The 144,179-nt window shown below is 39.3% G+C and overlaps 1 protein-coding gene and 2 long non-coding RNA genes across 4 annotated transcripts; 1 reads left to right on the forward strand and 2 right to left on the reverse strand.

The window, feature by feature from the left end:
* The first annotated feature begins 14,395 nt into the window (after positions 1-14,395).
* Positions 14,396-35,911, forward strand: LOC114143337 (uncharacterized). The gene is made up of 4 exons (XR_003595222.1): positions 14,396-14,690; positions 23,655-23,754; positions 23,836-24,008; positions 35,769-35,911. It is a non-coding gene; the product is annotated as an uncharacterized LOC114143337 (long non-coding RNA).
* Positions 25,802-47,354, reverse strand: LOC114143336 (uncharacterized). Its single transcript, XR_003595221.1, has 3 exons — positions 47,341-47,354; positions 44,554-44,565; positions 25,802-25,862 (listed from the first exon to the last, which is right to left on the reverse strand). It is a non-coding gene; the product is annotated as an uncharacterized LOC114143336 (long non-coding RNA).
* A 6,393-nt stretch (positions 47,355-53,747) lies between these two features.
* On the reverse strand, positions 53,748-115,686 carry insyn1 (inhibitory synaptic factor 1). Of its 2 annotated transcripts, none has more exons than XM_028015258.1 (3): positions 115,018-115,686; positions 112,863-114,499; positions 53,748-54,659 (listed from the first exon to the last, which is right to left on the reverse strand). In XM_028015258.1, the coding sequence occupies exons 2-3, from the start codon at positions 113,004-113,006 to the stop codon at positions 53,865-53,867; spliced, it is 939 nt and encodes a 312-aa protein (XP_027871059.1). In that variant the 5' UTR covers positions 113,007-114,499; positions 115,018-115,686; the 3' UTR covers positions 53,748-53,864. The 2 variants fall into 2 exon arrangements, with proteins under 2 accessions (XP_027871059.1, XP_027871060.1); XM_028015259.1 differs by lacking the exon at positions 115,018-115,686 and adding an exon at positions 114,700-114,892.
* Positions 115,687-144,179: the final 28,493 nt, after the last annotated feature.

The raw sequence follows: 144,179 nt of genomic DNA on the forward strand, positions 1-144,179 counted from the left end.
GATGAACTGAAACAGTCTGCAAGCACAAAGTGTGACCTGACAAATACGCTCCTTGAAATTGAACACCACAACTATGGGTAATTTGTTTAAACACTCATAGGTCTTGTGGAAAGCTTTTATAAAAAAGAGTTCAGGCTGTTAAAGTTGCAAAGGACATGCTAAGTCCAAATTAAAGGAATTTGATTTCAGTTCATGTATGTGTAAAGGCAAGCACTTTAATATTTTTTTTCTTCCTCACAATATGCATCCCTGGTGTGGTTACCTTGGAAAGTCAGCAGAGGAAAACTCAGATGCCCCTTTTGAAAGAAGACCTCTGGTTGACTTTGATGCACCTTTTGTGGAACATTATGCAAACTGGCAGCTTGAAAGTGGAGTTGTTGTTTTTTTTTGTCGTGCAAATTCGGATTTTTTGCACTCCAAATTGTGTGCACCACCACTTTCCAGTTAACTGCCTTCCCTGTGGAGTCACAAAACTTTATTAGGAGGAAGAATGAATGAAACTCGAAAGAGACTCGGCCTGAGCTTTAATGGTTTGAAGCTACGCAGTGTGCACACAACAGTGAGTAAAATTGGAGACCAAAAAGCGAGCAGAAACTTAACTCCTTCAATAAAAGAGGGCTTGGTTTTTAAAACAGTAATGGGACCTCAAACAGCAATAGAACTTTGAAGAACCAACAAATGTTGCAAAGGATTATAATGCATGCAGTTCATTGTGTTTCTTCAAGCTGTTGTTTGTGTGGCAGGATCAGTTATACTCTACCTCACCTTTATTGATTCCACTGGTACTTGACTTCAGCTGTAATAACTGAATGTTATTATACCCCGTGGCCTTATCAGGCAACACCGAAACCCACTGTTCGACACCATGATAAAGGCAGCTCAAGGCTAAAAAAAAAAAATGTATGATGTGAATCTTATCTGCCACATTCTCAACACAGAGTTGATCCGTTATAGATTGTGCCTAATAAAAAGACATAAAGTTTATATTGCTCATATTATGAATACCACCGGCACTTATGTTCAACGATATTTGCAAATGCATCTCAAAGAGAGCAGCACAGTATGCCTGTGGCTAGGGAGGTCATTTCTGATCCTCAGCCTGTGCATGTGTTGGTGTCCTTGGCTGAGACGCTGAACCCCACATTGGCCCCTATACGCTCATCAGAGAGGTAGTTGAGAAAATAGCCTTGCTTATACAGAAAGCAATATACTGTATATGAGAGCAGGGTGAGTGTTTTCGTGCGTGTGTGTGTGTGTGTGCGTGTGTGTGTGGACCTCAGAGGGAAGAATCAGAAACACAATGAAATTTCAAGTGCGTTGAGAGGCCCTAAAACGGCTTTAAAAGGTGCCATAAGCGCAGACTGTATGCCGTATACTGGAGAACGTGGCCTAAAGAGTTAAGAGCTGTGTGATCGGACAAATATGGAACCACCTTGTTACATGTCAAGAGGTATCTCTTAAACCGCTTTCTTTCTCTGTGTTATGTCCAAAATGTTCAGACTCACTGATGATGTTGGTCAGTACAACTTTGAATCGGAGTTTGATGTGGAACTTGGAGCTGAATTTATTTTGGTCATCTTTTCAACTTTTGCTAAAACTGATGCTTTAGATAAGCCAGTGTGCCTCTGTGTATGCAGAGCCCTTTGTAAGTCATATACAAGTATATTTAGCTATATTATAAATTGTTCTGTTTTGGTTTGATATTTCAGTTTCTGTTTTCTGCAAAATGGGATCTCTGGCTCTCGACACTTTTGCACGGTGCTGAGTGATTATTCATGTTATTAGTTACACTCTGCTCTGATTTATATTATGTTACAGCATTTTGTCTTTGCTGCAAAATTCACCAACTGCAGAATTCATAGATAGCATAAGATAAGTAGCATTTCAAAAGAGCAGAAGAAATCCTATGTTTTTTGAACAATAACAATATTTGTTTATCTGTTGCTAAGAGATGAGTGCTTTTTCTGGAAGTGCCACGAAGTAAACATCTGATTACTTCATAGGTATTTTCCTTACGTACGTGCCACGTGCCCCCTGACTGTCATAAACCTTATCACCATGGCGACCCAACATCTCCGGGCATCCTGTATAGGCTAGTGGCAAAATTTCCAACACCCCAAAATGACCAGTCACCACAGACTTGGCCTCGCTTCTGGATATTTTATTTCGCAACCAAGTGGACACATGGAGAAAGTAAATATGTTTAGTCTGGTACTCATTACTTCTGACTGCAGAAACAAGCTTGTTTTTTTTTTTGCTAACAACTCTCCAGTGAACATGCAAATCCTTTTTGCAATTTAATTTATTCAGAGAAATCGGATCTCCTTTCAGGATTGTGTGGGTGTGTACCAACTGAGCTCAACTGACATCCACTTGTCATGGTAGATTTTGTTGGTCACCTGCTGAGTTATTCATTTAGTTTGGTTAATCCATTTGTTCTTAATCCTCGATGGGGAGTTGAGACACGGGCAAAGGAATAAGCTGCTATATTTTATCTGGATGCTTTGGTTGAAGTTGTTTTTAGTGGAGGATGTGCTTACTGCACTCATATTTTAAAGTGTTATTTTCTTTGTGCATCTGTTTCCAAGCCGCATCTTCGCAGTTCATCTCTCTGTTGGCAGCTTCTGCACTCCCTGTTCTCCCTGGAAGTCCCTTTGTATTTAGCTTCTACATTTCTTCTGTATTTGTTATTTGTCTTCCACTTTCCATACTTCTTCCAACATATACTCAGCATTCTTGGTTTGTGCCTTGGAACATTTGTTACACGTTGTACACCGTTTGTTCTTTCTACCGTTTGAGAACCTCGCTGAAGGGTGTGTAAGCCTTTGCCTGCTTGCTGTATTTATGTTTGGCAACTAGGATTTTTTTTTTGTTCTCGTATCAACTTTCGCATTAGAATTTGCACCTTGTTTTCATCGCAGCCTGTCTCCTGTGGCCCCACGCTGAATCCTAACACTACTCGTGTAAAAGATTTCACCTGTGTAAGGTACAGTTTTGTTTTTTATTCTTCAGTTTTCCTGTCTTGAAGCGTTTGTGACTTTATCAAACCTCTATTTAACCCTAACCAAGGGATTGCTAAAAAAAACACAAAAGGATAAATGGACAATATTTTTGGAGTATTTTATTTTTTTTCAGAAGTAAATCAACCAATGGAGTCGCTGCAGCATGACATCAAGCACCTGCTCCTCTGTCAGTGTGCCTCTGATTGGCAGAAGAGCCCCATTGCTGTATTGAATTAGAGCGTGAAACTCATAGAAAGCCCGAGAAGAGAATGTTGACAATCGAAATGCTTGCAAGTTCTTATGCAAATGGAGAAATTTTTAATCAGACGTTAGTCACTAATTTTCTACACTTCTAAAGCAAAGCTGTAAAAACTAAGTTGGTAGAGAGTGTTTCAGTGTAGGTGCAACTGCGGGAGCTCTTAGATCTCAAGCGCTTTTGTCATTTGGGTCATTTTACCGTTAGCGAGTAAGTCGTGATGTGAAGAAGTATTTTCCCCTCACAGATTTGGTCTATCTTTTTTTTTTTTAATTAGTCATGGTATCTTTTGAAAGCTTGAGTAAATCAAAGTTTTCTAATGATTATTTTTTTTATTCAGGTAGAAAATCTTTTTAAACCAACCTGACCCTCTATAGAAAAAGTAACAATTTATTAAAACACAAAGAGTCTCTGCTTATACAATTTTAGGAAGTTCAATTTCACTACTTTGTGTTTTCTACCTACCAGGGCCGTGTGAATGCACATATATTTAGAAAATAAGCAAAGATGGTCCAATTCAATAAACTAGAGGATGTGTCCCAATGAGGCTGGTCAGTTAGATTAAAAGTACATTTTAATAGCAACCTTCAAAAGGTATTAAAAGGTTTGAACAACCTTTAATACCCTTAAGCGGGTATTAAATATACTTGTCATTAAGCCCACATAAATGGAAAGTCATCATAATTACCATAAACAAAGGTTAGAACACATCAGTCCGCGTATTTCATCTATGTAATGTGCTTCACTTGGTGAATTGAGTCTCTGAAATAAAGTAAAATATTCATATAATAATATCCAGTATACAATAATATGAAATCAGAATATTTTATTTAAAATCAAGTATCCAACATAGACATTAGTTGTTGAAATGAAACGTTTCTTTTATGATCACATTTGTGGTCCTTGGAATATTTTCTTTAACAAAAATACGTCTTAAAATCAGTCTTTGAAAATCATCAAAGCAGCACATCCTGTTTTGGTGGAAGATTTTTACTCAAATGTAAATAATAACATACGTGGATCTTTTACATACATGTCCTTCATGTTGTCTGTAAATCTGTTAAGTTATACTGTGTCTTGACTTAAGCTGCATCAGAAGACTATAAAAAGTTATGGAATGACATATTAACAGGATGTAACGTTAATCTTGGTAGGGAACATTTTTGTAATCAATCTGGTTGCTTGGTAGTCACATTTCTTGATTTAATAAGTAATTGTCTGAAAAACTCATTGTGAGAAAAAGAAAAATCCGACTTCTTAATATCAGATGTATTGAATTAGATTCTGTTTTTAGTGTTGGGCTTGTTAAAATTCCAGATATCAATCAATCAATCAAATTGTATTTGTATAGCACATTTCAGCAGCAAAGCATTTCAAAGTGCTTTACATCATATCAAACACAGAAACACAATGCAACATAGAATCAACAATCAAAACACGACATTAAGTCAAGTTCCATCAATAAATTTGTAATTGATTACGTTTCAAATACAATCCTAAACAGCTGGGTTTTTAGTCGAGTTTGCATCCATAGAAGGTTTTACCTGTTACACTCCTACTGTGTTATATGGAACAAAATACCTGCTGCTATTTTTATTCCCACTCACAATCACACAGTTTAAAACGATGCAGACAGCATTTTAATGGGCTTCTGGCACCAGGCTCCGTACACCTCTTTCACTGAATTTCGCTCTGGGACTCCGCCATCCCTCACGGATTTTTGTGCAATTCTATGGTACCTGTTAGTGTCTAGAATTTACAGGGTTTCCGTTACGCACAGTGACCCTCAGTCACTAGCAGTTATTCTTCCAGCACCAGATGTCCCGTTCACTATCAAGATATAATTTGAAAACATCAATTTACGACATGAGAGTCGAAAGGGACTGCTTCTTTAATTCTGAGGAGTTCTATGCATCAGAGGCTAAGTTGTCTTGCACTGAGGAACTGAATCATTTACTCTCCTAACACGCTCACAGCTGCCTGAAGATAAGGCTTTGTCTTGTGTCTTAAGTAGATATTTGACGCGAGGATAGGTGTTTTCTGCGCCTCAGAGGAGAGCGCAGTAAAACGAGTGCAGTAAAAATTGCCAAGGTTGACTAAGGACAGATAAGGACTCACAAATTTATTATAATTAAGCAAACTGCCCCAGCCTCTCAAGCTGTTTCTCTGTCTACTTCCATTTACTAACAAGAAGTCGCAGAGCATAAGAAAGCATGGAATAATAAATAAACACAGGTTAGTTACCTGTGCAGAAACATGAGAATTTAATACAAATACTTCCATCAATATATTTACAAATTCACCTTAAATGTTAAAGCAGCATTTTTCATAAATATCAGTTTTCGTCTTGTCCAGATGAGCGCTGCATAGATTACTGTATAGCAGCGTTATTTGCTGGAGAATTAAGCTTTTTCACACAATCTTCTGTTCTATATAAATTTGACAACATATGGTAAGGCAGCAGCACTTGTCACATCTCATGAGTGCGGCTCATTGAGCAGTGATGCTTTTACACCAGCCTGTATTCGTAGTTTTATGGCACTGCTGTACTGGCCCGTGGCTACGCTTCCATCCAAGCAGAGGTTCAGTGGGCTGAGTTTTAAAATTTGTTCGCCGCTTCCATCAACATATCGTTGTTGAGCTTTTAGGTTTGCCGCGTCTGCAGGAAAGTCAAGTTATTCAACAAATTACAAAATCACATCTAAGTACTAGATGAACAATTCTTTTGCTTTTAATGTTTGTAACATTTGACAATTAGGATCAGTACTTTGATGTAATGAAAGTGAGTACTTTGTCCACCACAAGCACAGAAAAGCAAAGGAATGTTGAAAACCAGAAAACCAATGCTCAGGGGCTAAGACAGCCAGAAAGGTTTAACATCCAACGGCGGTGATGGCTTTACATCTGACAGTGGCCATGGTGGTAGGAGTTCATCCCGTAAACCGTTGCCTTTTCAGGGCGGCTTTGTCTGTCTCTGTCAGTGTCCTTGGGCAAGACACGTCACTCGCCTTGCCTGCTAGTGGTGGTCACAGCCCGACTGACCACATTGAGATATTGCTAACAGAGACACTTCAGAGAGACCTGACAGACAGATTGGAACTCTGCCTTTTGATGCTGAGTTGCACAAAAGGCAATTTGTGTGATGGTATCATCCATTTCTTTGCTGCTTACATCAAATTTTACTGCATGATTTGCAGGAAGAACTTGCTTCCTTGATGGATGATTGTTCAACTCCAGTCCCCCAGGACTGTTGGCCTGAAGATTTGAGATAGCTGATTCTATTGGGTGTATTACCTCCTCAGCATGTCGCCTGGCTTTGCAGAGGCATGCGATTGATCCATTCAGTTGATCCAGGTGTGTTGGAACAAAAGGACGTCTACAACACGCAGGGCACCGGTCCTTGAACACTGACTTTGAACACCAGTGTTTCAGTGTAATTAAATCTATCGACTGCATGCACATTGCTGTACAAGCAGCACTGCACGGTGAAATAGCTTAACAGGAAGCATTAACATTTAGAATTTATGTGACTTGCAAATCCAACTAACCCACATTGTGGTCAAGTTTAATGCTTGTTTCATTCATTCTAATGAACTGTATCGTTGGGAATAGACTTTGATTGTTGACACTGCGCCAGGGATTGTTTCATTGTGAACATATTCCTTTTATCTTATCTTATCTTATCTTATCTTATCTTATCTTATCTTATCTTATCTTATCTTATCTTATCTTATCTTAATTGTACTAATATTAATCCCTCTAATAGGCATACTCACCCCCAGACATCATAGTGTCTTGACATCATTGGTACAGATTGGTAGTTCAGTGAGTGATTTATTATTTTGCTGGTTAAACAGCAGTTTCAGAACCATCTAAGTTCCTAAGAGCCTTTGTTTTTCTTTCTTTTTTTTTTTTTTTTACACAACGAAAACACTCAAAGTGTGAGATACCCCCTCCACACTCTTACTGGTGAGCTTTCGCATAGCATGTGGAATACATACAAGTATTGAAGAACGTTACTGGATGAGTTTATGATCTTCCCCATATAACACAACTTGTTCTTAAGCACCTAATTAAGGAACGTCCTCTACTCTCTGTCCATTGACTTCCTCTTCATCTAGTACTTAGACGTGATTTTGGAGTTTAGAGGGAGGAGAATCACACGTGTAGGGCATTTCTAAATCTACTTGAATATTTAAAAGGAGGGATTCAAGGGAAGTGTTCTGATATTCCCTCATGTGCGCTCAGTTTCACCTTGATCTGGATATAAAAGGACATGTGGCTGGATTCAGAAGAAAGTGCAGTTTCATACATCTGGAGTTCTTTGTGCAGAAGCCGATATCTAGGTTTAACTGTATGTCCCGTCTTTCAGAAGGAAATTCCCACTAAATGTACATGAGGCCACTGGTGAGTTGAATGGAAACATTCTAGCGCATGCAGAGCAAAAGACATAAAATATTTGCTCAGTCCTTAGAAAAATGTAGTCCAACACTGTAATTGTAGTGTGCATGCACCTCCAGGCTGTGTGGATACAGGTCTGTTTAAACTGTAAACCCATCTAGTGACAACACAACTGTTCTCTGAGAGGAGTGTGTCTGAAATCCAGCTCTCCAGTGTGGTGGGCTTGGTGATTATTACTGAGGTAGTGGAGGAGAGCTGTGAAATGAGTAATTGAGCTCAAGACCTCATCATCAATGTCGTGATGAAAACGAAGAAGGAGTTCCGGTGGAGTGATGATGCTGTGTATATCTGCGGCGCTCGAGAGAACTCAGCAACATGCAGCACTAACAAGAAACGGGGGGGACAAACCACTGTGCCATAGTAATTGCATGCCTTGGTTGGTCTGGCTGTGAGTGTGGTTTTTTTGTCTAGTTATGCGTTACATTTCTCTTTCTCTCTCCCTCTTCCTCTCTTCCTCTGATTTTGCAGGATTTAAACTGAACTCCGGGAGGCATCTAAACGTCTCCTCCTCATCAATGTGCAAATCACCTAACCTTGCCAGGCAAAAAGAACTGGTTTACAGTTTGGCTTTGATAAAGTTTAATTTACCCTTGCCTGAGGAGAATGACATTGTGCTTCATTTACTTTTATCTCGTTTTGTTCTACTGCTTCCTCAAGTCATACATAGTTAGGAAGACCAATCTGAAAGGCAGAGGTTGCAGTTTAAAGCTGGGGACACGCTACACAATATTTTGCCCAGTACTAGCCATGAATCCTACAAGGAAAAACGTCTGTATCATTCTGCACTAGTTGGGGACAGTTGGGGAAAATAAGTTGGCAGAACAACCCGTGACTGTCAGAGGGAGTAAAGACACACGTCTACAAGTATATGAGGGGGACAGACTTGGCCCAACCTCAGTCACACTCAGTTAAACATGATCTTTATTTTTTTGTCAAACTTGGACACATTCATACAGGTGGAAATGATAACCGACCCAACCATCATCATGTTACATGCAGCCAATGAAAAGGTGAGAGGACACTTCACCTGAAAATGGATAAAAAAAAATTTATTTCTACCTGAAAATACATGAATAAAAACGTAATCACAACTATTTAAGTACAACACAAGAACACACTGCTGCACAATCATCATATGGTAATTTTATATTGTCTATTTATTGACTCTCTGTCACTGACAAAATTGATTAAAATTGAAAAACTTTTCTTTAGTCAAATGTTGCTATTTGATTAAAATGTGATTAATCGCAATGAATTAATCACAAAGCCTCCAATAATTTGATTGTATCAAGCATATCTCACCAATAATTAAAACATTTCAACTTTGGAACATAGACTTAAAAATAGACTAAATTAAAATCTTTCAGTTATTTATAAAATATAAACAGGTCATTTTGTCTGTTGATTTGAAAGACTTACGTGTTTATGGACAGAATATTTAACACTTAGAAGAAATATGTAGGTTATCACAAATTCTAAATCCAGTCAATCAAGTCTAGTCATTAAATCATATCATTATATTATAATCAACATTTTGAACTAAACCTACTAACAACCGGAAAAATTAAATTTTATTTCTTTTATTTTGTCGGGAGAATTAAAAAAAAAAAACATAATCTGGTCAGAATTGATAGAATATCACCTATTAGTGCTGCCAACCGGTGGGTTTGTTTACTCTTTAAAGTGGAATCCCACAATGAGAGTCTCTTGCATTTAGCTGGTTTGACGAATCCTGTGTGAACCCTAGGCAGCTGGATATGTCAAGCATGTGATCTCTGGTCCTCCAGTCGTGAAACAAAAACTTGTTGAAACGTGTCTGCTTGTGTGAACTCTGAGTCCTTTTTTAAAAATCTGTGAAAGTCGGGCAGTATGTCTTCATCTCAAAAGGAAGCATGAAAACACACATTTCAGACGAAATGCAATGTGAGCTCAGCAGGTGAAGTGCTGAATCGTGCTCCAGGGGATAGTCCCTTCACTGCATCTGCCTGATTAAAAATAATTTTTCATAAGCTACAAGATCACCTTTGTACTCTGCCCCAGACATTGCTCATCAGTGGGTGTAATAAACACTCAGTGGAGTATAGGATGATACGTGGTTGGTGTTTGTGATGAAAGAGGCGATCCCCCTCATTGTCGTGAATGTGTTACTTTCAATTGCCATTACACATGAATGGCTATAATTACTACGTAAATTGCAAAGAGTAGATTTTCTATACATAAAAAAGAGGAGACTTTCCTTCAGTGAGCATAAATGTGCTCTCAATCAACTTCTTAACCTGGTTTCGGAATAATATGGCTTTATCAGACAGAAATGTGTCTTGAACACAATTTCTAAACTCTTAAGTTATTATATCCACCCACATTATTAAAAAAAGGTCACTTAGTAAATGAATGAATAAACAGGTAAATAGCATGGATAGTAATAGTGTAATTTTTACTTTAATTTTCAAATACATGAAATAAACTAAAAACAAAAAAATCCATAAAAAATACAAGTGTTTATGCTATCCTTTATTATTCAGCTTATTTTGTTAATTCATGAAGTTTAGTCATCTAAATATCGTCCGACTGATTTCAGTACAAACATATGTTTTAGTTTATATTTAATTACACTGGGAACAAAGGCGTTGAAATATTAAGAATGGACTTTTATGCATAGTACTATGGTTCGAGTTATTTAAAACAACCAGACAACTGCTTACTTCTATCGTGTGGTTATACCAACGATGACGCTTCCCTTTGTTTTGCTTTAAGTGTTGTATACCTAAGACCTACGAGACATAACACAGTACGTTAAAACAAAACATGGCCGAACAGCTGCAAAAAGCAGCGTATTTCTTAGAGATCAAATTCTAATCAGACTGTGCCCCCTTTTCTCTTTTACCAAAGCAAAAGGTAGCGTCACACTCACCCACCAAGCATCCGCATTTAAAACAGTAAGTCAATATAATATTTTGGCATGTGGAGCAAAAACAAGGGAATAAACTCACTTTCCATCTCTGATTCAGGTACAGAATTGACAAGGGCCCATGACAAGATGACCTAGATGAGTTTATCTATAATAATCAGACCCTACAAAGAAGCTGCAGAATGAAATGCGACTGAAACGAACACCTGCAAGGATGATGAAAGATGGGTAACAGGGCGTGCTCTCAGTGTCAAAGGAGAATTCAGCTTAGCATTAGGAGCACAGAATCTTGATTGGCAGGTTTCACAATCTACCAATATCAAATGAGAACGAGCCAGAGAGAAAAGCCTCTTCTGCCGCAAAAAAAAATATAAGAAAATCTTGTTTTAAATTAAACAGCAAGCTGAGCTAATAGAACGGCAATAATGAATAAGGCAACACATCTGTATGTCCTTAAACCAACATAGCCTGTGATGATTTGTAACAGAAAAAAAAAAAATCAAGAGACTAGCTGGGCCCTTACTAGAAAGCTTACCATCGATCATCTATGTCTGATTACTACACAAAGGTTGATCCATACAGTCACCTGTTTATAACGACGTTTGAAACAAGAGAAACGTTCATGCACGCCCCTCAGACCTAACAGTTGTGCAAAAAATCCTTCAGTTCAGCCAATCAGGCTTGTTTTTATTAACTGTGCAATGCAAAAATACAAAATCTTACAAAGTAATTTTGGTAAGATTTATAAATATAAATATCTTTGCACACCTGAAATAACACAAAGCTAACATACAAATAACTTTTTAAGATAAACAAGTGCTTGTTTATCTTGAGAAACAAGATAAACAAGCACTTGTTTATCATTTCATTAATAGTGATGAAAAAAATACCAGTTACATTGGCAGTTTGTTTTAGTTATAAGATGACATTTTTTCCCCATGTTAAAAGTGAAATAATCTGTCAATGTAACTAGTACTGTTTCATCAATAATAAGACCCACCGTCCTGTATCTTGCTGAATAATTACTTGCAAGTCAGTTTTGCAGCATCGGAACAAAACTGGAGCACCTGGACAAAACCTACTAAATCAAAGGGAGATCCTGCAAGCTAAGAAAAAACTCCCCCCACCCCCCCAAAAAAAACATTACCCAAGTGGCTATGTTTAAATCAACATCATAATTTTACATACGACATTTTTGGATATGAGTGTTCATTTTTACGATTTAGCCTAAACAAATATGTTTCTCTAACTCTAATTTGCTGGGTTTTGGGACGCACGTGTAACATGATAAATTGTGTCGGCACATTCCCAGACATTTCACTCTTTAGGGAAGGATAAAAAGCTCAAAATTTAAATTAAAACCGAATGCAATAGTTTGCTCATGTCTGTCAAGGTTTACCAGATGTGCTCATTGTCGCGTTTCTCCTTAGGCCAAAAAATAAAATAAAACCTGAATGAAAATTGAGGCTGATGGGATTATTCAGATTCAGAGTGACACGCTACATTTGCTCTGTGCCACTATGTGACAGGACTAACCTTATTCTGTGATTTTTCTCTCTCCTTTGGTCAGTCTTAATGAATCAGAGATGCAGACGTACAGAAGAGGATGAATTCTTCTGTCCAGATGCTATGTCTCAAATAGGATGGCTTCAAGCGCCTATAAGCGCCATTACTACGGGGTTCTTGTTGAAGCCTATGGAATTATGTGTAATTGTGTAACCCACATTTTCCTGGCATGGAGGCTCTGACAGAGGCGTGTCATCTGCTCTAAGCCGCTTTTTTTTCAGTCATGATGTTGAAATGAGATCTGGTTTTAGCTGACAAAATGCTGAAACTAATATAACAGAGAAGGGGAGGGAAAAAAAATCCTCCCTTAGAAAAATCTCATATCTCCTTTGGTGTTTCAGCTGACATTTTGCGTTAAAGAGTGCCTACATAAGCAGCCATTAAGATTTGGGAAACGGAAGTTACTCCCATCTCTCACAACACCGACTAATGTCAGAATATGTAGAGTGAAGTAACATGTAGGCTAATATGTGCGGAATAATTTCAAAGCGAAGGCCTTATCAGATAAAAAAAAAAAGCAGGCTCATTGTTGCAACTTTAGAAATTCCCCTGGCGTCCCCCTCCTCCTCTCCCTGGCCCTATAATCAGCAGCATCCTTGGCCATGAGGTCTAATGCCTCATAAAAGTTTTACAGCCAGATATGATTATGTTGCAACATCTGGCCATTCAATGTCAACCTTAACTCTGCCACTGAAAAAATCTGAGAAATATGGGCTGTCTCTCACTTAGAGTATGTCTCAAAGTAGAAATTGTGTATAAAAAACAAACAAACAAACAAACAATATACTGTATATACAGTATATATATCCATCCTTCCATTTTCTTACACCCTTGTCCCTAGTGCGTCTGGAGGTTCTGGTGTCTATCTCCAGCTAACGTTCCAGGCGAGAGGCGGGGGTCACCCTGGACAGGTCCCCAGTCTGTCGCAGGGCAACAGACAGACAGGATACACAACCATGCACACACACACACACTCACACCTAGGGAGAATTTAGAGACACCAATTAACCTGACAGTCATGTTTTTGGACTGTGGGAGGAAGCCGGAGAACCCGGAGAGAACCCATGCATGCACAGGGAGAACATGCAAACTCCGTGCAGAGAGACCCCGGGCCGGGAATCGAACCCAGGACCTTTATATATATATATATATATATATATATATATATATACATATATTGTGTAGAGGGGTGGAGAACAAGTTGTTAGTAAACAAAACCAAGAAGTAAGAAAATAGGCACCCCAACATAATTTTTCATTTGTATCTTTAATTTCTCATCGTAATAAGTTCTGTTGTGTTATTTCAGTTAGTCCGTGCAATGCTACACATGGCCGCTAGGGGCGCTGCCGCGTTAGTGACCAAGAAAAGATTGAGCACCAGAAGAATAAATCTTCCTGTTGAAGGTGAAAGGAGCTCAACGTGTGTGTCTCGTCTTTTCTATATCGCAGGTCAGTAAAAATGTATTTTGATGCATAAATGTTTTGTCCTTTAAGAGTTAAGAGGTTATAGACTCGAGAGTCAACTGGTGGGTCACTTTGTACAGCTTTGGAGTGACATTGTGTAGAAAACGGGACGTATTTCGGGAGGCTAACTAATGCTAATGCTAGCGAACATTGTACATGTGAAGAAACAGTTGAAGGACTAGAGATTGAATTCATTTTGAACTTACTGTATTTTTCACTTTTGAAATGGTAAAAGACATTTTTCTGGTGTCTTTTCTTTATGGGTTATTTCAATAACACAGAAACAATGTTGTCAAACTCAATGAGTAAATGGTTGCATGAAGAGACAGTATTAACGGAGCAGTTTGTAGTTTTCTTGTGTAAGAGATAAAATATTGTAATGTTAAAACAGTGGATACAGTTAAAAGCTACATTGCTTAAAAATTAAAGTATATTTTGTGCAGGATAAAAAATGTAAAAGCTATTAAAATAGTTAAAAGCAAATCCATATAATTTTATTTTGACAGTTAAAAATACAAAAGGTCTGAGGAAAAGGGACAAGATATTTGAGTTAAAACAAAACTAATTGGTTTTTATAATTAAAAACCAATTATCTAAAATATTTTGTCATTCAATAAAATTCATGATGGAGCATGTTAAAATAATTCTCGTTCGGTTTAAAAGGATATTGCAGTCATTTGTAATGTACTGAATCGAATGGGTTATTTGTTAAAGTTATACAGTCATACCAGAAGTATTTGATATGAAGTATTGCATATGTAGTGTTGTATATGGAGTACGGTCATCAAAAGAAGAATAAATCTTCCTGTTCAAGGTAAAAGGAGCTCAACGTGTGTGTCTCGTCTTTTCTATATTGCAGCATCACACGTTGAGGGAAGATCATCTGCTGCATTACCCTCAGCCATCCGAGGTTGCAGGGTAACAATTGCCCAGTGGAGCATGTTGGTGGCACTGTTGGCTTTCAATAGCTTGAATCCTGGTCCTTGTGCAAGGAGTCTCCATGTTCTTCTTGTGAATGCATAAGATCTGTCCAGGTACTCCCGCTTCCTCCCACTGTCTAAAATCATGACTGTTAGGTTAAACAAGCTGTCTAAATTGTCCTGTGGTGTTATCAGAAAGTGGCTAATTTAAACCTGTAAGTAGCCGATGCTACCCAGCATGTCTAGCCTATGTTTACTGCTTCAACTGGGGACATGTATGTAGTTTTGCTTTCTAGTTAGCTGTTTACACAATAAATGTATCTGTAATTGTGCCAACTTTGCATCAGTTTATTCCCACAACTGAAAAGAGCTATAAGGGGCGGCTAGCAAGTTGCTAACATTTAAACAACAATTAGCATATTATGGCTTTCTTAAAATAATGGAGGGAAGCTAGTTTCCTATGTGAATTTGACTTATTTTGCATACATTTTGATGCAAATTAGTATTTTTTTTAGAAGTTAATACTTCTTGTATGGACTTAATCTAAATTTTGATTAATTTGACAGCTCTACTGACCACACAGGCCATCTATCGCTCCCTATATGCATCACTGAATCTTGACTGCCCATGAGCAAACATTTTGTCCGTTTATCACGGCTTTTACCTTCGTCTGCTGCAGATTAGGAAAAGCTCACCTTAGCTGCAGTTTTCCAAATGCTCTGACTCAGCTGTTCGGCCATCACAATTTTGACTGTGGTCAAACTCACTCATCTCCTTCAGTTGCCCTTTTCTGTCGTTTCTGACACAACAGCTATGTTGACAAAATGATCACTTGCTGCCTTATGTGTCCCAACCACTAACGGATGCCATGAAGAAGAGATAAACAGTGTTATCTGTTGTAGGTGTTAATGTTATGCCTGACTGGCGTGCATGCAGCAGCATGAAAGCATCATTTTTCAACATGAAAGACAAAGAGGAGACATGGTAACTCTGCTGATAAACACAAAGTGTTTTGAGGTTTTTAAACTGCAAACAACAAATTAGGGAAGAATGAGCTCAAGAGTGTTGCGCATCTGTGTCTGACTGTGTATATGCGATGGTGGGGGTGGAGGGGCGTCTGAAATTACTGCAGATAGAAGCAAATCTCTCGGCTTTGATCTTTGCAACCATCAAAGCGATCCGTCCTCCAAAAGTCAGACGCCGGGCTGCATGCAGCGGCTCATTTCATAAGCCTTTAGAGAACGTTCGACAAGCCTCTCCACATCTCTCCATCGGTGCCTGTCCAGAAACACACTAATGCTGACCACTTTACAGATGGTCAACTGCTAGCATGTAGCTAGGACAAAGAAAGCATTGTGTTGCTTTATTAGGGATATTGTTTTTGTTTTCATACAGTACTTTAAATGTACCTACTTTATTGTTGGCCTCTTTCTTAATAATTCTAATCTAATTTGAAACGCACAGTGTGATCTTATTAGGAATTCAAGTAACCATAACTTAGTTGTGTTTTAAATTATTTAATATTCATATTGGAACAAAAACGACAAAGAACTTTGCAAAACAAAAAAGTAATTATAGAATAAATTGCATACTTATTTGTTTTTTTTATTTGACCATGCAAAAATCCTAATGTTTAATAACACCACCACCACAATAAAACAATGGATTCATTTGCTCAGTGCTCTTTTATTTATTTTTTATCTTGAATTGAATCTGTGTTTGTAGTGTTTCCATCTTATACAGGTTAAAAAATCTTTCTGTGTTGCATTTGTCTCCACTCCAATAGACAATGTATACAAATGTATTTCTCATTCATGTCAATATAACTGTAATATCTTGAGATGGACCAATGCAGGATTTTTTAAAACATTTGTTTTAAATGTTAGCTTTTAGTCGTATAGTTTGCATGTGTTTCTTCATTATTTATGAATAAATCTCTGAAGAGACAAGTCTGAATTTGTTCAAGCACTAAACTGACATAATAAATCAATGCATGGATGTACCATAACATTCTTCAGCTGAATAGAAACAAAACTGAAGTTATTATGTTTGGACAGAAACTAGTGATCAGTCCTGGAATCTGGGTGAAGTGATGGATTCAGACCTGAACCTTCAAAGACACATGAAGACAATTACAAAGCCGGCCTTCTATCATCTGAAGAACATTTGTAGCATGATAGGGCTAATGCCCCGACAAGATCTTGAGAAACTCATCCATGTGTTTATCTTTAGTCGAACTGATTACTGCAAAAGCCTCTTCAAAGGTCCCCGTAGAAAAAATCAGACGGCTGCAGTTGATCCAGAACCTTACTACTTGCGTTCTAACTAAACCTGGGAAGATAGAGCACATCACCCCAGTTCCACAGTTCTTATACTGGCTTCCTCTAGCTCATGGAATACACTTTTGTTAGTTTATAAATTACAGAAGGGCTCTGCACCAAAATATCTTAAAAACCTGTTGTCACTGTATCAACCTTCCAGGCCACTCAGGCCTTCTGGGTCTAGTCTGCTTTGAATCCCCAGAGTCAGAACAAAATATGGAGAAGCAGCATTCAGATTTAGTAGTCATTTAGAAGCTCCAGATTGGAATTTGTTCCTCCAATCTGGAACAAACTTCCAGAAAACTGCAAAAATGGTGAAACACTAAGGTCCTTTAAATCGAGGTTAAAACCTCCTTTGTTTAGAGCTGCCGTTTCTTAATAAGTTTGATTGTGGAACATTGATTACTTGTAGTCTGGATTGCAACTTTCCTTTATGTTTTCTTTATTTTGCCACTACAGTTTTTTTTTTTGGCTTATTGTTTTTATGTTTTATAATGTAAAGCACTTTGAATTTAGCCCCGGCAAGGCAGAAAAAATGAACTTTAACATTTCACCCCTCCAGAATCATATATTCTGAGTGAAAACCTCTCAGAGAAATGCATATATCGCTGGAAGACCTTTAAGTGAGGGTTTTGTTTCGATGTCTTTGTTTTGGGCTGAGTGCGATTGCTCTGTCACATGGAACCAGATAATCAATAGCATACTTTTAAGTGACTGAAGGTGATCAATTCTTACTGAGCCAATTGATTAGTTGGTGTAGCACTTCGACATATTCTTCTTCGAGACAACTTTTAGTTCAGTTATTTATTTATTTTTTTCTACAGATGAACCAATTAATTTCCCAGAGAACAGGATTCTCTATTTTTTTGGTCAGTAATTAACAGGCCAAATACTAAAAAAGTCCTAAAATACTAAAAAAAAAAAAAAAAAATTCTCTGTACTCATTAAATACATCAAAGCTAATATTTTCCTTTGTTTTTAAATTATCAACCTATGATATGTACTTAAAACGAAACTATTTTTTAGTTTAGTAGCATTTGCATAAAGGCTGGGGACATAAAACAGGAAAAAAAAGCTGATATCTGAATTTAGCATTTACAGATAATTAAAATGAACATTTCTGTTTTATTCTCTGAACTACTGACAACATTTATCAATTTTAAATCATTCTGAGTATTGACAAATGATTATAACAGAAATTCTATGTTCCCAGACATTTTGAAACAAGAAAATAAGCTATCATTAAAAATAAGACGTGCATACGGCTATTTGTAAAGAATAATTCATATATCCATATTTGATGGAGTGAACCTGATTTTGCAATTGCTCCATGATCTCAATGATCTCGTTTTTTCCCAGTAATTTTTATCATACAGACATTTTTTTCCCGTATCTGTATCCTTGACAAATTAACTCTGCTGTTAATTTGTATATTTTACATATATTTTACTAAAGGAAACTTTCATGCTAACCAGATTCCCTAATTGTTGCTGTTAACGCCAAACTTAACAGGCTTCCTAGCCACATTACACAGCAGCCTAGATGGTGTTTAGATGTTGTGACTAGGAACCGTGTGACCTTTAAACCTTATGCTCTTGAGGTTGTGTCTGGTGTTATACACCTAACTTTAAAGAGGCAACGGGAAATTGATATTTTTCTGCCATGTTTCAGCCTTTATGCACTTCTTGTTTAACTAAATTGCAGACATTTATGCCAGTTGCTGAAATGTTGACAGCAACAACGGCACCTTTTCAGCTCAATAGCAATTTGTCGTTTAACGACTTGAAGTTCAAAACTTCAGCTGCATAACCCATCTGCATTTACAGCCAGTGACTCAGCTTGTGTTTGTGAGACTTATTCAAATTTTGTTTTGCAACTTTCCCAAGGTATTGGCTGCAGCCTGCTGGCAATACTAACACAGTGTGAACTGTAGACAGTGATTGCTTTTTTTCTTCCACAACCGAGGAGACAACTAAGTGAAGAGACACTTAAAATTGATCTGCGTGCTAAGTAATGGAAATTAAATCTACTCCAGGATTCAGCTGGTTAATTGTTTACCTTACGTGCTCTCTAAAATGCACACAAATGTTATTACTTGGGACAGTTTTGATATTCATAGTCATTCCCTTTTTCCGTGACTCCATTCTGGGGTAGTTATTGTTTTGATCCTGAAGGTAAGACTTGATAGTTTCACACGGCGGTGGCTCAAACCCTTTCTGACATTTCAGCAGCCAAAATGTAACAGTTTTGCTCGGCGTCGCCGTTTTTGCGCCTAATAAAATTTAACACAGTGTTGCTTCTCGGGACATAGCCCATCTCACAGAGGTGTCGGTACATCAGATTTTCTCCCATTTCATAAACACAATATTTATTGTACCTTTTGTTGGGTGCTAAAGATGTCTACGGCTGAATGCTCTTTAGTCTACATGGATGCAGTGCCTGATCAACCTGCTGTAAGTGTGGCATAAGGATGCACCTAATGTGAAACAAAGAGCAGAAACGTCACCTTAATCTTGCAGTCTCTTCTGATGCCTCTTCCCACTCCGTCATTAAAAAATAATCAGCCTCAAGCAATGCTGATTACCGTCCCTGCACTCGAGTACAGTGCTGCCGAGGGCAAACTCAGTTCATGACCGTCTATTGCATCCATTTCCCAGTTAAAATACCTCGCAAGTATCTCTCAGTAACGACTAAATCATTTGTAAAGAAATATAAATAAATGTAAATTCAATTACCCCCCTCTATGTTTTTGAAGGCATTCATGCGACGTAGGGTGTGCGCACATGGGAATTTGCTGTTCAGGAGACATTGATTAATTATGCCACACACAATTAGCCCATCAAATCGAGTGTGTCCTCCTCTCCTGTGGAAAGGTGATGTCAGAACGCTATGGGGCATTAAGCAGTAATGCTCTTTGTTTCCCTCGTGGAGCACCAGAGAGGAAGAGGAGTGCAGAGGCTGGCTTTTTTTTCCTTCTTTTTTTATGAATAGGGAATTATGGAGCCGACAGGGCCAGGGGAAGGCCAGCGGATCCTTTTAGACCAATGTCAATACCGATAGCCATCACTGTTTGCACTCTGTCTGCCTAGATGTCTGCAGCTTCGTGATGATTGAGAGAAGATATGACAGTGAGGCAAATTAGAAGAATCGAAGCTCTCTAACAGGGAGCACGGCAAGTATTTTATACACTTCATCAAGCCGCTATCATCGTCTGCGTCTTACTTTTCTTATAGCTCATGTCAGCTCTAAATGCCAGTAATCTATTTCTCTATTTTTATGTTCCTCGTTGACACAAAGTAGTTCCACTATTGCCTTGCAAATGTACCATCATCATCCAGCAGCAATTTTAAAGATAACGTTTGATGTTCTGGAGGAGCTATCGACAAAGAATCATTGACTTTGTGCTGCTTTTGCTTCAAAAAGAGAGCAGAGCTGAACCTGAAGGTTAGCGGCAGTTTCTGATACTATTATGTTTGGCAGCAGTTATAGGTGTCTACACCAGTGAAGCTAGCGATTCTTCATTGATTTAAAAAAAAAGTTATATCCTCAAATAAAATTCAAAAGTCATTACTTCTCATCCACCAGAAGACCCACACTGTGTGTGTGCTGTGTAATTGTAAATCAGAAATTTGTAGGCAGTGATGTCGATGATCAGCTGAATATAGCGGCCGTATCTGTGTTATACTGTCATAGTGCTGCAGTCACTGCGGCAGATTGTTAAAAGTAAGTTTAGATCTAAAGTCACAGTGGCTCTTTTGCTTGTAAGTTCTTAACGAGTTCAGTAATGATTCATTAGATTTTAAACCTCCATTTTAAATTTTTTTTTTTTTTTTACTTCAAATGACCACTGTAAGCAACTTTGCCATATTTATGTGTTATGTACCAATGAGGAGACCATAAAAGAACATTATGCAAAAAAAGTAATAAACTTCTCAGGGAGCTCATAACAAAATGAATAAATAGCCGTAGAGTTTGTAGGGTTTTGCAACAGCAGATGTTTGGTTATTAATTTTAAAAAAATGCAGTAACATAACGGTTGCGTAAAAAAGGCAAGACCTTTTTTTTTTTTTTTTTTTTAAGAGTCTTTGTTTATTTGCTAACACGTTACGCCCCAGTCACTTTGAAAGTCATTGTTTAGTTCATCAGGCTGAATCTTGTAAAAGCTTTTCAAAGAGAAAGGCTTGCTTTGAGACAAAGTAACAAAATGCAAGACAAATCAGCAATCTGCACACATTGGTTCTCTAGGCGATCAAAGTACAGGAAACCGCAGAACCTACAGCGAGTTAAAAAAAAAAAAATTTAAGGGTGAGCTATTTTCCAACCTTCTTTCCATGGATCAATTTAAGGAAAAAATCCAAGTGAGTGATGTGTAAAACAACCGCCCCCCCATCTTTTTGATTGTGTACTTAAAACCTTGAAAGTGCACACACACTATGCGGTGGTAAAAATATATTTAGAAGGAACTTCAATCATTCAAATTGTTTTGCTAGAAAAAAATAAAAAATATGGCGCAGATGTAAGAAAGCCGAGATGTCGGCTGAACCTTTAGCCCCATTACTCCTCGCCGCTTTCTTGCGGGGAAACTATTGATTCACCCTCTAATGTGAAACACGGACCTACACCTTTCTGTGTGGTCAAAGATAATGGCTTGATGAAGTGTATATAATACTTGCCAGGCTCCCTGTTTTAAAGAGCTGTGATAAAAAGTTCATGTGCATGTGCAGAAGGATCCCGCGTGTGCGAGCTGGCCAACGCGGGTAATCTTTACAATGGTATTAAATTACATGCTCAGATGAACGCTGGATTTTATGGTCACTCTGTGCGTGGTGCTTTCTCTTGTGCAGATGGCTTGGAGGGATAAGGTCTGCTCTGGTGTCAGGGGGGAATAGTTACTTCATGTGATAAATGCTAGTCCCTTGCCATTATCATGCTAGCGCTTTTCAGGATAGAGCAATAAGTCCCCGGGGCTAATGCATGCACACACATGCCTCCTCAGATTTGCAACCCCTGTTTTATAGAACATGCTACCAAAACACTAATAGACCTTCCTGGATCATTTTAACTAACGGTGGTATTTGTTGCTGTAAAATATACTATAACACCACCATCTGATTCCTCCGGGGAGAGCTATTGATTCTAAAGGGGATATGTAGACCCGAAGCTGTCTTTATGCACACGACGTGTTGACAGGAGGAGATGTATGATCATATTTAATGAGATTTTAAAGCAAAAATAGTCGCTTTTTGTTTTATTAATGAGATTCTGCACATATCAGTAATAAAGCATAGGGTCTGAAATGGTTATTTACTTCTGCAGTCTACACGGTAAAGATGGTGAAAGATGCGCCAGTTAGTGGGGGTGTATGGTGGGGTAAAGTGGCGCCGTTTTAATCCTCAGCATGTGCCCACAGTCAAGTTCCTCTTCTCCTCCAATCACTGAGAACTCTGCTCCTTAGTATTAATGCCAGCATCTAGAATGCATCATTATTTAATACCAGCTGCATTGCACTTTGAGCTTCGCTTGATATGTGGGGATGTAAAACAGGCTGCCCTTAACCCTTCTAAACACGTGGAAGAAATTAAAAAGAAAAGTAGCTCAAGTATTTTCTTTTGTGTTTCAGTCATTAAATTTAGTAGTTGTTGAAAATGAAACAAACAAAAAACACAGCGGTTTGGAAAAGTGCGTGTACTTCTTTAACGTTTTTACATTTTGTCACGTCATAGCCACTAACTTCAGTGTATTTTATTAGGATTTTATGCGATACACCAACAAGTAGGAGTAAAAAGGGTAAGGTTCACAATTGCATTCAGCTCTGAACTTCGACTGGACTGTCCTAACGCATGAATATTCATGTATTAGAACATGGTGTTTTAACATGGTTAAGATGTACTGTGGTTAAAATACTGCATTTTCTGTTATCGATCTGATTCCAAATAAATACATGCAAGTATCGCCAGTATTGATACCAATACCCTTTGAGTTTGCTGTACCATCACACTTCTGTCTCTTCAGTGTTTTAGGTGAATTTGTATCTACAAAATACTTTAATAAACAGCATATATTTCAAGGTAGATTTGAGAAACTGCAATACAAAAATCAAATAAAATTTCAAAAAGGAATCTGAAATACTTTATGAAGTGTTGATCTCATCAATTCTGATACCAACTTGGAACAGTCCACCTACCTTTGCTCTACTCTACTGTGTGATTTGTTGTTGGTTTTCTACCCCAAATAGGGTTCCACCCTTTGTGTGTGCATGCCTGGTGGTAAACCTTTTGCAATTTTTTTTACAAATGCCTGATTTAGTTAAGACCACAACTGGTAGCTGTGCTATCAATAGATTTTCCCACCTGAGTTTTGGGCCTCTGCAGCGTCTCCAGTGTTATCCTGGGCGTCTTGGCTGCTGATGTTTTACAACCTAACCCTACAACCCTGTTTTAAGCTTCTCTCTGACTTACCTGCTGTATTCCTTTGTCTTTATGATATACAAATTTTTTTATAAAAAACAACAAAAAAACTCTGAGCACTTCACCAAACACCTGAACTCATACTTAGATAAAATCAATTAAGTATCTTCTAGTTGTACCAGATTCTACTTAGAAGTATCACAATAAATAGAACTTCACGCAGTGGAACTAAACGCTGAAAGACTGTAGTATTTGGAAGACATGGACATTTTTCTACATTAAACTGGCCTTTCTCTGTCTCTCTCTGTGTGACTGCACATACTTTCACTTACCCCGATCTTCTTCCGCAGATTGCAGGGAACAAGTGTGTCACTCTGAGACCAAGGCTTCGCTCTATGGGAGATCTCGGATCCCTCTCAAATCATCCGTTACAGAGACGGGGAGACAGAGGTCAGTAAATTCACAGTTGCTGTTTTTTAAAAAAAAAATCTGTCCTCCACTTACCTACAACCATCTGCCCCCAATGCCCAGCCCACTTAAACAAACTAAAAGCCTGGAGGAGAAGGAGAGGGCCAGCAGTTGTCTGGGTCAAACTATGGATTCTTGTTCTGGTTCATCAAGGGTCCTCAGCTCCCAATGCAACCCGTGATACCAACCTGAGGGACGGCCAGCCACTGATTTATACCGTAAAAAAGATTTACAGGGTAAGTTTGACTCCTTTGCATTATCTAAGACAAAACGGGTTTTGTGCAGTAATGCATAAAACACAGAAATCGAAATATCTTGGGTTGTTTCTGTGGTTCTGAAAGTACCACTTTCAGAATCTAATACATGATTATGTAACATGTATGCAGTTATCTGTCATGTAACTGCATACATGTGGATGAAGTATTCATCATGTGTCCTTAATGTGAATGATTGTTATCTCTACGTACGTCATTGACAATTTCCTAGCACACTCTCAAGGTGAGGCCAACGGGACAATGAATGTAGAAGCGTGTGTGTGCAACAGCCTTGAAATTGGTAGTGGGCTATGCTCGTTCAGTTCAACAAAGCATCAGAAGATTTTATTTAATTTTTTTCCATATGCAGCCTTTACACGTGGAACTCCACGAGGTTTACATATCCTGCTGCTCCTTTAGAAGTGAGAAAAGAAAAATCCTAAGCCTTTAAATATTATTTGAAGCTCTACAGTGTTTATTAAAGCCAGTCTGTCGCATTGTATTGCATTCACTACTATGTATGTCAACTGCGTCAGTGATTCAGGATTTTCAAGTGCTTGATAAGTCCGTGTTTTATTTCAGAAGACAACATGAGGACTCACTGTAATACTTTTGCCTGTAATACTTGCAGTCTGTTGGACTTCTTTTTTTTCGGTTTGGTAAGTAGGTCATTAGTCATGATGATACATGTAAAATAAAAATTTATTAAACTTCCTCTTTAGCCCCAAATCATCTCTGGATAAGGAATCCAGAGGGATTCTTACCAAGCTGTTCCGATGATGCAAGCTTGAAGGAAACATCTGGGTATATTCAATAATTGTCAACCTGTGGGACCGTCACGTTTTAATGGCCTTATTTCAAGGAACAGAAGGAGAACCGCAACAAGTCTAAAGGTACCAGTTAACACATATCATTAAAAAGCTGGGAGAGAAATATGTTCCTTTTTTTTTTTTTGCTTTAAAATATGAGAACTAGGATAAGTTGTAGGCACAAGAGGAAGGATTAAAAATGTCTTATTCTACAGAGTTGTCATAAAGGAAGCTAAGCTGAAAGTTGATTGCCTACATAGGAGTTTAAATCTTCTGGGTACAGTTGAAACCAGATATTTGCATAGACTATAAAAAGACACATACCCTTTTAGACTAAGTGACTGACAAAGTAATATTACATCTTGTTACTGGATTACCAAAATCATTTCTATTTGCAAAATATATTAGTAATGAGTCAGAAAATGTTAGAGATTTTCTTATCCAAGTGTTCTTCAGGATTTGTTAAGTTGGATCTAAAATGTTTCTTTCTTAAGCTTTTCACAATAGTTTGATGGAATTTTGTTCCATTCCTCCTTAACCCTTTCATGCATAGTGGTCACTACAGTGGACAGCTATCTAAAAGCCATTTTCTTGTGCTTCCTGTGGATTTTTATGTTATAAATGCACACAGACCACTGAAGTGGACACTAATGCATCATAAAATATACCATCAACTACTGGCCATCAGCTGCAAATGCAAGAAATTATTTTTGTTAAATACAATATGGCTGACAGACAAAAAAGCATGAGAACCAACCCGGTCCCTCCTTCTACTGTAGACGACTCTTGCAAGTAAAAAAAATATTGTGACATCAGATAACCCCTAAGGAACAATACTACTGATGTATTTTTCAAATAACAACTTTGTATTTGGACAAAATTACAATTGATCACATAAAAATAAATAAAATTATTTTTACAAAAAAATTTTCCTACCTTTTTTTATGCCTTAAGAAAAGAATTTTAAAAAATGGAAAATAAATTCTGACACAAAGGATCATAATTTATGCATGAGAGGGTTAAGGAACTGGTGCAACTGAGTCAAGTTTGTAAATCTCCTTGTTTTCAACTTTTCAAATCTTCCATGACAAATCACGTCAACGCGTTTTAATGGTCACTCCAACATACTGAGTTTGACCAGTTTGTCAATATCCTGATGGCATTGTTACGGTCATTCTCCAATTGGGAGATGAATTTGTGGCCAAGCTTTTTCCTCCCTTTCTGATATTTTCAGATTATGCTGCCACATCCATATTTGATAGCGAGAATGACGCCCTCAAAATCCTTTTTCTTCCATATTGGAATTTTGGCCAATATGACCAAACACTTCTACCATCAAAAATGTCTACAAAATAATTGTCCTTTTACTGGAGTTCAGTTATAAAATGTAATCTTGCCTTTCATTTTGCTTTTACATTATTGAGTTCTCCAATTGGCTCTTCAGACTCTCAGTAAAAGATTTGTTTCACTGTTGATAATCCTCACTTTCTGTTCACCTGATTTATTTAGATTTGTCACACAAGGAAGCAGTGATTTTAGGAGTGCCTTAAAACACACCCGTTATCTCCACATACATCAAATATTGTAAATTAATCCATCAGAACTTAACTTAGCCATATCACCGTCATGGTCTTTCCCTAATTGCATGTGTAGACATCAGATGTATAAATGTATATTTCTGAATTTTAAATCATTTTTAAAATGTGTAAAAAAAATTTATTATTCTGGCAAACAAATGTTTTGTTTATCCTTACAATATAATACAAATATCCTATATTATCCCTCAATGGCAATATTTCTTTGCAACAGCAGCAAATGGACAGGCAATCAATGCAGGTAGACTCATATAAAGATAGAATATAAAATACATAAAATCAGAGTAAAGGATGACTAAGGGCAAAATTTCAACTTCCTGACCTCATATGGAGGAAAAAAGTTTAGTTTCACTTATGGTCAGACAGTGACGGTGAAGAATTGTTGAACCTTTTCAAACACTGCATATAAATATCTGGCTTCAAAGGCTGGCACCACAGGAATATCTTGGTGGGCTACCCGACGCTATTCTGCACATTAGCTCTGCTGCAAAACAATACAACAAAATCAAAGTGGCGTCTTTACCATGAAGGCACGACTTGGGATCCCGTAATCAGTTTTGGTTTTTTTTCTCTTTCTTTATACCGCATCCAGGCTTCCACAAAATGTGTGCTGATAATCAGACGTGGGGCCACCACAGTGGGGCACTTGAGGAGCGTATGATGCATGATGGAGACGTTGAAGAGGAGAAAATAGCTACTGAAGTGTTGCCTCCTTGTGTGGTGGTGTAGCTCAGGTGCTGGCTGCAGTTAGCGATGCACTAAACAAAGGGTGAAGTGAGGGTGTGTGTGTGTGTGTGGCGGCGAGCTGCCATGAAAGGCAGATGGATTTATTTCTTTGTTTACCCTGGCTCTCTGCCAGAAATAGTCCTGTCTGTAATTTCATTACCAGTCCTTAGTACATCTGTTTATTTAGTGACATCGGGACTGGAGTTTACTCAGTGTGCAAGTGTTAGACGCTGGCTCTAACTGTGATTTTTAATAAGATGCACACTCAGTTACTGTTCTAATTAGCATCACGCAGAAGCCCAACCACTGCACATTTGAGCTGACACTTCCTGTATAATTTAAGATTACAGGTATTAATAAAACAGCCTCTTCATGCTTCGTTTAAACTGATCACCAGCTGCGGGGTCAATTGAATATTTGGGAATTTAATTAAGCTTCAGTTTGGATCACAATCTTTCTTCAAAGCCGGGCGCTTGTAGTTTAAGCATCAGTAGGAGATATCAAAAAAGGAAAGGGATGATGTTCCAAAGGATGAATTTTGAGATGTAAGCTCTACAATTCACTGGAAAGGAAAGGTCTGGAGTGGCTTATCTATTTGATCTCTGAATCCTTTTGTTCGACTCCACAGAGTTGGACTGCTATTATCCCGCTTGTCCGTATTATGCTGCAGATTCCAGCGCAACCCTCTAAGGTATGCAGCATTTCGGCATGTTTTTTTCCCTCTGGACTGCTCTCCTCATTATTGCCAGCATGTAATACAATAGTTGCTATTGACTACTTGGGATGCTGTCCTCATACTGAATTGACTGTGTTGCTTTGGTCTTAAAGTAGGTTCATTTCACTCAGTGGTACACAAGTAAATATTGTATGAAGCTCCTGAGCCGAGGGCAGAATATTGCTGCCCTCTGTATGTGTCTCCATATGTTAACTCATGTTTATTGCGTGTACAGAAGCGCCCGTCCGTCGGGATGCTTGACATTGTGTGATGGAAGAAAGTGCCGGATGTTCAACCAGTAAAGTTGTCCACACAATGTCAGATTATTGATGAATCGTTCTGTTTCCTGCTACATTGAAATCAAACCACAGTGGCATAAAAAATCCTACAGAAATGTTTCACTCCAGAAAACAAGCTTCTAAGGACTCATCCACACGTAGCTTGTTGTCTAGGAAACTCGAAAGAGATTTTTGCTATTTGGCCTTTCATCCACACGTAAACTCCATCTAATATCACTAAAAACGATTGTTTGACAAAAACTTCAAGCAAAGTGGAGATTTGAGAATTTTCGCTATTGGCGTTTGTACATAGGAAAGAGGTTCCTATGCACATTACAGTTTGCGACAAATAATGCAGCGCTGACGTCACATATGTGACCTTTGTGATTGTTTGGCCATCCAGCAAAGGAAAAATGACAGCTATTTGACAGATGCTGATTCTTACGTTGGTCCAGATGCTTTTTGCCTGTTTTTACAAGCCAGACTGTTCCAATACATTGGACTGCAAAGGAGAAAGAACGCTTGGAGGTCAGCTGTTTCACACCAACTACTCCTCCCTATATGGAGGCATGATGCCATTTCCACATCCACACACGGCACAATTCCCAATTGACATTCTCGTATTTTCTAACATGGCATTTAAAAGTAGTTTAACCTATTCGCCTGTCCGCACAAGTGAATCTCCTGGCACCAGATTCATAACAGGAAGTAGGGGTTATTTTTGATGGATTTTGATTGGCTGACATAGGGTTTAGCTTTGCCCTACACTGCCCTCTGCTCAGTAGTGAAAATCAGTGCGTTTGTGTGGATGAACCCTTTTCTTGAACCAATAATGTTATTTCAAACGATCTGGCGAAGAATTTAGTTTTCTTAAAGACCCGGCTATGTGTGTACTAGACCTAGAGGTGTAAGAATTAACATGGCCTTATTCATCTTATAGACATATGCAGCAGGAAGTGTGGGGTGATATTTAAAAGAGTCATTAACCCCAATCATCTAGTAATTGATCACGCTGCTACAATTGACACTAAAATATGCAATTTATTCCATCTGTTTATTGCAGATAAGATGTCTAGGACCGAAACTGAGTGTGTATGCTTTGAAACATTCTATGATAACTATGACTGCTAATTCAACAAGAATCCAAATTATAGCTGACAATGTGATTAAATGTTCTCCTGTAGGGACTTCGGGTGGCTTCACACTGCAGTGCATGATGTGGAAGTCATAAATCCTGACCAGACAGATGAATCAGTTATCTACTTTAAAAAACTTTTTAGGGTATTTTTTTTGGGTGTCTTTGCTTTTTAAATAGAAAAAGATACTTGTCTGTTCCGAGATACAGAATACAGACAGCATTCATGAAATCAACGGTTTTAAGAACTTCGACTTGGTGTTGGAAATCAATTAAACCTGGTGCCTTTAAAGCCATGTCTGTTTTTAAATATATGCTTAAAAAAATAATTTGATTTCTTAAACCAGCCTGCTGTCTTTAAAGTTTTGACTGGTTTGCCTTAACATCACAACTAAGTGCAAATCTCCTAGATTTTTAATGTGAAACTGAAAAAAATATATTATTTTGATTATTAATCTTAGTAATTTTTCCAGCAATATTTTAAAAGAGCAATTAACATCTTTTGTTAAGATGTTAGTTCTCCGATGCCCTAATCTTTGTGTGTGTAGGTGTTGCTATGGACTAAAATCAAGTAATAAGTGCTTCTGTTGTTTTGCCAAATGAGTTCCGGTAAAATTAATTGTAAAGGTGTTAAAATTGTAGTGAACTGATATTTTATTATTTGAGTCCTTATAGTTGATTTGGACCGTACGGTTAAGTAAATGACTTTGTCCTATCAGGCTCCTACTTATTTGTAATTTTATTGTCTGGTTCAACTTATTGTCAGAATTGGCTCCCGACAGTACAGGCGCTCCCTTCAGACACACAAATACACACACGGATGAAGATAAAGCCTCTCTGATTTACTGCTTTGTACACATTGTGCTGACACTGGAAATCGCACCATGCATCACAGCACCTGATGAATAGGCCCGGTGAGAAGTTATAGTTGGGTTGTAACCCCATGATATACGCAGGATACAAAGCTGCATGAAGGCTGCTTATGCATAAAGTGGTATAGCTGGAGCAGCGGCACAACTTTACTGTCTGGGGGGCTTGGCTAATAACAAACATGCAGTCGGCACCTCCAGGGCCTGGATGTCAGAAAAGGTGAGACCTACCTATGGAAATGTAACTTCCCTTCTTAAAATAGCTGAATTTTTACTCATGTTCATGTTCTTTATTGTGATGATTCATGTCTTTAGACTTGTTTAATGCAAAATAAGCAAAATAAAGTTGTTTTTTTTTCATCTGAGAAATCCTCAACTTCACAATCATTCTAGAAAACTTTACCTCAAGCTACGCCAGTATTATTTATTTATTTATTTATCTGTGGAGCTTTTATGTTTCTGAGCCATTTTCTGAAACTGGTGCCTGGTTATGGTAAGATTGGAAAACTGTCAAACCGTTTTGGTAATCTCGTTCCTACAGTGAAGGTATTTTGATGAGATGCCAGAAAAACGTGCAGAAGTTGCTCTGCACTTTTGTTTTCCGAAATGTTGCCTCTCCATCTGGCGTCGAGATTCACTTTTTCTTTGAGAACAAGGAAGATATTTGGAAATACTCTCCAGTCACGACAAACATGGACAGTTTTTTTTATTTTTTTATCACTGTCTTAAATCTAGAAGGAGCAAGCTGTGACCTGCATCTCTGTTAGTCAGCTGACCACAGTCTCAGGACAAAAGAAGTTAGCGACGCAGTTTAACCTGCTGTAAAATAAGCATTCACACCAGCCTTCTTTCATATACTTTAATCAAACTCTAGTTCATTTGGGCAACTGTGATGCAGACCAAGAAACAGAACTGTGGTCCACCTATAAATCTAATTCTGTTTGGTTAAGGTGAACTGGGGAGTATGCACATGGCATTCTGGGTAAATACAGCCAAAACAAACGTGCAAATCTGATGCTTTAAAGGAGAAATTCTACAACAGCTAAAATCTGACACCACTCCATTTGTTTCTTTTTACCTTTTATAAGAAGGAAGTTGCGGCCATGTCTACCTTTAAATTTAGCAGGTGCTTATTCCCTTTTTGTTGTTATTGTTTTGCTCTAATTTCTACATATAAAACTGTTTATTGTGTGAGTCAATATTGTGACTGTAACTACTGAGATTTTAGCATCACTGGGAATAATTGGTTTTCTCTTGTAGTCTCAATCAGTTAGGCCATTTAGTGTTTAATTTTTGTGATTGAATGCAATGTTACAATGAAGCTGTTATGTTAATCTCACTGTGGGGAATCTCACACGGGCCCATACGTAATTTTATTGTGGGTTCAATTTTGTCTTTTGATTTTGTTTGATTTTTAAAGCTGCATACACAATGGCAACAAAAAGAGAATGCCTGATTATCTATTTCCAAACAGCGTATACTCTTGACCTAAAAGATTTGAAAATAATAGTGCATTGCAGATTAGTAGAAATAAAGATTATCCTGGCAGCGGGAGATCATGCGGGGATCCTGCAGGCTCGTGCTTTTCCCTCTCTCCTTTTGTCTTACGTCAGTTGCAGGTGCACACAGACAACATTTCCAATGTTGTTGTTCTTCTGTCCAAAGTTTTCATTAAAGCCTATTCCAGTGAACATTTGAAAAGAAGTGGCCTGAGGTTGGAGTCAGGGCATCAAGGACCTCTACGCACAGACAAATCCTATGGGTTCCAAGTGTCACGTTCCACTTCTAAACCATGGACTACATCAGACGTGTCTCACCTGGGCTAAGGTGAAAAGCAACTGGACTGTTACTCAGTGGTGCAAAGTCCTATTTAAAGATGAAACTTTTCTTTGTCTTTGTAAAACGAGGTCCCAGAGTTTGGAGGAAGAGCGGAGAGAGACGGAATCTGTTTGGGATGAAGTCCAGTGTGAAGTTTCCAAACCCAGAGATGGTTTGGGGTGTCATGTCATCTGCTCGTGTTGCTCCACTAAGTTTGCAGTCAACGCAGCTGACTAAGCACATTTTAGAGAACTTCAACCTCATTTCTGCTGACAAGCTTAATGGAGAAGCTGATTTCATTTTGGCACCTGCCCACACTACCAAAAGTTACCAAAAGCAGGTTCAAAGACGTTGGTGTTATCGTATTTGATTGGCCAGCAAACTCCCCTGACCTGAACCCCCAAAGAGAGTCTGTTGAGTATTGTCAATGTGAAGATGAGAGACACCAGACCCAATAATTCAAATGACTTGAAGGACGCTATCAAAGCAACCAGGGATTGAATTACACTTCAGCAGAACTGCAGGCTGACAAGATCATACGTCAGAAGCCTGGCATTTCTGTTTCAAAACCCTACTGGTATTGATTTTATATGATATTCTAATTATCTGACACATTGAATTTTAGGTTTTCATTTCTGAATTGAGTGACAAAATGGTTGTACGTTGTTACAACATAAAAGTTTTGTAGTTGTACTTGCACTAGTAGACATAAGAAGTGCCTAAAATTTACTCTGTTTTTCCCATATGATGCAGTCTTCAATAACTTTAGGAGTACACTGTTTGAGTAGATATCTAAATACTGCACAGATAACAAAAAATATCTACTTCCATTTGTAACAGTGTTCTTATAGAACAGTGTCAGCATGACCTGGCACTGCTTTTGGATTTTGCATTCACTGTTCAGAACAACAACAATCTTTTTTTTTGCGCTTCCAATGGTGAGCTCTTCTGTCAACACTGATTGAGCTGAATAATGTCAGGTGTGGGTCATCTTCTGATTAATATGTTGCTTTTCCCCCCTAAAATGTTATGTATAGATTTAAAGCAGTGTTTGCATTGTAAGTCTTATGACATATAAATAAAAAAATATGGAAAGAGATTCACAGTTTAAATGAAAAAAAAGCAACCTAGACACCAAAAGGTGAAGTTAAAAAGTTCACTTTTTAGCTGAGAAAATAGAGAAAAGGATTTCTGTTTAATATTGGTGGTCCCTGGTGAAATAAATAACAAGAATAATCAGGTTCACTTATCGGATGCCCCCTATTTTCCTCCTGTTCCAGTTCACCATATTAGGCTTAAAATAAATACAAATGGACTGTATAAAATGTGAGGCTTCATTGTGTTTTTTTGGCTAGGAACGTTGTCTTGTGTGTTTTCTGTGCCTACACATCATTTAAATAACTATATAATGGTGCAGCTTTCTGTCTGAATTTCTGACTAAAACTGCATCAAAGGCTTGAGATGGGCAGCTGCCACATGGCTACCAATCCATTGTCGAGGTAGAATACAGACAAAAGAGAGAGAGGGGACAAATGTCAGAGAATAATAGGATTTTGTCCCTGAAAGTACAAAAGCATCATTGAGTCATCACACAGTAGGATGGAGAACCAGATTGTGTGTTTCATAAATGTTCAGAATTTTAGGAATATGATTTAAAATATATCTGAAAACAACTTTTGGACTTAAAGATAAGGTTAATGAGACGGTGCATTTGTGTTTTTGGGCGTTTCCAGCGTCGAACGAGCAGACGGTCTGATCTGGCACTGGTTATGTTTAGGGAAACTTGTATGACAACAAAACATATTCAGAATGTGGCCACATTTTCTGGTCACAGCCATCTAGAACTGTGGAAATTACATGACAGCTCCATAAAATCAGTGAAACTAGCATTTTTGTTTTTTAGCCATATGACAGGAGGTATGCACAAATGAGTCAGTAAAGAAAAAAGAAATAAAATCTTACTTGGTAATAATAATACATCAACTTGAAACAGCAGCTGAATATAAGCCCTATTTAAGTTTATTCAGCTGCTGCTGCAAGTCAGAAAACAAGCCGAATAAGACGCATCATAACCCATTTCTTCACGATTAGACATGCTTCGCAATCGCTAAAGGGATTTAAGTCACGATTATAAAGATTAAAAAAAGAGACATTAATGATTTTGTTATGTTAATTAAAGGCAAGAGGATTAACGGCAACATAGGAGCTCTGTAAAGCAATAAACGCACACGGGGCTACGAATTTTTTTGTTTTTTCCTTTTTTTTCCAAAATCATTAATAATAGATAAATTTGGTCCCTGCTGCGATCAAAGAAATTGTCTGAGACAAAGAAAGGAATAATAATAATAATAAAAACATTTACATTCTCAGTAGACTTAGGGAAGGAGGAGAGAGAATAAAATGATTATTCCTGACTATGAAAAGTCTGGTAGAATTGGTATTCAGCTTGCAGCGAGTCGTTGCTAAGTTCTGGAACATCTGAGTTTTTAACGGGTCTGACTCGTCAGCTTTGGTATTCAAGCACAAGGCACTGTACTTATCTGAGGATGCTGCACTTATTCCCATGAAAAGCCTGAGACAAACCAGGAATATATAAAAGCCTTAAACAAGTACCTTTGGCACTCAAACTTCTTTGAAGCACTGCCTACAGATAAAAGTAATATTCTCTGAACAACAAAACACTTTTTTTTTTGGTCTAGGAGAAGAAATTGGCAACAGTGGCACCGCTAGAACTTTGCTTTCTACGGAGATCAATTTGATCCAACTAAAAAAAAAAGAAAAGAAAAGATGTTTGCCAACTAACTTATAAAGAAAACGAGGCAGCAATTTGAGTAGGATGTGCTTTTTTTGTCCCCTACTTAACAGCAGGCATCAGTACCAACCACAAAATGGACATTTTGCTTCATTTTAATCAGCATTAATTTCCATTCAAGTGTGACAGATGCAGCTACAACCCTGATCATGTACAGTTGTGGACTTGGTTAAAAATAAATGATGTTCATTAAGTAAGAAAATGATTACATCCCATTAGTGAGGTTACTAATCAGGCCTTCAATCCAACCTGCAGCTGTGCCTCTGCTCCCCGCCTGCCTGGATGAGCTGCTTTCTGCCTCTCCAGCAACGACTTTTTCACATTTAATAAAGAAACGAAATGCTTAACCCTGTAACACGCTGTATAAATTACTGCTTTAAGGATTTTTCATATTGAAAAGCAACACTTTTTGTCTTGGTTTTACATTGATATCAGGATCCAAGACCAAAATAATCCAACTGATTTTCAGTTGCCATATTTCTCTTGTATTGCTGGCATATATTTGGCATTTGGGAAGAGTTTTCTCGTTTCACATTAATTCGAATGGCTTTCCTGGGCTTTAGATGTAATCAAAACAAATTTGCTATGTATGAAAGTTGTGTACCAAGGATCTATTGGACTGTATGACTTCATCAGTTGTCATGCTAAACAAAAATTGTCCGAGTGCCTGTCATTACATGGTAGAGGTTCTGTTATATCAACAATCTTGTTTTCTTAAAGCTTTAAAATGATCTTTAAATGACTGCAAATTTCAACGTGGATTGTCAAACTTTGATTGCGAACCTTTCTTTTGTTCACTGGGATTATTGCGTTTGAAATGGTAGAATATAAAAAAAAAGGTTTCAATTATGCTTAAAGTTATATCGGTGAAGTATGAGAAGTCTTTTGGACATGTAGAGAAGGTGTTTTGAAAAAAAAAGAAAAGAAATGGAATCCATTTACAATTGGCTGTCTAATATGATGCCACTTCCGTGTTTCCTGTAAGGCTACTTCTGATTGGTTGACCACCGTCTTGTGGCGAGCCCTTGCCAGGAAATGCATGCTTCTGGGAAGTTCAGGGAATCGGAAAGAACAATTCTACTCTGACTGGGTCAGCGAGCCCAAGACTGTACAACCTTGAAATTTAGTATTGTTAAGTATTTTTGAATATCTTCCACTATGTTTTTCTTGTCTTCTGTGTAAACCAATGTGCCAAAACAAAAGTGTGTTTGTTTTCTCTCATTCCACAGTGGAGAATTATTCATCTCAAACTTAGCGAGTTATGTAAAAGACCTTCTCACTGGCACATAGGCAATCCAGAACCTGCATGATCCAAACACACTCAGCCCTCCAGTGACCTGTGCCAGAGCTGCCTTTGCATGACCTCCAAATCAAACAATTTGCTCAGAGCGGAGATGAGTTCAGACCCACACACCTGTAGAGATCAAACTGGGTCAGGTACTGAAACACCAAGTTTCAGACAAGTAAGGTGCTCTACTGTGTTGTAGTGGTTCTGGTGTTGGTCAAGCTGATAGGTCCAGGAAATTTTAGGCCTGTCATTAATCTTCCTCCTTCTTTCAATTAATATTCATTTCTGTAGGCCTCTGAGATTAGCAAATGCGCAATAATTCTTAACAAGCTTAATAATATTATCTTGAAAGTTCATTTCCTCTATTTTTATGAGGTTCTGTAGCTTAATTAGTGTTCAGATTAATAGGTTGGGTGTGTTTGTTTTGGTAGTCATTATTATTGCATTTTCGTTTAAGCTAATTAGTGGAGAGTATCCATTAGATTGATTAAAAGTACATTTAATTCTTGACCCCTTTGATTTCTGCCTCTCATTAGGTCTTCATAAAAACTTTGGGTTAAAGCAGCGATTCTCGATAAATTCCAATCCAGATCCAGGGAGCCTGGGATTTTTCTTTATTACGTAAGAGAGATTACTCTTTGGAAACACAAGAAGATCATCCTTCAGATTGCTTTTGATAGATTATGGGGTTTTTAGATTTAGGAACGCTAAAATAATTTCATATAGATGAACACTGCTCCCATTTCATCATACTCGTTCTAGGAACAATCCTTTCTCCTGTTGGGTTGAGTGTCCTTTCCTTTCTTTCTACTTGCATATCATGTTTTAAATCCCCTTTATAGTCTATGGTTTTATGTGACCCACAATAATAATAAAAACAAATCACCTTTTTGTTCAGTGAATGTTACTTTGGCCTTGCCTTGTTGGACATTTCTTTTTTCTTTTTTTTTGAAGTTGCAGCTAATTTTGACTCTTGCGTTGCAAATTGAATCGCCAAGCTGCCGGCTTTCACACCTTTGGTAATCGCTGTGACATGGTTTCAGTGCAGTGACTTCTGTGTTGCTGACACACACGCTAATGTAACAGATCATTGATCTTATCGGTTACTCCTGTACTTTTCCCTCAACCCTTGCCTCTTCTTCATGATTATGTTGTATTTTGTGTTAATCGATGACTAAAGATCCAATAAAATACAGTTGACTGTGAGGCTGTGGCTTGGCAAAATGTTTAAATGTTCAACAGATATAAATACTTGCGCGAGACGTTCTATTTGCGTGATTTCACCCAAGCTTGAGTTGGCCCCCCTGTCATCGCCGAGCAGAAATCCAACACAAACTTGGATGTGCCGACAGCAGCTGCGCTTGCACTGTGGAACTCAGGTTTCCTGGATGCTGGAAAAGTAACATGTTAGAGAGAACAGAGAGCAACAGCAGATTATCAAAACAAAAATCAAATGCCTGCACAGTAGAAGGTGGACAGCCTTTCCCTCAAATGGGCTCATCATTCAATGTTTGGATTTCAAATTCGGGGGTAGTTACTTTGCCAAGAACACATCACACAAACACTGTCATAGATCTGAGTCGGTGCAGAGAAACACAACAGTTACTTTGCTAAGCTTTTGTGAAAGCACTCCACATACTCCAATATGTCAAAGAGAGGCAAAGCATCGGCGTATCAGTCTGTCTCGCAAAGAAGCTGCGAAGGCATTCTGCTTGCTGTTATAACTGTCTAACAAACATGGTGAATTCTAATGGTAGGCAAACTAGGCATAGTGCTTTCTAAGATTGGGTTTTATTTTAGAACTGAATCTAGCATGGATAACAGCAGGCTAGCTGGGAACAAAGGAAATTAAATGACTTAATCCTTTGTAGAAGTGGGAAGCTGTTAAAAAGGAGGTGTGGTAGTAAGATGGCTAGTGGGATGACCCTCCCGGGAGCACACACCACCCTAGGCATACACATAAAATGTATGAAAAATGATTAGGCTGTGACTAATTGCCCGTTTAGTGTCGCTGAAAGTTGTTAAACAGACCATTGCCTTTTAATACCTAAAGTAAGGAAAGGAATTAATTAAGCAGAAATGTATTCTTCTACTCTGCCAAGCCTCTTTCTCAAAGTCTCTAAAAACACTGTGTGATGGGGTTTGCACCTTTGGGAAATGGGTGGTAATGGTCTGAGAAAAGGATCTCCTTTTCTCAAGTCGCACTTTTTTTTTCATGGTGTGACTGAATGACTGAAGAACACGAGGAGCAGCTGCTGCCATAAAATGGAAGGCAAAAGCTAAATGAAAGTTTAGAAGGCGAGGGATTTATGGCTGCACAACTGTTCTTCCAAATGCATGAACAGCAAATTGGAAATCTATAGTAATTTTTTTTAGACTATTTGTATTTTTAAAAAGAAGTTGGACTGGGGTGAGTTGATTTTCTTCGTCAGCGTACACTTTTTTCCACTTGGCTATTCAAACTCTTATTGCTTTTGTAAGCAGTTATAGATCACTCAGTGACATGGCCATTGCGAGAAAAGTAAAACACGTTCACAATAATCGCTGTAAATGCGCCGTCATGCTCAGAGTAGGCACTTCTGCATCTGGTGCTTCTGCGTCTTTTGAAATGAATTTACGTTGGACGTTAGATTTTTTTTTAGGACATTGTTGCTGGAAAATGACACGTTTCTGATCATTACCATACAAAATGTCATAGATCAAGACTTCATTATCCAAAGTCAGTTCTGTTAATGGGAGATTTTGAAATGAAATGTACATATTAGTCAGTCCAGGGGATAGGAATCAGCAGTTGTTTTTTTTAAGTTTTTTTTTTGTGTGGATAAAATTTTACTGGTGACTGTACGATGAGATTCTGGCAGATCTGGGCCTCAATATAGGGACACTGTTGCACTGATTCTCAGTGTGTAAAGCATGATAGATCAAAATATGAATTTACTTGGCAATATAATAGGGAAGATAAAAAAAAAGAAATTCAATGAAATAGCAATAAATTAACAAAAACATTGTCATTTCTCCAAACTTCCAACAGTTTGTGTAAGGGCATTGACCCTAAACTTACACCCAATATACGACCAAAGTCGTATATAAGAACGGCACACAATGGTCCTGGAAAGGTCCAGATCTATGACCAATTGAGAATTTGTGTAAAGACTCAGAAATTGTAATTAACAGTCTCCTTTCAATCGGCCTGATCTTAAAGCTGCACTATGCAACTTCTGTAAATAAAATATACATATTTTTTACTTGTTTGTTAAAGCTGTCACTGTGTTGTGACACAGTGACAGTATGGTATGAGGGAGAGAATCTGTGATTTAAAAAAATTAGGTCCTCCACCTCCTCCAGGAGCTACTATACATAGCGATCTGAAGAAATGCACCACTCCTTGCCCAAAACAACCAGTCAGTCAGGAGGAGGGTCTTAGTGCTGTCAATCAACCTTGTGTATGTGCTACTCATCATGCTAATAGCAGTGAAACAGCTTACCATTACAAGAAAACTGTTAGTTGCTAACTGTGCATTCGTGCCAGGCCCTGCTGTTGTGAACGTGTATGTGGATGTGAACGGCATGTACACAAACCTGATAGACAGCGCTACGACCTGCCTCCTGGCTCTGATTGGTTGTTTCTGTCTGGGTTGTTTATGTCTGCCTTTAGCAGTGGGAGGAGGCAGAGGAGCTCAGTTTTCTTTTCTAGATTATGTGTCTTATACTGTGACGACAAAGTAACATTTTTAACAAGTGTGCAAGACAGATTTTCTTATAAAAGTTACATACTGCAACATTAAGGGGTTTTACAGAAATTTCAAATAGCTAGTAAAGACGAACTACATATATTAACAAGGCATGCATCAATTTCTGTCCTCTTTTGCTATTATTCATTACTCTTTATTAATCTTAAAATCTTTATTAATCTAAAAAGAACGTTAAGATTTATGGCGGTAGGGTGTGTGAATACTTTCGCAAGGCACTCAACCTTGTCTTATATCTGAACATCAGCTCTTGCCCACCTCTGAACTCAATCCAGTGCAACAAACCCTGACAACTTGTCTTTCTCTAGTCAGCAGCAGTGCGATCTGTTCTTCTCCTCTTTGCTGTTGACTAGGATGCGCTCGTTCTCCATATTTTGTCATAACTTTTCCTGCATAATTAAACACGCAGGGAACTATGTTACATATGGTGCTCTTTGTATTTTCAGCAGCACCTGTGAAATTAATTAATTACTGAACATCTTATTCAGTGTGTCAAGATTTGCAACAGAACAGCCATGGCAACGCTGAGGCACAGCAGTCCATGTGCGAACAGAGGATCAACATTAATGCATCTATCCCACCGAGTATGAGTTGTCTGCCCCTCATTAAAAGTTAGTGAAACCTAAGCAGCAGCCACACTCAAGTTTCTTCTTTTTTTTTTTCTTCTTTTTTGCCAGTTTCTTCAACAGCGCCTGGAGCATTGTATTTTAATTGCGGTACGAATAGACCAATAGCTGTGACAGACATGATGTGGTGTAACAATATCAGCAGAGTAAATTGAGTGTCATGAAAATGCAGTAATTATAAGTCTGCTTTAAAAAAAATAAAAATAAAAAAAGAAGCTTAAAACCATGTTCAGTCATCCATTTTCCAAAAATATCTACACTGCCCACATTGTAAGCTCACATTGTGGGATTCCTTTTTTTTCCTTTCTTTCTGAAGGCATAAATAATAACCTCTCCACTACATTGTCGGACTTGTAATGCTGACATTAAATTTATCTGTTACACACGGAGCATTTTGGTGCTCTGTGCCGAGGCTCTTTTTTTTTTTTTTTGGAGGAGGGGCAATTTCAGGTGCATGAAAAAAATATATAGTGGAGCAAATGTTTTTGGACTGTCGGTGCATTTGTAGATAAACTGCCTAAACTGGGTGAGCTCAGGCTAACCCTTGTCCTTGCAATTCAAATGCTTAGGAAGCAGTTTCACATTTGATGGATTTGGCTGTCGACGTGCAGGGGTAAAAATAGTCTGAACTGTGCTCTGCTGCTGTTGTTTTGTCAGTGCCTCCAGTCAATGGGGGAAGACAAAGTGATCCCATGTTTATCAGAATGCATCTGTACAAGAGCCTCATTTTCATCCTGTCTCTACCCATTTGTTATTATTGATAACAAGGAATTGATTAGAATGAAGAGCCATTGCTGCTACTGGGAATGTCTTTAATCAGTCATTTCCTAAGTTCTTTGTGCTGTCAGAAAACATAATTATGCAGATAACGCGCATCGAAGTCAAGAGTGACCTTCTCTCAGCCAGAGAGATACGGGACTTCCCATTTTGTGTCCATGTAGCTCTCGTTTTTATCTTCAAATGAAGCTACATCCCATTTTCTTTGTCAGCTTTTCTCTGTGTATGGCTCACAAAGTAAACATATTCAAAACACCCTCTTTGCTTGAAATTATGTTTAATGGGAATTTAAAGAAAGCTATATTTAAAAGAAAAATAAAGTTCTTTAGCCCTTTTTATTAACATGTCCTGTATGTCTAAAGTAAAGCATATATGAAACAGGAAGCATCAACAGCTCATACGGTCTATCTTTTTTTCTAAGAATTTTGGTGCAAACAGTAAAAACATGCAGATTTTTAGGGAAAATCCAGATGAGGAATACAGTAGATAATGTATAATATTCTACATTTAACAGTGAATACCATTTTGAGAATCGGATTTCATGCTTTTTTCATTGGTCTACACACAGATCATAGGGATGATCTCTGTATTCATAGCAATTAGCATCAGTTATGGTTTTTTTTGTTTTTAAAAATTTAAATATGGCTTCAAATCTGAAGCCATCTTCAGATTTGAAGAATAAACACATTTTTACCATGTTAGTACTCTACTGGTACATTGATAAGAGCAGACACTGTTTGTGTTTGTTGATGGAATAACTAAAAAATATCCAGTTCAGTTATTATTGAATGTATTTAGACATTTAGAGAGCAAGAAAGCTACATAAAGTTGTTTAGTCTTTTTTTTTATATATATATATATATATATATATTCTAATATGTGTCCTCGCAGGCAGTCTTTCATCGGTTACTACCAAAGCCATTGAAGGGGCAACAGTGCCACTTAAACATTTTTAAAAAAGAAAAATAACTGTTTGGGTTCCGCTGAAACCATAATCCATCGTGTTTACACGCAGAGTCACCTTTCTATCACAGCAGGCAAACACTTAACAATCACTCCTAAGGGAAATTTAGAGACCATTTAACCTGACATGCATGTTTTTGGAACATGGGAGAAAACCAAAGTCCTTTGTGAAAACTAATCAAAATAACTAAATAAATAAATAAAGAACATGTCTCGATGTTCTTTAAGTGGGGAATTGAACCTAAGGTTTTTTTTTTCCGGCAAAGAAACTGTGCTATTAACTGTTCAACCATACAACTGATTTCCAAAATGATGTTTAGCTACTTAATTTTCAGTGCTTAGTTTATAACTGCTAAACAGGAAAATAGTACTTGAAACTCTTATGCCCTCAGATCCTTTCGGGATCACTGAGCTACTATTTTGTAATGTTTCGGGTAGCTGAGTCCTTTTGGACCAAGTGTTGCTTTGAAAGGAAAACACGCTGCCTCCCACATCTCTGTCCATTTACTTTTGATTCCAGAACGTAAGCAGCAGTCCAGCAGCATGTGCATATAACTGAAGTTTTGACTTTGCATTAAATTTTAAAGTGTAAAACACTTTACGCAGCATGAATTTTCCCACCATAGAATTTCCATTAAAGTCAGGCTATATTTTTGTCTTTCATAGAACAATTCCATTTTCCAAATTACACAAAAGCTAGGACCGTGAATTGAAAGAATCACTATAAAATCTTGAGTTTTTTCCCTCCTGAGTAACAAAACATTTGGCTTCTTGCAGCTTGGTGGAAGATGGTAAATCTCTTTGTGGCGACAGCGGAGATCAGTCTGCCAGTTGCAGGATTTACACTTTACATGCTCATTAAGTTCAGTCCTGACACCAGGGGGGCCTGAAAGTCCTGCCAGATTACAAAACTACAGGCCAGCAAAACAACAAATAAAAACAGATTCCAGTTTTACTGCTTTCTAGGTTTACGGCGCATGTTCTGTACATTAGACCAAATATGAAGACATTTTTATAAGAACCAAGAACAGATTTGTTTTGACTATTTTCTAAATTGAAACTAGCCTTTGTTTAATACAAAGGAACAATGGCCCTTTCTAAGTTTTTCTTACAGAAAATTTGGGGAGAACCATTAAAATGTCACTCGAATTAAAATGTAGCATTTTTTTCTGTTGTCTTGTGAAGAACAAATCGACTTTGCCATATATTCTGCATTATAAATGGCTTCAGTGAACAGAGCAGACGGTGTGGTGGTCATACTAAAGAGCATTGAATCAGCAATACTGGCCACATTGTAAAGAGGTATGTTCTTAGTTCTCATTTTCTGTATTCATCACTTTTAATAAACTTTTATTACACAGGCCACCATGATCATTTGAATCGTGTAAATAGGACATGTAGTGTTTGGTTTCCACAATTTTATTCTCTCTTGTTAATCTCTCAGGTTTAAAAATCTACATTTTAGGATGAATTCACACCAGCCCTTTTTAGTCCGCTTTAGTCAAACTGTACTTTGTTTGCCTAGAAAGTCTGGTTCGTTTGGGGAGGTGTGAATATGTAATTGAACCTCAATGCGGACCAAAAAGACTAACGCTGACCTAAAACCTTATGTCTTGGTTTTGTTCAAGTGAACTCTATTGTGGCTTGAATGCATGTCTGGATGCCAAGCAGACCGGAGAGCGCTCCAAAAGCAAGAAGCGAACTATAGTGCAGGGCATTCTGGGTAAATAGAACCAAAACAAACGCACAAGTCTAATACTAGCGGGACAAAAGAGAAATCCTGCAACCACTGAAATGCTACTCCGTTTTTATTTACATTGCGACAATATCTTCTTTAGAGGATTTTGTGTTGTTTCCATAGGTGGTTCTTGGAGCAGTTTTTTGAAGTGTTTGGTTAGTGCGTTAAAGCGAACCGCCCCAGCTGAAAATATAACAAATATTATAATATTAGCCCCCAGTTCAACTGAGTCTACTACACCATTAGGTGTGAGAACATCCTCATAAAATAAGATTTGCTGATTTGCCTAATTCCCTGAGAAATTTATAACTCAACCATTTGGCATACAAAACTGGAATAACAATCAATGGTGATTCGTGGTTTGAAGGCTTTAAAATGAGTAAATGTCACCTGTAATCAAGAACTGACGTGGGATAAAATGTAGTTTAAAAATATATCCTCCATTTGTTTGTGAAATTGCTTATAGGAAATGAACAGAATCAAATCTGTAGCATTTCCTCTTCCTCTAACCCGCACTTTCAGGGCAATTCTATCCAGGCTGATTCAAACAAATTTGTCGACTCCATCTCCCCTTCCCTGGAGAGTATAAATGATGAGATTTGTTGTTTGTGTATAACACGTTGTTGGACAATCACAAATTGCTCGTACCACTTAAAACAAAGATTTTATACAATGCATTAAATCAACATGGACAAATTTTACTTGAATTTGACAGTTATTGGGTGATCACCTGTTGGCTTGGTAACATGAAGGTTAAAGCAAAGGTCCAGATCTCTTGAAGATAGTGAACAAGATAACAGATACTCCAATTCAAAAGACAAAGGTAATTAATGGTATTTTTACTGTCAACTTTTTCCTAGATATGTATTGTTGCAATGTTGCTTGTTTGGTTATATTTGTGTGCCGTCTTGCAGCAGTTTTGTTCAACCCATTCTTCCTTGGGTAACTGATAAGGAAACCTCAACCTTGACTCTCGAATACTTACCTGCTGTCATAAATTTAGCATCGGTTTCCTCCTCATTTGTTGCTGTAGGATTGCATAGTGGTTGAGTAGTGGTTGATTTTCGTATCTAATAGTACACAGTGAGCTGCATTTTTAAAGCAACTCATTAGCAGGTTTGCTTTAATGTGTTGTTTTGTCTGTTTCAATGGTCATATACCTACTTGGGAAGCTTGGGATTTACCGAACATGGGGACTGTTGTTCATGGCTGCAGCACAATCAGACAAAGCGATCACATTGTGGGAAGTGACTGCATGAGTGAGAGGGTTAAACTATTTTAAAACAAAATGACAACACAGCTGACATTTTAAATTGTCCATGTGAGACTTCTAAAAGACTTAAATAGAGCGTAACTGCTTCAGACTATTTAGCCTTCCTGTTATCTGCAAAGGTCTCACTCTCTTTTGCTTTCTTGCAACCTCAATGAACTGTAGACACAAAAAAGATATTGCTGTTCTTTATCAAGTTCCTTTGATTTCATAATAAACAACTTGCTCATACTGAACAAAACTACTCTTAGGCTAAGTTTTTAACACCACCTAGCCGCACTCATGTAGGACACATTGACTAAAAAATAATTCATTCGTATGACGATTACTCATATTCAGCTACCCCAAAAAGGAAACAAAGCAATGCATACAAATGACTTTTTAAAGTTTCATAGTATCCACTAGCTACATATCCCAGAATTAGTGTTCTAATGTACAATATGCCCCCATCACAGAAATCCCACTGCCATTAATCTTTTGACACACCTCTAAGGTACGCTGTCAGCAAGCCACCGTGAGTTCGCTAAGCTAAGCCTGACATTTGAATAATTGCAGTCATTTGAGACGGATCACTGCTATAATGTATTGGAAACGCGCAGCGGCTTAAGCACCACATTGAGGCCCCCCACTATATTGTACATCTGGTGACCCATTTTACAGCTGGAGCAAAGAGGTCCCTGTAAACACACTAGAGAAGCTCAAATAATTGGAGCAAGGTAAGTACAGCGAAAATGATTGTAATTAGAGCCTCAGTGAGACTTTTTTTTTTCCTTTTCCCTCTCGTTTTTGCAAACAGAAAACTGGAAACAATCACCGGCATAATCCGTCATTTACATTTTTTAGCATAGCTGAGCATCAAGTCATTTCTTTCTCTTCTGCTTCACAGAGTACTGACAGAGGAATGACTCTTACCTGTCCTTTCCACCTTCCAGCGGGGGCTATTTGCTATTTCCAGTCAGGAGCATGCATGGCCAGAAATGAATATAGGGGGGAAGGGAAGGTGTGGGAAAGTATAGGGTGTACACTGTGGTAAAAGCAGTAAATATGACTGATGGGGGAAACCCCTTTGTAGGGTAAAATAAGGGCCGCTTGGGGACTGAACGTATACACAGCACCTGTCTCGTCATCGTTTAACTCTTAGTTGTTGGACATACTAGATTGTCAGCAATTCCCTGCCTCCTTGGCCTTCACCTGTAAAGGAGCATGGAAACGCTGACAAGCTGCCAAACTGGAACGCACTGGAAATGACTGCTGATGCTTTTCTTTTGAGTTTTCTTCTTTATTTTCTCCTTTTTGTCAGAATTAGACACACTCGCGGAAAGGTGCACTTAGCAGCATTTGTATTCGACTGACCGCCTTTCATATGTAGTTCCACTTAACAGTAGCTTCCTTAAATTATCTTTTCTTCTCGACACATTAGGAACTTTGCGTCGTTGCAGTTGTCCTCTGATAATTCTGCCCTCCAGCTTCTTGAAGTGTCTTAGTGATGCTTCCTGTAATTTCTGTCTTTTCCCGAACCAATACAATTGTCTCTTGATATATTCTCCGCTCAGCCGAGCACGTCATGAAACACATTAGTTTTCTCTGCTGTAGTACAGTTTGAGGTCTTATAGCACTTCATCCACACTTGTTTTATTTGTTTACTTATTTTTTAACTAGCCATCAGAAATTGCTTCAACGACGACGGCAGACCTCTCTGCCACATCTTGACTTTTTTTTTTTTTAACAAAACAGATTGGAATTAATACTCATCTGTTTACTATGCTTTGGAACATGTTTCTTTTTTTTAATCAGACACAAGCTTTCTTGGTTGAGTTGTAGTAATTTTTTAAAAGTATGAATATGCTATGACTATAAATGTATATGGTATGAATATTTTAGGGCTTAACTATGTGAGCTTCTTAGAAGTTAAAAGCTGCCACAACACACATGGCTGAGAAAGCTTCTGTGTTGGAGCAAGAAATTTGCATCCAGCTTTAACTAGTTTAGCAACAGTGTTAAAGACATAAATGCTGATGTTCCCAACCCTGAGACAGTTGCTCAGTGGTTGTCAGGAAAGCGCTTCATATTGGTAGAAAATGTTCAAAAGGCTGTTGCAAACTTTTAATATATTCCTATTTTAATAACATTACAACCTAAGCGCAACCTGGAACTGTGAGCTTGTGGATTTCAAAGCATGCTGTATTTATGTTGTTGACAATTTCTGACGTTTAGTCAATAATAAATAGCCTGATGTGTCCATAGTTAGAGTCAAAATAAAGCTAGAATTGTATTAATTTATTTATTGTAGTAATTAAACAAAACCAAATATCTTATTTAGACTATTTTGACATTTTTTAGTAAAATTTGTAATTAAGCTAATTTGTAATTTAGATCTTTGTCTAATCAGAAACATTCCTTAAAATGCAAATTGTTGCACCAATTTTGCTGGTTGATTCTAGTAGTTTATTATATCAAAAACAGAGCTTTAATGGAACTGATTTCAGCTTTTCCAACGTCATCAATCACTCTTTGTCTTTGTACGCCTGGCTTTGATGGCTTTATGCTTTAAGACCTTGTAGGAACTTTTCATCTGTCACCAAACATTGTCTGTTTTGTGCCTCATGATGCTTGTTTCTCTTAGAATATCATACTTTATTGTAAAAGTTTTCTTTTACAGTGAAGCAGGTCATCTGATGGCATTGTTTTTTTTCTTTGTCCCAAGAGCCACCCCTTACCCCCCTCTCACACATATCCACAGTCCATGCCCTTCATCACCTGTGAAGGTCTAATCTTGTCTGCGGTGGTTGCATGGCTCATCATTAATCACTCCGCAGACCCAATCAGATGGTGACTGATGGTTGATCTGGCCTTGTCCGGCCATCCCACAGTTCTGAGGGTGGCTATTTGCTCTGCTGGACCACTATATTGTACTGCGCTTGTGGCTGATTGCAACTGCTGATTGTGTGTGCATAAAAGCAGGAGTGTTGTCTTTATCGGGCACAACATGTGCCGTGCAACCCTGTGTCAACTGTTTTGTAGACCTAAAGGTTCAGCACTTTGCTCACAGTTTGACTTTGCACGAGTTTGAACAGAAGCTGAGGCGGTGCATTATTTATCTGCCGGTTATAGGTATTGTGGGGTGTGGGCTGAACATAAAAGTGTGTGTGCACTCAAAGATAAGGAGGATATAAATGTCACATAGCTGCAACAAATCAAATTTGGCTACTCCAGCTGTTAGCCGATCTATAGTAATCAATGAGACGGTGTTGACCTCCTCACTCCTCACTTCATGAACCTTTCGCAGTCGGCACAGAATGTAAAGATGTGTCCATCCATTTCCCTCAACTCGCTTTCAAAAAGGCCAGAACGTCAAGGATGCATATGAGAGGCAGTAAAGAACACATCTAGGCGCATATTTGCATGACACCCGTCCGTATGCCCTAGACATTCAGCAATACATCCAATATATAAAAAAAGTCAGTGATTGAAGCCCCCCATACCCTGAGGCTGTGATTAGAGAATTGATCAGCGATGAGAACCAATACATGCCCAGTGCTGATGTCAAAACACAGATGGCATGACTCATTTCGCCACCTTCTGAAAGAGTTGTTTTGTGTAATCCCCTCCTATGGACTTGTGTAGCCAAACAATTTCCTGGGGGGGATGTGCTCCGTCTGGTTGTATTGATCTCCATTAATTGCCGTGACAGGAAAATATGGCATTAAATACGAGTCTGAAAAACGCCACTTTTCTCCATGCACAAGATGCAATGGCAGCAATGACATATTGGCACAACGCACATTCACAAAATACAAAACAACTGCTTGGTGCTCAGCGTTATTGGTGGTGGAGGGGCAGGATCTTTCCGCTTAACGGATCATTTTGGCATCGGCCCGCTCTGGTTTTCGTAACCTGTGGATGCCTCCTGTCCCTGTGCTACAGAGAACTGAGGATACATCTCTGCCCTATTAGGGATGAATAATGAGCTTGTTGGCAAAAGAGACATTGCTAATATTTTGTCCAAATATCTCAAATCTGCCCCCAATGATAATGTATTCCGTGTCGGTGCCAAACGGCTCTGTGTTTGAGGAGATGATTTCACTGCAGATACGACTAATAAATTCTCCGGGTGCACGAGAAGGAAATAACTACCTCCTATCGGGCAGGTGCATTGCCATCACAAGATGAGCTTTGTTTTACTGTAATTGATGCTCTGCTTTTGCAGAGGCATATTTTTGTTTGTTTATGCTAATGGCCATGATGGCCTGTTGGTCTATCCAGCAGGGAAATGGCAGCCTATGCTTCAGGGAGCGAGTCATTGATCTCTCCTCTGTGCTTTTCTTCACAGGCACCTGACGTTGTCGGAGTCGACTCTGTTTTGTAAGACTAAAGAAAACATGTGAAAAACCAGGGGAAGAAATCACTTCTGCCTTATTCATGTATACCACATCAACCTCGAGTTAATTATTGCTTGTGCGGTGTCTACCAAGCTGCCTGCCTCAAAAGTGCACTGTCCGCTCTCCTTGTATTGGGCTCTTGAGGCTTAATGCTGCCTAAACAGCAGAGCTGTAATTCCCTTAAGCTGTGCTCTATGCAATAACTGTTACGCGGGAGTACACAAACAAAAACAGAGGTGGTCTGTTTTGGATGGAAATCTCCGCAGCCCCTAATAATCTTCGGCGTTGCGGCGGTCATTTGTACTTATTGAACACCTTACACATCACAAAGTGAAGAACAAGAGCCGCTGGCCTCAGATAAAAATCAACCTGACTTGTTTCTTCAAGTTGTTGTTTTTTTTTCGCCGTTTGAGGAATTTCCTGTCAATTTCGGCGATTCAGAAAATGTATCTTGTGATTTACAACAAAAAAAAAAAAAGCATTCATACTTTTTCACTTTTTTCACAAACGTCAGTGTATTTAACTTTTTTTGCAACAGGTAAACAGGAATTAAAGCCTAATTGTGAATAGGAAGAAAAATGATCAGTTGTTTTAAAAATGCAAATAAAAGCGTCATGCTTCTGTGTTCAAGCCCTCTACATTCATTCAGTACTTTGTAGTACTTCCAATTAGTAGAGACACAGAGGCAAGTCTTTTATCTCAACCAGCTTTCTACATCCAGAAATTGACATTTACGACCCTTCTTTATGTCAAAATAGTGTTGGACTGGATGGATAGGATCTGTGAATATACAGTAAATTTGTATGCCTTGCTGCAGATACATGATTGAATTTAGGTCATGGCTTTGACTGGGCCATTCTAACTGGTCCACTGCAACTCTGGTACTATGTCATATTCTGGCTAAGCCATGGTTGTAACCTCTGTATACTGGACACCTGCCTTACATCTACACCTCTCAGCATTGCGCTTTGTCATCCCTTCTAAAGAAAAACATTGCAACAACATGACATTGCAACCAATCGTGAGCATTGTTTGTTCCAAAGGATGTGCAAAACGGTTCTTTTTCCATTAGTCCCAAACAGTCTCTTCCGACCAGAACTCGTCCTTCCACATGGCTCATGGCATAATTCATGCGGGACTTCTTAAGGCTTTCGTTTCACCATGGCGTTCATATTGTCTGAAAAATACTAGATTTAACGACTCTTTGGATGCTTTTGACATGAATTGCTCTTTTTGCCCAGCGTTGCCACATTAGGTGTACAGCCATGTCTTGGCAGTTTGCAGTTTTCTTTGTGACATATTGAACAGTGCTTTCTGAGATGTCCAATGGCGATATGTTTTTTAAAACTTGACAGCCTGTATATCTTGATCTCTCTGGTGTGTTTTTCTTCCCCTTAATGCTGTTTGTTTGTTAACGTTCTCTGACAAACCTCTGAGGTCTTTCTAGGACGTATACTTGAATGAGATTACATACAGCAAGGCAAGTGACTGGATTTTAAATGGAGCATCAGGGTAAAGTTGGCTGAATACAAACATGCACCAATCTTTTCAAATGTTAATGTGTAAAGAAATAATTCAAAACCATGGATGTTCTTCTTGCTGCCTAATTATAGCACTGCATTAGGTTGGCAGGTCAAATAGCACCCCAATAAAATGAACTGAACTTTGGTACTATGGTGAATAAAAGGTGAAAAGACTCAAGCGGTATAAATTCTTGCGCAAGGCACCGTATATAGCAGAAAAAGAAGGCTCCATAATCCCTGCCTCCTATGAAAGGCTAAGTACCCACTGGGTGACCAGAGGCAGAAAGGTCGGCCTCACCGGAGTCAGCAAGGATTTTCCCGTTAAAGATTTCAACATTTCACTTTTCTTTTCAATTCTGAAAACACAAGGGTATGAGGACCGCACTCACAAAGCTGTTTCCCAGGGTAGGACATTGGTGTGTGGGGAAAGCAAATAAAAAAAATAGAGGAAAAAAAGAAATAAAGTAAAGAGAAATCATTGAGCGAGTACACTCTTTTCTTCAGCCACCAGCTCCCACTCCTGGACCCACACTTTTTGAAATGTCAGTTCTTTAGGGCTACAATTCTAATTTTTGTCCTGCTCAGTGTAAGTAAATAGATCTGACTGTGAGTTTTTGTTCACAGATCCCAGGAGAGTGGCTTGCACGCTCAGCAAAGAGACCCCTCACTGCAACCTCCCTCTAACATATTGATCAGGAATGGCTATTGGCGCTGGCCCTGTGAATAAAATGCTGCTCTACCGAGTTCAATTCCCCGCTGGGCCACTGAATGAAGAGACAAAACCTTTAGCGCTTGTTCCCCCACGCCCCCCCGCACCAAAGCCCCTCATCCACCCAATTGCTATTTAGCTCCGCTTCTACATCGAGTGTCGCCGCTAGCAGGCACATCGAAGGACAAAAATTGAAATGTCACTTTTGTGGAGCTCTACTTCCGAAGTGCCTGTGTATCTGTTTTGCTGCCTGTCACTCATACGTTTCAGGCTCCGCGGCAGACCAAGGAGCGATCACAATGAGATGGTTTATGAGACCGAAGGTAAATGGTGTTGTTTTTCTGACTCTACGCTCAGAGTCGTTTGTTGACATCAAAGAGAGGAGGAAGCGCCTTGACACATGCATCTAGAGACATTTCCCTCCTGGAAGCAATAATCCTCCTGACATTTGAAATTACCAGAACATGAAAAAACGCCAATGTTTATACAGATTTAGGGTACAGAATGAGTGGCGTTTTGCTTACACATGATAGACAAACCTTTGCTTTTTTTCTCTCCTTGTGACTCCTTCAATTGTGTGACGAGGGGGAAAGATTTTTGAGATCTTTCTCTCTCTGTTTAAAATAATTCACTTAAATGCAGTGGGGTAAATAATTATTTGATCTTCTGCTGAATTTGTCAGTTTATCTCCTTACCAAGAAATTAATGGTTTGGACTCGTACTGTGTTAAAACTACATCAAATACTCCATACAATCCGCCACCTCCATTGAACCCTCTCCACCGTCATGGGCAAGACCAAAGAGCAGTCAAACGATGTCTTGTGGATTTCCCCCATTCATTAGCAAGAAGTTTGGTGAAAAAGAGGACGCTGCTGGTCCAACAACTTTAAAACAAAAGAGATGCAAAAATAAAAGTGAGTTTTATTTTGCAATAAAATAAAACTTTAGAGCTCCATGCAAGATCTCACACTATGAAGAAGATCAATTAGGGACATTTCTTACAGCATGAAAATGACCCAGACCATAAAGTGGAGGAAACATGGGAGGGGCTTAATGGTGCATTCCAGTTTTACTCGGAACGGGGAAAATCCAGGAAGATTAACAGAAATGCCCTCCGAAGTTGGATTTCCCACAGGGAAACATAGGAGCAATTTTGACTATCCTCAGTTATGACTTGAGGCGGACTTCGTGTTTCAATATGGCCGTTGCTCACATCAACTGGAGTTGGAAGTTGGAGTGAAAACATGTTTATTTTACAAGACACACATGCAAAAGTGTGTCTAAAACCAATGTTACATGTAACGCCTGTAACTCTAACCTGAAAAACTAAAAGTGATGTTTGCTTATGGAAATTAAAGCAAATAACATTTACAAGACCTATTGCAAGCAATGTTTGTGCCCATGTTGAAATTCCGACTTCTCAACCAGAGCGCTGCTACTTTGGGTCTGACTTCAAACCCAGCTCAGAGTTCCCACTTCCCAGGTAAATTGAATGCAGCACGAGAAGCAACACATTAAAGTTCTCCAGAGAACTAAACCAACCAGGGTTTAGATCATAATCCCTTTAGAAATGACAATGTGGACTTTTGAAGGAGCAGACACTTCGAGTTGTCAAAATAAAAGTCTCTGCACTTTTATTTTAAGTGGCGTAAACAAAATAAACCTCCTGAAATGTCTGTGAATCTAGTCACCAACTACGGAGTGCTACTTACGAATCACCACCAAGCATTAAGTCACGTTTTGCTTCAGGATCAAATTAGTATTTCACTAAATTAGAAACAAAATTCAGCAATAGATAAAATATAATAATTTCACCCACTGTAGGTCCCTTCATTGTAGTTTTAACCTGAGTATGGATAGACTTCTTTAGACTTTACGTTGTATTTTATATGATTTCCTTTTGTGTGTTCCCTGAGCCACAGAATGAGTTTGGGTAGTCAAGTGATTTCCCATATATCATTTATTTATTTAGTAATTTATTTATTTGTGTATTAATCTATGAGCTATGTATTTAATATTAAATAATGCACAGTTCTCTTCATGAGATTCGCCTGCTTCCTCAGTGGTCCTTTGCTTTCTGTTTGGTTGGAATATAGGGCAGTACAGTTTGAGTGCTCTTGTCAGAGACAGTTTGTGTGCTGCTATTTCTTAACAGTTTTTTGCGGCAGCCGGGATTTAAGAGACCTTTCCTGGGTAGCGTGTGGGCTCCCGTCATCGCCGTCACCGGCGAGGAGCCATAGGAAGGGTCCAGACAGTTATATAGGAGCGAGTGCTCAGAGGAAGAACGCTTGGGACCGACTGAGCTGCCCAGGAGACCCGGCTCTGTGTCGCTGTCTGGCGTGGCACAGCCGCTCTTGTCCTCCCGCAGCTCCTCCTGCTCCTCCTCTTCGTCGTCGTCGCAGCACAACGCATGGTAAAGAATCTTGTCGCTGAAGCGGACTCTCTCCCGCGTGCCAGAGGTGCGCGAGGTCTTTTGGCTGTGCGTGGAGCTGCTGGCCTCCTCGCTGGAGGAGTCCGGAGTAATGATGCGTGGCCCATTGGGGATCGGAAGCCCGCCATTCATCTGGGAGTAGACCGAGGCAGTGGTGGGGGGCGGGGTCTGGGTCGGGATAGTTCCTTGACCCAGGTCCTGTCGTAGGTCGCTGGATCTGCGGGCGGCTGCGCCGGCGGCCTCCAGGTAACTGCAGAACTCCCAGCTGTCGGAGAGCACATCTGCGTTGAGAAAGTCCAGCCTGAAGGCTTCTCCCAAACCCCGCTCACTGCTGGATGTGCTGCTGGCTGTGGCCACCGTCCAATCATCCGGCTCCTGGTCAAAGTCGAAGTCAGACGTTAATTTGTCGATTTGACCCACCACCTGGAGCAGGAAGGAGGACACAACAAAAGAACCATTGAGATGTTTCAGAGAAGCCAACGACGTGGAGAATAAGCTCTCTGACGTGTTTACTCTACGCAAATTTAATGCTGAAAGTAAATGTTGGGGAAAGGTAAAATCTTTAAGCACAGCTGTTCAGACTCTAATATCTAAACGTGCTCCAAGATCTGATTCAGAGATTAAAAGTCTGCTGTATTTCTCATCAAAGTGAGTCAAACTCTGTCTATCCAGTTGCTGTCAGCATGTGATTTTGTCTAATGTAGCTCATCATCAAAATCATCAAAAACAATCATCAAACACGCATCAAATATATCAAGCAATGTTCCAGCTGTTTTTAATCAAAGGTAACTCTAAGCAAATGGACTTTTAGGCTTGATTTCAAGGATTTAAAGTTTCAGCAGTTTCACAGTTTTCTGGAAGGTTGCTCCAGATTTGTTGAGCGTAAAAACTGAATGCTGCTTCTACGTGTTTGGTTCTGGTTCTTGGGACGCAGAGAAGACTAGAACCACTAGACCTGACTGGTCTGGAAGGTTGATACGACAACAGATCCTTAATGTTGTGCTAAGTCATTCAGTGATTTATAAGCTAACGACGGTGTATTAAAGTCAGAAAAATGAAAACAAAAAGGCTTTTCTGTTCTTCTGATGTGATGATGAAGATGGATTCATCTAATAAATATGTCTTAGAGCTAGCTGACACATAACTATTTAAAAAAAGCAACTCCTGCTGTTAAATTGGCTATGTAGCAACATTTAGGGCACTAGGTAGAAAAAAAAACAAACCAAAATGGAGGCACTGACAACATATGATTAATTTGTGAGCGCTGTGAGGGTCCTGTGTCTCGCTAACCATTAGCCGCTAACGATGTGTGTTTGTAAGTGTTTCAGGGCCACCCATGGCACAAAACTGAAGGGTTGTTTCATTTGATCATCTCTCCTTCTGAATCTAAAACAGCCAGATCCAAGGTGTCTTACCTAACCCAGTATCCAGCATGTTTGTTTCCCAAGCTAAACACGCATAAATTAAAAAATAAAAATAAAATGTCATTACACTCCGCATAAGCTTGATGACATGCTAAGGAAATTCCTCCATTATTACAGCTGTGTTGGAGTAGAGGCATGCCTAAGAGACGCAGGACACCAACTCTTGAGGACCGAGGTCGGGCATTCCTGACTTCCACTGATCAAAGTTGAACTGAATAATGTTGCACAAAACAAAGATTGCTTAATATGTGCAAAAAAACTCTTAACAAGAAAAAAGAACTCTATGCTTTTTGACACCACATTAGAATTTAGAAAAGACTAATCTAAACACCGACTAATCGGATCTGCACTGGAATGTTCTGCATCGATCTTCAACAGTTCGTTATACATCGAAGCAAACAAAAGAATGACTTCACCGGATGGAAAAATAAGAAAAAGATTTTAGATGCATTAATCTATTTGTGAAAACAAAGCTAAAAGGACAAGAGACTTAAGACATAAGACAGACATGATGCTGGTGTATCAGTAATCAGAGGAGACGGCGTCTCATTCAGGCGTTGGAGCGACCGGTTCCTCATACTTGGGAGCGGCTACGAATGCGCCGTTTTGGGGAGATTGTTGTTGCGATTTCACAGAATATTTCTGGATTCAACACGTTCAAACTTTTCATGAACTGAGCAGTGCTGTGAGAGCTCTGGTGGAGCTAGCGGCACGTTGTCTGAAAAAAACTAAAGCAAACCACCATCCTCCTACTACTTCCTGTTGCCTTCTTCGTCTTTTCCACCAGCAGTAACATCCGGTTGTTGATCACATGACTCGTGATGTGAAAAAAAGTGCTCCAGTTGAGGTTTTGCGAAATACATCTATTTTGATACGGCTAAAACGTCACCTCACCGTAACACTAAAGTGTTTAATCAAAAAAGCGTTAATTTTTCTTCTTAATTGCCATTTTCCCATTAAGGAAATGTATTTTTGGAATTTAAATTTGCACAATGCTAACGGAAACACAGCTACTCCCAAGCCTCATCTTCAACAGCTTTCCCCGGCTGAGAATTTTGATCCATAGCATCCCTAAATGTAGTTCTTTCTTTTTGTGTCTGTTCCTCTCCCACCTTCACAACAACTTACATTCATGTTAGCTCCTGCAGCTGTCTGCATAATTAGTAAACTGAGAGCCAACAAACAGTATCAAAACAAACTTTCAAAAACATCTGGAACCGCAGGAACACTAAGCAAAGATAGTCAAAAAGCCTAGCAGAACTTAAACATAGCATATGCTCCTTTGGTACCAGTTAGTGTTTTCTTTCACGGCTTTATTTTGCCCCAGTCTTACATTATTCAGATGGCTCACAGTTATTCATTTGCACACAAAACAACATTTTTCTCATACATAATGTGCAGAAACAGTAGAACAGAATTATTCTAAAAGAAATGGCTGTGAGCTTGCGTTAGACTTAATCTTAGTGGAATTTTTGTTGTACGGCATAACATGACGTTTCCAGAGGCTTTCTGTGCTTGACATCCTACTGATGTGCAAACGCACAACCGCCCCAAAATCTCCACTGCCAAGTTCAGCAAAAGCCAAGATTTATTCACAGCTGCTAATAGATCTGTTTGCTTTTCCAAGACTTTTTTTTTTATCCGTGAAACCTAAATTTGTTTGTTAATGTGTTTGAAATGGGTTGTGTTTTCCACCACGGCCTCCTGTGGACAGGTATTTTAAATTGCTCCATGTCGCATCCGCACAAAATTAAATATCCTCTGGAATGAGCTCGTAACACTGACAACGTGCCACGACTCACGAAATAGCAGGCAGAAAGAGGCGGAAAGAAGCCCGTTGTCTGATTGGTTAAAGCTGCTTTGTTTTTTTTTTGTTTTTTTAATTCATAAACACACTCTAAATTTCATGCTTAATGTTTGTTTTTTTCTCTACTGTGCGCCAAAATGAACAGAAATATCCAACCGCTGCATGAAAACATATCCCTAGAAGACATTTTATTTATTATTCCCTCTAAATTGACCTGAATGCTTCTGTGATCAGGAGCCGCGGTGTTGAGTGTTTGATGAATAGAATGCCCTTTAGTTGAAATTGCGCTGCTTTGCTTGACAACACCTAAAATCCAAGCCCTCTGTACTTGACATTTTAGCTCCCTCAATCAGCACATTCGGCTTTCAACAGCGGATTGTGAAACGAAAACACTCACGGCGCACGTAACTCGTAAACGATGCATTTTCCCCCAAACTATCCAGCAATTAAGCGCTGTTTTGAACTTTTGTTTAGTTCTGCAAAAGAAAGAGAAAAAAAGAGGTCACGTGGATTAGCGACATATATGAAGAGGAGAAACTAATTTCACCCTGAGAATTATAATTATTTGCAGTGTTTGCTTCTCTCCGGCTCTAATGACTGCAAAATAAGTGTGATTGCAGCACAAATTTAAATCTCATCCCTGTATTTAAACCAAGAAAATAGTCCATCCACAACTTTTAATTAAATTCTGAGCATTACCACCCAGTTTCAGAGACTAGTTATTTTTTTTGCATACATTTCATTTTCTTCATACACCCTCAATAAACAGAACATTGATAATGATGATTAAAGAAAAAGATTTAAACAGTTTTTTTATTGCATTTGATGACAGAGAGATTTGGATGTGTGAGCACTTTATAATAATGTTGAATAAATTAGTTGCTGTTGTAGAAGCATGGACTTTTGTGTGCTTTAGAGTCCAGTTTATTAAATGATCCCAACACCTTTTTTTATACTCTGCAGGATTGATTCCCCCCCCCCCAGTAGCAGATGGAAGAAAATTATGTTTGAATCTTAAGAAATCAAAATATGGAAAACCTGAAGAGCTCTATAACTCCAGAAAATCTATGAATCTGTATGAATCCTCTAATCCCTGAATTACTCAACCCTGTTTGCTCTGTGATTTGCAGACTTTAACTCGTTGGAGCCGTTAATGTAAAATGCCTCTCCAGGCTGGGAGAGAGAGAGAGAAAGACTTAAAACGCTTTGTTTACTTCTTTAGACAACTATTAATCAGCGGATTTAAAAATTATCAGGTGCATTTCAAAACATCGTTAAACTTGGAAGTTGGAGGTTGCATCGTAGTTACTGCGGCATGTTGCAGGTTCATTAAGTGTTGTAACTGTCTTGACTTAAAGGGTCTGCTGAGACTCTGGATGGTTTATGCAGCAGCAACAGAAAGCTCTGCACTTTCCTTCTTCAATAAGTTGTGATGAAAGTGGAGAACAAACTGGGATGACTTGAGAGCTTTTGGGATTGACAGAATGATTGTTGCCTGTACTTTTGGTATTTTGGACACTTGCAATGCGCAACCGTAGCGACAAGGTATTGTTTTTACTATCGGGAGCAGCCGATTAGCACCGGAAAAGCTTAAATAACGTCTGAACTATGACCCCAAATCTCAGATGATTTGAAAAGGAGGCTTCGTGGATGCATGGCCAAACAAAGATCTAAAGAGGGGCGTCAAAGGCAAATGAAACAGATTAGCTGTGCTTCATTAATGATGCCGTTACTGTGAAATATTGTCTCTGAAGCCTGGAAATCAAACTGCTAGCTTGTCAAACAGCAACAGTGGCTTCTTCAGATTCACTGCAAGTCTGACTGCTCACAGCAACACCATCCACAACTACTCTGGAGATACTTTGATGATATGAGTGATGGCAGCATTTAATTTCCCTTGAAAATAAATAAAAAATTTTTACTTTTATTGAATTATTTTAATTTAAAGAACTGAGCCCATCATGAACTCGTTGCTCACAATAGTCCCTGTAAGAGAAATAAAACAAACGCTGACTATGTCACAGTGCTGCTACAAATGAAAATGTTTTTTCATGACTGGAAATAACCACTGATGTACAGGTGCATCGAAATAAATTAGATATATGAATTCTTTCAGCAATCCAACTAAAAAAACCCTAATAAATTCATTAAATGAATTGGTGTATTTTAGATGTTTATTTAGGCAAATGTTGATCATTTTGAATTACAGCTAACAACACAATATCCAGTTTCCTTAGAATATTATGTGAGATTGCTAAAAATACAGAATACAGAGGCTGTCCATATTAGTGTATAGTACGTTTAGTTTCTTTTTGCACCAGTGCAGCCTAACATGAAGGTGGTCCGCCTGTGGCTCTGCTGAGATATCAAGGAAGCTCATGTTACTTTAACTGTGCCATTCAGCTCATCTACATTGTTGGCTCTGGTGTCGTTCATATTCCTCTTGACAAAACCTCGTAGATTCTCATGAGGTTCAGATCAAGTCATTTAGCGAGTCAAGCACATTGATAGCATGGTTATCATACCAGGCATCAGTACCTTTGGGAGTTTGGACAGGAGCCAAAACTTTACACTTGAACCTCAAGCAACGTGAATTCTGGGGCTTTCCGCTCTTACTCCTGACTCAAGGTTATTGATTTCCAAATGAAACCTTTTTTTTCATCTATAGAAAACAGCTTTGGATCCCTCAGCAACAATCCAGTCCTTTTTCTCCTTAGTCCAGGAAATGATTGATGTTGTCTTGACTCAAGGAATGTCACTATTTTGCTTCTCAAGGATCCAGGTATTCTTTCTGCATTTGCCTTTGTTTCTACCCCACTTTCACTTTCTACTAAACTTTCCTTCAATACAATATGGATACAGCACTCTAAGCAGCCAGCTTCTTTATCAGTGACCTTTTGCGGCTTACCCAGCATGCGGAACGCGTCGGTGATCATCTCCTCAGTAGCTGTAACGTCGGTTGTTTTCTCCGCGATCGTGACGGCCATGATACTACATTTCTTTCTTCTGTTTTTTGAAAAAAGGTCTATATTACTTTCACCTTGTGAAATTGTAATTTGCTGAGAAACAGAATTTGGGGATTTTATTAGATGTGACCTTTAATAAAGAATGAACTGAAATGGATTCCTGAAATGTAGCCCTGCGTGCCACAAAAATAGATACGATAAGTTTTCAGTTTTTGAACTGATTTACTGGAATAACTTGGATGATATTCTGATGCATTCAGATGGGTGAATAACATCATGCCGGTACATGTTGTATCTCTTTTATTTTTTCTACTGGACAGGTTCACTGGACTACTTCTTCCATGATGATCCTAAAAAAGTAAAAAAATATGAACAGGCAGTTTAGAGTAAAGAAAAAGCAGCCTGTGAATCTCTGCTTCTTTTTATGGCTCTCACACTCTTTGCAGTTTATGACACAGCGATGGCCTATTTTTGTGACTGAAAAGACTATTTTCGACACAGTTGAGCTGTAATGGATTGTATGAGAGTTGATGTTCTGTAAGTGCTGCAGATTTGACTGTAACTTCAGTCTTTAATTTTCTCTCAAAGACTCTGCCGATGGCTGTTTTCATCACTGTTTGGTTTGAAGAGCGCGATTGTAACCGTGTCAGTCATTTTCGTGTGCGTATTCTGATCATATAAATTTTAGAATTTTTTTTTTTTTTCAAACGTAGGTGTTTAATTGGTCTAATTTCAGAGCATCTCTCTGTGCATCACAGTAAACGTCTCTCCCATACGGGCTTTTCTATAAATTTCAACCAAACGAGTGAGTGTTGCGGTAATTTTAAGTGTTATTGTAATTTCTTTTTTTCTGTTTCACTGCACACTATCAACCAGCAGCGATGAGTCAACTGTGTTCACAGCACCTGATCAACTCGGAGCTTAGTCATTTCACAGCTCTCAGAGGTGCTTTAAAGGAGAGGTTGCCTCGGCGCCATCAGACGGGGGTTTATTACTGTACCTCAACACCTGTCAGAGATGATTGGGCTGGGTAATTGAGGGTCAGAGTGAAAGAGAGCTCTTTGAGCCTTGTCTGTGACAGAAAGTTGGAGTGATGGCAATGACAGTCCACGATAATCTAACACAGGGCCATGGTCAGTCATGTAAAAGCTCTTGAAGAGGCTCCTCTTTGGCAGAGGTGTGATTTAGGAAATAAAATCACCCCCACTGACTGTTATTTAGGCCTTGGCAGTATATTGGCTTTGAAAAAAAAAATGTTTTAACTAATATTTAAAACAAGATATAAAAACAGACATTAGTGTGCATAAAAGCTATAAAATCTGAAGGTGTTTATTTAATCTTTTTCTTTGCAACGACTAGGTAGTCGAATTAGTTTAACTTCACACTGTACTTTTAAGACCATATGTTTTAAGTTTAAGTTATAAAAATAATTCCAACTGGACAGTGTTTGACACTCTTGCCTTACAGTTAAAATGTGTTCTTTGTGGTCCTTTTTGTGCGGCATCTGCATTTTCTTTATGAGTTTTCTACGGGGTAATCAGTTCCCACATGCAGACAGACAGAAAGTTTATTTTAGGTAATTTAACAACTAGAAGGTTACAAGAGAGTTTTCTCCAGTAGTGTAGAGCAACAACACCCTTTCCCTGTGGTTCCACACTCCTTGTCATCACTTATATGAACTACTGTATATTGTAGGTTGTTTGGAAATATTTTTGGAAAACATATTGTGAGGTAACAAAATGAGAGCCATTTTTATTAAGCTAACACTGGTTTACTTGGTTAGCTATTGGTCACACATTTGCAAAACAGTTGACTCTGGACTCTGCATAACCCAACTAGCAAGTTGGTTAATATCAGCTTGTTAATTTACCATTTTTACTCTTTAAAAAGCAGTGTTGGAAAAGATATTCAACTGAAAACAATGCTCACGTGAAAACTACCTTCCTTTCTATTAGTCAAATATTTAAATGTGTATCAGAATCAAAATGGTAAACTCTTTGTCAGCTGGCTGAAAGATGACTTCTACACTTTTTCATAACTTATATGGAACATATATCAGGTTGTTTGGAAATATGAATGAAAAACTAACAGCCATCATGAGGGAGCTAATGGGGAGCCACTTTTATTAAGCTAACACTTGTTTAGTTGGTTAGCTAGTAGCGACATGTCTGTAAAACAGCTGGCTGCGATTCCCGCTTAGCCCAACTAGGTAGTTGGCTAATATCAGCTCGTTAACTTACCATTACAGAAAGCTGTATTGGAAAAAAATATTCAACTCAAAACTATATTTACATGAAAACTACCTTCTTTTTTTATGAGGCGTCCAAGAGCTAAATGTGCATCAGAATCAAAATGGTAAATATATGTAATGTATTTTATATTCCAGCAGCACAAGGAGTAGCTTTTATTATCAAAAAAATTACTTAAAACATGTTATACATTTTTATTTCTATCTATTAAATTAATGCCAAGATAAATATGACATTGTCATACTTTTACTCAAGTGTGTCATATAGAACTATACATACTGACTACTCTAAGAATTGACCCTGAATCATTGACTGCTGGGATTTGCTCTAGCACCCCTAAGCAAGATTATACAGGAATAAAATGGGCTGGATGAATAACTGTTGGTGCCATTAAAAATAAACTTTAAAGACTTAACATAAGGATGCTTTTTCTCCCCTAGATCCTCTATGTGTGTCACTAATTGAAATTGGACCAAAACATTAGCACAGGAATACAGGCAGAGGTCAAAATCACTGAATGTGAAAATTTAGGTGTTAAACGGCATCTGCTGAGAAGAAATATATAACACACTCTCTAATCACCGAGATCTTTAAACAGATGTTTAAGGGGAATAACTTGATGGGCATTAGTGGCATTCTATATGAGCAGATTTTTGTTTGCTGCCGAGTAAACAGATGGAGATTGCCATCTTTTACAAGTCTTACATAAAAGTGCATATTTATCATGGCTCTAATGATGTCTGTGGAAAGCCTATCATGTTTCCACATTTATATTCTAGTATTTACCAGCAAATAAAAACTGCTTTGAAATCTGTGACGATGCGGTTTGTACATATGTAAAAAATAAATCAAGTGCAATTTACCAAGAGAACTCGGATAGAACGCCCTCGCTGGGCTCGTTTGAAATGCACGACGTGTGAGGGAATTTTCGCTGGAGCGCTTCATTACTCTATATTCAAACGGTTTTTCTCCATCTGTTACTTTGCCACCCATTCTTGCAGGAGTCATTTTTCAGAGGAGTTTGCGGCGCTTGTTTGGTTATTATGCCCCATCCTGCACGGCTTTGCTTTTGTTCACAGGGAAAAAATTGAAATGTTCATTTGAGCTCTTCAAATAAATCAAAACAAGCCTTGTTTCTTTCTCAACATGCTGCAGTAGTTTTCCATCTTACCCCTGTGCAGCCTTTCCGGTGCTGAAAGCGCTTAATGCCAGTCTGGAGGTCTCAGCAATTATCAAAATGGCCTTGCATGCTGGCTTCATGAGTAAATCAGTCACAAATATTGTTTTAATGCAGTTAGCGCATGCAGTTTTGCACTCCCTCACCACCTTATTCTTATTTTCTCTCAATTTAAATCCCCCCAAGACAAGAATATGAATGGATTCCAGCCACTTGCATTGTTTTGATATGGTTTATCTTACCCCCCTGAAGCTAATTTATCATCCCAGACTAACTCTGAAGGAACATATTTACTGCATTACCAAGGAAAATCATCCAAGGAATCCCCCAGGCATGTGCAACTTTCTTTTTTCTTTTTCTTTTTTTAGATGTCTTATTTAGCACTGGATGAAACAGTGGTTTGGGATTTTAAATACTCAGCACCACACAGCTGCAAAAAGCTCAGAAATATGAAGCTTAATGTTTTATTAAGCAGAAAGCAGTATCGTGTAACTCAACTCAACAACACTTTCATACTGAGCAAGGATATGGTGACAGTGGAAAGGAACAACTTTTTTTTAGCGGGAATAAACCTCCAGCAGCAACCAAGCAGCCATCTGCTGCAACCCTCTGGCGATTTGAGAAGGCAGACAGGAAATGTGGAAAACACAAAGAACTCTTTTCCAGGAGATTTTTTTTTAAAAAAGCAAACCAGAAAACAAACTGACAAACTATCATTGACCAATACTTATTTTTCTCTCGCCTATTTTAATTTTATTTTTTAAAGTGGTTGTACTATGTATTTTCTAGGAACAATGTGCTATAAAATTGCTGTATATAACAAACATGACTTAAAGAATTCCGCGATAGACTGGCAACCTGTCCAGGGTGAACCCCGCCTCTCGCCCGAAACGTTCGCTGGAGATGGGCACCAGCACCGCTCCCGACCCCACTAGAGACAAAGGTTAGAAAATGGATGGATGGACTTAAAGAATTGCGACATAAAATTGTGACTCTGTCTTTTTAAAAAGATCCAGCTCTTACCGACATTCCGCCTCAGTCGCTCCATCACAACAATGCCATTAACAACCGTTCTAAAGAGTGGACTGAAAAGCAGTTCGTACGATGAGCTCAGCAGACTCGCAGTTCCACCAGGTGTTTGCTAATTGCTGCTGCCGCTAGTCTGGAGGAGTTTTGTGGGGGGGGGCTCAGGGGCGCAGAGCTTTGTTAGGCGGAAGCTCGACTGGAGTACGCAGCTTCCAGAAGGAGCTTTAGTCGAAATAGGCGGGGCTTTGTGAGACCAGCTTAATGGTTGCCATTAAGCTGGTCTCACATTCTGCCATTAAGGATTTCTCATGTCTGAGAAATCCTTGAATTTCTCAGACATACATGGAAGAATCAAAGCAACACTGCAGGTATGTTTTTGATGAGGGAATAGCATTATTACATGACGTAAAGCTAAAAAAAAATGTCTGATTTCTACATGATAAATAAATGGGCAACATCAGAATTTTCATTTTTTTCACTCAGGAGTTAACAACTCTGCACTTACAAAAATGATCCAAGTGAACCAACTTAAAACAAATCACATAATTTGTTACAAGTTATCAAATGAAGTTTATCCAAGTAAATATACTAAGATAAGTTGTTGTGAAACAAGCATAGTTAAATTAAGTTTGATGAACGTAGCTTTATTACACGTAGCAAGTAATTAACTCATTTTTTAAAGTTGGAGCGCCATTCTTTCTTTTTTTTTCAGCGTGGGTGTTGGGCTGACATTGTGACAGTTAATAACTATTAACACAGCATCATATGTATGAATAATCTAACGAGCTCTGAGCCTTTCAAAGCTTGCATTAGGGAAGCCGCTGACAGCTTCACATAACCTCACTTTAAAAAAAAATCTTAATCTCTTATATATAAATGTGTTGTTAGTCTTTGACCTCCATTTGCGTCACGCCAAGCAAGCGAAACAATGCTTGCACAGAGCAACAGCAGCATGTTCCACTCTCTTCACAAACGTCCGAGGCCAACTTTTTTCTGCTTTAATGTGAGCGAGGCTGATCTCTGCGTGCTCGCTGTTAAGAGTGTAAGCGTATCTAAGGTGCTTGGGATTCCAGTGCGGTCTGCTCTGCAGAGATGCAATGAGTATTCGAGTGGACAGCATTAGCAGAACGAAACCAGAGGGGGGCCTGATTTAGGTCAGGCAATCTTGATTGGTGAGATGCGTTCTGTGGTGTTGGCACACGGATGAAGTGTCCTTTGAAGTGTTCACTGGAAGCATTTGGTGTAATTATACTGTCATGAGAGTAGCTATAAGCTCGAGACTTCATTAGGCGCGTGCTTCGTTCTTTTTCATCTTTTCTCATAAAAAAAAAAGAGCCCCACTCATCCTTCTGGAAACCTTCAAGTGCTAAACAACGCCATGATGAGCAAAGAGCCAATACCTCCTGACACCTCACTAATCAAAAACATCATTACAAACTTCACCATGTAACGGGCTTCATTTATCCCTCAGGGTTTGTTTTTTTTTTATCTGCAAGAGGTGGGCTTCTTCGCTCCTTGAGGCCTGGGAAATCAACCACTTCCTTCCCCAAATTTAGGTCATTAGACTGGACAGACTCATCTAACAGCTGCAGGGCATATTTGGGAGGTTTGTGCTATCAGCCTGGAGAGGTTATGGGTTGTACAATCAGGGAGGGAGCAAGATGGTAACAGCAAGAGGGAGGCAGCAAATGCAGCATGTGTTGTTGCTGGCAGAGCACACTGATCATTTATTGAGGTTCTCCTTCATTGCTCCTATCCGTGCTGAGAGGCCTAGTGCCGGTAATGACCAGAAAAAGATGGTAGGGCCACGCTACAGGGCTCCTCAAGTCTGTCTGCTTCCCAGAGATAGCGACGGATTAGGCCTGTGTAATGTCGGGTTATGCTGCTCTCATGCAAGTGGAAGGAGAGAGCGAGAGGGGGGGGGGGAACACACGTGTGTATGCGTTCGGGTCGCGCTCACACGTTTAATGACTCGGCGAGGCTTTTATTAATTTCTCTTTTTGCAGCGACTGTTTTAAGCGTCTGTCAGAGGTACGCATGTGTGGTTGATGGGAGTTCTACAGGAAATGCAGGTTGATCTGCTCTGGTAAAAGTGACCGTGAGACGGGGGAAAGCAACGCTGTGGGAGCCGGCTCAGTCCAATCCAGCAGTAAACCCCCCTCGTCCTAATACCTCAGACTCCCAGTTTGTCTACCAGCCAAACCAATAAGCAGACACACAGGAAGACTATACTTGAAGAAAGGGGAGGATAGGGGGATAAAAAAACCCAAAAACTTACAGAGCAGTTCCAAAGCCATGTGGTTATCCCAATTTTTGGCAAGAGAGGCTCCCAGTTTTTTTGGTGCTGGAAGGAAATGTTTGGACTTACTTAAACTACAATTCATTTGATTTGTTGCAACAACAATGTGCTGCATATTTCTTATTAGAGCAGTAAATTGGTGTAAACACGTTAATACACAAAAATAAAACGGAACAATATAAACACATTTTCCATGCTGTCAGAGCCGGTTTGACTCACTGATTGTGAATAGTCTCGCAAACGGTTAATGCTGCCTGAAAAAGTAATTATATACACATCTCATTACAGACTGATTATGCGGCAGTAATTGATTTGGTTGCATCTTGGGGTTTGACTTATTTATTTGCCACTTACAGTATAGTGCGGAGAGGCATTGACCTACACAAGCAGCAGCAGCACTATTTCTAGCTGTAAATCGAGAACGTCTTTGGGAACAACACGGCAAAGATCGGGACCCAGACGTTTTTTCTGGCACACCGTATATAAATGCAGCTGTCCTGGGTTCGATTTGGAGCCACGTCTTCCAGTTTTCTCTCTGCCATTCTTGCTAGTCTGCTGATCAATAAAGACCACGATTGCCAAAAATGTGTTAAAAAGCATTTCTTTTTTTTTTTTTTTTTTTTTTTCAAATATTGCTTTTAGAACGAATATAAATCTTTCCACGTTATTTGATGAACAAACCAACTGCATATTAACAATTACCACAGGTTTTCCTGAGGTGAAACTCAAAACCCTTCAGTAATATCTCAGCAGCGTTCTCAGGCTGCATGGTGGCTGGAGTCAGCTGGGTGTCACGGCTGTAAAAATAGAAAACTCCCAAAAATATTCATATTATTTCTTTTTTTTTTAGATTATAAGAATTTATGGTAGCTGAAAGTACACACACATTTTGATAATAATGTTGAGTTGAAACGAATGTTGAGGAAAAGCTGAGTTCACTTTTCTGTCTTTGTAATAGGTCGTCATTCAAAATTCTTCATAAAATTCTTCATACCAATTTTCATATTTTATCACATTACAACCACAAACCTCAGGATACTTTGTTGAGACTTTATTTTGTAGACGAGTGCAAAATAGTTCATGATTGTGAAGTAGAAGGAAAGCAATCCAGCCAGCCATTGTCTGTACCTGCTTGTCCAGCTTTAGAAACCTAAAAGTCAGACTAGTTGGCGTTTTATCCGATACTGGTTATGAATGTAAACTTAAAATCTTCCGTGAATAATTTATATCTTAATTTTCCAAATCTTTGTTTGAACCTGATTTAAAAGAAGTGATTTAAAGCAGAGTGGCTGTTAGAGCACTCTAATCTTTGCTCTTTCTAATTCCTTTATGTATATCTAAAGATTCAAATAAAAGTAACTATACATAAACATACAAACAAAAAGAGCAGCAACAACATGCAGTGTCAAAACATTATTTTAAAGATGTTCTAAGCAGTTTTTACATCACCCACCACGTCCTAGCACCAAAACTGTTCATCAAAATCATCAGTTTTTTTTGTAACAGTCGCATTTCCATCGAGCAAATTTATTTTCCGATTGTCAAATTGAGCGATGAAGTGGTCAACGAAAGCACAGCTACTGTGACCAAGTAATTAAAAGTGGTAAGATAAATGCAAGATGTGAGGTGGGAGAAGAAATTCATATTCTTGACTCCAACCATGTTTCATTTGCAACATCTGGAACTTCTCCGCATCCTTTTATCCACCTTATTTCACAGAAATACAGTATCTCTTGGAAACGCAGACACGTCTAAGAAAAGACAGGCCTGAATTAAAATCTCTTCTCAACTTTAGAACCGATTAGCACTTTGCTTACAGTCAAATTATCGGCCACATGGACCTCCCTCGCTCCTTAATTGTGCGTAAGGATGAAGCTGCGAGCAAATCTGCTCGGAAAATATTTGGCTTTGTCTGTTCTCTGAGAGAGAGAGAGAAAGAACAAAACAAAACACTGAGTTCTATTTATAGTTTGTCTGGAAAATGAGTCATATCAAGAGTTACCATGCAAAAGCTATCACCTGCTGCCTTTTAGTAATTAAGATTCCTTACTTCCAGGTTCATGTTACGGCTCCCATCACAGCCTGTCTCCCAGAGCAGGAGACAGACGATGCCGCCTAAGCAATGCCGCAGAGCACGCCGTTATTGCAAAAAATATCCAGGGGTCTAAATCGGTTTGTGCACACCCAAAAGTGAGGAGAAAAAGGCCAAGTTAGCTAAGACTACTCTGACAGCTATCATCTGTTTTTTTTCTCTTTTCCCAGCGAGAAAATGCAGTCGGATCTATCACCTCTCTCAGTGTTGAGGCGGGAAGCAGAGTCTCTCTGTCTGCCATGTAAGGTCGCGTGAATAAGGACGACTCTGCCATGCAGCTCACTGTTAATCATGCAGGTATCATCCATGACAGCTGCTGGACTGTTTTCAGCTGTTGACATAACTGTCTGACGTCCGTAAGTCACAGCAGCTGCTGGCACTTTAAAATTTTACCACACACAGACTCACCCCCGCGCGCAAAACAAACACACACACACACACACGCATTTGTTGTTGGTAAGTGTTGGCAGTGAGTGCAGCATCCGGATCGGTTACTCAAAAAGTTAATTAAGTTTCGAGTTGCTGTGGTTGGGAAGTGTAAGCCAGTAGGGGGGATAAGACAAAAATAGCGGATAAGACAAAAATCTTATCCGCTATGTGTTAGCAGGAGCATTTCTGGAATTAACCTATGCCGAGATTTTTAAAAGACAGCCTTTAAAAGAACAAAAATTTTTTTGCAGTCGCGCTGTAACAATAGTTTCAACTCCTTTTTTGGGGGGATTTCAGGGAAAATGTTGAATTCACCAAATTTTCTCTATTTCTCTCTCCTTGTTGCTGTGCATGGCAGTCAGCTGTATAAAAGAAGTCCAGTGCACTTACAATACTGGCAAATTTATTAGTTCCTTGATCAAAAAGTCTAGGAAAGTTTCATGGTTTTGAAACTAACATGGTCACCCTTAAAGGTAGCAACAATTTAAACTGCAACGGCAAGCTATGAGTGGCAATTAAAGTGATAGTATTCAGGAGATCATTTCCAGTGCTTGTTGGGCTGTCACTGGGCAAGCGGAGTTACACCAAAACACCTCATTTGGCGTCATATCAGTGTGACAACCATTACGACGCACTAGTACATCTTGTGCCTTTCGCAAGCAGTGTGGTTTTTCTGTTCCCCGGTCATTGGACTATGGTGTGTGACGCAAGTCACTCCACTCTAACCGTACCGTATCATTATCCTGTGGTCCTACAACTGAGGGTTAGTTCATATGGGCCGCTTTTACAATGGAAACAGACACAATAGCGTCTTCAACCACATCCACCGATGCCATATTGCTCGCTGGAAACTAGGCAATTGTTGTTGTTGGAGTGTGAAAAATCAGTTTGACAGTGTTGACAAAACCAGGAAGATAGAGCACATAACACCAGTTTTAAAGTCCCTCCACTGGCTCCCTGTAGCTCAAAGAATAGACTTTAAAATACTGTTGTTAGTTTATAAATCACTGAACGGATTAGCACCACAATACATTAAAGATCTGCTGTTGTTGTATCAACCTTCCAGACCTCTCAGGTCTTCCGGTTCTGGTTCTGCTCTGCATCCCCAGAACCAGAACCAAACGAGGAGAAGCAGCTTTCAGCATCTAGGCACCACAAATTTGGAACAAACTTCCAGAAAACTGTAAAACAGCTGAAACACTGACTTCTTTTAAATCTAGACTAAAAACCCACCTGTTTAGGATTGTATTTGAAATGTAATCAATTACAAATTTATTGATGGAACTTGACTTAATGTCGTGTTTTGATTGTTGGTTCTATGTTGCTTTGTGTTTCTGTATTTGATATGATGTAAAACACTTTGAAATGCCTTGCTGCTGAAATGTGCTATACAAATAAAATTTGATTTGATTGATTGATTGACAAAAACAAATAGGGGGCAGTGTTGTACCCCAAAATGAAAAACTGCACTTTTACAATTAGCTTCATCATATGCAGCTATGGAAGCTCTGCGGAATCAAAAACAGAACCTAAACCTTTCTTATCCAGAGAAGTACGAAAACCTTCAGCTTTGCCTCTCTGCATGCACTGCTTTAGCTTCATGCTCTTTAATATAATATTTTGTGTATTTTGTATTTTTTTTCTCCTTTCTATTAGTCACGTTGACGGATTTGTTGGCAACAAATCAGAAACATGCAGCAATGGCTGGAGTTTCTGAGAAGCAAATATGGATTTAGAGACTAGAAGTCCAATAGTTTTTGCTTTTAGAGTTAGGTTTCATTTTCCTTGTAGTCTTCATGTGTCCTTTCCTGGAAGCATTTGCAGCTTTCCCTTAACCTGCAGCATAAACGAATGGTGTGGTGAATCCTTCAAACAGCTGTTATATCAAGACATGGCTGGTTGATCTATTAGTTATGGCAGATGGGGTCTCCTTTCCATTAGAAGTAAAACAAATATTTTACTACCATTCTGTAAGTGCTTGGGGTATCTTGACTATTTCAATGAAAAAAAACTCTTAATCTAATTGATACATGTTGACATGGCATCTATATTTTGTGTAAGCTCTCAAGCTTGATAGTAGAGCAACCATATGAAAATGTTCTGACACATTTTCCATAAATCACAGCTACTTACAAACAGAAATGAACATTATAAGGATTAAGAATGTTTCAGCATCACAATGACTTCCCCGTGAATGAGTACCAAGATGGTTTGTAGTAGGAAACCGTCTTGGTTTCCTACTACAAACCAGACCTCTTTTCCATCAAAAGAGGTCTGGTGGTTTATGGTTAGGAATTAGGATTTGGATTAATATTAAATTCTTAATCTAATGTCAGTATAGTTATCTGAAAAATGGTACTTTCTCAACGTGAAGATATTGAGCAAATCTCAGGCTAATTTTTTATTTTCTGTAAAAAAAAAAAGAAAAAAAGAAACTGTACATTTCAGAAGATTGACGGTGAATTTCCATCTATTTTCACTAACTGAAATTTGTTGTGGGTTTTCATTGCAGCTCACAGCCGGCGGTGCGTGACTTTGGAGCAATAGTCCAGCGCCGAGAGTACCAGCAAACTCGACTAATAATAAAGGGCATGCAATCAATATGCCACTAGCATTTCTAGGTTTTCTATGCCTGCAGTGCTTATCTTAATGGGAGTGTGCTCCATTTTCTTTTATAGTGTGTGAACTCGTATATCATTACCCAACAAATATAGCCCAATCTGCCACAGTGGAGTGAAAACACAGTGGGTCAGAGGAGCGAAAGAAAAAAACCAACTCCTTCATGTAATTTGTTTTTATTTAAACCTTCGCCGCGCAGCTTTACGGGAGCCATGGCAAACCTCAAGAATAATTTACTTCTTCTTAGCTTTGCATTGGGCTGCGGCAATCAGCCAGCCAGCGGTTTTTTTTCTTCTTTTTTTTTTGAAAACATTATGTTTCATGAACTGAGAGGTCTGGAAGGTTGATACAACAACAGCAGATCTTTAATGTATTGTGGTGCGACAGAGGGTGACAAGCTCAACACAATTAGAGTCCTGTGGGAGGTCGTTTTATTTTCCTTCAAGCTTTTTTGCCTGAAGTACTGCTAAACAAATACCGACCAAGCGTTCATTGCATTAATAAAAAAACAACAATAACATTAAAAAGTAAGAGAAAAAAACAACAACAACAAAAAACCCCTATGGTTGTTAGTTTTCGGTTCATGCCAAAAATTATACTTTTAATAAAGCCGACACTTGGTCGTCCTTTGGCTTAATATTTTGTACCCATGTGTTAACATGGCAACAAATCCCTGACAGGATTTCCTGATGTTGTAGGCTATTAGAGTTTGATGAAAGGGGCTGTCAAAATATTTTCACTGTAAACAGCATAAAACATATTTTTCAGGCTAATCCATCAAGTTATGAAAATTATGTCTTTTCTCACCCACATGCATCTTCATTTTTCAACTTCTATACCAGTTACTTTTGTTTATACGTTTTAGATTAAAAAAGACAAAAAAAACTCCAGTGTTTTCTTTCCATTAGAAACATCCGATCCGACTTTACCGAAACCTCTCTTAAATTTTTTAAAGATACTTTTTCTCATTATGCTTCTTTGAAGATAATACAGGCTACGTACTGTAAGTCTGTGATGTTTCTGGAAAGAAAAAAAACGTTTTTAATCAGTCACTTTCTCTTTGTCATGGATGTGAGAAGATGGGAGCCCTTCAGGTAGATGAGATAGAAAAATAAAAAACAAACCGCATCTGCTTTATTGAAAAAAAAAAACAACAACAAAATTGCAGATTACGTTTGTTCTTTGGTACAATGTTTGTTTGAGTTCTCACAGCCAAGTGATTTTTATTCGGTGCGGTGTTAGCCCTTATGAACCAGAAAATGTGGCCAAACAGCATCAAGATTAATACACGCAAAATCAGGCATGATGATGGCAGTCCATCAGTTTCCCTTGCCATATTATCTCATGGAGCACTGCTTAATCGTTCATCCAAAAACAGTTCAATGTGGCACAACATAGCAGGGAGAACATTAACCAAAAGCAGCTAAGGGGCCTATTGCAAGTGTAGTAGTTATAGAGCGAATCCACAGCTCTGGTGCAAGAATTTATTGAAATTAGAAATCTGGTTCTCACTGAGTGGTAGGAAGAAAACCACTAGAGTTCTTGTTAACGTTTTGCCACGAGTCATGCAGAAACGTGAAAGAAGATGTTCCGGTCATATTTTGTAAAATAATTTAACCTTTTTGAAAACCAGTGGAAAGCTAACAGTGCATATCAATCTAAGCACATCATGTTTACAGTGGGACATCCCACATAATGCTGTCGAGATCCTTGTCAACAACCTTTGGCAACAGCCTTTAACATGCAGCCACAGCTAGAAGAAATAGTTCAGATGAAAGTATACATGTGGTCGAATGGCCCCAGTCAAAGGCCTGACCTAAAACCAAGTGAGAATCTGTTTTTATTTTAAAACTAATAACACATGTTTATCTAATCAAAATGAGCTCAAGTTACTTTGCAGAAAACAATAGGCAAAGATATCTTTGCTCTCCAGATCTGCAGGTTGAAGTTGCAACTAGGCCTGTCACAATAACAAATATTGTTGAATAATTAATTGTCACAAAAGTGATTGCGATGAATGATAATATTGTTATTTTGAGACTTTTGTCAAGTAATATAATAATAATGGCAAAAAATAATGCACACATTATTGAACAAATGAACACATTCTCAAAGATCAATACACTTTAAATTCTAATGAACATTGAACGCTGCACTAGAGTTTTAAATATCCAAAATAAACAAACAACAACAAAGAAAACGAATTATAAAGTTTTCGTAAACAAAATTGTCCTTAAAAAAAGGGTTAGTTGAGACCTTATTTATTGCTCATTTCGACAGGCCTAGTTGCAACTGCAGTGCCATGTGATTGAAGCTTTTCACATTTGTAAAACATATTGCAAACCATATGCTGTTTTCTTACCACTCCACAGTTATGCAAAGTCCCAATACAATGCACACAGTGTACATCTTTAGACTCAAAAAGCCAGCCATAGTAATTTTAGGATTTTACAGGCATGTTTCAAACTCTGTATGGAGAGTTTCTAATGAAGCAGGTTTATTTTTATTGTGGCTGGAAAGTGTTTCCTTACCAGCGTTTGGTTATTTCTGCCTGCAGATAGGACCCTGCACACAAAGGGTCGCAACACCCACACGTATCGTGATGGAGAGCGAAAACTAAGCTCCTGAGTAATGGTGAGCTCCCCTTCCTTGCCACCACTGTGCTAAAGTAGGCCACAGATATTGGAATCACCGACTCCCGTACCGCTTTCTCTCAAAACAATTTGTCATTGCTTCTAGGGTTCTGCCATCTCTATCTGTGGCAATCTGCAGAGCGGCCGCCTCAGAGAGTGACAAAACCTGTCACAGTGCGTCACTTTCCCTCTCTCCCTGGCAAGCGGTGGGACATCTTTGATTCGGCAGCACCTTTATCAGATATGGCAGTTCCTAAAGCTCTGCCTATAACAGCGGGCGAGTGTAAGGAGAGGAGCCGGTGACTTTACAGAGACCTATTTGCAAACAAAATCACCGGGAGACATTCCCCACAAGGCACCATCTGGCAGCCACATATACCTGCCTGTCTCGCGACATCGCCGGCTCGGCTATTTATAGACGCTCTCACGTCCGCCCGCCCGCGCATTGCATCGTGTGCAACAGCAACCAGAACCTAGTGAACTGGAGAACTACCTCCAGGCAGTCAATCATCTGAGTGACAGATGCCAACACATTTTCCTCGTAATATTTGAATCTTCCTAACTGTCTGCCATATCTGACGACGAGAAATGAACGATCATCCCGCCCTTGAGAGAGAGAGACCTCGCAGAGACGACGAGCCCTGAGATGACCTTCTTTGTCCCCGTTTGAGCTCTTTTCGTCTCTTGTCCTCGGCTCTGGGCATGCCGAGACGAGCCGCAGAGCAGAACCTCCCTCTACATCGACAACGGCAGAATTTGTGATGATTATGGGAGTCGGCAGTGGACCGTCGTTGAGAGTTATCAATGAAATAATTAGCGTGTCATCTCATAATGCAGGAGTCTGGATTCTCTTCATTGATATTATGTTATTGAACTTCCATCCTTCAGTCCTTGGAATCACATCGAGAGCCGTAACGGAGCAGAAACGTGCATTTCAAAGCCTCTCTGTCATTTTCTTCACATTTATATGCATTTAAAACCCACATTATTATACTCCATATTTGACTGAAGTGCTAAAATATCTTATAATTACTTTTTAAAATTGTGTGACAAAAACATGGACTTTCTGCAGGTGTTTTTTGTATTTATGTCCACATCATCACCTAACTTCCGCTATTGCTTCAAGCGACGTTTCATCATCTTGGAGGAAGTTTTGAACTTTAGCACAGTTTCTATGTCAAATGCAACCTTTATGTGTGGGGGGGATTAGTCATCAAAATCCAGATGTTTTGGCTCGGTTTTTGCATTCCAAAGCTGAAACGGCTTGTTTTTCTTCCCTCTTGTTATTTCGGATAGATTTCCTCAGCCATGTCGCTGGGAACAATTAGTCAATGCTCCCGGATCAGCTCCTTTAATTACATACTGAAAGAGCCCTCATAAGTTCCAAAACATATTGATTACTTGCCTGAGACCTGCGAAGAATACATATGCGTTCCTTGCGGAGCGATATCGCTGCATATTTTTTCCTCCTAACAATTCTCCTGATTTGCGTTCTAATGTGTGTGCGTCTCTTGACAATTGTAGGCAGCAGATTTGGCAGGGAGACGTGGTGGTGTGCAGAGAAGTGTTATCTCAGCCACAGAAGCGCTTGCAGCAAGAGGAGCCTGATAAAGAACATGGGGGTGGGGGGAAATCGGGTTAACACTGACTGTGTTTTAGTGTACAAATAAAGTGCTGCTACTTCTATTTTAGGTCTTGTGCTAAGTCTAAAGGGAGGGTGATGGTTGTCCTTCATTCTCCTTTCACTTTCAAATGGTAGACTGAGAAGTGTCTGCTGTGGTTGTTCTCTAATGTTCTCTGACAAACCTTTGATGGCTTTGCAGAGCAGATGGATTTATGCTGAGATTAAACTACTAACAGATGGACCCTTTTCACTAATTAAGCAATTGTTGGCTTTTTGCAGGGATATCAAATGAAAGGCAACTGAATGAATACATTTAAGACTAAAACTCTTCATACCACAGGCAGATTTAGGTTTAAAGTAATCTATTTGTTTGATCAACGTGAGGGTGATGGCAAGAAGAACTTCCAACATCAAAGACCTGAAATTCTTAAAGAAAAACTACCAAAATCTAAAAAAAAAACAAAAAAAAATCCCAAAACCAAAAAAGATCAGGAGGTGGAATGGTGAAAGAGATAATTTGTTTTTCAAAATGAATATTCCTTTCTAATTGTTTCACATGCTTATAAGGGATGCCTGTCTTGTTTTAAACCAGAAACCAGCTCTTGAATCATTCAAAATATTTGTACATCTCAATCAGACAGAGGTCTGACTTATTTGGGCTTAATTGTTTTGCACACATCAGTTTTTAGTTGGTAGAGTAAAACTTCAGAAAACTATGTATCCTTTTACGTTCCGCTCTGCATTCTTAAAATAAAATGCTTAAGTGTTAGGCTAAAACACTTAAAGTTTTAGTGTTGAAAAACTTTAAGTGAATCGAACGAATGTTTGTGGTTGTAACATGACAAAGTGCGAAAATATCGAGGTGCATTTGCAAGGTGCTATGTAACGTATACACTTTAGCTCATTTGTGTTTGACCAAAACCAATGTTTGCCCAGTGACAGAGAAGTAAGTGCAATTTCAGAATGGATCAGTCTGGTCTGTCAAGCTCACACGGTTTAGAGGAAATAAAAGGGTAGCGAACCAGAAATGTTGCTGCATTGTAACAGTCATCATTCATCCATCGGATATTTTCTTGTCTGCTGCATTCTGTTTTGTTGTCTTGTTTAAAAGAAAAAAGTAAAAAAAACAGCTCAACCTGGGTTGCTTACTGGCATTCAAGCAATATTAAAAAGGCCAACTACTACAGACAAATAAGCAATGCATAGTGAAGGTAAAGGAATGGGGAGGCAGTTTTCCATCCTTTCTTCTCCCTCTCATCATCTTTGGCTTTGGGCTTTAAATTAGCTGTCCCATTGTGCTGAGCTGCTGACACGAGTCGGAAACGCGGTTTGAAAAGCGACGTATTGTTTCATGTAAAGCGCATTCATCAGTTAAGTTTAGCTGACTTTGGCAGGGAAGACAAAGGATGAGATGAAGAAACGCCGTGCAAATGGCTTGGTGAGGTAGGGGAATGCTGGCTAACCTGCATCCCTGAGAACCTTTTGTGAGTATCTCTGACTGAACTGTCATTCGTCTCAGCCGTATTTCTGCCTGACTCCCTCCTCTATCTGCTCAGTCTGCTGGTAAATCCGTAAGACCTAATGCAGTGCCTGTTTGCAGGTGCGATGATGTAGAGATCAGCATCTGAAACAGAGCACCCGCCCATGCAAGGTCTACACTTCTGTTCACACGCTGCTCTACAAGGTTTCCAGGCACGTTTAAAAGAGGGCTACATTAATAATCCATGGATTCTGAATCTGTGCGTAAGTGCAGTGCCAACCAGTGAGTGCATGTCCTTAGATGGCCATTCGTTTGACACCTTTCAGAGTTTCTCCCCCTCTCTGTCTCTCTAGCCCCCTCACTTGGGTAGCTGAACTTTGATTGATGACATCAAAAGGAGTGGTGAAATGTGGGGGCTGAATGTAGAGATAACTGACTGCTGAGAATGACTCAGTCTGTAGTGGAGAGTCAGTCTTCTGCAGCCTAGAGGAAGAAAGCAAGAGGGACGAGACTGGAGAAGGTATCATGGGCTAAATGAGGCCTTGTGGCCTGTTGAGCACACTGAGCTTCATCATCCGTGGCTCATGTTCGGAGGCCAACGTGACTAATGCTAATGCTGCTTCGTTTGAGAAAAGAAACATCATGGAGTCGACGTGATGTAAACAAAGAGCAAGAGTACGGCATCACCTGCAGCTTCCTGTCCAATCAATCAAGTCTGGGAGGACAGAAAACAGAAACTCGCAGCACAACACGCAACTGCAGCGCTGCATATATAAGCACTTACTCTCTTGAACATACTGCCACACTCATGCTTTCTGGCAGATACGCCTTCACCCATAGAACAACAGCATCAATCACCAGTTTTTCAAATAAAAACAAGTCGCCATAAAGACACAATGGATACATTTCCTGTATACAACACACCAAGTCATATGGACTGCCAGGTCGCCTCGTGTTGCTTCCACCCTGATGCTAAACGGTGATTATTGGAAAGGAACCTTGTACATCTAACCTCGAGGCTATAAAGTTTTATTTCGAGGGCAATACGTGTGGCAGCTTTGACTAGATCTCTGACATCATCGCACAAATTCCCTGGAGTGTGACCTTGAATTGTATGTGATAAATTTAAGCGGCTGCATAGGGCGTGCTTGGGGAGGTCAGTCACCGCAGAAGAAAAACGCCGTCTTCTGTGTCTCCTTTGTAGCCGTAATTTATGCATCATATTTTTCTTTCTTGTCGCAAGGTGATGGCTGCCAATAATGCCAGAGTGGCGGCCGAGGGGTTTGTCGCGCTCTCCCTCTTTAAATAGCCGCAGATCTAATCTGCAGACAGCAGCAGAGTTCTGACAGATCCTGCCTTGGTGCCTCCTCCCACTAGGTGACACATTCTTATTTTTCCTCTCCTCCGCTCTGGTATTCACTCCATGGAGCACTGGCCCCGCAAGCGATCGTCAGTTCTGTTCTCCATCCATGTCTGAAAAACCAAATGGATTTACAGGGTTTACTGTCAACCTCTCCCTTTTTTCCGGGCTTATGAATGTGGGACTCTCTTCCGTCTCCTCTCTTTTTATTTCCACACTGTTTGACTCTCCATGATGACTTGGTCGTCCTTCTTATTGGAGGAGTGCTGTTGTGGCATTGGCTTTTTATTAAGCGTATCCTTCACAGGTGACCTTATAATATGTCTTGACCTAAGCACAATATAGTATAGTCAAAGCTTGGTATATAAACTTCATGAGGCTTTCAGGCAGTCCTGGCTCTTTTGATCTTAAAGACACAGGAATGTTGTTTGATTCCCATTTTTAAGCCCACTCAGGTTGGGCTTCATTTCATCTCGCTGCCCTGTTCCTAGGAACGGGGCAATGAGGTCACTAAACCTGGCTTCTACTAGTTTAACCCAAATGACTGTGCATAAAAAGGAGCAAAATGTGTTTTTATTTTTTAAATCAATATGGCTCCACTCAATGTTTAAATAAGCAATTTTACGATTGTTGTTATGGAATATTGTGATTATGTCAGAAAACAGTCAGTTCACTTTGCGCACAACTATTGCTATGTGTTTCTTATTTCAAAATCTTTGAGACTCATGGCAAACCAGTGTCGGGGAAAAGACACCGTCTAATAAATGTTTGTCTGGAAAAACATTTTTTGAAGGACCTAAGGTTTTCCCCGCAAGAAACTCTGTCAGCACTTATCTGCGATTAAATTCTGATGCTGACATGCACAATGTTGGCACCTTCAACAGTGGAAGAAGGTCTGCATAGGTGTCCAGCTACATAAAAAAACAAACTGCACAACTTTTAATCAAAACCAGTAAAAATGTCTTCTGCCGTTCAAGCTCCAGTTGAACCAAATGGGCCAAACGTTGGTCACAACATTGTTCCCCTTTGCAACAATGTCACAGGTTCAGTGTTCATTCACTGAATCACTTTTGACAAATACTGACAACTGTACATATTCCACATACTCCACAAGAGCTGGAATGCTTAATCCTTGTCATAAAACTATCGCAATAGATCAAATCTATCTCCCTATGCTGCTTTTAGCACATCAAAACGGGACAAAATGGTCACTTCCCGCCATCCAAAGATGGCATGATGAAGAGGGAAGCTGTATTTATTTATTTATTTATTTTGCTTTGACCTGTCAGTTAAAGGAACGAAAATGTATATGTAATTATCAATAAGACAATCTGAAAGAAATAATTAATAAAAATTGAGTTACAACAAATCATCCATGTGTAACAGTCACAGAATGCATGTGGGGAAGCTGAACAGCCTCCTTACTTCAACAGCATTTCACAAGGAAAGTACTAACCAGTTGGTGCTAATTAAAAACACTTGTATAACTCATCTTTACATGCCCATAGAGAAGCAATTCTTCTGAAAGGTTTTAATCCAATTTCAAAAGCAACCCAAGAATTTCACCTTGGAGTCTACAAACATCATTTATCATGTTAACTGTCCAACCTTGTAACAGTACGATAAAAAAAAAAAAAAACCCAACAACTTTAGCATGTTTTGAATGGCTGCCAAAAAATTTGCCTCTTTTCTTAAACAAATAGATGCATGACTGAAGTCTGCAAAGACTTATTTGATTAAATCACTAAACATGTAGAACAGCATTCATCCTCCTGTCATGTCAGACGCAACCAGTCAGAGCAGGTACCTCATACCTTTGTATTGCTGTTACAGGACCTTTCAGTTGTTGAATTCACCATGAACTCCACTGTACTTAGATAACCATTGTAGCAATCGGGGTTATCAACTGCTGCAAAGATTAGTTTCTCATTTCTTAAAAAAACCCATGAGGACAAACATTGTCCTCTGATTGAAGAAAAAGTTAGTCTATTTTAAAAAAAATTGTTGTTGTGTTGCAGATTTCTGCCCAGGTCCCTCTTGAAAATTAGATCTGGACCTCAATGGTTAAATAAAGGAAATAAAAATAAATAAAAAAATTAAAAGAGCCAAGTCTTTGGCATAAAACACAGAGGCAGAGAAAACAGAGAAACTTGGAATAAAAACCCTGGAAGTCAGGGCTATTTTTTAATAGTTAAGTAAAAGCATCCCTACAATGCAAGGTCCCTTTGGATTTAGTAATTTAGTCTGTTTCGGAGTGCAGTGTGAGGTCATTTGACTATCAGCTCGTCCCAAACAGGATCATCAATATGACAGCAATCCCATACACAGCTGCTGAATTATATGGAAAAGAGAAAAGAATCGAGACGCAGCAGCGATCCCAGCTGAAAACGCTGTGTTGAGATCGTAGAGAGATATGCCTAAGCAATGTGCACAAACCTCACTGAGCTGGAGACGATTTGGAAAGAACAGCCAACCAAACTGCCTCTGTAGTGACATGAAAGACATAAAGAAAAAAAGGCTGCTTCACATACTACTTCTACAAGTGACTGAACCAATCTGTTTTCAAATACATGTTTATTTTTGTTTAGAGAAAAATAGTGTGAAATGTGCTTTGTATGTGCTTTTTTTTTTTTTTTTTTACAATTGGAGGTAGAATTAAATAATTTTATACCTGGCCATGCTGCTTTTGTTTATTTCTAAAGCGTACAATTGTACAATTGAAAGAGATTTTCTCTTTCCTATCACCGTACACATTAAAAATGAGATAAAAGGGAACAAATAAAAACATACTTTCACAATTTTTTGTAGTGAAATGAAGAAGTCATGCATAAGTTAGCGTAAAAATTGTGCTCTACCTTTAAAATTGGATTTAATTACTTACTTAGTAGTAATTAAGGTGTGAGTGTCGACACAAATTGCAAATAGTTTCTGCATTTGTTTATGATTTTTTGTACATTGGTCTTCTGACTTTTGTCAACCGCTGTAGAGAACCCAATTCATTTCAATGATCACCAAAATGTTTAACTTCCTTGAATCTCTAGAGGCAACAGAATCAAAAAAAACCATCAGTCTTAATTGATGTTAACTTTTTAAAGCCAGCTCTAAGTAAATTCTGCATCCTTCCCGTCTTTATTCCATCGCACCAACACCAGAAGCCAGCTATTATGAAACGCCGTGGCCCATTTTGCACCCGAGCCGGTGTTCTAGAAGAGGATGCAGCTGGGTGTAATTTGCTCGAATGAGGGAGAAGAAAACAAGGAATTCAGTTTTACTTGCTATTGTTTGATGACACGGGGAAATCCATTTCTGTGAGATATTCTCTCGCCCCTACTCACTCCATGCACAATTAATTTGATACAAGCTACAAGCATAAATCCAAGATGATTATGCTGCGTTCAGGACAACAGCAACGAACATTTCCATTTTCTCAGAACTGAAGAACAGAAGGAGACAAGGAAATTAGTTTCTCTGTATTATGTAGATGCCGCCTCACTCTGCAGCATCGGCAGGATTCAGCGGCTGAGGTGTGTTTGCGTGCGAGAGCTTGTGATTGGATGAGAGGTGAACGGGATAAGCTTATTAAAATTAAACACGCTCCCTGTGTTTGTACATTTACATTAAAAAAAAAAGAAGAAAGAAAACGCTCCATGCTTTCGTTTCTCTTCGGAAAACCTAGCGTGTTTTAACAACAGCAGGTGTGGCCGTTTATGGATTATTGTCAGACTGGGGCCATTAAGTCGTACGTAAGAGGAATGAGAGTTTATTCCACTTACTGGCTTCCCCATCCTCCATCACAAACACAACGTAGGAGTAGCTATTCGATCTGGAAAGTGGCCAGTCGTTGGGTTAATAGATGGGTTTGGCCAGACGTTTGCGAGGTGACCGCTAGCTGGCAGTTTGCTGGATATGGTTGCAGATTGCAAGTGGACATGTACTCTGCTTCTCTCACTGTGCAGTTGTCACTGTATTATGAAGCACTCTGAAACTCCCTCTTTCTCCATCTGCAGTTCCAGCCTCTCCAGTTCTCATTTTTTAATCTTTTTACTTTCTCCACTGCCAATGTCTTGCGAGGCGCCATCACGAAGGCACCATTGCGAAGGCGCCATCGCCTCTGACATTAGATCCCCGAACCAAAGGAGGGATGTTGTTAATTAGTCAGGCGAGTTTGATGTCAAAACTGCACGGTGGAAAGGATGTGGAGGAATAGAGGCAACAAACAGAGAATCTGTCCTGAAATTACCCATCTGTCTTACAGAAAAATGTTCCACATTATCAAAAGTGCAAACTTTGGCACTATCCTACTGTAGTTATTAATGACCCCGATGCAGATGCAATCGCACTCCACTTTGACCTGGAATTACATAAAATTGTATGCTAAAATATGTATATTGCTCTAAATATTCACTCTGTGTGTCCTGGTTCCAGCTACTTCTTATTTCAGCACTGCTCTGCTTCGCGGTTTAATTTGGCTTCTGCTCTCATTTCCAGTGCAAACAAAAAGGGAAAAAAAGAGAGAGCAAGAGAGAAAAAGAGAGAGAGAAGTGGGGGCTGGGGGTGTTGTTGTGAACTCATTTTTCTTGTAGTCTCTTGAGAAGAGCGGCGATGAAATTGTTAAAGAGACGGTTTGGGCTTTCGGAAAATACCGTTCTGTTAAAAGGTTGCAGGCACTCAGTTAACTTTCTTGGTTTTCTTTATTTAGTAACCAGCTTTTCTGGTTCCAGAGGTTGAAGGTACCAAGCAGTTCAAGAGGCACTGAGGCCAAAGTGATCTTGGCAGTAAAACTCCAATTAAAAAAATAATAATAATAAACGTAAAATTGTGACAAGAAAGCTGTGTTATTAACATGCCAACAATTATGTTTTGTATTCGGTTTGCATTTATGCAGGCGGTGCTCGCCTTGTCACCTTTCTGACAGAATTAGAGAAGGGAACATATCAAGACTTTCTGGTCAGAATAACTGTTTGAAATACATAGTGGTATAATCAACGGTGATTCACTTAAAGGCTAATGGTTCGAGCTAATTGGATGCTACGTTGTTGCGCATCCCACAGCCGGCCTTGTAACACAGCCGTGATGCAACGCCGATTGGGAGGAGATGAACTGAGTCAAATTTTTACTTGTGAAAATAACAATGATGATTTAAAATATTCAGACAACTGCACAGGAGTGTTGGCACAGCAACATGCAGAAACTCACGTTAGCATACAGACATGAGTTTAGAAGATACCATGCTGAGCAATGCAAGCCAAATAGGGTTGGTGTACCTACTTGTCATGCGATATTGCTAAACCTCATCTAAAGCTGCAGGTTAATGGATGCTGAATTGTTTTATCTGTGGTAAATTCTACATTCGCCTCAGTTTTTTTTTACATGTGGCATCATTAGCATTTTTGCCTTTATGTAAATTTGTGACAATATGGATGCTATTTTTTTAATTATCTTTTTTTATTTTTTTCCTATGGACCTGCGTATGCTCCTAATAAAGTAAGCTAACTCGGCAGCTGAAACCGTGATAGTAACACATGAAAAGTCCTCTAATGATCCATTTGCTTGTAATGCCTAATAGTAATAGACGGCGCCGTCGTGTGGCTCAGCTGGTAAAGTCAGCAGGGCTTTAATTGGAAGGTGCTCAGATTGAGGTTTGATTATGGCACAGTTGTTTTCTGATGATGCTTTTTTCTGAGTTTAGATTAAAACAGGTTTGTGCTTATGTTTATGTTTACATATTAAAGTCAAAATTGCGTGTTTTTTTCCCCACCTGTCTTTCATTTTAACTTCAAGGTCAACAATATCCCAATTTTAGCCAAATAGTCCTGAGACAGTTTCAACATTTCTTAGATAATAAACGGTTGCTGCAGACAGGGAAGATTTTAATTGCTCCTTATAAGAACCCCACTTCAAAAATCTAGAATTTACCTTTCAAAAGGAAATGTTAGGCAAAAATAAAAAATAAAAATAAGACCTTAGAAGTCACACTTACTCATGGCTGCTACCAAGTAGCAATGGATGGTTTCCATAGAAACACGTCCATGTTTCTTATGCATTGTGATGAAAGATAAATTATTAGAGTGTAATATTTTTTTGTATTTCCTCATTAATTATAATTATTTAGCATAAAATCAGTCGTAATTGTTGTACCAAAAGTTTAAAAAAAAAAACACCCTGAAATAACATAGATTGAGTAGTAAAACATGCAAATTTTACACCTGTTAGTCAATCTTTTAAAGATTACATTAGTTCCGATGATCAATATGTCCAAACAAATTCCTGATCGGGCCTCACTCTCCCTAAAGCAAAAAGTAAAGTGGTCGTAATATGTAAGCAGGGCGATAAATAACATCAAAAGTTTGGAGAGTCTCTAAAAGATCCCATCATAATGCAAATGGGAAATTCATTCAATGGGTCGCGCTTTATTTGGATTGTTCGTCACTCGGAACGCTTCGGTTGTCTGAAAAGCTGCTCATAATTGCACAAAAAGTAGTCGACACATCTCCGGGACACAGCCAAACTTATGCTTGAGGTTACTTCAGTGGCACAGTGTCCTGTCAGGCCTCAAAGCATTAATGCAGCAGAAAAGGAGGAGGAATATATGAGTGGACCCTTGCAGTGCCGTGTCGGCTTTGCGCTGACCTGATTAGTATTCTGCATGCAGCACAGGACGCTGGTCTAAATTTAACCAGCAGCAAATACGAAGGTGGCCTCACCATCGCTGACGGAACAGATCCGAGCCGCTCCTACACCTGCTGGTGTTTGTGCGTTTCTCGCCCGTGGCCACGATTCTGGCTTTGGAGCAGCAACAGTTTTCTGCGCGGAGCAGATTGGCCGGGTTTTCAGTGACGCGCCTCGGTGCTGTTGGCGCGACGCTACAGGCTCCGGTCCTGCTGCTGCGTTGCTGGGATTCAGCTGCAGAGACGGCTCATTAATAAATACCCGCTCTGTGAAGTCGTGTGGCGTTCATGAGACACTTTAATCACCGCTTTGAAGAAAAAACTGAAAGGTTTTAAGCAAAGCTTACGTATGAAGAGTTTAATATTAATTTTCCAAACTCGGTTGTATCAGTGGGACTTCATGTGATAGACAAACCCTTTTTTTAAATATATATAATCAAAAGTTTAGAACAGCAAAAATAAAATGAAAAAAAAAATTGTATGTAAACCCTTTTGCTTTGATGCTCATCAATAAAATCCAGTGCAATCAACTACTTGGCTGGTAGTTGATTGCACTTTACAAATTTGGGTTTTATGAAGGAGTTGCAAGTAGAAAGCCATTCAGTTCAGTCCAATAATACTTTCATAATACAAAAGGATAATTTGGAATTTTGTTGTGTACAATTTCCTTTAAAGAGTTGTTGCAGAAGCTGATGACCGTGGGCAGGAAGGAGTCTGTAATACAGCACAACTGAAAGAGCTTCTGACTGAAGAAAATCCAGTTAAAACAAAGAAAAACAAAACAAATTTGTTTTCAAGCAATCACATCTGAATATTATAGCGCAGCTTCACACAAAAGTGCAACAAATGAGTAACTAAACAGAGGTAGCAATGCATGTCAACCTGCTGCTCTTTCTAGCTACTAAAGATGAATCTTTGTCGTATAACAGTCTCATGAAGAGGGCCGTCCATAATATTCTTGATATTATGAATAATCACTCTTTGCACAATAATCTCGAAATTTTCCAGTCTAGCTCATAGAATAAAGAAAAACAGTAAGAAGTTTAATTTACCAACAAAAAAAAGAACAAACAATGTTCAGGTCTCAGAAAAACTGAAATGTTCTGGTTAGATGAGATCTAAACTGAACTTTTTCACATACATACCAAACGCCACAATGGATGGAACACTAACACCGTAGATCCTCCCCTTTACCAGACCAGCAGCACACGGTGAAACATGAACGTGGAGGAAAAGGCAGATGGATCTAAATACAGCGATGTTGTACAACCTGCTCGAGCCTGGATTGTTTAAGCTAATATAGCTGTTTACATCATATGTTTGTCAAAGCTCACAGCAAAAATCAACTGACAGTCCGTGACCCGCTTTGAAAATTAATATTCACAGATGCTCTCCATTCAATGTGACTGAAACTGGAGCAACGATTTTGTTTGTAAGGTGCTGAAATGTTGAAGTAATTCAAGGTGCACGAGCTACAGCGCCTTTAATCTCACAACAGACTGTTAGCCACTGACCAAAAAACTGTTTACATGCAATACACAAATGAATATAAAGTTTTAGCCTCTTTTCTTTATTTTCAATTCAACTACTTAACCTAGCATCTTAAAGTAAAGCAGGTCCCCTCCTCTAATGCTTTAGCCACCAGATGTCTAACGATGATCTGTAAACGCTCCCCACTCTGCTCCAAGTAGTGAAAGTGGCAGTAAATAGATAGCTTTGTGGGGAACCAGTGAGAGTGAAAACAGAGCGAGAGAGAGGAAAAAAAGTGTCCATCTATCAATTAAATGACAGGGCCCAGTGTGTGTGCAGGGAATTAGAAGAATCCAATGGGCTATTTTTTTCCTCTCAATGGAAATCGTCAACACTAAAGACAGCAATAATGGACAAAGAGAGGAAAACCGATAAAGTATATAATGGGGAAAAAAGAAAAGGTGGCGCTCGCAAAAGTTTACAACAGTTCTGCCCTCTGAAGCGCCCCTCGCCACCTCAATTTGGAGTCTCGATGGGTGGGGTTGCCTATTTGCAGTGGAGGACCTTTTGTTGGTGGGGGGAAAAAAAATACTTCCAAGTTGAGCTGCTGTGCTGGATTGGTTTATTGTGATATTCTAAGCGTAAGCAGCACCTCCCTCAAAGGCCGCCATTTCTGCCTACGGTTCAGAAGCGTGAAGCACGTCTGTCAGTTATTTTGACAATGTGGCGTGAAAAGGAGGGTTGGAAGTGGGTGGGTGGGATGAGTGACGATTCTGTTAGCTCTGCCAGCGCTCCCTTTTTACACCGTTCCTTGAAGCTTTTTTTTTTTTACCCCCCTTTAATAGCTCAATGCTCCTCAAAAAGATGACAGTAGAAGTCTCAGATTCTTTTTTTGCATTCTTTCCTTTATTTTCTTTATTTTAAGCAAAAAAAAGAAGTCTACCTGCAGCATCTGCTGCTGCTTTACTGCTTTATCTGATAAATGATGAGCTGATGCACACCCCTCTCTGTTTCACGAGAGGGGTGAAACAGAAGCCAATTCACACGTCTTTGTGGATCCGAACGTTTAGTTTCCATAGCACTGGAAGACAGTCATTTTAAGATATCATTCCGATGACCTTGCAGCGGCAGGATATTATCTATTTATCAGTTTGCTGAAGGACGTCGCATAAGATTTGCAACAATTTACTGCATTCACGAAGCCTTGGACGCAGTTTTCACAAAATCCGAGCTCGGCTTCGCAACAAAGAACGCTTTCCCTCAAGGATATCCACTTGTGTTCAAGAGTAAAAGATCAATAATGCGTCCTGTGCCTCTACCGAGCCCACTGATAAAAAATAAACAGTATATTTGTGAGGTGAAAGCAGCCTTTATTGATCTTTGTTATCCCCTTCTCTGTGTTCAACTCAAGGAAAACTGGTTCTAATTGCAAACATTCGTGTAAACAAGGGCCCCTGTTTCTACGCACTTTCAAGCTGGTTGAATATGGAGGCTCTTACGCCTGTGACCCACTGAAGGACGTAGCAACTGAGCCGAGTTAGTGAGTTGGTGTGAAGCAGATTTTGATCCAAAACGCACCATTATAACCAACGCCCCTGCTGCCCCTTGGTGTTTCTACAAAGCTTTATTGTGTAAGCTTGCAGGTAAGCTAGCTGGTTTGTTGTCCAGACTGTAGAAAATTATGTGAAAAAGTAAAACAAAACAAAAAAAAAATCCTTGAATGTACAAATTTGACTTGTGATCTACTAATCAGACATTTCTTGATCAATACCAGTTTCTGTTTGAGTTTACCATTTTCATTTTGACCGCTATCATTATTTAATGTTCTCAGAATTCTTACATTTTAATGGAAAATATAAGAAAGTTGTGAGAATTCTTTGATAAAAGATGTCCAGTTGAATCAAAAAACTAATATAATTTTATGTATGAAAGCACACGTCCCAACCTGAAAACCCCCATGCATTATTTTGAGTATTTAAAGTGATAAAGTGATAGGTGTCTACAAGTAGACACAAACTTGTAACTTGAAAGTAAAAATGTTTTCAGGCTTTATAATCATAAAGGTTTGATGTGACCTTGTATCCTTCGCTCTAATCACAACTGGAAGTTTTACCACTGTATCCACAGCTGGATGAAACCCAAATACTTTCCTTACACAGTGTATTGATTAACAGCAAAAACCTTCATTATGACAACTCCTCTACATGAACTGGGCTATTCAAAGAAAGAAAAAAAAAAAACATTTACAGTTTGATGATTACTTTTCTACTTTTTTTTTTTCCTTTTCGAAAGTCTGCACTCATACATATGTATAGTGCTGATGCAGGTGGACAAGAGTGGGTTGGGAACAGCATGAGGCAATGTTGTGCACAGTGTATATCTAATTGCCTGACCACCAACAGCTACAGTCAATTTCAATTCCAAAACTTAAGTATTTTTCCTGAGTTGATTAGGGTTTCCTCGTCCCCACACCATTTTCCCCGGAGCCCGGCGGAAGAGGGGCTAACTGCCCGTCTATCCGTGGTTAGAAATGTCCAAATCTGGAAATCAAGCTGGAACCGTCAGACAGAATTTGAAAGCCTTAAACCCTCTCTACCTCTTGTGCAAAATTTGGCCCCGGAGCTGTTTCCCTACTGCCAATGTTGCACCTGTGCAATTACGCTGACGGGGAGGTGACGGCGTCGCCCTCCTCCAGGTGTCTCAATTGAATGGGACCATTTGGTCAAGAAGAGGAGAAGGCTTTTGACGGGGTGAACATTTCCAAGGGGCTCTAAATTTTCACATGGATTTACCCAAGGAGTATTTTTGTGTGAAGATATGAAGCTTTGTGAGTCATTTACATTCACAGCTTTACATCAAAGCAGAGTAACAGCATTTCTTTTTTTTCTTTTTGGACAGTTATATAATTCAACATTGTTTTTTTTTTCCTCTGTGATGGAAATTTTAAATAATAAAAAGGACAAAATGTTAAAATATTATTTTATAAAGTCAATTAACAAATAGGTAAAAAAAAAAAAAATCCACAATTACAAGTGTTTTGCTTGTAACCTAATTATTATTGAAAATTGGTTCTTGTTACCAAGCATTGAGGCTTTTGATCCCAAGCAGAAATAAGTTGAGGGGCTTGTATATTTTTAAGGGGCTTAGAAGATATTTGATAATTTAACCATTCAATTTTTTAAATTGTCTTATTAGTTTATTGTCATGCTGAATGTTGTTTTCTATCAATATGTTTCTCTGTGACATAAAAAAAAATCGTTAATTTGCAAGATTGTTCAGTTTTGAATTTATACCAATTTAAAGTTTTTGCAGCGAAGTACATTAAGTCGCAACAAGCTAGAACTATTTTTCAAAGTGCCGGTGCAATTTTACAAAACCTTAGTGGTTCTGTGTCAGTACTGTTTTGGTTTTTGGTTTATTATACCAAACACTCTACAGTTTCTTTCCTGATTAAATGTTCTTTAATTAAATTACAGTCGCATGAAAAAGACAGTTCTTCGTGAAGAAATCTTCACGCACTGATCTTATTGTTTCTTTTCTCTGAATAATAAACTAGCTTAATTGCACTTGAACGGAACTGAGTCGAGTTGATCTGAATTGAGTTACCTTAATTTATTCATTCTACAATAGATTATCCACAATGTCTATTCTTCCTGAGGAAACGGAGAGAGAAAAGGTATATTACACATGAAGAAAAGAGTGTTCAAAAAGGCATAGAAATCCAAAAATCCAGCTGAAACATTTGAGTTTTTAGAGAATGCCCCTGCGGCTATGTGCAAATTAATATCAGCTGGTTTAATAATAGCTGAAAGTGCAAACGCATTACTCCGTCATGAAGCCATGGCCCTCGTATGTTTCCGACACAGAAGTTAAAATACCAATTCAAAGAGTTGTTAAAGATCCAAGGAGCCTTTTGCTATCAATCACTGCACAGGACATTGCAGCTGAACAAAAAGTGTGTGATTTTTGACGAGACAATGAAATACAGGAGGGATATTTTGTGGTCAGACGACGTTCAAGCTGAACTCTTTGAACACACCATCTTTGGAGTTGAGGACACCATAAACTACTCTAAAAACACCGTGCCAAAAGTGGGCTGCTCTACAGCAAACTGTACCAACGGATTCATGTAGCTGAAGGGAGGATTAATGGATAAATGTACCGGGACATTTTTTTATCGAGACAAAAATCTAGACAAAAAACTGTTTATTGGTGTTGCGGAAGAAAAACTTGAAGTACTAAAATGGCTTAGTTAATCACCTCAATTGTCTGTATGCTTTAAATCAGTGTTTCTCAAACTTTTTCAAGCCGAGGGCCACTTACCCCATTTAACAAACACTCACGGACCACCTATCTTGAACTTGATATATATACAACCTGTTAGTAAAACATTTGTTTCTTAACTCATGGTGTTTGTTCTGCCTAAAGTGAAGGGTGGCTCTGTTTTGCAAATGTGACTGGTCACAATAAACCATGAACGCGTCTTCTTGGGGCATTTTGAGTTATTTACAGATTAAAGTATAGATTGTAAGCTTTCCAATGATAGAAAACATACGGAAATGACTTTATTAATGACATTTCAGGATTATTTGTAACTTAGAAGCCAGTAGATAGTCCAACATAAATAATTTAAAATGCAGTTAGTCAGCGTGGGGCACAGCTCTGTTCACCGCCTTGTCACAGTCATGTTGAATTCATTTCACTCATCACAGCCGCAGCCTGAGAGCTGCAATCCTGCGGCATGCTATGTATCCAAATAATATTCAAAAACTAAAGTTCTGCAACTCACCCTGAGACACTTCCCACCGGTATCTTCAATTGTTCTTTTTAGTGGCCCGGTTTAAGCCATTTATCCATTATTATTTTTAAACACAATCCTTTGGTAAGTTAGCTGTAGTGTCGCACTTTAAGCTAACGTCACGGCAAACAAAACGGCTGTTTGCATGCAGGGCCTCGTGGACCACTAGGGGGGCCCGCGGACCACCGGTGGTCTGGGGACCACAGTTTGAGAAAGACTGCTTTAAGCAAATCTACAGAAAGGACTGAAGATCAGAGTGCAGAGAAAGGAAACCCAGAACCATCAAGAATTTTAGAAAAATGGCTCAACATGACACACAAGCATTGGATGTGACCATACAAATATAAAACCTTTTCTTCCACTTAGTTCTATAAAGATTGTCCCTCTCTACAAATTTAGCTGCTGGCAGCCCATTTCATTTTTTTTTTTTTTTTTGCCTTCATTTAGGTCGCAGCAGATGTCATTGCCTAAATGTAGACCAAAGCTATTTTTGGTTGTTACAAATGACTCTACGAAGCAATGGTGACGCAAAACAGATGGATACGATGCTTCTGCAGGGCAGGGGACTCAAATCTGTGAAGTCTGAGATAAAATAAAAAAATATATTAAAAACAGAAGGCAAGCGAGAAAGGACAGAGGAATCTTTTATGTTCACATCTGAACTTTCTAAATATGTTTAGACAAGCTTTTCTGGTACAGACACTGTCATGACAGGTGTTTAATAGATAGGGTATTTTTTATATATATATCCAGTATATACGTGTATATATATATATATTCTGAGTCTGTTTGACCTGCAGCCGTTGCATTAGTGGATGAGCTGCTGCCCCTCTGGCTCATGCACCCTGAGGATGAACACACTTAGCCCCCAGCCCTGTTTACACGGCTCCAGCTCTGAAAGAGAACTGTTGTCTGCAGGCCAAGAGATAAACTCCTCTCGCTGTCTCTCTTTTCATTTTGTCTGTCTCTCGCTGGTTCCTCTTCTCTTGATTTCTCCTTTCTTTTTCAATACACACACATAAACAGACTGTAAGAGACATCGTACACCCTGCTTTTCTATTATCATTATTTTTATTTTTTAATGCTGACTAAAAGGTCCCCACTTAAATCTGCCTATGGATGGATGGCTTGGGCACCCTCACCTGACTCTGAAAGTACCGACTGCGGGCGAGGCGCTGCGTCAAGCTGCCCTCTTTGCCAACGCGAACAGCTGATTTTAGAAGTTATCGTCTCCGCTGCGACCTTGACGGGCACCGGGGGGAACTATTGCAGCCGTTCTCGTCATTCCTCCCTCCCTACCTTCTTCTAATCCCTCTCGATGGCTCCGGAACCCAACAAGAACGGGTCATACGTACTAGGTCAATTAGTCACGTAGAGTTTTGACTTTTTTTAGCTCGCCGCTAACGCACACGGAATAATGAAAGCTCAAACCCACAGATCGAGGTCCATGATTTATGTTTTCTTAGTCCTGGAAAATGTAACTTTGTGAGGGTCAGTGGAGACATAACTCTTCACATTGGCCCGAAGTGTTTATCGCTACTTTCGACCTTAACCTTTTTTCTCTCTGCTTTTTTTTTTCTTTCTTTCTTCTTTTTCTGAGTACAAGTGCAGATGAAATGAAAAAGTATTTAAATTGTGGTCAGTATCATGTCGTAGCTCGGGACCTGGTAACGTAAAAGCAGTGGGTCGCCAAAATAATCTGTGTGAAGTAATTCTTAGCATTTCTGCCAACCGTCTTCTTTCCTGTGTGTAACTTCTGCTCTTCCCTGGGAGCATGAAATCACTGAGTCATAGTTGAATCAAGGACACCAGAGAGGTTTGACCTGTCAAGACGCCTCTGCTGTTTTGTACGTTGCCTCACAGATATGGATTTTGCTGCATCAAGGTGAATGTAATATTTTCGCTTATTCCTTACAAGAAATTCAATACGAGTCTAAAAAAAATATAAATTAAAGGCGAGCACGCGTAGCACTGCTCCGACCTTTCACTTTGTTTATTACGTTGTCCTTGATGTAAGGCAAGACCAGTTCAATAAAACCCTTTAGTTTGACTGCCGTGATTTCAGTCACCCTTTAGAGTGAAGCAGAAAGTTGACATCAGTGTAATGTTTAATTCAAGTGATGATTGTGGCTGATTAGCAGCTTTACTTTAATGAAATTATCCATTTAGTCAGTTTGTAGTAATTGTAAATGCTTGTTTTTTTCTGGCCCTGCGGGATAAAGTATACATTACAAATCCTTAGCACTGAAAGGGAGCGATTTGTGCCTCCTGTAGATAACACCAGGATTAAAAACAAAAAATCTTATAATGCATGAATTCATTTATATAAAGTGCTTTACAAACCAGAGGCAAACAAAGTGCTGTACAGGCCCAAACTAGAAAACACAAATGTGATAAACAATGCAATGGCCAATGCGAAAAACAACAATGCTCTCTGGAATTAGACGTCAGTTTGAAAACATAAGTCTCATGGAGATTTAAATCGATTTAAATCTCCTACTCCATAAAATGCAAATGTATGGATGAGCTTTACACCGATCAAAGTTTTCTAGCCTGTTTCCAATTTGCCAACTTTTTTTTTTTTTCACTTATTGCCAATTTCTTTTGCAGAGCTAAATTACAGGTTGCTCAAAACATATCATTTTGGCCATTTTACCATGAACATTTTAAATCAACATTATAGCTGTTTGTTTTACAGAGAGCAGTCTCTGTACACCGTGGTTATTGTTTGAAAGTAAAGATAAAATTGTAACCAAGCTCATATGTTTAACTCTTTTAGACTCTGTTACAATTTTTTAGTTTTTTTTAAAAAGTATTTGTAACAGAGATTTTATTGACTCACACAGTGATAGCTAAAAGGTGGTCTTACTGCTTTACGTCTGATTCCACCTGACTGGCCTTTCAGGTCCATTTGTGACACCAATTGATCTTATGAGACATTTCCAGGGTTTGCTTTTGTTTTGGCTCCATTTCTCTGTTGTCAAATTGGTAAGACTGATGATATTAAAGCAAGCTGAAGAGACTGATGGTAATTCCAAGGCTCTTAGCGGTTGAAGACCCTTGATCAGATCATTCTTCCCTTAATCATACGGCTATTTGGCAAAATAGCCGCTTCTCACAGGCCTCCCACTTGTGATCACCGGAGAAAAACGATAAGCGAGCGGCCACAAGTCAGCATGAAACATTACATCCAATCACCAAAATGGGAGTGGTTCATTTTGGAATTATAGCAGGAGTGGATATTGCTAGAAAAACTACAGTATATTATACATAAACTAAAGGTGAGACATAAATTATTCAATTTCATCAGAAGATGCCAAGATGTTTGAATTGGTGTGTACGGGCGTGTGTGTGCAGGGGTGTGTAGGCGTGTGGGAGGGTTAGTGTGGGGGAAACATCAGCATCAACCTAACGTGAAATCAAGGGGAATGATTGATTCAGCCCAGCCTCCAAAGAAAAACTGATGAATTAGGAGAATAAAGTGAATATTTATCTGTTCAATTTCCCAATCTGCTGTAACTTTCTCTCTTATCAGAACGCGTTCTAACACACAGCTGACTGCAGCCCACATCGGCCTGCAGTCCTCCTCCAGTTAATATAAAAGCCGATCACAAAGTCTAATTATATTTTTCGCCCTCCGAGGCCGCGCCGCTTTGCATAGAAGTCACAAGTCTTCATCATCTTGGCCATAAACTGCCAGCCGCACAGGTGACTGCTCAGACGACAAAAAAATGTTAATCACCCAAATAGTCTGTTGACATGTTCTGTCCCCCTTCTGCTCTTAGCTGTGTGTCTGAATAATTAGGCTGTCCTCAGCTGCGCCTCTTTCATTTCGCCCTGCCCCGCATTAGGTGCTGTGTTGTCACGCTGTTGACAATGACAGCGGTGGCAGCCATCCATGCTGTGCCATTGGCAGAGTTTGAGCTGCCAGGGATAAAACAATGACAGAAAGAGAGACAAGCAGGAGGGGATTCCAGAAACACACAGAAATGCTTTTGAAGACGCTCACTTTGGCTTCATTTTTCCTGGGTTCTCTGTGTGTGTCTTTGATGGTGTTTCTTTCTTTTCTGAGATAAAAAAACAAAACATGCATGACTATATCACCATGCCAAAGCCTGTTTGATATCAGCAACATATTCCTCCTTCATAACTGAGCTGGTTTCCCGTTGGAGGGATCTCTGAAGAGCAGGGCCAGCGTTTTTTCACCTGCAGCCACAGCACCTGTTCAACCAACACTTCCTGGCACGGACCTCGCTTTCTGTTGGATCCATGGCGCCGTTGCTTTAGATTCAACATCCAACAACAAACTCTAGCCGCGCGTTGGTACAAGCCAGCGGCTAGCAACTAATCCAAAACATCTAGAGGGTTTTATGGCGGACACAGAAGCGCCCAAGCTAGCCCTGAAAATCACTGGCCACAATTCTTTCTCCGCATCCAACTCCCAGCACTCAAAGACTCGAGCGAACAAGTGTTACGGGGCGACGGCGCACTCTGTGCCGTGGCTGTTTTTATTTGGCTCATTTTCCATGCGAGCGCGTGCATTTTGTGATTCATGGGTTTTGTTGCAGCTGCCTGCGAAGCCGTCTTTGCAGGATACACAGGTTTTATGACGTTTGAAATCTGACTGCTCAGCTTTCACCCGGCAGTCGGTCAAAGCTACTGGAGGTAAAAACATCCATCACCGAGACACTGACCATGCCTGAATATTTTTAGTCTTGCCAGTATGTTCTTTTTTTTTTTTTCGATTTACACAATGAGTTAAAGCAGGAAGATCCACTGCAGTTCATTATGCAAACTGGATATGGGGGGGGGGGATAATTTAACATCAAGAAAGAAAAGCTTTTAACAACAAAAATGAAACTGTTAATGAAATCCTGTTGATTCTGTTGGATAAGGCACAAACCACAGTCAGAAAAACGTTTTGAAATTTCGAAAAACTCACAGTGATTTATACGTACCAAGTTATGTTACCCATGTTATTCCTATACCACATTCAACAGCGCTCACCTAGTGTATGTCTACATGAGCACAAATTCATTTGATTAGGTTTATCACCTACAAAAGTCCAATTCCGAAACATTAACAGGAATTTTTTAAATCTTATTTTTTACCTGAAGGCAGTTCTGGATGTTATTTCTGGAAATTTGTTACAATTTAAGATTAAAGAATGTGTGTTTACATAAAACTAGTCACTTTATTTTTTAAACCATCTTGACTTTAATATGATTAAGAATAAGTCTGCTTTTTAAGAACTGTTTATTTTTGTGTACATTTCTGCTTTAAACACCCCTGGTAGCCTTGTTGCTAGTATTATTAATGACCCCTTTTTATTGTCCCAAATAGAAACCAATGGCTGTGTGATATTTTAGAGAAATTAGCTGAGAGTGTGACTCTTTTTGTGTAGAGGCACTATTTTCCCTCCCCCAACAAAGTATCTACAGTGGTTGCAAAAGTATTCAGAACCTCAGAACATTTTATTTTCTCAGCCAAAGTTTGCAATGTTTGTCACTGGGATTTTATAAGACAGACAAACACAAAAAAGTGGTATAGTTAACTAAAACAATCTATTTGTTTTCAGATAAAGCCTGAAAAGTGTGGCAGACATTTGTATTCAGCTCCTTTTGTTTTGCTTCTCCTAAGTTAAATCCAACAGCACCTTCAGGCGTTACCCAATTAATAAAACAAGTCCACCAGACTGTAAATTCCTACATTCTGTGAATGTCACGTGTGTTTGTTAACGAACAGAAATGAGCACAGCAGACACAAAATTCAGAAAGAGGGAAAGATGTTGTTGCATTTTGCCAAAGGCCATGCCGGCAGTGAGATCAGAAATGAACTTTTCAACCAATATGCTTAAATGGTGTGTTGTGGAAGATGAACCTGAGCGCGTCATCTTCATCGCAGAACATGGTGGAGGCAGGATGAATGTGTTGGGATGCAAGGATCCCCAAAAAAATTGCAAGGTCATTCAGCAAGCATAGAAAAAATGCTCAGAGTCGATGGACAGAACTAAACATAGAGCAAGCCTGGAGAAGACTAGAGACCAAGGCAGAGGTTTCCTCACAACCCCAAACTTCCAGCCACCACTGCAATGGATTGGGTTCGATCGAAGCAAATTCATGTGTTAGAATGGCTGGGTAAAAAGTCCAGACACCAATCCAACTCGGGATCTGTGGCATGACTCAATGATGTCTTTTCAAAGAGATTCTCCTGCGAGGCTCACTGAAAACATGAGTTATTTTGAAAAGAAGAACGGAAGGAAAAAAAAAAAAACAGTCTCTAGCTATGAAAAGCTGGTAGAAACATATCCCCTTTGCTGTAATATCAGCAAAGAATAGTTGATTCAGTATAGCTTAATACAAATGCACACCACACCTTTCAGATTTTATTTGTAAATAGAAATTCCATTTTAAAATGAGACACTACCATATGCTGGTGCATCTATATCCTTTTAATAAGAGGTTTGTGGCTGTGACTAAAAAAAAAACCTTTTACATTCAAGAAATATTAACCCTTTTGCAAGCAACCCACGTTCAAAGTGTAATTTTATGTATTAAAGTTTGAAAACTTTATTAGTACATCCCACTATCATCTTTTTTTTTTTCTGCCAGCAGCTGATATTTATTTACCAACATAACATTATTTTCAGCCGACTCTTGGACCGTGCAGATGTCGCCAGAAGATAGTGCCAAATGTAAGAAATGAATTTAACGTGGCGCCGTCCTTATTCTGTCCTCTGACTGCATTTTATCCCCCTCCGCCCCCCGACAACAAGAATATGTGCTTGAGGAAATGTGCTTGGTAATAAATGGATTGAGTCAACACTAATGCGTACCTCTGACAACTTCCTTATAGAGACCTTGGCCATTTGTCTTGTGTGATAATATGATCAGAAATTGGAACAAATGTACTGTAAGACAAGGTAAGCAGGAGGACAAGACTCATTCCTCAACATCCCATTAAGAGTTTTATAAAATGATTTTACTGAAATAAAGTATTCAAGTCAGCCTTTCCTTGTTTCCATTCCTTGAATGCAGGGGACAAGAACATTTATCACACTACAACCAATCAGTTTTGTTCCTGTTTTTTTTTTTTTTACCATAATCATATGTGCAGACAAGACCAGATTTAGAAGGATGTTGTCCCCTGAGTGGCAGCCAGTTTTACAACGGACACACTAAAGTTTAAACAGATGCAAATTGTAACTGAAATTTAGGTATAGATCAACTTTGATGTTTCCCCTTGTCTACATAATATTTTTTTTCTTTCTTAAGCAACTTTTCAATTGCTCCCTTATAACATTTTTTATTTTTTGTCATAAAACCAGCTTGCTTTCTATAAATGCCTTCATCGACACAAAAAACTTACTTAAAATATTATATTTTCACTCTGTATGTACAGTATGTAGTGGTGAAGCAATCACAAACATCTGGCATGCTTTGGGCCCAGTGTTAGATTAGATATGGGACTACTGAAGCATTGTTTCAAAATGTCTAATATTGGTTATCTACACATAAACCCAACAACATGAAACATACAGTGGACCTCCGCCTATTCCCTGTTCAGTATTTGTGAACTCGCCTATTTGCAGATTTCTCTGTGGCACGTGACTCCTTTCCAGCTCATGCCGACAGAAAAATCGGACGGAAATGGAAACATCTGCCTTTTTTAAAACAATTTTGTGTAGAGCACATCTAAAATATTCAAAAGAAAAACGCAGCTTGTGGTTACCTGACGAATTCGGAGGACAAGCTACTTGATCTGCTATTGGCTGGAGTTTCAAAAGCAAACCTTCCTCTGCACTGATTGGTTGTGGCCTTAGGAGCGGAGAAAACGAAGACTGGGGGACAAATAATGACATTAAGGTTTTGTGCTAATTCTAGCATATTTACATTAATGTTCACAGTAATGCTGGTTGATGTGCACTGACGGTTTCCACAAACACCGGCCAAATCGCCAACGATACATATTTTGATAGACACATGATCAATGTCATTAGATAATTCATCTGACAGAATATTCAGTTTTCATTGTATAGTATATTCACTTAACTCCAATCCAGAACAGCACAGGATTCTGGGTAGGCAGAGGAAACCTTTAGCTGCTCAACCTTTCATGGTGAGCTAAGCAAGGTGGATGGCATCAACTTACTCAGTTGCTCTTTTGTTGCCTAGCAACAGCCCGTTGAGTAACTTGCGCAGCAGCAGTTTCAGGGTTCGCCACCCTGCCTCATTAATGCTTAAAAAACCAACAACAAAGACGTGGAGTGAAAACTGGATAAAACAGGAAAGGTCACGCCACCATTTTGGCAAAATTTCCGATTTTTAAAACAAAAAACTGAACAATAATTATCTATGCTGACTGATATGCAAGTCCTATATTGGATATGCCTACTAATGCACATTAACGGTTATTTGTTGTTTTAACTGTTAAAGTAGACAGTTGTAAATGTTTTTAGAGGCGGTCTCAAATATCCATGAATTTCCTGTGTTTGTGAGTGGATGTGGTCGCTAATCTACTGCGAACACCTGGGGTAAACTGTGCAACTTATACGGGTTTCAACTTCTTAGACAACTTAAATATCATGTATAGAAAACATCCATCTGTTTTTCAAAAGAATATATATATATATATATACGTATATACTGGGCTCCCAAAACCTTGTGACCAAAACCACTTTCATGGTAAGCCTTGTTTAGCTGTGTGTGCCATTATCTATAGAAGGCAACCTTAATTGAAAAGGTGATAGTTAGATTTTCTTTAATCTTCAAGAAAATCATGATTCTGAATATTAATAGCATTAGAGAGCAACCATATTATATGATTGCAACTCATGGGCATAATGTATCAATATGAACATTTAGTGAATACACTAGAAATCCTTGAAAGACCTTGAGAAATCTGGAAATTTGCGTAGGGATACAGCTACATCATTGTGCAGTTTAACTTCTAGGTCTGGGTAAAACTGTTCAATATCCTTTTAATAGGGATGATTTATGAGACGTCATATATTGTGGCTAAAAATAAAAGGAAGGACCAAAAAGGCTCCAGATGATCACTCAGTATAACACAAAGACAGGAGCTGGATCTGAACTTGTAGGCGATGCCAAAAAATGGGGCAAAGGAAAGTTCCTGTTTTCCATGTGACCTTCTCATTAGTGTCCACACCTTAGGGGGAAAAAGGCAACATACTAAGGCTTAATTGAGACAAAACAGCCTGCTCCTTAGTACACTACGCTTTGACACGACGGAATGATGTTGTTTTTCTCTTAGACTTTGATAGACGCCGCTTCTCACACCATTAGCTACAACCTACTGATTTTATCCACAGCCCCAAAAGATAGGCCCAAAACATCCCCGAACACGCCAACGTACAAGCGCAATTTTAACAATTGTTCTAAGCTGTTCCACCCAGTCCGTCACAATTTCGTGAAGCTGGAGGAACCATTATCCCTGTCTAACCTTCGTGCTTCCCTCTTCCTCTTTTCTTTTTTTTTTTTTCCTCCTGCACACTTTCTGGAAAACACATCCTCCTCCCCATTCCCTTTCGACTTGCGTCCACAAACTGTTCAGCGCTTTCTCTCCCTTGGAACAAGTCTAAAAAAAAAAAAAAGGTTAGCATCTGAACCACAGAGTACAAGCATGCATAGTAAAAAAAAAAACACTGTTTTATCTGTAACTAGCCCTCTGAAGGTGTTAGGTGATAAAAATCAATGAGCACAAAGAGCGCAATTTTTGGAGTGTTTACCTCAGCAGAGGTCTAACCTAAAACCTTCATTACAGTGTGTGCTGCAGGGTTCGCAGAAGGAGGCAGAGCTAATCCAGTAGGTTTTGCAGGCATGATGGGCTTGTCAATATGCCGGGCCTGCATCCTAAAGAAGCTAGATCTCCATGGCAAAGCCAGGTAAAAAGGGGCTCAGGGGAACCATTTGCATGTTACGCCTTTTTTTTATTTTAGTCTCTCTACCTACTTTCAAGGTTAAACGCTACAACAGTCTCTGCTTGTTCTTTTCATCTCCCTCCACACTTCTTTGGCGACTTAAAAGTGCTCCATTATATCATACATAAGAATGTGATACTATCAACATGGCATCACATTTTTATTTTAAAAGCAACGATTGGTCACGACTGCGGCCAAGTAAGATTCAATAAGAAATCAACTCTTAGGGAAAAAAAAAAAAAAAAACGATAATCAGGCATTTTACTTCAACTCCTCAGGCAATACTTTATCAGTGCTGGGAATAATTGAGCCACTGATTCATTCCAGGGATGGAAATGGGAAAAAGAAAAGAAAAAAAGAAGAAGCAGCAGAAGCAACCACGGAGCTGAGCTCAAGGCAGCAACACAGGTGTGGGGGGAGACGGCACGGTGTTTTGTATTCAGGAAAGAATAGATAAGGCTCGAGGTTCCTCATTCTTGTTGTCTTCCTAAGCAAAGAGAGCTCTGCTGGAGGCATGTCACCCAGTTTAATTTAGGAATTTAATTTCCACACACAAAAGAGGTCTGACAAGGAAGAACAAATTGACAGACACGGCGGGCGGGTACTTCATTTCCTCCAAATGGCTTTTAATGAGAATAAACCCTTTGGTCAAGGTGTGTCGGGTTGAAGGGCAGTCTCTTCTTGTGTGGTTAAGCTCTCAGCCTTTCCCAGTGAGTAACAGTCACCCCGCTGAGCTGCTTGGTGTGTTCGTGAGCCCCCCTCCCCGCCTTAATCTAAAATAAATAGGTTCTGTGGAAGAGAACAGGCTGGACTGTCCTCGGTGGAGATCACTGGGCTGTGGTCAACCGGGCAGTAAAAACCCACAATACCGGCGGTCAAATCAAAATGGTAGTTTAGTGGAAAATGATCCATTAGAATGCGGCCTGGGGACTGGTTGTAATTTCTGATCGTAGGAATTTGTTTGGAGGAACGAAAAGAACCAAGGTCATCTTGCCAAGTTTGTTATTGAGGCTCGTCAAATCAGATTCGCCGGTGGATTAGAATGTGGTGGGATTTTTTCGGTATCGCACTCCCAACACATAACATTGATATTGTAATAAAGGGAGATTCCAAACCTGAACGGTTATGTGTGTCATGAACTGTGTTTTTCTGTGTATTTATTTCGAGTTTCTGTGTCTCTGAGTCTCCGTGTTGTCCTGTCTCCCCTTCACCTCTACCTGGGTCTCCAAGCGTTCTGCCTCACCATCTACACCCCACTTCATGACAATGTGATGTTTTAAAATTTTGGTAGAGACTCCCATTGCCCTAACCAAATATTGAAACAATATTGCTGTAAAAATCAATTGTTTCAAATTGGCTGTGCAAAGAAATGTTTAACTCTTTGCTTCCTCTGATCTCTTCTTCTCCCGTCATTCCAGCTGTTAGAATTTTCTGCACAATGGCGCCCGGCGTTTATTAGAGCGACTGCAGCGTTAGCAATCAATTCACCTTGGTGATGCTACATCTTGCTGTCAATGTGTGCTTATATGTGGAAGTAGGCTGCTAATTTTCTAAAAGAAAAACTGAAAACGTTAGAAGCCTTTATTTAGAGAATTGTTGTAAATCAGAAATATTTTTTAAAAAATATCACAAACAGCATTGGAGCTGACAATGACTAAAAAGAAGACATAATCTGTGCAAGCTAAATTAAAATAAATAAATATGCAAGGCAGCTACTTTAATATAAAAATGAAAATTCAGATTATGCAGAAGGTCAAGCAAACAATAAATAAATAAATATGAGAGGCAACAACAAGGAGATATTAGGGAGAGCCTGTGATGATCTGAGATGGAATTAGCCTTGGGACTGAAGACCCCAGGCTAACTGGGCATCTTCAGCTGGAAAGTTTGCAGTCTGCTGTGGAGGAGTAGGGTAAACCCTGGGTGCAAGACCTTTGAAGCAAGGCTGATTTCTGATAAATATGAAACATGCCACAGAGGCATTTAGAAGCAAAATGGAAATAAAAGAAGAACCAAATGGACATAATGAATATTTTGTGGTTCATGAAGGTCACAGAGATACGACGTGGCTTTTGATACATTTCAACATTTGGATCAGGTTCTTAGCCAAAAGGAAAGACATAATAAAGGCTGTAGAAATAATTTCATCAATTTCAGAACACCCTAATTCCATTTTGATGCACTTGCATAAAATCACAAACATATTACTAGCATAGAGTCTGTATGTTGGGTACTTGTACAATAAGCTGATATTTTTTGTGATATTCATATTGCGTAAAGTAATACTTCAAAAACAATTTTGAGCTATATTATGCAGCTGATTTGTAAAAAAAACAAACAAAAAAAACCCTGCAGGGGTGATGTGTTCATTGTGTAACATTATGTTACACAATCAAAAATAATCATGTAATGCTTTTCTTTTGGGCCTTTATCTGTTGCATAGATAGCTATGGTTTGTAATGGGATTGTAGTATTTGTGTCGTTAATCTAAGAAAGCCGTGTTAAAAGAGAGTGTTATGTATTTTTCAGGAGTATAGTGCCATTTTATACCAAAATCAAAACTATATTGCCCTATATAAATCACAAACAACTTCAAAGAATTTTGATTTTGCATCGTAACTGTACCTAACACCTTGAATTTGGTCTGTGTCTCTTTAAGAATATCTTTCTCTTTCACAGTAGCAAAGAGTCCTTTCCTTTAGCACATTATCACAACAATGCCTCTCCATGCTGTCCATTGATGCCGCTTACAGCTGTTCTTAGGAGCTTTGTAGTTCGTACGATAAGCTCAGCAGGTGCACAGTTCCACTAGGTGTTTGCTAATTGCTGCTGCCGCTAGTCTGGGGGAGCTGTGAGGGGAAGGCATAGGGGGCGGAGTGCTCTGTGGGGCGAGAGCTCGGCTGGGCGACTGAAGCCTCTAGCCGGATTGTTGAGTAAATAGGCGGTGCTTTGTATGAGGAGGTGTTGAGGCACGTCTACACGGTTGCCACGAGAGATTCAAGGATTTCTCAAACATGCCTGGATGAGGCACAGCAACACTCCATGTATGTGAATGACATTATAACATGGTATAAAGCTCAAAAGAGTCGATTTTGCATGATACCTCCTACTTTCAAAATCTAACAGAAAGCTTTAAAACTCACTAAATAACACTCATTTATCATAAAACATCGCAAACCCGTCTAGCCAGATGGTGATGCTATATTACTTGGGATATGGTCTGACTATAATAATCCAGTCTCATCCACATGCCCGTAAATTTTCCAGACTGTCATCCCTGCAAAAATAACCTAAAGCAACCAAATGGACTCGGTGTGTCTCGCTGGAATCCTTTATGGTTGTTCCTCCGTCAGTGAAAGAGCAGCTTGTAGCCACACTTGTGGTTTAATATTAAACTGCATCTACTAAGCAGTTTTCTTCTCACTGGCCTGCTCAGCAGCAGCATCAGCAGGGACAACAGTGCGAGGAGAGGACATGGCCCTTCAGAGGAAAAATAGCTCTTTGATTTTGGTTTCAGTCTCCCATCGGCTTCCTCTGAGTTTGGAACAGATTCAGTTCGGTTTTACTAGAAAGGGACCCCTCCCAAATGTGGAAGTCTGTTTTTTATTGTTACTATTATTATTATTATTACTGGTTTTAGAATTTATTAGGAGATGCCACCGGTTGCTGATTTCTATCTCTGTGTTCACACAACTGTTTAACAGCTGAATAATTTGGATGTGAGAGGTCACCACATTTCTCCTATGGCAGTTTTAATTGGACACGCTCCATTTTTTTAGTAGAAACGCTTAGTTTTGACAGACAGTGTAGCGAAATTACACGGCTCAGATTGCTTTAAGGGGAAAAAAAACGGTTGAATTCATCCCTTGTTTCTGCAACAGGAAAACATTGTGTCTGTGTTTCCTTTGCACATTTTTAAACTCGAAACTACTTGGTGGTTGATTCCTGTTTTACTCTTGTTGCTTTTAGTGCTTCCTTCTTGGAAGAAGAAGAAGAAAAAAAGGGCTGACATTTGAAGTGCGCAGATTTTACCTGACAGTCGTCTCTTGCTGTCGGCTATATCCTCCCTCTCAGAGCTTTAGTAGGCCAGCCTCCTGCATTACATAAGCATATGCACACAAATACCAAAAGGCTAATCATAATTGCTCTTTGTCGAGCTTTTATTCATCCTTCCCTCTTGGAGCTTTAATTCTACGAATCCTGATTGCCTTCCTGTGTTCATTTGTCTTGGGATGAGCACCAACATGAAGGATCTGCAGCTCCTGCTATCATTCTGCATAATAACTACATCCGCATAATAACACTCCATCATTCCTGTTTGGTTCCATATAGACATGTGTAGCTTCCTCCCGCCCCGTTTTGTTCCCCCTCCCCTTTTAGCCTACGTCATTACTGCTTTTATGTTGTCTCAATCTGTTAGCGCTTCATTAATCTGTTTAATTTACCATGCTGAATGTCTGTAGTTAACACCATGGGTTAACTCCGACATCTGTGTCTCCACGGTTACCCTTTTGTGCTGAAATTCTGTTTCTGCAGGGTTTTTTTTTTGCAGTTTGATATTTCCTTCCAGTCCATCCCCCCTCCTCCCCACGCTTCTCTAATGCCCAAGGTTGACACAATAACTCGATGAATTATTTCCTCTGCGGACGCCATTCATGCCAGTGCGTTATTACAAATGGTGTAGTTTATCAGTGTATTACCTTCCTGTGTCCTTCCTTTAGGTCTGTCTCATTTTACCTGTCATGAGAACTGTAATGGGATTCAAAAGGAAGACAGGCTTCAATTGACAGTAATGGGCTCTTGAAGGGAGGAAACTAGCCGTGCGCTGTAACATTTTTCTTTCACAAGTAAAGGAGTGTTGTTGTTTGATGCCATCCAGCAAGGTACAAAACAGTGATAAGCTTGATGTCTCCTTTGGGTTTTTATCCACAGTCGAGGCTTTTTAGACATACACTGTGTTCTGGGTTTGGTGGGGGGGGGGCATCACATTTACAATGTGATTAAAAATGTTTTAAAATCAGAGGAGTATGGCTCCAGGTACATTTTTTTCTGGATGCTGTGCATCTACATATTGTGTCAGATTCCAGGCCCAATAACATCCAAATGCTTTTACTGCACCAGCAGGTGACAATAACAATTACATCAACATTTGGAAAAAAAAGATCCTGAACAAGCTTAAAGCTGCTGTAGGCCAGAGATTCTTACAAAGACAAGTGCAGCTGGTGTTTAGTTTCACTCAGTGGAGCAATACGCCCCGATTTTGAAACGACGATACTCAATTTCGCGTTCAGGAAATGAGACAAAATCCAATGTGTGACTACTGAAAAGAATCTTAAAGAATCTGTCCAGTCCAGACTCATTCGAAATGGTAAAATATCTCTGTGACGTTGAACAGCATTATGAGTAATTCTGCAGACAGATTTGTTCGCAAATCGCTCTCTACAGAGTACAGTACCCACTACTCTGATATAGAGCAGTGTCTTTATCTATGTACCACGGTACAGTCTTATTAAGCACAAGAACTACAAATCTTCATTATTTTATATTTCAAAATAAAAGCTTCAAAGTTTGATGCTGGATGTCAAACTTAAGACCCTCGCCTCCACATTTGAAGTTTACAGAGATAGCTTGAGTATGCTTTGTTTGACCAATGAACATAATGACAGCAACTCAACTAAAACAATAAATAAATAAGATTGACATCTCTTATGAGACACCTGCTTTTTACTCTTTCCTTTAATTTCCCCACTTAAATCCAGGGTTTAAGAAAAGCAACTTCACCATATGTGGTTTTTGCCAGTGGGAATGTGTAAAATGGGTCTCTACATCATTGTAGAAATAATATTTACTGGTTGTCCAGTTGTCATACACACACTCAGACTAAGATTTTTTTATTTTTTATTTAACTTTGGAAAGGATTTTAGAAGATCTGTTACCAAATGCTGCAAATTGTAGCTTTTAAGTCTTGGTTTTACCTCAGACCTAACCAATTGTGGAAAAAAATAAAAAGAAATGAATAAAACAAAAAAATTGTGTTGCTTTGGATGATCCTAAATTTATCTTTTCAATACATAGATGCTAGGCATTTAAAAAACTTTCTAATTCAAATAAATAAATATACAAATAAATAAAGTTGGGTTTAAATGTCAGCTTCAGAGACTGGGCATGGGGAAAAATAACTGCATGTTTTGTAGAGTAACTGCATGTTTTGTAGAGTTTATTTAAAAAAAAGAAAAGGTCCCAGGACTGCATTTCTATTCGCTTCCAAATAAAAATAAAACCCCAAAACCTTGTGTTCCCTTCTCAAGGTCCATCCAACTGCTCAGTATTTTCAGCAATGCTGTTAAAATGCTTTGCTGAAGAAAAGTATCATCTGTAAATGCCTCACATGAACATCACAGCCCACTGCCTTCCATTTACATACTGTGACGGTGATTAAAGTTAAACAGTAAGTTCACCACAGGGTTCGCTCAGACCTCACCGGGTGTTGTCATAGAGACTCAAACTCCCCGTTAAAAATGATGACGCTTGCTTTTGTAACGAATTTAAGGTGCGAGTTGAGAACATGCTCCAGGGAAGAGGGAGCAATGAGGATGATGAAGGCTGGCAGACAAGAAAGTAAGACCCCTAAGTTGTGACCTCTTTTTGAAACTTAGTGGCTTTCATGCAGAGCTTGTAGCTGAAACAGCAAAGAACAGTTTGACCTCACTTCAGCTCCTTGTTTTTACTCGTGGGGATTTTTGTTCTAAATAAAAATAACAATTTAGGCTTATGTATTTTGCTAACAAGTGGTAGTCAAGAAAATATAACATAACGTAGCTCTTTCTTTTATGTGCAAACCTACCCAATATCATCATTATCACTATTTATCCTATCAAAGTTAAACAGTAAATTTTGCTCCTTACCAGAATATTTTCACAGTACTGAATGTTTGACTTTGGCTATTATTATTATTATTATTATTATTAATAATAATAATTTTCAATTATCAATCATTTATTTTAAAAAAGTATTATCAATCACTTTAAATACACCTCAAGTTCACATAAATTATTTAATTTGCCTTGCAAAATTAATATATCTCTTGAACTTTTTAAAAATGATTTTACTTATTTTTAAGCTATAACCACAATTCTTTATTTATATGGTTTGATTTTACTGTGATTGACGAACACACACACACACACACACACAAACCCCCACAAACAATGTACATGTTTTTAGCCTCTTTTTCTGTGGTATTCCTTAGCAAAATCTGCTGTGATCATTTGCCTTCAGACGTAACCTGAGAAGTTAGTACAACAAACCTCCGTGTGTAATCGTATCTCATCTGGATCCAGTCTTACTGTGAAGGCCTAAAAAGACTAGAAGGGACCGCTGGCGAAACAAACAGCATCATGTGGCCCAAGAAACATGGATGGCAGGATCGAGGATAAAGTTGCAGAGAGGTCAAACGCACGGCCAAGTTTTACAGCATTACCCCACGCTGTGGACATGAATTGTTCAAGGAAAAATATTCAAAACAGAAACAACTGTGGAGGAGCTAGCAGGAAAAATCTGTGAACAGGACAACAATTTTTTGTGGACACTCTGATTGCAAGTTTGGTCTGTGAAGAAGACTGCCCAGGAGAAAACCAATGCTGTAGGAAAGCCATAAAACGCCTCATGTCCAGTTTTGTAAAACATATGCAGACAGACAAGACCTGGACACACCATTGCCACACAGCGCAACATGATGGTGGCAGCATCATAATTTTCTTCAGCAAAAAAAGGGCAAGTTTATCATAGTTGATGGTAAAATGCATGGGCAATCCTGGAGGAAAACCAAGTGAGTCCAAAGGACTCAGGACAGAGACTTGCAAAACAACAAAACAGGACACTTTCTGGCTAGTCTGACTGATGGGCTGTGTTCCAAATAGAGACGCAGCTTCCGGCCTGTAGTTATGCAAAACTGTTAGTGACACGTCACATCTAGGCATACAGGACTGACTTTGCTTTCAGATTTTGATTTTAAGTGTTTAGACTTTAATAAAGTTCCATGTCGATTCACTACGGTCTGTGTATCATATGAAATCTAGATAAACACATTAAAATATGTGATTGTAATCTGAAAATACAGCTTAAAGGGTGTGAATACTTTCTCCAAAAACACACATTTCCTGAAGGTGTTATTTCCAATGGTTTAAAACCTGACAAAGACACATCTTTAACAGCTGATGAGTAGGATCCATGTTGACCAGAATGGTAAGACTTTATTAAGACTCTTTAATCCACTTGACTTTTAAAGGGATAGACTAAAGAGAAACTTCAATCTGCTTTATCCCTTTGGGGAAATAAATGAGACCAGAACATTGAATGAAGCCAGATTGTATTGCAGTGTCACAATTAAAAATAAAGACAAAAAAAGTGTCATGTTGTTACTTGGAAAAACTTCTTTTAGATTAATTTTTTGGCACAAAAGCCATGTGCGTCTATAAACGCTGCAGTGTGAAGCAAATTTAGTGACACCTTTGTTTGCTTCTGCACAGCTTGTGCTTTGGAGTGTTTGCTTTAACCCCTTTTAGCACCCTAGAGTCCCCAAGGACCTTGTGGGTGATAATCAGACATTACTGCTCCTTCGCTAAGTTATCTCTTTCACGTAGTGGCTCATCATTTATTTATGTCACAGTTGTTATCTGTTATTGCCTTCCTTTCATGTGGCCAAGAATGAGATGTTTTATGGAACAGTAGGCGTCCGGCGTATCTGACGGCGCAACACTGATCCCGTTTCTTCTTCTTCCTTTGAAACCGGTGGCGGTCTCCTAGGTCAGTTAATTGCACGATATTGATATGGGTATTATGGCTGCCGCTGTAGCTAAAGTGATTTTGTCGCCGTTTCAATATGTGGGATTGTGCTCTTCCAATAAAAAATGACATTTGAGCCACTTTGTGCAGCCCTCTCTGACGGGGTCTGGAATAAGAATGGTGATATGCGTTGGTGCTGGCAGAGGCACAGGCTGTGTTTTTGTTTATAAATAGCTCCAGCCAGCATTATTCCACTTGCAGTTGTCCCATAATCATCAATCACTCTCGCACGTGGGCCGGCTTCTCTTGCTCGCCAGAGAGAAGGTGCACACTGCGAGCGGTGCCCTTGCACCTCCTGACTGCTCAAGCAGAGCGCGGTGAGTGGGACAGTGGGTGGAGAAGGCGTGGGTAGGGCTGGTTCTCATGTAGTGATGGAGGGAGTTATGACAGCTTTCAGACCCCCTGCGTCCTTTCCTTCAGGTCATTATGTGCTCCAACATCCTCCATTTGACTTCTTCAACACACACACACACAACATGCACACCAACAGAATTTCCTCCTCTGTCTAATCGTGTGATGTGCAAGGAAGATGTGGGTTAGGTGTAACTGTTTGCTAGTGCTTCATTTGTCTTTGTCTATCTCTTTTCATCTATTTCTGGGGAAGAAGGGCTCACTGCTTTGAGAACCCTGCAAGGGGGGAGATCCTGATGAGATTTTGTAGTCCCCCATGTATGAACAGGCTCTGACTATCAGCGCTCTGACACACGTCCTCAGTCCAACTGCAGTAGTTCCACATGTAAGACATGTAAGATTCCCATAAAAGCATGTCTTTGATCATCTCTTCCCAGACATTTTGCTTGTGAACACATCACACACACATTCTGTCTTTCCATCTTCACAAAGACTTTGCAATAACTTCCACTCGTTGTTTATTCCCTTCTATTGCCTTACCCTAAACCCTAGGATTAGGGTAATGCCTAAACCTAATCCTAACCTAAACACACCACATATACATCCTGCTTTTCCATCTTTACTAGGACTTTGCAGTAACTTCAATTCACTGTTTATTCACTTCTATAGCCTTACCATTAACCTAAGCATAATCTTTACCAGAACATGGCTACCCCTAATCCTAGCCCATACTCAGTTCACACCGTAGATTTAAGCCAAACCCTTAACCCAAAAACAGCAATTCATCTTTTGGAAGCTAGGCCTTGGCCACCAAAATGAGCAGTGGGTCTTGACAATGTAGTATTTCTTGAAAAAATGGGCTGTACAAGGTGAGAAATGCTAAATCACACACATAAACACGCACACACGCCAGCGTTACCATGGCAAAAATACAGTAAGGATCCAGATGATCCTTAACAAAATGGTTATATAACTATTGCGGCGCCAAGTCCTGTAGCTTCTCTAAGCCTGCGTCTTTATTCCTTTTCAGCCTTGGCTTTATTGCTTTCCAGCTGCACCTTTGTACAAGACGCCACTGAACACACAAGACGTTTGTAAGTAGCAGATAAGCAACTGTTTGCTGACTGTGAAAGCATGTCAGCTTTGTGGTAAACCAAAAAAAAGTGATATCTCATCCCTTTTCGCATCTTAATAAAAATCTCTACGCTGCAAAGGAATTTTATACCTAATTAGACCCAACCCACCTAGAACCCGATATATATATAACATTTTTTCCCCTCTTCCCGTACCGGTGTCTTTTCTTTCCCTGTTCCCCTCTAAATCCTTTCCAAAACGCTTTGACACTTGTAAGCTGATTTCTCGAGCCTCACCTCCCGGAGTTCCTTGGCCACATCCTTGAGCTCCTTGAGAATGCCTTCCAGCTGGTCGATCACCATCTTCATGTGGCTGCGGATGCGTTCTCTCGGGCTGGGGGTCTCAGAGGTGTCCCGGGCCGGAGCTCTGCTGAGGGACATCCTTTACAAAGCAACGTGGGGCCAGTGGCCAACAGGCTGAGGGCATGGGGGAGCCGAGTCGGGGTCCATGTCTTTGGCTACGAGGAGCCTCAGTGCTACTGATCCGAACAGGGGCCCCGGCCACGCAGGGAGACCTCAACATCTTAAAAGCACCTGGGCAGCCGAAACGCCTTGCCTCGCCTGCACACTTGGCACAGGGTCACGCTCTGAAATCCATGCCTTCTGGCAGACACTTCCCCAGATGAAGAGAAAGTCAGCATGGGAAAAGTTGAAAGGAGTAAATCCATTGAAAAAGGAGAGAGAGGGGGGAAAAACACATGGGCTGAAGCTGGTGAGGAACTCTTACATAACCACGTTGAGCCAACTCAACTCATCTGTCAAGTGTGTATATTTGAAATTGTTCCCAGGTAGGTGCTATTTTTGAAAACACCCGTCTATAAGGGGAGACGACTTTTCCTTCCCTGCACAATCCTGTTCATCTGGTGACATCACCGCAGACCAACATAGAAAAGTAAAAACAGCGGAGAGGTTCACGTCAATCCTTTTCAACGGTGAGTTTCATACACGGTAGCCTCAGTAAGAAAAAAAAAGAAAAGAAAATCCCAGCAGTGGCTCAGTTTTCACAATGATCTTTTGTTTCTATTCTCCCAGCTATCCAGAGGGGACAAGATTTGGCTTCTAAATATAGTCCCCCAGTGAGGGCTGCTGTCTATAAAATAAATGATGGATTCTTTTTGGAAAATGGGGGAATATTCCTCTTACCCCCAGGAAAAAAAAAAAAAAAGATTCTCCTTAGAAATCAAAATGAACTTTGTCTCACATCCAATATCTTCACAGATGGTGGTCTAACCTCTTTTTTTTGTCCATGAAAGATCTGAGGTGAAGGACTGTTTATTTTTTTCAAAGCAGCATCCAATCTCCCCCCCTTCCTAAATGCGGAGCTCATTCCAGGTGATGTGGGATCAGAATGAATTGATTTCTAAGCCGGCAGAACGTGACTTGTGATGACAATTTGTGGAGGGATTACAAACGATCATGGTCCCAGTGAGACATGTGAATGGGGGGGCCGGAAAGCAAATGAGTACCATCCCCTGGAATCCGGGTGGCACATCGTCTTATGCAACATCGCTCTCCAACTCCTCTTCCAAAACACTGACCCACGGCGGTCCACAGGGGTGTGCCCAAAAACCAAGGGAGCAGAAAGAGAGAGAAAAAAAAAAAGGATTCTTGTCTCCTTCAGTTGTTGCTAAGGGAACCCAGTCTGCCTGCTTGTGCTGTGATTGGATAATTATTTGACTTCTTATCCATGTACTTAGTTTTCTCCACAGAGTCTCTTCAGAGGGGAAGGGATCTCTGTGCCATCCGGCAGCACAGAATAAATCCCATGAAAGCTTCCCGACGGAGCCCCAGCGAACGAACGGGGGGGAGAGACTCTCGCCAAACGCAGGGCGCTGCCACGACCATGGGGTGCGCTGGCCAACTGCACATGGCACCTGGACGGACGGACAGACAGACAGAGAGCAAATCCGTCACTCACTCTGACCCGTCTCACCTGCCTTCCCTCATGTCACAATGGCACGTAAAACGGTGAGAGACCTGAGGACGGACACAGCGGCAGGAAGGATGTCTTGCAGCTTTCAAAATACATCTCTCGCATCACCCCCACACACACCCAGGACACACCCCTACTCACCTTCCCTGTACATCACTATGCTGTTGCTATGCCTAGAGCCCACTGTCCAGGCACAGCACGGTTACTTAAACTGCGCACAAAGCAGTCGGTTCTTCTGAGGTCCTTCTGTCGCACACAGTCACACTTCTCACCGTCTTGCTGTTCTCTCTTCCTCTCACTGTCTCTCACACAAAACCCACACATTCTCTCTGGTACTCACACACACACACACTCTCACACACTCTTGCGCTGTCTCTCTCTCTCTCTCTCACACACACACACACACACACATGCAGAGTTCCTACCCCACCCCCCTACCCCCCTCCTCCCACTACTTACTGTCTTGACAGAGAGAGAAGCTTCTATCAGCAGGGTTATTTCACTCTGAGGTTGTGGCTCATCAGAGGAGGAGTACAACTGGAGGATGGAGCTGTGGAGGAGGAGGATGAAGAAGAGGAGGAGGAGGCAGGGGGCATGAGATGGGAACGATGAATGGCCCTGATAGCACTCTGGAAAAAAGGAGAGAGAGAGAGAGAGAGAGAGAGAGAGAAGAGGCAAAAGATGACTAAGAGCCGGGGAGGCGAGGAGAACTCCTACTTTGGATTGTGATGCGGCCGCTGCCGTCACTCAGACAACCGCGCTGCCGTAAAAGCGCTGCCACCCGTCATCCCATCTGGAGGCTGCACGTTGAGGGGGGAAAAAAAAAATAAAGCAACCCTCTCAGTGTTTTTGGCCTGCTACTGTGTGTCTGTCTCTCTTCTCTCTCTCTCTCTCCAGCTCCCTCCGTCTCTGTCACTCTTTCTCCGTCCCTGTCTCTCTTGCCCCTGCACCCTCACTGTGTCCTCGCTGACTGCCGGATGAAGAGGAGCTGATGCCAGAGTTTATCGTGGAGCTCAGGCTCCTGCCAGCACCACTCGGCTCCTCGGCTCAGCTCTGTGGAGGAGGGGCCTGCTGCTTTAAAGGCGCAGCGTATCATCCAGCGCCTCCTCTTGCCTCCTCTCCTCTCCGCCACTGTCGACACTTCCTCGCTTATCTCCTCCCGCTCTGCCCATCCAGCTTTTGTCACTGTTTTGTGTTGAGGGTGTTATCTCTCTTAAATCAACTTGAAGTCTTCTTCTGCCGCCTGCCAAGCAGCCCCCCCAGGGACCGAGTGTCCAAAGAACCCTGGATGTTACATCATTAATAAACAAAGCAGGTTGGTGTTTGATGACCTCATCTAACTGACAGAAGTAGGTAGGGAGGGAGGAGCGGCATGACTTTTTCTCTCCCTTACCTTCTTCATTAGGCCCTTTAGTCAACAACAAAAATACAATCTTGTGCAAGCTCAAAACCGAATTCAAAATTGTGAAGTTTTCACTTTCAAGAGGATGCTGGAACCATAGCTTGCTGTAAACAGCCAGAGGGCCTCATGTATTCCTTTGCATAACTGTGAGGAGGGATGAGCATCAGACGTAGGTTTAGGTGGGTCTTTCATGCGGTTCTGTTTGTTCTGGTGTTCTCTGGTGGTTTCTGCCATTCGGATCAGAGGCATTACGCTGACGCTGTGAGGCCAATTGGAGGAATACTCTGTGCTAGAGAATAAACTCTTTTGCGTCTTTTCTTTGATCAATAAATGATCACGTTTTACTTTTTAAAAAAAAAGTTCGCATTTTGCATAAGTCTTTCACACGTGTGTCACAACGCAGTGTCATCTTAGGGCTTCATCAACGTTTTCGCCTCAGGTTTTAAAATGCATTATGGCTCTCGGTGGAGTTAGGGAAACGTATCGTCGTTCGCATTTCTACATGGTCCGTGCTTCGTTTTGGACAATATGCTTCTCACAAGCCGCTCGTGTCGAGACATTTGTCCTTCTGCATGTTTTCTTCGATAGTCCCTTTTCACATTCCCTTCTCCCTTCATACATGGGAAGCTCAACATTTCAAACGTTGCAACAAGTAGAGGAGCTGTGTCAAACTCCAATCCTCGTGAACCGAGTGTCCCGCAACTTTTAGATGCGTCCCTTGTCCTACACGCCTGAATGAAATGGCTAAACTGTCTCAGTAGAATACAGTTGAGCTCTACAGAGCCCTACTAACGAGCCAATTGAAAACATGAAACTTCTAAAGGTTGCAGGACCCCCGGCCCTTGAGGACTGGAGTTTAAGACAACTGATGTAGAGGTTTGTTTGTGCCACAAACAGTCAGTTTAGTTGTTTGTGTCACAAACGTTTAGTTGTGTTACAAACACATTTGACCTACTATTGCAAACTTCGATGTATTTTATTTGATATAATGTGAACAAATCTGAGGAACAATCTGTCTAAAGAAACCAGAGAGTAGATCAATTTTAACTCTTAAGATAAAATTATATATATATATATATTGAGGTACAACAAGTATGTGGACGCTGTGAAGTGTTGTATCTTTTCAAGGACAAGAGTTTGTTGTTTTTTTTGCTTATATATAAACATGACCTGTTTTGTGTTTAAAGATGTATCTTCATGGTTTATGGTTGATTGATGCTTGCTTATGGTATAGCAAATTTTTTCCCTCCAACTACTCGTTTCAAATTCAAAGTTTTGTTTACATCAGCATGTGACATGTTCATTTTAAACCGTAAAATGTATGAAATAAGCAAACACACAAGTGAATAATAAAAATAAACCCACTCAAAGCAATGCCCAGTTTAAAAGTGGAACAAAAATATACATAGTTGTCAAAATGTTTCTGAATACCTGAATAAAATCAAAAGTCACCAATTGCAAGCAACCCAACGGGTTAAGGGAAACTACAAGTGTTTAATTTAATTGCAGCTTACATCGAGTACATAAAAGGTAAAAACAACACAGCCGACAGATCAGAGACCAAGTTGGGGAGAAGCTTAAAGCAGGGTTAGATTAGAAAACACTATGCCGAGCTTTGAACATCTCACCAAACTGTGTTCAATTCATCACCCAGAAACAGAAAGAGTATGAATCTGCAAACGTATTACATGGTCTGCCCAAGTTGCTAATGCGTGCAAGGAAAATATTAATTGTAATTCTCGATGGAGCTGGTCATCAACATCTTGGTTGGGAAAGTAAGTTGACAGGGTGGCGTTTGGGTTGTACTCTCCATAAATCTGGTCTTTGTTGAAAAGCGACGCCAACAAAGCGATAATTTGAAACAAATGACGAGCGTTCCTGCTAAAGTTGGTCAGAAGCCGTGTAGGGCTGTGACTGAAGGCGCTCTGGTCAGTTAAATATTTCGTATCACATGCAACACACCTCATGTGGAGAACAATGGACGCTGCAAATTACCCAGTACACACCGTCAACACAGTGAAACATGGAGCTGACAGCATCATGCTGCGAAGATAACTTACCTAAGCAGGGAAAAGGAAACTGGTCACAGTTATGGGAGAATGGGTGGATCTAAATACAGAGCCTAAAAAAAGATCTAAATTAAAAGATATATATATATATATATATATTGGAGGACAATAAATAGAACAGAAGCCAAAAAGATTAGACTTTGGAACTAAAAATCCCCTTAGGGTTTGCAGCAAGAGCTGGTGTTACAAAGTATTAGTTCATGGGAGTTGAAAACAAATGCAATTTTTACACTTCAGATTTTTATTTGTTTAGCAATTTCGACACTTTTCTTTTTATTGCGATAGCTTTTATTGGTCATCACATAAAACACAACGAAATTTGTTTTTATAACATGATAAAGTTCAAAATGTATGGATACTTTTGCAAGGCTCTCTGTGTATTTTATCCTTTAAATGTATGGGTGGCTGGCCTTTCTGTGAAACGTCTGCACTGTTGGACACCATTAGCTGCAGGGCAGTGATGCCTTTATGGCAGGGGAGTGGGAATATTTCCTTCTTGTAAAATACATGTTTTAATGCTTAGGTCATCATGACTTGTGAGTTTTACTAGAAATCTCCGGTGACTCTAGCAAAATATTGGTTCCACTTAATATTTCTGCCAGGGATTTATTGTGCCATGTTTATAGAGACACTTTATAGAGTATATATATATTTTTTTCTAGCTGGGCACAGTCTGATGCATAAACATGGTCATAAACACATGCTCGTGCAGGTACAGGCCCACCAAACACATAAAGATCAACGTGGATATTCTTGTCCTGACTGGTAATTTGATATTGCAAGAATAAAGCCCGAGGTAAATTTTGTATTTCTGTACATTTTCCCCTAGTTGATGCAGCAAATATCTTTTTTTCCCCTCCCACAGCATCTTGCAGAAGTGCACAAGCATCTTCAATATTTCCACGGTTTATCAGGCTAAACCCTCAAACTATTTTGTATTATATGAACAGTTTATGCTGTTCATATTAAGTATTTTATTGGGATTCTATGTAATAGACCAACAGAAAGTAATGTAAAATGTAAACTGGAAAATACATTTTGTTGTTTAGCATGTTTTTTCTCCTGGCAGGTGAGCCTTGACCCCAGGCTAATAACTTTCCTTCATTTAGATGTGGGGTCAGCAACCTTCACAGCCATGAGGGTCAATTTTTGCCTTTGATCCAACCAAACAAAATTGACTTGGAGCCACAAAAGTTATATGAAACAAATGAGCTGCATTAAGCAAAAATAGGTATATTTTATGTATTATTTTTAAATGACAGAAATTCCATTTTATTTTTGTTTTTAAGTTTTAAATGAAAGAAAACCACCAAACCTTTACACAAAAGGAATGAACACATGTTCATTCCTTTTGTGTAAACGTTTGGTGGTTAAACCAAACTTTTGCTGAAGTGTGTTCACTGTATTGTTAAATTTCTAATAGAAAATGACATCAAAAACACGCACACTTTGCAACCAAAAAGACAAAAAGCAACTTTCAAAAAAATATTTCTGACACTATTATTGTCATTCTTTGTGGAAATGCTTTGCATATTTTGCATAAAAAGAGCATTTTTCTTTTATTTAAAACACTAATCTTTGACCAAAGTTATTAAGAGACAGCATTTTGTTCAGAAAGTTTTATTTTGACCTAATCGGACCAGAGCAGATTAGACAGAGATGTGATTTTTGGAAACATGAAACTTATTACTTTTTTTTTTTTCAGCAATCGCTGAGGAAACACGGTCAGATTTGTGTCGGGCACAAAATATTTGTCTTGTTGACATGTCTCTCACCTCTCCTCCAGGATTACCAGAGCTAACGTCTCTGTTGCCTTAAACTCTCTTGTTGCCAACCTCTATGTTCAGGTGGAAAGCTGTGTCTGACCAGATTTGCAGGTGTGCATTGCTTCCGCTGTGTTCCAGGTAGAGGTTAAAGAAATGCTCGAATCTTGAGGTTTCTTTTCGTACGCTAACTCCACAACTTTGTCCACGGTCGGTGTGATGTACTGCTTGGTCTTCATGCTAGTGGTTCATTCTTTAAAGAGCAACTCTATTTTTATCGATATTTATACCAAAAGTAAATAATTGTGTACTTGTAATACGTGAATTTTATTTTGTTTTGGTGCATCAGTGTTCAGGAAACTGAGCACTTTTCAAAGTTTTATTGATCCACCAACCCCCTGAGGCCTTCACAGAAAATTTGTTTTTAATTACACATAGTTGCGTGATGTTCACTAATCATGTAATCTAATTTTACATAGAAGAATCGAGGAAGAAGGCAGCCGAGTAAAAACTCGCGCCATACTTCTTTAGAATTTGATTTCAGAAATATCAAAAACCATTAACCATTTTATTTTCCCCTTTGCAGTTACATGGCACTTCGTATTCATCTGTTACATAAAATCCCCCGGGAGTACAGAGGTGGATTTTACAGACAAAAAAAATACATTCATATAAAAAAATATATTTAACAGCTTCTAGGGGAACAATAATAAACAGCAGCTGAAATAATTTTGCTACCTATAACATTCTCTTATTGTTATTTTGATTGTGATAGGCAGACTTAAGAAAAACAATCAAAAACAACATCTAAGTAAAATGCTTTACTAGCAGTTTTAAAATTTTGACATTAAAACAAATATAGCAAATTGATATTACCCGGGTAGTTACCAGACATGTTTTTCTTCGCTTTCCACCTGAAGTTTTAAAATAAAGTTCTCCTGTCAATAATCTGTAACTATTTATTTGCATCTTTGTGAAGAGAGCTGACGTCCCTTTAATGATGTTTAGGGGGGGGAAAAAAAGGTTAGAAAAGTCTATTTCAAAAGGTTGCCTTGATTTTCAAGCTTATTTACCTAAATGGTGTCTCTTCTTTGCAGATCATCTCCCCTGAAGCAAAACTTTTCTCTAATTGAGTCCTCAAGACCCTAAACTTTTCTTTAGCACTCACAATATGAGAATGACACACAAACTTAAATTATCAGCAAGAAAAGTCCAGATATAGCCGATAGATAAAAAACACAAATATCTAGACATAGTAATGCTGTTTAGCATAGCATAGACCCTACTGTTGCCCAATTATCATGTCATATCATTTTCCAGATGTTTTCACACACTGGACTAATGCAACAAAACATTGGATCACTTAGAAATTACACAATCTGGAAAGAAAAAATAAATAAAAAGTGGATGTAGGACTTGTGATTTTCTTGACTTTTTTTTTGTTTGTTTTTACCAAAAAAGGATTTTTAAGTGAGAAGGAACGCTGTTTTTTTTTCTTTTTGTTTCATGTCTCCAAATATGCTTTTCCTTCCCTGGCCATCATGTGGCACTGTTGTGTAGTTGTGGCTGGCAGCATTTTCTCTCCACAAATTTCAGAGTAAAATGGAGGATAAAGCAGAGAAAAGTTAAATGAGATTGGTCTAACCTCGATGCCCCATGGAAATAGGTTGCTGTATATGTTGCACGGCACAAATGTTGTGTGAAAGAAAACCTGTGTCAACACAAAACAGGATCAGCGGGAGTTCAGATAACTGGACTTTCTAAGTTTACCCCCTGGCACACAATGTAAATAGGTTGGAGCCAAAAAATTTGCAGTCTGTTCTCCTCCCACATAATTTATTTACAATCATGTATTTTAATAATTTTGGAGTAATAAAAAGCGCTCTCGCTAAGAGGCTTAAGGGTTTTCCTTTTTAATCTCTGCAAATCATAATTTTTTTTGCGGAGCAAAAAAGGAGTCGCGAGAGACGCATCTGGTGAATAAAATATGCATGATCAAACATAAACACTGACACTTGTTCACGGTTTTGCCGTTGCTGTCCTTCATTTCACACAGACAAACAGTGTGGGACAGAGAGCTCAGCCCCGGCCTGTTTCACAGTGACACCAGCCTGCATGCTGACCTTTTGATATTTCCCTCCTCGCCCCTGTGCGAACTTGTGTTTGTCTCTGACTGCGTGTGTGTTCTTAAAAGACTCGTGCGGCGGAGTCGAGCCTGTATCCGACTATAACACTTTGTGACGGATCAGTGCTCTTGCGCAGTAAAAAGAAGCTTAAGTGATTGATGTCTCATTTCCTTTAGTCGCCGCTGGTGTAAATCTGAAACGAGGCACGCGGCAATCCTTGTGATAAAACAGGGCTGCCTTTTGATGAACCTTGCAAGTTTTCGCAGCGGTTTTGGGCACCGGAGGCGGGGGTGGAGCTCAGCATTTTTTCTGCCGAGTAAATGTCATAAAAAAAAGCCTATCGTCTTACCTTAAGTACCTACTACACATCTTTCTTAGTGATTGTTTGAGGTGTCAAATGTCAGAGAGGAGCAGGATGTTTCCCTCAGAGCAAAGACGGCTTTCTGCTCTGAAGCTGATGAATGCTCCATTTTGCCTACATTAATTTATTCCGAGTCAAAACAGTTGATTGATCTCCTCATTTGCTTGACCAGACACTGTGATCATTTGTCTTGATGTTATTCAGAAGGCAACGAAATCCCGTCGTAGCAAAGGTTGCCTTCATAAATGCCGTAGCCATGCCAACAAGAATATTCTCAAACAAATAGGATTGCAACAGTTTTCCTTTAAACATGACTCTCTCGCATGCATTCTAGATTATCTACATGAATGCACTGACTTTCAATAATTTCAGTGCGTTTTCACAACAATGCGGCGACATCCTGACTTTTATTGTGGATCTGTAAGGCTTTGAGAAATGGATAGAGTGTAAGCCAAAGTGAATCTGAAAAACACAAGTTTTCTATTAACAATGTTAATTAATCAAAAACAAGCAATAACTGTTTATGAACCCTGTTCATGAATACATTGTTTGTCAAACCTAATTTATGCTTATGACAATTGATTTTTTTTCTGGATCTACAACATTACAGGTTTGCAGCAAACAAAAACAAACAGAGGCAAAATATGAATATATTGGAAATGAAAACTATATTTGCTAATTAATATTGTTCTTTCTCCTGGATATGATTGATAATATGCCTCACACCAACCTAACTGCACCTTCCTCATTTTGTTTTGACTTCATGAAAAGTGATAATAATAATAAAGTTTTGATAAATCGATTGATTTGCTAATGTTCTCGAACAAGCCTTCAAAGCCTTTCCGCAACAAATGTACTTAAATTGAGATTAAAACTGATATTAATAACCCAATGAGCTACTTGTTCCTCACAGCAATTCTATGGTGTTTGACTGACGAGTTGCCCCGCTCAGATCAACATGTGACATCATTCAAATAAAAGTACCCCTGCTTTCAAAATTATGCATCTATTCAAAGAAATCTTATAATACGGCTGCAATAACCAAAGTAAACACGAGGTTATGAATGATTGAGTATATTTGAAGCCGAGGCAAGAAATGGAGAAAAAAAAAACTCTTTCTGAGTTCGCAAAGAGGCTGCAGGGCAATTCAAAACAGAAGATTTTGAGAAATATAAAGTGTTTTTTTTTTTTTACCTTTTGCATAATCCTTACTTACTGAAGGGACAACTTATACCAGCTGCTCATAAAGGATAAAGTTTACTTACAACATAGCATCGTTTAGAAATGATGAACATAATTTCTCTTTATTGTGAATGCCAATGTGAAGCGATCTGAGTCACTATGAGTTATTATTATTATTATTATTGAGTAAATAAAGCCGTCTAAGCACTGCCAGACTTCTGCACAGGAGGAAACATTTTGTGGTAGGAATGAATGTTAACTCTTTGCTCCGCTCTGGCGAAATCAGTGCAACCGCCACTCACATTTTGCAGCAGTGACCAAATATCTCTACTTAAGCCCATGTTATTCTATGCAGACGCTCAGTCTGCACTGATGAAGAAACACTCGCTTTGGATGAAGACATTTACGCCCGTCTCTGATTCATTTATAGTAACTTGATCGCTTCCAAACACTGTGTTTTCTCCATGTCGCTTTGTGTGAGAAATATAGTAAGACACAATACTGACACCAAATTCAAAAATACTTTATTTATCCCAAAGGGAAATTAAATGTTGTTGCAACTCATTAATTAGGATCCTTGAAAGAGTTATTGTAGATGGTGGTGGCTGGTGGCAGGAAGATCAAGCTAACTAGAAACAACCAATCAGAGCCAGGGGAGGGTCTTAACTCTGTGTGTGTGCGGCTCCCCCCCAATCCCTCCCTCCTTCCTCTCTGCTGTTATACAGTTTCTCCTCGTCAGCAGGACCTGTCATGAATGCTAAGGCTAGTTAGCATGTCCACAGATTATGGCAGATTAACAATTTTTTTGTTAGGGTGAGTTGCTTCTCCACCATTTGCAGTTTTAGCAGCGCCTTCATGAGGATGATTTACAGCTCTAGGCCCCTCCCCCTGGCTCTGATTGGTTGTTTTTGACTGAAAGCGGTGCATGTGTTCAGATGGCGGTAGCAGCACAGGGAACAGATGGAGGAAATTGATATTTTCACAAATAATCTGGCACATAATAAATACACAACATGGTGGACGCTTTGACAAATATGTAAAAAAATATCTATTTTTATAAAATTTATGTACTGCAGGTTTAAATGACACCCCCTCTCTCTTAACACTACTAAAATCTGTGCCGGTAGATGACTGACATCTAATTATTTCTATAAAAGCTTAAAGTACTTGAAGTTACCAATTGCCTTCTACTCAGTAGCCACTTTTTCAGCGATGCTGCAGTGTAATAAAGCCCGTTGTGCACAACAAGCTGAAGCATGTTCCACCTGTGTCACCTATAATCACTTAAACAACACTGTTTTTTATTTCCCTGCTCTTTAGCATCCCCTCAAAGGCTTGTTTGAAAAATCCATTCATTGTGGAACGAGGCCAGGTAGTGACATAGTCCACAGGTGATGGTGAACTGTTGTTATTCAGCTCAGGTCCAGCTGTGTCAGCTACGTTATGTCAACAGAACATACTACTGCTCCAGCACAACAAGAAAAGGAAACAAAAACCTGTGCTCTCCACAACAGGGATAGGTTGGTCACTTGGAACAAAAGTTTCTGCCAGCTTCTTTGTCATCCTTTCTGCCTCATCGCTGTTCCTCAGAAGTGTTTCTGTTTTTCGTAGCTTGTCAACTCCACCTCACTCACTTTCATTGCTCCACTTGGCCAAATGTTAAAAAAAAATTCAAGCTGCAGTATGTAACTTTTATTAAAAAATATAAATATTTTTTTTTTACTTATTAGTTGAAACTGTCACTATGTCGTGACAGTATGGTATGATAATCTGTATGAGCCAGCTCCTCTGCTTCTCCCAGAACTCCCAGTGCTACCTGGAAACAAACAGTCAGGAGGAGGGTCTTAGCGCTGTCAATCATGTTAGTGTGCCCCCTTTTTATCATCTCTCTCTTGCTATCTGGAATGCTATCCACTTCTTGCTGACAGTAGAGTCTGTCACAAAAGCTCAGGCCAATTAGCCACCAATTATGGAGGATAAACAGTTTTTCAGGGATGTTAAGTAATTTTTCTACCATTTGCACTGAGCAGCACTTTCACAACTATGATTGACAGCGCTAAGACCCTCCTCCTGTCTCCGATTGGTTGCTTTTGACCAGGAGCGGTGCATTACTTCAGACTGCAACAGTAATCCAGGAAGGAATTGGAGGAGCTCTTTATTTTCACAGATTATGTATCTCAATATAGTGACAGTTTTAACAAATTAAAAAAAAAAAAAAACATATCTTTTTATAAAAGTTGCATGCTGCAGCTTTAAAGCCTGGTAAGGGCTCAGTGTTGGACAAGCACATACATTATGCTGTTACTAGGCACCCAACATTTTATTTTTTTACTTTTTTGAAACATGATCTTGGGATGGATTATGATTGGCTGTTGAGTTAAATCAAGTGTACTTTTTGTATTAACTGAGGTTTCACACTTTCACTTTAGTGAGAACTTAGTGGTTTTTTATACTTTTTTACAGCTAATGAAGCGATGTGGTTTCATGTGCTATCATGCAGTTTGTGATCGATCATCAGGCACATTCAGCATGCAAATATCAGAACCCAGTCTCTTTTAAGTACAAAAAACTTTGATAAAATCTGTAATGTCTGTGAAGGTAGTGTGCTGTGTGTTCCCAGTAGCTACATTTTGCAGTCCATAGTGCAACTGATGCACTACAGTGCATTTCACTACTGGATGTCAAAGGATAGAAGCAAATAAACAAACTAGCAAAATTCACAACAATAGTTGAGAAAAAATGTGAACTGAGTACTGAACCATGAGGATTTTAGTGATTGCCAATCTGGACTAGTTTGTATTTTTTCAGCAAATATTTTTCAGTTATGGAAAAAGAGGTGAGTCGGAGTTGCTTTTTATTTTTTGGCTCTCATTTCAATATTATTTAAACAGAAATTGAAAAATGTAACCAGCAAAGCATTAGATTAGTGACTGAAGACAAAAGAAAGTAAATCTCTAATGATTTTAAGAAAGGGCTGCACAGTGGTTGGTAGAGCTGTTGCCTTGCAGCAAGAAGGTCCTGGGTTCGATTCCCGGCCCGGGGTCTTTCTGCATGGAGTTCGCATGTTCTCCCTGTGCATGGTGGGTTCTCTCCGGGTACTCCGGCTTCCTGCCACAGTCCAAAATCATGACTGCCAGGTAAATTGGTCTCCCTAAATTCTCCCTAGGTGTGAGTGTGTGTGTGCATGGTTGTTTGTTCTGTCTGTCTCTGTGTTGCCCTGCGACAGACTGGTGACCTGTCCAGGGTGACCCCCGGAACGTTAGCTGGAGATGGACACCAGCACCTCCTGACCCCTCTAGGGGACAAGGGTGGATTTTAAGAAAAAAAATCCTCCTAGACATTGCAAGTTTAAGCATTTCCCCTGTTTGCATGTCCAAAGCATTTCCAAAGCGCTCCACGTTCTAGTCGCAACAAAGAGTCTTCAGCTCCTATTACCTCCGAAGCAACAGTGTGAACACAGGCAGCTAACTGTAACACCACCAACATATGAGCGAGCACAGGGACCGTTACGGCTTGGCCACGCTTTCTGAGGGTCACTGTGGTTATCTCCTGCTGTGAGGATGCACTGAAAATAGAAATGAGCCCAGCATGCTGAGATATACTGTGGCTCGTGTTATATGGACTTTCTCTGCAGGAAACCACAGAAAACCATATGCTGTCAGTATGATCACAACACTGTCCTTTTGGTGGCTATCACTGCTGTATGTATTCTTTTTAATTTACTTCATTTCCTTCTTTCTCAGTTTTTATTGTTTGAGCAAATGAAAAAAAAAAAGAGTAGAATAGTTTGTCAAGCTGGTTCCTTGATCTTAGAGGAAAAGGGTAAAAATGACTAGTAAGGATTCTGTTCCCACTGTTTTTACTGTCTTATACTGTCTTTTAAATTGCTGAATTTGCTCTAATTTGTTCTAGACATTTGCAGTTCTAATTAAGAAATGTGGATAGTGTAGATTTTGCACTATAGAAAGTAGAAGGAATATATAGTTTTATTAAATTTACATTAAATCATAACACAGTCCATGGTATGGAAGATGTGGGGAAGAAGTGGCAGCATTACACAGGTTGTTGATATAAATGAATGTAGCCTCATATGTCAGCATGGAAATCAAAAGGTACGCGACACAAATTATAGAAATGATCACAATTTTAACTTTGGGGGAAACAAAATTTATTCTGTAGATTTTCAGTCATGTGGATATCATAATTTCATCAATTCTATTGTGTGAAAACCTAAAATTCACCTCCAAAACTGACTGATGGTAAGTAAAAAGTCGGTTCTAAGATGGATTGACTTTGACCAGTGACTGGCAGACGTAAACCGAGAAATCAAAATTTGATCTGATTAGTGACCGCACCATGCAGAAGCTACACTGTTTCCTCTAAACTCCTACTGAGGGACGATGACGCAAAGTCTTCAGTATCAGTGAGGTATTTAAAAATGAAGTCAAAGGGAATGTACAGATGTAGGAGAAACTGTTCTGGCATCTGACATTTTCCAATACTTAGCGTTGTCAGTCACCACACACACCACGTGAGGCTGCTCCCCCCTTGCTCTCTGCAGCTAGCACAGCCCGTCATAAATGGTCATTGGAGTTAGCATGACCACCAATGATGGCAGAAAAACATTTTTCCTATATCGGTAAGATGTTAGCACATTTAGCAGTGGCACATGAGATTGATTGACAGCACTAAGACCCTCCTCCTCTCTCTGACTGGCTGTTTTTGGTCGGGAGCGGTGCATTTCTTCAGACGGCAACAGAAGCTTTTCACAGATTAGCCGTTTCATCACACACTCTTTGTAAAAGTCGCATGCTGCACCTTTAAGATGAGGACCTCTGCTCTTCGAAGAATGCAAACAGCAACTGCAGTTTATTAATAGTAACTGTGCTGCCAGTGCTAATTACTAGTACATGATGCTAATTACATGTCAAAATGACATCAATAAATTACAGCCACTCATGTCAGGAAGACTAAAATATACATAAATATTTCAAATGTCGTTGATGGAAAGAGAAAGTATTCCTTGGAAGGGCAAAAAAAGAAGCGTACAACAAATAATATACTCTAGAAGGAAAGTAGACAAGTCAGAGTGAAGTGATTAGGAGAGAAACAATCATCACCGTGGCAACATCCAGACAGCTTAATCTCTCAAAAACATTCTTCTCCACAAAATTGCCGCTAGAACAGTTGTTAATCAATTGAATTTGTTGCTGAACTTATCAACTCATCCACTCATTTTTGGTTTGTTTTATTTTTCATAACATAACCACAACATTCTTGGTTTTTCCTATAATTTAACTCTTAGAGAGAAATCAGAATCAGCCGAAAGCCAGGGGTCTTTGTCCTGTAGTCGTCACATCTCTAAATTACATAAGATGATGATGTTAAATGTTTTTTTTGGCTTAGAAAATAAAAGGAAATAATTACAGTCCCTATAAATGTAAGAGTACACCCCTGCAGGCGTGTGTGTGTGTGTGTGTGTGTGTGTGTCATGAGTTGCTAATTTGCAGGTGCAGCAATCACCCCCAGCCTGCTGGCAGTAAACTATCAACTGAACAACTGTGCAGTCGCCTTGGCTCTGACGGTGCTCAAATCTGCATGAGTGGATGAAAACACAGTCTTGCAGTACTCACGCAGAATCCGGAGAATTCTGTGGATAATTCCCGTCTGTGTCAAGGAATTTCAGAGAAATATTACAAAATATATGACCTACAATAGCCTTTAATCCCACAGTGATCTTGACACTGTTTGCTCTTATTACCATACCTCACTGATGCAGCACTTTGCCCACTTTTAGCTGTTTCTTTTCATCTCCTCTTCTTTTTTTTCCTCTCCTTTTCACCCCAGCATGTTCATGTTACAGAGGACGCCCTCTATGTTTCCTTGTGAAATCCGGAGCAGTCATCCCTCTTTAACCCTGCCTTTCTCTCGGAAGCACAAAGTATCTTTGGTGTGCTGTTTGCCAGAAGCTGTAAGGTAGAGAGCGGTGGAATCGCAGACGGGCTCGCTCAGATAGCCGACTGTGCATCTCTCATCGGCCCTGCCTCCCGAGCCACGTGCTAACAAGCCCAGCAGCCTCATTGTGAATTCATAACAAGTCGCACCAATGTGGGTCATCTCTGCTGGCTCTAAATCTTACCGTGCTTTCTCTCCTTTCTCCCTTATTTTTCTCCCCTCTTTTTCCTAACGCACCTGTTGGCTTTTTTTTTTTCCTTTTTAAAGTATATTGGTTTGAGTATTGCCTTATAATGGAGTCAAGAAAAACACATTTTCTGGCAGGGCAATTTCTTGGAGGGAAAACGTGATTATGAATGTTTTATCTGTACAGTCAAGACCTTAATTAGAGCCCTTTGAAAGACGATTGTTCGGATAAATAGAGAATGATTTAGACACTTTGGGAAATTGCCGCTGTTTTTTTCGTGTGATATTTGTTGATCTGTTGTGCAACATATGTGAATCGTATCCACTGGGCTTTCAGACATTACCGCTAAAATAGTGGTGCAGCACTCTGAGGGAAAATAAAACAGACTGGAAAAGGAAATCTGCTACGTTTTTTGTTTTGTTTTGTCTTTTTGTTCTGTAGCTTTCTTTTTTGCTAATTACATATTGAATGATGATATGAGAAATAAAATTCTGGTTACTCGTCTTACCACTACACAATTTCTATCATGGCACTGATAATCAGTGAAGATGCACTAATCATCTGTCCAGAAACTGATTTGCATTATTCAGTAATTTCTTCTTTATGCTCTGATCAGTGATCGGCAGTTCAAAAACTGACAAAATCATAATATTTTCCTTTTCATTAAATGCACCAAAACTAATTTCTCCCCCTGTTTTCTGTTTTTTAAATGCATCAGCCAAGAACATGCACTTTGATGCAGATTTTTAACGGGTTCTGGGGAATCAGGAAGCTACACTTTGATGCATAAAAAAGGGGATAATCGTATGTTTCTTTTTATCTTTTGTTGGATTTAATATTACTGCCTTTATCAAAGAGCATTCAGCACATCCTTTTTGTTTCTCTTCTATGTGTTATAGTCTTTACAAAAAAAATAAAACAAACAAACAAAAAAAATCCGATTCAGCAGGTCAGGTTCTAATAATCTGTAGTTATCCCAGAATATGTGTCCCTTTTTAAACAAAAAAAATCATCAAAGCAAATAAATAAATAAATGTTGACTTTCTTTTACTGCCAGAGACTGCTTAATGTAATTCTTCTTGGTCAGAGCTTAGCGTTTAGCTGAGTGAATCGTTGTTTCCTGTTGGCGTGACTTTAAAGGGTTTGCTCTCAGTATGTATTCAGAGACTACGTAACAGGCCTCTTTTATAGTAAAATCAAAGTAATAAATATTAATAGTGGTAAATATTACCAAACCGAAAAAATATAACGAAGATATTGAAAAGCCAATAAATGTTTCAATATGTAACAGCTACTCTTTCTGAAACGGTATACTTGCTGATACATTGGATGTGTGATAAAGTAAATGGATGGTGTATATATATTTTAGGATTAGCCTGACCATGAGATATCATATATACATATCTGAGGGTGTAACAAAACACCCATTGTGTAACAGTAGCCTGTTTTACAAGCGTCCATTTCCCAAAGACAAGAGTCGTTTGTGACACACATTTGGTGTGAAACTTGTGATCTTTCCTTTTCCACGGTGGGTTAATTATTCTTGCATATAAATGATGCTGATGCAACAGATCTCCTTTAGCTACAGTAAATGAATGTTGCAACTAAAACATGATGTAGCACCATTTAGTTAATGTGTTAAGTGCTTCCCACTGGGGTAGGACGCACCAAGCACCATGAAAAACCAGGAAAAACTTTGAATCAATCACTAGAGGAGAACAGAGTTTAGAACAATAAAATAAAAATAAAAAGTTTGATCATGGCAATAGCTCTTGCTGCGGGGAAATAATTCATATGTTGTGCTCCCAGTCATTTTTATGCCTTTTTGTGATTGAATAATTTTAAGATTAAGCCCTAGACGGTGGCGTCCATTATTACTCCGGTAAACAGTGCGCTGCTGTGTGGCGTCTACATTCTTGTTCTGCGCATGCGGGTTGCTTTGGCGAAACAGAAGTCTCATTGCTGCTGCTTTTAATTAGTACTATGAATAACCACATAAAAAAAAAATAATAAAATTGGATTTCAGCAAAAAATTGTAATTGAGCAGGAAGATCTGCTGTGTGAACACAATCTACGATAGCTACTTTTGGTAACACTTTATTTGGAGAGGTGTACATAAGACTGATATAATACTGTCATAAACATGACATAACACCTATTATGAACAGGAAGGAGTCTTTATGAATGTTTATGATTGTAGTTGTAAAGTGTCATTCGGTAAATAATGACACTTTTAATGCAAAGTTGTACTAAAGATTGCATTAAAAGTCCATTAAAATTGCCAACTTTGCATTAGAAGTGTCATTATTTACCAAGTGACACTTCATGACAACAGTCATAAACATTCATGAAGACTCATTCATGTTCATAACAGGTGTTATATTATGTTTATGACAGTATTATTTCAGTCTTATGCACACCCGTTCATTGTCACATTTTTAAAAAAAATTTTTTAAATTTTACTACAAAAATATTTTAAGTGAAAAGTGTCAAGCACCGTTTTCACTCAGCCAGAAATAAATCACATTGACTAAAGTAGAAAGGAAAATGTACATTAAATATGTGCATAGTGTCCGCATTACGAGTGACTTTCTATTACCACTCCTCCCGGGGAACGTTTTCCTAATCGGCATCAACAGAGTCCTCACACTGCAGCAGACCCAACCTTCAGGTCCTGTCTAATGATGCCTTCTTAATTCCTCACGAGAAGTCATTAGCTCGTTCAGATATTTATGGGGTATGAAAAGGAAGATGCTGTCAGGAAAGAGGAGGAGGGAGAGCTGCTCAAGTAAATACGCCAGTGAAAATATGCATATGAAAATGTACTCCGATCCAGTGATTGAATTATTTAGCTCGACCCTCATGCCTACTGCCACTCTTGTTACATTGCCTCAGGCAGCCCAAGTTCCTTTCTCGTTGCTACGGTTCGGAGTGCGTCGGGAGACAGTTGCATTTCGTCAGCTTAGCATCGGTACGCTGGGAGTCGAGATCGTGCGAGGACGCGGCTAATTATTATGAGAATTTGTGGAATCAGTCATTATGTCAGCATCACTTAGAATGAAGTGTCTGCCTCGGTGAGATGCAAAAAAAAAATCAAACAGTTTACACAGAGTAACTGCACAGGCAAAAGTTTGCAGAAACCATTTCATCTTGTGCACATTTCTGGTTTGTAGGGAGGAACTTAAAGTGAACATGATACAGTATTTCTGTCAGTTCTTGGTGTTCGTGGTCCAAATGAATGATGGGGGTATTGCCAGAACAGCTGTGTCTAAACCAAGTTTAAAGGAAATGATGCTGAAGAAGTTGATTTACACATATGGGCAAAAATGTTGGTACCTGCAACTTAATATTTGGTTTTGCAAAGCTTTGAGGCAATCACTGCAGCTGCAGAGTTTCTGTTAATGTCAGCAACACTTCTACATCTGTCCACAGGTTTCTTAGGCCCAGTAGTGAGCAAAGTGCTCCCCTTGTCTCAGGTTTGAAGAGTGTCTTCTCCAGACAGCATGTTTCAACTCCTTCCACAGATTTAGATCGTGACTAATACAAGTCCAGGCCAGAATGCTCCAATGTAATGTTCTTGGGTGTTTTTCGCAGTGGTTTTTTTCTTCATCTTAGAAGACTCATGTCCAGCTATTGAGACCAAGCTTTAAGACAGTAGGCAGCATTTTTCTCTCCAGAATGATTTGCTCGTCTTTAGATTTCATCCTACCATGCACAGATTCAAGAGACCGAGCTAGAGATGCAACATCAGTCCTAGAACATAATCCTCCTCCATGTTTCACAGTAGGGATAGTAAGTTTTTTTTTCTGGTATTCTACATGTTCAACATCTGTGAACATACAGCTGAGATGCCCTGCTCGCACACCTATTTATGTGTGTCCAGAGGACATTCTCCCTGAAATTTTGTAGTTTATCAATAAGCATTATGGGAAATTGCAGCTCGCTTTTTTCATGATTTGCTTTCAACAAGGTCGACGACTCCCGTGAAGTCCACTTTGACTCAATCAGTGACGGATGGTGCCATCTGACACTGATGTACCATGACCTCCGAGTTCACCTTTAATTTCTTTGGAGGTTTTGCTGGGCTCTTTGGTCACCGTTTGTATCATCATTTTCTTCAGTTTGTCATCAATTTTCTCACTGCGGTCACGGCCATGGAGGTTGGCTACATTCCCGTGGACATTAAACTTCTTAATTATTAATGGAAGGGGAGCCAACAATGTTGTCCATGTGTGTATAAACACAGTTGGCTGTATTTGATTTTATTAAGAAGTTTCAGAGTAAAGGGGTATATCCAAATGCACATTTTCCCCTGTTAAAAAATTTGACAACCATTTCTCAAATATTTATTTTCTCTTCACAGTCATGCAATAAATATATAGAGTACATACATTTTGTTCCTTCTCACCTAAAAGTCCAATAAAGCATATTTGCATTTGCGGCTGTAGTTCAACATAATATGGAGAAGTAAAATAAAATGTAAAAAATGAAGGTATATACATTTTTGCAAGGCACTGTAAGCCTTACATTTAATATAATTATGTCGTGGGGGATCATAAAGCTTTTATTTGTTTAGTTTTTGATCAAATATCATTTCAGGCAGGTAGAATTTCACCTTCTGTTGAAAATGAATGTCCGTAGAAAAACTTATTTAGGAGCATCAGAGCTGTCGCGAACGTTCAGGCCCGTAACCTGATCTTCATTTGGTCAGTGGTGTTTTGTCAGACAGAAGAAAGTACAATCATTTTGCTACGTTTTATTGTCTAATTTCTCAATAAATATGATAAGTTTGCTAATGAAAATCTTAATTACTTCCACTGCTTTCCTGCTTCCATTGGTCTCTACTTTATCGGCATGTAATGCTTGAGAGAAGAAAAAAATGTTTTGGTATGTGGCAAATGGAAAATTTAAGTCCATGTCAATGTCAAGACGGCGTTATTGCCACAAAAATGCGTGCTATAGCTAGATTATCTGTCACTGCATCTGCCACCGGACACAACGCCATGACCTATTGGTGTATAAAAGCAGCATTCACTTTACAAGTTCATAAAACATACATAAGAGTATCTGCATAGCAGATTTCAAGCCAAGTGGGACCTCTGATTCTCACTCGCATCAATACATCACACAGATAGAGCGCATTGCCCCCTCTCCTGCACCCACCGCCCCCTTCCTCGCCCGCCCCTCTTCACTGACTCATCAACAGCCGCTCAACATGTGTCAGGCTAGCCAGCAGCCTCCATCTGTCTCCCCGAGCGCCAGCCAGCCATGTCCATCCCAGAGAGCCACACAGGCTGAGAAAAAAAGTAATTCCCAAGACAAAGTGCGTCATGCCATGCAGCCGTTCCCCTCGAAAATGAGAACTCCATTTGGGGAGCTGAGGTAGTCTAACAGGGCGGGAGGCCTGCCTGTGTGTCAGAGAGCCAGGGAAACATGCAGTGGAGAGCTGCATGGCTGTAGATAGTGAGGGGAGATTTGTCATCCTCAACCGCAAACCGACATGATGGCGAGCTGATTTAATACAGAAGAACACAATCACACAAGTCCACAGATGGGTATATCATTATGCACCGGAAGACATACACTGGGTGTATATACAGTATATATATATATATATAGAGAGAGAGAGAGAGAGAGAGAGAGCGAGAGAGCATAGACGTACGCACAAACAAGACACAGAATTATTAATGCTCAAGTGCCCGGTGAAAACAAGCCTGCTTCAAACAGGTCGACTGAGGCCGATTCAGTCTTGCATCAGACGGTTGACGGCTTTTCTCAAAAATAAATGTTGAGCTTCAGCGTTTTCTGATAGAAAGCTAAATGAATTATAATGAATCAAATGCAGTCTATCTGAATACCAAAATATTACTTATTGTCTTTTTTTTGTTTTGATTGTTTTGTATACGTCTTTATTTTTTTTGAAACCTCTGTGCATTCTTTTGTAATTGCAATAACGACAGTCATAAACCTGAATTCCAAGACTTTTTAAAAATCGTATCTACTTCTTTTTCTTACTAATAAACATCAACACAACATCAGAGGCTTCATTAACAGTGAGGAAAGTATTACACTGCCTACACCAGCTTGTTTCCTTCCCACATTTCACTCTGTTGCAGGTAAGAGATGGTCACACACCCGGTGATTCATGTGACCTAAGAGAAACATTATCGCCATTCAATTCTAATGTTCAAGTGCGTATTGGTTTGCACTTTCTGCTGTGGACAAGGGTCAGCATTGTCACCTTGATTGGTCCATGACTCCTCAAGAAACTGTGAAGTTCTGTTTATCCTGGCACGTTTCCATCAGAACCAGTGTTAGCTTCCTCAGCTGTGAGCAGCATGCTCACATATGAACCTCTTGCTGGTTCCACCCTTGGACCAGCTTTCTTTTGATAAATACTGACCACTAGCAAACCAGGAACTGAGCAATAGAGCTGCAGTTTTGATGATGCTCTGATCCAGTCTCCAGGCTTTCACAATTTGACTAGTAGCAAATTCACTTATTTCCTTACACATTTATCCTTTTTCTAACACAGGAACTGTGATGATAGACTGTTAACACATCGCCTAATATCTTCTACCGACTAACAAGTGTGATGATTTAGAGACCATTTGGGGACTTCAGTAGTCAGTGGTTGTTAGATAAAAAGTGCTAGTTCTATTTATAACATGGCATTTTGTTTGTGTTACAAGTGAACAAATCTGCTAGCGGAACTAGAATTTTTTTTATCTACGTTCAAAATGATTAACCTAAGAGAATCTCCTATGTCTTTCTGAAAAGTTACTTCTAAGGTAGTTTTGTCTGATTTCAAGTGTAATCAGATTTTTGCACTAGAAACCAGACATAAAAAAAGCTTGGCAAGATTTAATGTTTTTTTTTACGGCGCAATCTGTGTGCATCCAAAAAAAACTCTGTTCAACCAACGAAGATTTAAAGTACAATGCTTTGTTTCCATTCTCGTATTTACCTGTTCCTACGTCTTATGTTATTTTTGACCTTGTAAAATACTTTGGTCATATAAAACTTTATATAAATGATTGATTGATTGATTGATTGATTGATTGATTGATTGGAAATAAATTACTTTGACCCCTGAAATTCTATGCAGACAACGATGACAGTGACTGCATCTGAAAATAACCAAATGTTTTAAGTACTTGTACTGTCAGTATTTATCGCTACTTAAAGCCACTTTCTTACTCACACATTCAGAAGAGAACAGAAAGTTTTACTATTACATTAGCATTAGCTGTGAGACTCACACTCAATCAGGGGTGTTGTACTTCATAAAAAACCACGTTCACGTACTCTTGACATTTAACTGTATAATAACATGTATGTTGTATACAGTCTAAACGGCTCTATTCAAACATGTCCCTTGCAACCTCTGAACGAACAAACTTCTGTTTAACAACCCAACCAGCTCTAACTGATCAAGGTGCTCAGTCAAACATCCACTGTATGATCTTGTTTCTAAACACGACTTTCAAATTGACAGTAAAAAAATAAATAAAAAAATAGCCTGAATGTTATCGAGTCACTGCTCATGCAATAAGAACACACATAATATGACCCAACTCCAATTGCGTTTCAATTAGCACTTGAGTTGAGTTGCACTTTACGGGTTAATTATTTCATGAGCTGAAATCTCAAGGAGGCAAGCCAATAAATTAGAAATGCAAAATGACTGAAAAGTCCCCGCGCCTTCTCGTGAAGAGAAAAGAGCCACCCGGGTGGTTCTGTTTTAACGGTGTGACGTTACCAGGAAACATGAAACCTGGCGAGCAGACGTACAAAAATTCAATTGTCACTGAGATCACTTTGATTAAATGTGTGGCACGATGCATCACAATATTAGACCAAACAATTGAAGGTCTGTTAGGATTGCTGAATATACAAAAGATATCACAGCTATCTTTTGTATATTCACAGCTATCAATATGACGCCACAAAATCTCACACTGAGCTATGAAGATGCCTCATGTGAGATAGTGGAAGCTGACAGTGAAACTAACGCCATTGCTTACTTTCTGATGAATTCCACATTTTCCTGACCACTTGGGAGCAAACAAAGAGCATTGAACCTTTATTCGCAAAAACGTAGTTCATCCTGAATCATGAAAAAAATAAATGTGACACCATGGAAAAGTAACAGACCTGGTTATGACAAAGCAGAACACTAGGATTCCCTTTTGAAAAGGCACTCACTGACAAAAAACAAACATTTTTTGGAGACATGTCCCAGGTCCTTATCCAAAAAACCAAAAAAATGTTTGGTCCTCATGACCATTTTTGAATTTGCATAATACATCCCCACTTTGGAAGTACTGGGGTGGCAGAATCATGCAGTTCAGGTGTTTAGCTGTAGAAGCAACTTGCACACCTTGCAAAGAAAATGGCTCCAGTCGGAAAGAACATTGTTAATAATGTCAAAATAACATCTCAAGGCAAGATTTGAAAGTTTTGGTGCAAATGGGTTAACCAAATGGGCAGTGTGATCTGAAGCGTACCACCAAATTAGTCACAAAGTGGCTTAAGGACAGCAAAGTAAATATTTTAGAATGGTCATCACAAAAACTCCAATTTCAGTCTTAAAGAGAAATATTTTCAGGCAATCCATAAGCAAGACGGCATCCTGACCTAACTCTGCTACACCAGCTCTTGCAGACACGGACAATCAATTCCAGCAAAATTGGTGTTTGGCGTGCCCGTCGTGCATTATAAATAAACTTTTGAACTCATCCAAATATTTAACCAGCTCATCAAGAAACTATTTTCCATCACTTGAGCTTTTCCGTTAATATCTGACACATGTTTAGGGAAATCTCAGCCGTAAGTTTTCGAAAACAAACCTACTACTCCACATGACGCCTCTGTTTGTCTCTTTCTCTTTGTCAGTCACGGCAGGTGACTGAATAAAAAACACAAAAGGAAGATTAGCGCTCACTGCGTGTTTTCTTTAGGGATTTCAGATGAAAATTATCCAGAGATTATGGAGCAGACGTGAATTCTTCCTTGAGTGATACTAATGAAAGCATGAATTACATGGAAAATGATTAACAGAATAGGACATTTGAACAGGAGGGCCCGTCTAATGTCTGACTAATCATTAAATCAGTGGTTCCCAAAGTGTGGGGTGCGCCCCCTGAGGGGTGGGAGGGGGCAGTGCCATTGATCGGGAAGCAGTATGGATGAATGAAACAAAAAAAAACAGTTACACAAAAGTGGTTCACTGTAAAGATGGTCTGTAGTTTTGTTGCAACCTGAAGTGTGAAATAAACTTCAGTGGAATTTGAAAACAAAATATGTGTATAGGTTTATGTCTGGTTGAACAATGTATGTGCTCAGTTGATTTTTCTTTTTCTTTTTGGGGGGGATTTTATTGTAATCCATAAGGGGGCCCAGAAAGTCTTTGGGAACCACTGGGGGGGTTCCCAAAGAATGGTTCCCACAGTGGTTCCCAAAGAAAATATTTGGGAACCACTGCATTAAATATTTATGCTTAAGCTAACTTTAGGTCAGGAATAATAAAAGCCAAATTCAAAGAAGCATGGAGGCATTTCTCTGTGTCATTATCTCATCTTCTACGGAGCTATCATAGTCTTACAGTTATCGAGCGCCTTTCAATATTTAAATTGGATATATAGGAGCATGTACAATATGTTGCTGTGATGCTGCCGGAGCAAAAAAAAAAAAGGATCCACATCAGATTATTTTCACAACTTGTACATTTCTGCTGCGTTGTGAGCAAAGTAAAAATAAAGTGAAGCGTTTCTGCTGGGGGGGTGGGGTTTTCTCGAGTGGAATATATTTGCTGAATATCAGCCTACAGTGAAGACTGTCAAAGAAGATATAGTGATAGGGTTTGGAGAAATGAAGGAAGTTAGAGAATTTTTCAGGCAAAGAAATACCACTTCCACCTGCACAATGACAGGCATATAAAACATTCACCTTATCAGCGTTCTGCTAAAAAATTTATCTTGTAGCTTTGATATATTTTTAAATAGATTTTTTTTTTTTTTTTTTTAAAGATTCCCCTGGAAACCAAGATTACATTAAAGATGCCGGCTTAGTAGGTGCATGGTTATTTACTTATAAATCATACTTTAAGGCATGCGGCAAAATTAAATGACTTATCAAGATGTTTTTTTTTTTTTTTGCAGAGCTCACACAACATTTCTCACAGATTTCGACTTCAGGCGGAGAGTTATGTCGTCGTTAAAAAGCATGAAAGAAAAAGAATTCAATTTTTTAACTCGGAGACAGTTAAAGATAGGGGACGGCGTCTCGGCAGGTCTGCAACTGTGTTAGTGCTCCGTGAGAGGTGCACAACTTTTGGGAGATTTCTTTAGAAACTAATCCTTTGCTTGAAACCTCTCCGCAGCTCTCTTCATGGATCATTTTTGATTCCACTTCACTATGAAATATACCATACATTGTAATGAAGAAATTCCTCTCCACCAAAAGTGGAATCTATGAGGAACCCCCCCATCTTAATAAGTCATTTAATGTTGCAGCATGGCCTTATAAATACATAACTGCAACTTTCTTCTGCTTGACAAGGATGCACAAGTTTGGGCAGCGTACCAAATGCAAATACAATAAAATACATTATTGTGAAAGGTGAAATTCAAAGTGTTTCAGTACTTTTGATTAGTATTTGTAAGCCATATGCATGCTTGTGGTTTTTTTAGTCCTTCGATCTTTATGTATTGGACATTATCCAAGTGGTATGTTGTGTCTTCCACTGACCTCTATATCCCAAATATCTGAAAAATCTGTCACCTTGTATTATTGGCCTTCTCCTACATGTACCTTCTACATGCATCTGTTATTTAATTTTATAAGGAGCACCACAATGTTATCTGAAGCTAGGTTTTGACATGGACACAGGAGCTTGTTGTTACTTTGTTGTGAAACCTCAATACTAACCGCAAAATCTCCGGAAGGTACGACTGCCTTTCCTGTTTCCAGCCCTCTGTGTATTAGCAACAGGCTAAGCGATGATGTTGCTGGGGAAAGATCCGGATATAAGGCACTTTATTTTTTTTATTTTTTTTGCTGACAGCAATGTTAAAACCATTTTTTTCCCCCTTATTTCTAGTAATCCTGGGACAGAACCATTTGTTATAGCACCCTATGAATTTTGTATAAGGTTTGCATTAATCACAGACCTCTTTGGCTGAACTTCCTCTCAGCTTAAAGATGGTTTATTGTGCTGCTGAAGTGCAGAATGTTCCTGGGTGTGCATTTTCTGGCTCTGCTAATGTGAGACGGTTTGCATTTTTTAAGCGAGCGACCGCTCTCGGACGAGCATTCGTATTTCCTAAGAGGATGGAAAACAAGGAGCAAAGACATGGATGGGACTGAAAAGTGCTGCACAGTTCCATTACTGGAGGTGGCTAAATAAGCCTGTGATCACTTGTAAGTGCAGGAAGCCCCACTGTGGGATTATTGTCAATAGCAAAAGGGACAACAGTGGTATTTGTCGGTGTGTGTCTACACCGGGGTTATTGAAAAGTCAATGCATTTATTCTTTTTTCTTCTCTTAGCTCACACTTCTGCATACACCTCCCTGCATCACGAGCAGATGAGCAGCGTTATGCTTTATCGTTTTATGAACCGCTTGAGGGTCAGACTCCCCACGAAGAACGCAAGGATGCCAACCGGGTGCAGTCGCTCAACGCCACTCTTTGATGAGTCTGTCACTCATCACCAGGAGTCTCGCTATCTCCTCACTGCTCACACACTGCTCAGCGGTGTCACTGACCGGCAAATAATGAGTAGTGACAGCCAAGGACAACCCTGTGCTCAGCCTCAGCCTTGGACTTGAGTCACCATGCAAAGCAGCAACACACACACACACACGCACCCCCCCCCCCACGCCAACATGCACACGAGGCAGCAGCCAGATGTAAATTTTCACAGACAGGTATGTTTACATATACACTGGCATATTTGAAAACGGTGGTTTAAAAAAGATGTTATTGTTTAGCATCAGTATTTTCAGATAAATGTCTCATATTAGAAGCTAAAAAGCAAAAGAAAAAAAAGAATTTAAACGCATATGCATTCATATAGTCTTAGTATAAACTGAATAACTTTGCAATGTTTTAACTCAATGAGTGATCTGTATAAAATAAGTAGCATGTCATCCTTTCCTCAGGTTGACATTTGTTTTACATACATTCATTTTAGATATATTTCCTGGCCAGCATGCCTCAGTCCAGCTTCTCCACTGAGCTAAAATAAACTTTAACCTTCTTGTTCTTTAGGTAAGCATCAACCTTACACCTCTACACATCAAAATCTAAAATACACAAAATCTAAGAGGCTGTTCAAACCTGAACTAAACTATTTTACATTTACTAGGCATATAAAATCGCTGACATGAGAGTAAAGGAACACACAAAGAAAGTGTAAAAAGAAAAAGTCAGACTATTTAAATGTAGAATAAATCATTTTAAACTGTTTGTTAAATCAAAGAAAGGGAATTTATTATTTTCCCAGAAATAATACAACCTCTTCTTTTGCTTGTGAATATAATATTGTACATAGTGTTGTCGCATTTGTTGCACGCCTGTGTAATTTAAAATCTTCTAATCCTCACCTTTTGTTTTTTGTTTAGATTAGATTAATCGTTTTGTCCTATGATTGGTCAGCTGGTCTCACATAGACATGCTGTATGTATTGTCTTCCTTATTTCTACAATTAGGTGCACAGCCAATCAGCAACAAGGGAAAAAATATACATAAATCAAGTCATGATTTTAGGTAATTTTGGGGTATTTTAAGGTGAAACTACCATATAAAATTTAGAAAATATATTTATTTTCCATCTGTTGGTACAATGGCTGCCAAAGTGCTTTCCAAAAAAATGCAGTTTGTATTTATTAAATAAGCATAGGAGCCTGCCTATTATATTTGATAATGCCATCTCCTATGTGGCAGAGATAAAGTTGTGACTCTGTGTGTTATGAAAGATGGGATTTTAAAGCCTGTGGGAGAATGTGTCCTTGAAAAGCAAGTCTGGGTTTGATCTTAAAGGATTTACCAGTGAAGAAGACTTCTCTAATGTTGAAGCATAATGCATTTCTGAGTTACTAAAGCATACATTATTGAAATAACAACTTATCCCATCACAGCAATCCGAGGAAAGTGCAGGCTTCACATTGGTCCGATTTAGTGCTGGTAATGCAAAATACAAGGTGACATAACAGGCAAAATGGCGAGTGAAATGCAGTAAAATTAATAATAAATGCAGACTTTTGTCTCTGGCAGTGAAATGGGACTTGACTGTGTAATTTCCTCTCCTCATTATACAAAAATTGCATACTTCTAAAAGCCAGAGTAAATTTTAAAAGCCAGAAGAATTGCTGAGACAGATTTTAATGGCAGGATCTTACCCCCCGCCTCCACTCCAAAAAAAAAACCCTTTTGCATATGCTTTTGAGAACAATTTAAGTGAAAGCTTGACGGGACACTTACTTTGAGTGCGGGCAATTCATGAGATTCAATATTTAAAAAAAAGAGGGGGGGGCAGGAATTTAACTCTGGGAGAATATGCTTTTATATAAGGGCTCCATTTTGTTAAACAAATGCAGATCTGCAATATTAACAAATGTGAGATTCCAGCCAGGCGACCCTGACTGTAAAGGGCTGCGGAGGCCTTTAGACGTTCACACTCGAAAGTGGTGAGTCTGGGATGACTTTAGCAACTTTGGTAAGCTTCAGCAGTTGCTAGGTCCCTTGGGCACTAAACAGACCTCGCTTCACACAGCCTGAATTGTGAGAGGACACAGAGATGCTTGGCCTTGGTACACAGGAACTGAAGCCTCCAGGGCTCAAACGCCAAGAAGCAGACAATGATGTCCTCTATCCGTCTCTCTTCTCAAAGCCGATTAGAGTACCGGGGGCCTAGTGGAAGCGACTATATCACTCCTGTCTGTGTGGAGACATCTTCTTCTTCTTCTTCTTCATTTTTCTTCTCCAGCAAAAATCTTGAGACACAATCTGACAGCAGTCTTTGGAAATCTATGAAAATTGCAGAAAAGCTTTTGAATTGGAGGAAATTCAAAGCCACATCGCTGTGGATCATGCACGTTGACTTTTGAAAGTGTGCGCAGCCCTCCAAGTTTTCTTTTACATTTTTTTTTCCAACTTAGAATCACAAGGTTCAGTTTTATTGGGGTCTTATCTGATAGACCAATGCAATGTTGTAAGAGTGGAAACTCTTTTAAAGGTTTGTCTTTACCAGCTATGCACATCTAGAGAAATGTGTGCCTTTTCTTCCCTGCAGAAAACTTTAAAGTCGGTTGTACTTCTTTAAATGTGGATTAGGATTGATTTGATTAAAAATGATTAATTCTGAAAAACAGTTGGCCTCTAAAACCTGCTGTCCTGCAGGTTTTAGACAGTGTCTCTCCTTCAGTAAACTTGAGTCAATTAATCAGGTTATTAGCAGGGATCTGGAAAACTTGACTGAATACTGAGGAGGTAATTCAGCCATTTGACTGAGGTGTGCTGAATCAGGGACACATCTAAAACCTGCAGGACACTGGCCATCGAGGGCAGAGG

Source organism: Xiphophorus couchianus, chromosome 4, assembly GCF_001444195.1.
Source record: "Xiphophorus couchianus chromosome 4, X_couchianus-1.0, whole genome shotgun sequence".
Lineage (NCBI taxonomy): Eukaryota > Metazoa > Chordata > Actinopteri > Cyprinodontiformes > Poeciliidae > Xiphophorus > Xiphophorus couchianus.

Excerpts from the sequence above, each read along its gene's own strand:
- insyn1 (XM_028015258.1), bottom strand. The coding sequence starts at position 113,006 with ATGTCCCTCAGCAGAGCTCCGGCCCGGGACACCTCTGAGACCCCCAGC. Across the intron at positions 54,660-112,862 it reads TGGCCAAGGAACTCCGGGAG|GTGGTGGGTCAAATCGACAA; the intron begins GTGAGGCTCGAG and ends TTCCTGCTCCAG.